Source organism: Dicentrarchus labrax, unplaced genomic scaffold, assembly GCF_905237075.1.
Source record: "Dicentrarchus labrax unplaced genomic scaffold, dlabrax2021, whole genome shotgun sequence".
NCBI classification, from domain to species: domain Eukaryota; kingdom Metazoa; phylum Chordata; class Actinopteri; family Moronidae; genus Dicentrarchus; species Dicentrarchus labrax.
In genome coordinates, this window is record NW_026136703.1 from 17244998 (window position 1) to 17386151 (window position 141154).

At 40.7% G+C, this 141154-nt stretch overlaps 9 protein-coding genes and 1 non-coding gene across 26 annotated transcripts in view; 7 read left to right on the forward strand and 3 right to left on the reverse strand.

Moving 5' to 3' along the window:
- Positions 1-2401: 2401 nt before the first annotated feature.
- On the forward strand, positions 2402-12080 carry atg9a (ATG9 autophagy related 9 homolog A (S. cerevisiae)). 2 transcript variants are annotated; one of them, XM_051388687.1, is made up of 21 exons: positions 2402-2564; positions 2880-2932; positions 3812-3850; positions 3999-4150; positions 4286-4329; positions 4464-4528; positions 4658-4807; positions 5017-5158; positions 5273-5413; positions 5510-5630; positions 5799-5974; positions 6062-6184; positions 6457-6644; positions 7343-7496; positions 7982-8161; positions 8334-8543; positions 8662-8891; positions 9151-9268; positions 9425-9695; positions 10179-10324; positions 10427-12080. In XM_051388687.1, exons 4-21 carry the CDS (start codon positions 4048-4050, stop codon positions 10433-10435), a joined length of 2571 nt encoding a protein of 856 aa, XP_051244647.1. In that variant the 5' UTR covers positions 2402-2564; positions 2880-2932; positions 3812-3850; positions 3999-4047; the 3' UTR covers positions 10436-12080. The 2 variants fall into 2 exon arrangements, with proteins under 2 accessions (XP_051244647.1, XP_051244642.1); XM_051388682.1 differs by lacking the exon at positions 3812-3850.
- On the reverse strand, positions 11199-15542 carry zgc:112416 (uncharacterized protein LOC550509 homolog). Of its 4 annotated transcripts, none has more exons than XM_051388843.1 (8): positions 15412-15542; positions 15223-15279; positions 15012-15069; positions 14659-14732; positions 14266-14457; positions 13888-14002; positions 13657-13802; positions 11199-13537 (listed from the first exon to the last, which is right to left on the reverse strand). In XM_051388843.1, the coding sequence occupies exons 1-8, from the start codon at positions 15424-15426 to the stop codon at positions 13304-13306; spliced, it is 891 nt and encodes a 296-aa protein (XP_051244803.1). In that variant the 5' UTR covers positions 15427-15542; the 3' UTR covers positions 11199-13303. The 4 variants fall into 4 exon arrangements, with proteins under 4 accessions (XP_051244803.1, XP_051244805.1, XP_051244804.1 ...); XM_051388845.1 differs by having other exon boundaries at positions 15219-15279; positions 15412-15448; XM_051388844.1 differs by lacking the exon at positions 15012-15069 and having other exon boundaries at positions 15219-15279.
- Positions 12416-12488, forward strand: trnak-uuu (transfer RNA lysine (anticodon UUU)). Its single transcript has one exon. It is a non-coding gene; the product is annotated as a tRNA-Lys (tRNA).
- A 607-nt stretch (positions 15543-16149) lies between the features above and the next one.
- On the forward strand, positions 16150-53023 carry pcnt (pericentrin). Of its 5 annotated transcripts, none has more exons than XM_051388602.1 (61): positions 16150-16347; positions 17486-17515; positions 19772-19948; positions 20472-20615; positions 21231-21380; positions 21502-22382; positions 22470-22829; positions 23230-23638; positions 23864-24280; positions 24385-24603; positions 24810-24905; positions 24998-25117; positions 25436-25685; positions 25880-25959; positions 26118-26415; positions 26723-26823; positions 27026-27137; positions 27362-27488; positions 27753-27872; positions 27961-28039; positions 28256-28360; positions 28943-29054; positions 29153-29193; positions 29273-29407; positions 29545-29791; positions 29939-30089; positions 30836-31289; positions 31432-31629; positions 31743-31814; positions 32373-32477; positions 32770-32922; positions 33635-33781; positions 35431-35591; positions 35769-35941; positions 36077-36258; positions 36371-36533; positions 36732-36974; positions 37411-37643; positions 37811-37918; positions 38220-38240; positions 38639-38875; positions 38987-39160; positions 39431-39583; positions 40125-40301; positions 40410-41435; positions 42520-42690; positions 42868-43057; positions 43944-44272; positions 44370-44472; positions 44997-45169; positions 45262-45537; positions 45738-45889; positions 46263-46392; positions 46622-47413; positions 47562-47762; positions 47888-48106; positions 48872-49098; positions 49189-49268; positions 49351-49492; positions 49596-49723; positions 52558-53023. In XM_051388602.1, the coding sequence occupies exons 1-61, from the start codon at positions 16300-16302 to the stop codon at positions 52599-52601; spliced, it is 12546 nt and encodes a 4181-aa protein (XP_051244562.1). In that variant the 5' UTR covers positions 16150-16299; the 3' UTR covers positions 52602-53023. The 5 variants fall into 5 exon arrangements, with proteins under 5 accessions (XP_051244562.1, XP_051244571.1, XP_051244580.1 ...); XM_051388611.1 differs by having other exon boundaries at positions 28256-28351; XM_051388620.1 differs by lacking the exon at positions 38220-38240.
- Positions 53024-53860: 837 nt separating this feature from the next.
- On the forward strand, positions 53861-61737 carry senp2 (SUMO specific peptidase 2). Of its 2 annotated transcripts, none has more exons than XM_051388752.1 (17): positions 53861-54191; positions 55978-56039; positions 56146-56258; positions 56925-56991; positions 57126-57207; positions 57344-57518; positions 58005-58111; positions 58202-58284; positions 58481-58529; positions 58629-58701; positions 58810-58962; positions 59058-59189; positions 59775-59999; positions 60185-60264; positions 60358-60442; positions 60538-60633; positions 60746-61737. In XM_051388752.1, exons 1-17 carry the CDS (start codon positions 54013-54015, stop codon positions 60806-60808), a joined length of 1824 nt encoding a protein of 607 aa, XP_051244712.1. In that variant the 5' UTR covers positions 53861-54012; the 3' UTR covers positions 60809-61737. The 2 variants fall into 2 exon arrangements, with proteins under 2 accessions (XP_051244712.1, XP_051244701.1); XM_051388741.1 differs by having other exon boundaries at positions 53862-54191; positions 58807-58962.
- Positions 61738-62465: 728 nt separating this feature from the next.
- LOC127356799 (transformer-2 protein homolog alpha) lies at positions 62466-66806 on the forward strand. Of its 3 annotated transcripts, XM_051388823.1 has the most exons (9): positions 62466-62673; positions 63203-63244; positions 63843-63976; positions 64099-64258; positions 64584-64772; positions 65180-65295; positions 65414-65614; positions 65803-65873; positions 66013-66806. In XM_051388823.1, exons 1-9 carry the CDS (start codon positions 62641-62643, stop codon positions 66021-66023), a joined length of 957 nt encoding a protein of 318 aa, XP_051244783.1. In that variant the 5' UTR covers positions 62466-62640; the 3' UTR covers positions 66024-66806. The 3 variants fall into 3 exon arrangements, with proteins under 3 accessions (XP_051244783.1, XP_051244790.1, XP_051244801.1); XM_051388830.1 differs by lacking the exon at positions 63203-63244; XM_051388841.1 differs by lacking the exon at positions 62466-62673 and having other exon boundaries at positions 63203-63478.
- Positions 66807-67596: 790 nt separating this feature from the next.
- On the forward strand, positions 67597-74152 carry LOC127356778 (obg-like ATPase 1). The gene is made up of 11 exons (XM_051388804.1): positions 67597-67697; positions 68076-68173; positions 68257-68400; positions 68509-68636; positions 69095-69270; positions 69398-69478; positions 69849-69946; positions 70056-70196; positions 71314-71410; positions 72377-72499; positions 72632-74152. The coding sequence occupies exons 2-11, from the start codon at positions 68076-68078 to the stop codon at positions 72734-72736; spliced, it is 1191 nt and encodes a 396-aa protein (XP_051244764.1). The 5' UTR covers positions 67597-67697; the 3' UTR covers positions 72737-74152.
- A 1120-nt stretch (positions 74153-75272) lies between these two features.
- On the forward strand, positions 75273-84853 carry LOC127356697 (transcription factor Sp3). Of its 5 annotated transcripts, none has more exons than XM_051388700.1 (9): positions 75273-75462; positions 75754-75851; positions 76491-76721; positions 76809-77414; positions 78569-78778; positions 78898-79129; positions 79217-79406; positions 80017-80213; positions 82865-84853. In XM_051388700.1, exons 2-9 carry the CDS (start codon positions 75783-75785, stop codon positions 83110-83112), a joined length of 1983 nt encoding a protein of 660 aa, XP_051244660.1. In that variant the 5' UTR covers positions 75273-75462; positions 75754-75782; the 3' UTR covers positions 83113-84853. The 5 variants fall into 5 exon arrangements, with proteins under 5 accessions (XP_051244660.1, XP_051244654.1, XP_051244655.1 ...); XM_051388694.1 differs by having other exon boundaries at positions 75273-75422; XM_051388695.1 differs by having other exon boundaries at positions 75273-75422; positions 78898-79102.
- A 764-nt stretch (positions 84854-85617) lies between these two features.
- Positions 85618-117597, reverse strand: uggt1 (UDP-glucose glycoprotein glucosyltransferase 1). 2 transcript variants are annotated; one of them, XM_051388663.1, is made up of 41 exons: positions 117510-117597; positions 115538-115676; positions 115057-115136; positions 114615-114745; positions 114408-114520; positions 114160-114334; positions 112657-112753; positions 112458-112536; positions 112133-112233; positions 108514-108613; positions 108343-108403; positions 106145-106236; positions 105232-105382; positions 104077-104196; positions 103809-103894; positions 103211-103346; positions 102908-103039; positions 102040-102204; positions 100921-101041; positions 99539-99637; positions 99316-99339; positions 98652-98746; positions 98004-98210; positions 97707-97838; positions 97464-97594; positions 97256-97351; positions 96880-96982; positions 96641-96720; positions 95337-95526; positions 94145-94303; positions 93855-93940; positions 93641-93725; positions 92394-92482; positions 91866-91970; positions 91611-91695; positions 89703-89885; positions 89255-89415; positions 88951-89065; positions 88069-88185; positions 87011-87155; positions 85618-86912 (listed from the first exon to the last, which is right to left on the reverse strand). In XM_051388663.1, exons 1-41 carry the CDS (start codon positions 117538-117540, stop codon positions 86893-86895), a joined length of 4617 nt encoding a protein of 1538 aa, XP_051244623.1. In that variant the 5' UTR covers positions 117541-117597; the 3' UTR covers positions 85618-86892. The 2 variants fall into 2 exon arrangements, with proteins under 2 accessions (XP_051244623.1, XP_051244631.1); XM_051388671.1 differs by lacking the exon at positions 99316-99339.
- A 4289-nt stretch (positions 117598-121886) lies between these two features.
- Positions 121887-141154, reverse strand: part of hs6st1a (heparan sulfate 6-O-sulfotransferase 1a) — a 57914-nt gene continuing 38646 nt past the window's right edge. Inside the window, exons 2-4 of the mRNA XM_051388795.1 lie at positions 131358-131580; positions 129244-129492; positions 121887-126543 (exon numbers count right to left, since the gene is read on the reverse strand). Of these exons, the coding sequence (XP_051244755.1) occupies positions 126217-126543; positions 129244-129492; positions 131358-131580 (799 nt within the window). The 3' untranslated portion in view covers positions 121887-126216. The remainder of the gene's footprint in view (positions 126544-129243; positions 129493-131357; positions 131581-141154) is intronic.

Below are 141154 nucleotides of genomic sequence, written 5' to 3' on the forward strand. Positions count from 1 at the left end.
AGCACGTCTTTGGACCAAATTAGCTGTCAGTGCAACCCCCTAATTCCCATCAGACAGTGGGGTAATTTAATCAGCCAGCTATAGCCTGCAGCAGAGCAGACATGCTTACACACAAACACACATGCACATACAATAGTCTGGAACGATTATATCGCACAATAACAGGAGTTGTAGAAAAGAGCAGATGAGCTTCAACCAAACTTTTGCTTAATTTAGTTTTAAAATGATCTGCAGTTTTCCCCATACATTTCCCCATACAAATGTCAACAAATGAAGTCTAGATTCGTCAGGGTTTCTCAGACACATTTGTTTACGGTGAGCAACTTTGAATTACATATAATTTTACTTTTATATCTCTGTTACCGTTTGGTGTTTATTAGCTTGCGAGCTTCGTTGTGACAGACTTTTTCTACTGGATTAAACTGAATGAAGCCTAATCCTAAACAGAACAGATTAAATTACCCAGATCACTATAATAACAGGATTACACAGACTCCCCCCTGACTCAAGACACCCCTGCCCCTTTTCTAAAATCTCTATCCACATACTAAAACAGACGCACTGTCAAAGATGGTTGCATCATGGGGGGAAAAATTAGACGAGAGGCGTAAGAGACAGACAGCTTTATTGTGGCGGTATAAGAAAGAGAGAGGTTGAAAAGTTACCTGACCTGTCAGTTTGCAAAAAGTAATAACTGTGTGTGTGTGTTTATTTATTCAGTGTCTGGGGAGACTTGTTAATGAAATTTTTCAAAAGTTCAAACGAAAAGGTACACACGTAGACACACGCACACACACACACACACACACACACACACACACACACACACACACACACACACACACACACACACACACACACACACACACACATTGTGATTGGTGTTAACAGTGTAACTAATGCAGTGACACAGGGAACAAAAGCCCAGCTGTCACTCCAGAGGCTTAACAATCATATATGAATATTCATCACAGCAGAAAGCGACAGAGGGCGAGCTTGGCTTTGCAAAGCATCATCTTGGTACTGTGGAGTCAGCTCCTCAACCTCTTCTTCATCAAAACATGACGCACATACAAAACAAACTTGATTTAGAGATTGATTTAGTATTATCTAGTATTACTAGCCTTAAAGTAAGAATCCCACCATTGTCTGTAAAAACAATACCTTCTTTTTAAAAGTGTAAAATTAAACATTTTAAAAAACCATCACACATTATGTGAGCAGGAGTGGTTACTTTCATTATTATTATTATTATTATTATTATTATTATTATTAGTGAACATTTTATTGTCCATATAGGTGGATTTGCATGTTAAGCTAACCTATGTGCCCCAGCTAAAACACTCTAAAAACTCTAAATACTAAAATTAATTTAGATGAATTACTTTTAAGTGTAGCAATTGCTTCTTTTCCCGCCACAATTAGTGCCAAAAATAAATTGTCCTTTTAACCTTTTAAGTAAATTATTTGTAGAAAACAAAATAAAGTGTTACCTACATTTTGATTTCTATGTGTTTCTTTTCTCTGTATTTGTGTGTCAGCATGTATTGATTGATATTGTTACTCTTTGCCCACACAAGCTTTAAACAAGCTTAAGGGCACAGAACATATTGGGGATGATGTATGTAATTCATATAAGATAAGATAGACAATATTGATCCCACACTGGGGAAATTCACTTGCTACAGCACCTCCAGATACAACACGACACAATAGATTAGAAAATACACATTAAATGAGAATAGAATAGAAAAGATAGCTATAATAGGAATAGAATAAGTATATAATATAATCTGTACACTATAGACAGCTTATTCTATACCAATGTGATGTGATTGATATGGAACATTGCACAGGTCATAGCAGGAGGTAGTGGCATCTGTAGAAATAAATATGATTGCACAAGACAAAAAAATATATACAGCACTGTAATTTAAAGGCAATACAGGCTATAAATAAATGGTTATGTATCAAATTTGTATCATGGTGTAGCACAGTTAATCAAAAGTAGTATTATAATGTTTCATTTTATACTAGAAAAGCAAAAAAAAAGTAATTTAAAGGTGTGTTATAAGAGGAATTACCGCATTATTATTATTAGTTTTAATGTATATGCTAATCTACACATAACAGCATCACCAAGAGTGCACTTGCAGTATGACAGCACCTCTGACAGTACTGTAGTGCTACTAAAAACGACCAGGCGGTGGTGGTAAACACCCATTTAATTAGACAAACCCGAGTAAACCAGGAGCCCATCATGGAGGCTCACCAGGCTCAAGCAGGGCGTGTCGCTCACTCCCCAGATGTACACAGCACATTCTTAAAGCCCGCCCTCTGGCCGCACCTGATTGGCTGCTGCTCCTACCGTTGGCCAACTCGTCTCCTGATTGGATCACGTCCCTGTCACTCAGCCGTGACAGACGCCACACTGCTAGCTGTTTCGAAAATGAAACTGGGGTCGAGTGGCTCTAAAGAAAACGAAAACAACACGGTTGTCAGATAAAAACCGCGGCGCATTCACTCTTTTAACCCGGTACAGCGGAGGCAGAACAACACAAGGGGTAAGGACTCCATGCGGATTTTGAGGGGTGACATATTTTTATTTATTTTTTGCGAGGGAGGCAGGCCTGTGCTGTCAAAGCACGACAACAACAACACCTGAATCAGTCGTTGATTACCACGTTCATACAGCTAGCTACTCATCAACAACCTGCTATTCCTGATGTTTTGTGTGCTGTTAGACACCTGTACTGCGCTGTATGTTGCCTCCGAACAGAGATATTAGGGTTAAAGCCCTCTCCTACAGTCTGTTGTAGTCCTATATATCAGATTGACGGTCAGATTTAAGGGAAATGTCTCTTCCTTTTTTTTTTCAGCTGGGAATGTTGAGTAAACAGAGCTGGATAGGACGTACTGTACTGCAATGGAGGTAAGCTTATTTCTGCAGCTAATATAAGCCACAGCATAGTTTTGCTTTTGATACAGTGTGTGTGGTTAATATGTGCTCCTAGTAGGTAGATCATTAGTTTAATTTCTAAGTATCTCAAGTGTTTTTTACCACCTACAGTATAAACTACAAGCCAAAGGAGGATCCATGGCTTGTGGTGTAATAAGTGGGGAGTAAGGACAGGCAATATTGTATTATTACAGTTTGATTAGGTAAAACTTGCGTGCACAGTAAATAAGATGCCTTCTTAATAAATACTTGGCCTCTTTTTAAGTAATTTTCATTGTACTAAGTTCTTGCTGGGTGCCAAACTCCTGGTGGGTTTAATGTTATCTACAAGGAGGCCTGTTAGACTAACTATAACTAAATAGACTAATCTTGAGGTGGAAATCTTTGACAGTTTCTTATTTGGTTAGTTTCAGTTTAACTGACAGCAACGGATCTAACCTAAAGGGGCTGTACCGCAAGTTTTATGTACAAACCAAACTTCTTTTGCACAGGAAATGTGACGTCAGTGAGCGTTGTCACTGGATTTTTCCAAGACCATCAGTTAGAAACAGAGATTTCTCATGCTTCTGGGGTACTTTTTCTGTCTCCTTTCTAAATTTTCTCACATGAAGAGAGTTCAGTAGCTCAGCAGAGTTTAATTTTTTTATAAAGAGGCTGCCCTTTAACCAGGGGAATCTAGTTTTGAAGCCCTTTGTCAGCAAGGATCCTGCTCCAGTTGCTGCTCTGTCACTGACCTCTGACCTCCTCTCAGAAGGATAAGGCAAAATAGAGTTTTCCAACAAGGGTGAATATTCAATAATAAATACATCACTAATGAGTTACACATTTATTATTACTTGTGTTGCCTTCCAGGACAATGTGGTAAGGCCTCAGTGGAAGCTGTAGCCTAAGGTGTGTAAATGTCATAAAGAGTTGATTATTAACCAGCATTTGATGTGTAAACCTCATTTTCTTCTAATACAACTCGTCTGTTCCTTTCTCCTCATCATGTTTATCACTCATTTGTATACGTTCAACTCTGCCCTTCTCTGTGCTCCAGTCTGTAGCAGCGGGCTCGGCTATTTGGTGAGAGAGAAGCTGATGTCACTATGGCGCACTTCGACACAGAGTACCAGCGCCTGGAGGCGTCCTACAGCGACTCTCCCCCTGGGGAGGAGAACCTGCTGATGCATGTGCCTGAAGGAGCCAAATGTACGACATGCATACACAAATCACAAACAAATCATGACCTTATCACACAAACGGAAACACACACCCTCCTCTTTCACGCTGATAGTGCTTGCCGTAACAACAACATTACTGATTTTGTCATCAATCTTTTTTCAGCCCAATGGCACCACATAGAAAACCTGGACCTGTTTTTCCAGAGAATATCCTTTTACATGGTTCAGGCATGTGTTCCTAAAGGGTTTTGTGTCCCTAACAATTGAATTCTTTTAAAGTTTTAATACAAACAGGATTGCTAAGCTCAGATATAAATACAGTATTCCTTAACATCCATTACGTCTATAATCTGCACCAGAAGAATGGATTCACCTGTATGCTGCTGGGAGAGATCTTTGAGCTTGTGTATGTATACTGTCAGAAATTCTGTTTTTTGAAGGAATCTTGTGTCTCTCTGTAAGAGATTTGTTTATGTTGTACCTTATAAGTATGTTTTCTTACTCCCTCCTCCTCATTCCTTCTGTCTCCATGCAGTCAGTTGCTGTTTGTGGTTGGCTTCACAGTGTTCCTAGCTAACTGTGTGGACTATGACATACTCTTTGCCAACAAGTTTGTAAATCACACCGATTCATCTAAAGTCACCTTGCCTGATGCCTTCCTCCCAGTGGATGTCTGTAGTGCCCGGTGAGTGTGACACTGTGTTTATTTACTTCAGTTAATGATGCTGCGTGTGATGATTGTTCATAATTGTCTTTGTGAGCTACAGAATGATCAACACTTAAGCATTCATTATGCTTTATTTACATGCCGTATTTTCTTCCATACTAACAGCAGTGAAATTAAGTCTTTGTTGTCATTGATTGAGCTAAAAGTGTAAACATTTTCTCCTGCAGTATCCGAGACAATTCATTTGTGATCTTCGTGCTGATAATCTCTGGTGTGTTTTGGCTACATCGCCTGGTCAAATTCATCTACAACGTCTGCTGCTACTGGGAGATCCGATCCTTCTACATCAACGCACTCAAGATGACCATGGTGAGACGGACAATATTATGTCAGGAAATCATTTGTTAGTGGGGTATTGAAGATTGGTTTGGCAGATTTGCTATTATATTTGCACTAACCTTTACTGTGCTTTTTCCCTTTCAGTCAGAACTCCCCTATGCAACATGGCAGGAGGTCCAGGCCAGGATAGTGGAGATCCAGAAGGAACACCAGATCTGCATCCATAAAAAAGAACTGACAGAGCTTGACATTTACCACCGCATCCTCCGCTTTAAAAACTACATGGTACAGTGTTTGGTTGCTGAACTATTTATGTCTGACACAGCTACTTGCAAACATAATGAAACGTTGTAACAAAGCTTTCTTCCTGTAATTCTCTAGGTTGCCATGGTGAACAAATCACTCCTTCCTGTGCGGTTTCGACCTCCTGTACTCGGGGAGTGTGTGTTCTACACGCGGGGTCTCAAATACAATTTTGAGCTCATCTTCTTTTGGGGGCCAGGTGTGTCCATGTTTTATGTGATTCATTATAGATGTACAGAATGTGTCTGTATTTCAGTGGGGAAATGAACTCGATGCACTGATAGGCGTATTTGCCTATTTGTCAAGGTTTAGAATTACAAAGTCCTCTTTTATCCTCCCTTATTTATTTTTCATGATCGGTCTGTAGGCTCTCTGTTTGAGAATGAGTGGAGCCTGAAACAAGAATACAAGAGAGGAGGTAACAGGCTTGAGCTGGCAGACAGGCTGGCCTCCCGCATTCTGTGGATTGGGATTGCCAATCTGCTGCTGTGTCCAGTCATTCTGGTGTGGCAGATTCTCTACGCCTTCTTTAGTTACACAGAAGTAAGTGGTTCACATGCAGATACAAACTTAAGTACATTTTCTTACTTGATTTGTGCTCTAGACAATAGTTTGGATTTGTGTGCTTAGGTGATCAAGCGAGAGCCTGGTTCTCTGGGAGCGAGATGCTGGTCTCTCTATGGTCGATGTTACCTGCGTCACTTCAATGAGTTGGACCATGAGCTCATGTCACGCCTCAGCAAAGGGTACAAGGTCAGTGTACAAGCTTATCTCGTACCAACAACTGATGCTCTTAAGATGCTTCTCCTCTGAAATTCTGACATTTTAAAACTGCAAAATTTCACAACACTGACATGTTATTTTACTTTAAATAAATACAAAGAACATGTCTGTACAAGTTCACTTAACACGGTTTTGTAGTAATATGCTTATACTGATGTTTCTCATCAATTGCCTGTGCAGTTAATAATTAATTCTGTATCCTTCTTTTTCTCATTCTCTTCCTTTGTTCCTGTTTCGCTCAGGCCGCATCCAAGTATATGAACTGTTTCCTCTCACCACTGCTGACGGTGGTTGCCAAAAATGTAGCGTTTTTTGCCGGGTCCCTTCTGGCTGTCCTCATCGCCCTGACTATCTATGATGAAGATGTTCTTGCTGTTGAACATGTTCTCTCATCCATCACACTGCTTGGAGTGTGTATCACAGTCTGCAGGTAGGCATTGGTGTCACAAAGTTAATCTGTCTGTTATCCTAATGTATCTTAATACACATGTGCATAGTTTATTTAATGGCTTTAACTAAAGATAAAATAGATGTAATTAGTTTGGATAACACGACAAATCCCAAAAGGCTTATTTACATTGTGAATAAATTGTATAAACAGCTAAAAGACATCACTAGATCACTATAAATTGCTTGAAAATTATTACCGTTGTCATTATGAAAAGTATTTGAAATGACGAACATCTGGTACAAATTTAAAACATGAATATTATACACAAATCTTCAACATTGGGTAATGTTAGGGTTGTTAACTGTGAGCCAATTTCTTCATTGCCTTTTTAAAGTTACCCAGAATTGTAATCCCTTTAATGCTCTTCCGCAGCTTATTCTGCTGTATAACTGATGAGTATAAGAAGGTTTCTTTCCTTGAGTAGCTTTCGACTATTTGAAGTCTACTAATAGCTCTAAATTGAAAGAATTACATATGGGAAAATCCAGTTCTATCTATATAATTTACTCTTGTACCTTCAACCATCCCAAGACACTCAAGAATCCATAAGAAAGGTAGATTCTTAACTTTAAAATAAATAAGATTATAAGATTAAGATGAACTAAATGAAATGAAAAGATTGAACTACTTTGTGGAAATGTAAGACTTAAGTTCTTTTCCACCACTTCTCTCTTCAGATCATTTATTCCTGATAAGCACATGGTGTTTTGTCCTGAGCAGCTGTTACGGGTTATCCTGGCTCATATCCATTACATGCCTGACCACTGGCAGGGCAATGCACATAGATATGAGACCCGAGACCAGTTCTCCCAGCTCTTCCAGTACAAAGCAGTGAGTATGAATACTGAACTGGGAATAAATATCGGGACTCAAAACTGCGTTATAGGGCTTTTCCATGGTAGATATTTTAATATGTCAGAGCACAAGAATAGTGTGTAATTACTTAACATGAATGATGGGTGTATTCCATTTATATATGCCAGTTTCAGGGGGCTGCTAGTGTGCAAGCTGACTCATGAACATCGCCTTCTGGGACAGTTCTAAATGCATCCAAGCCATCATTAATGTTATTAATTACACCTGTGCTGCTTCTACTAAGACAACTCAAAATGCCAGCTGTGAAAAAGACCTATAGTTATTTTGTCAAACCTACTGTGAATATCTATTTCTATCTCACTGTTTTTATTCTAGAGAATTTTATCTGAGTATACACAGCTTCTTTTGTCTAATGCTCATTCAGTCATTTGCATTCATATCTCGGAGAGACCAGTAATACGAGTGTACAGTATTAAACTTTCCCCATTGTTTTCTTCCAGGTGTTTATTCTAGAAGAGCTGATAAGTCCAGTGGTGACTCCCATCATCCTCATCTTCTGTCTGAGGAGAAAGTCTCTAGAGATCATTGATTTCTTCAGGAACTTCACTGTAGAGGTGGTCGGGGTTGGAGACACTTGCTCCTTTGCCCAGATGGACATCAGACAGCATGGACACCCTGCGGTGAGCAACGGCCACATTAAGTGCAGCCACATAGGGATACACAGATGAAGACAGCCTTAAAAAATATAATAACTACTGTGTGACAGGCATTAGATTAATTAATTCAAATGTGAAAGTAAAAGTGAAATCTGTGTGTACATCTGTGGGTTGAGCCTTTTTCCTCTCTCTGTAGTGGATGTCAGAAGGGAAGACAGAGGCGTCTATCTACCAACAGGCAGAGGATGGGAAGACAGAGTTATCTCTGATGCACTTTGCCATCACCAACCCTCAGTGGCACCCTCCTCAGGAGACCACACACTTCATCAGCCAGCTGAAAGAACGAGTTCACAGAGAGGCAACAGGGGCTTCAGACACACACCCACTCTCACTGTCTGAGTCTGAGGTACAATGATAATCTAGCATACTCAAATATTACAGTGGTCCTAAGTTAAATTTCATTACATCTTCAGAGGTAAAAACAAATTTACACTCTTGTCTCTTGTCCCTTCTCTCTCTCGTAGCCAAGGAGCCTCATTGCAAACCTCTTGGGAGGTCCATCTACCCTGAACTCCGTTCATTTCGGGAGGGACAGCTCTTTGACCAATCATGCAGCAGCTGGTCTAAGCGATGGGGCATCTGCCTTACGCTCCCTTTCCCCAATCAGCAGCAGTCTTCACCTGAAAGGCAGTTTGAGTGCAGCTCACAGGGCTGGCCACACTTCAGCCATGAGCAAAGCAATGGCAAGCTCTGGGTAGGAAAATTCTCCTTTGGCCTCAGCACAGTTCCTTTTTTAGGCTAGATAATGAATATTTACTGAGCTGTTGGATAAAAACTCACAGCTCAAAGTGCAAAATGTAGGATACCACATTTGCAAGAGCTTTGTCATGGATAACCTAGCTTGAACCCCAATTTTTATTCAGTATTCTCCTTTCTTTTTCTCATCTTCTTATCCGTATCACGTCCTCTTCATGTCCTAATTTTTTCCACATTTTTTGATTCTCTTTCTGTAGGACTGATGCCCGGACTGTGAGCTCAGGCAGCAGTGCATGGGAGGGTCAACTCACCAGTCTGGTCCTGTCAGAGTATGCCTCTACTGAGATGAGCATCCATGCTCTCTACATGCATGAGGTACTTGTGTGTGAGTATGTGTGGGGAGAGAGTAGAGGACATCTGGAGGAGTCACAAACTGAATGAAGTGCAGCGTGTTCCCACATTCGTCTTCTTAACCTGAATATCTCACAGCCCTTCATCTATTCTTCCTCCTATCTATTTTTGTCCTTGTAGCTACACAAGCAGCAGTCTCGTGGCGAGCATTCCCGCCACACATGGCACCGGCAGGAGAGTGATGAGAGCAGCGACAGCGTCCCCGATGAAGTGAGAAGCGAACCCAACCCTCACTCCAGAAATTTCCCTCGCTCACACACTTTCCCCACCACAGTTCCCAGTCCCAGTGCCATTCCTACTTCAGCTTCAGCCACCAGCAGTACCATGCTGGGCCAGGGGGGGGCATCATCACAAAGCAGCACCCAACAGCGCTATAGTGGACCTGCCACAGGTACATATATTTTTATATCTCTATGTTTCACACCACATGCATTTAAATAGAATCTTATTTAATGATCCAGTCAGACTTTGAACAGCATAATAATAAGAATTTCCACTGCTGTTCTTTTTAAGATTATTATATATTAAGATTACAAGTCCTTACTTTTCATTGTAGTTTCGCACTCCTTGCAGCTCTAACATTTTTAGAAATGAAAACTTGATAGAACAAATATAACATTAGAAATTAGTACGTTTAAGAGAGAGACATTGGATCAGCTTAGGTCAGGAAATACTATATTGTAAGGTCATGCAGTGTTTACAAAGCAGTAAAAAAGCACTGGCTTAGTAGAAGGACTGTAGGGCTTTTAGAGTATTTAATTATTTGGTTAAATCAACTTAGGACAATGTACAGCACAGTAGCTGTACAGGTGCTATACAGATCCGTGTTAATTGCTGACTTTAACCACACTGTCTGTGTCTTTCTGTCTTCCAGACTCTTTTGGTGCAGGGGGGAAGGTAGTGAGGTCAGCCCGTGTGCCCATGGGCGGGTGGGCAGAGGACGGCCAGGCAGCACCACGACGCCATGAGCCACTCCCAGAGGAGAGCTCAGAGGATGAAATGCCTCCTCACGTCCACAAGGTGAATGCTGTGTGCGTGTGTGTAATGGGATATGTCGATGTTGCCTGTTTGCACTGCAAGTAAATGGACTGTTTTGTTCTCTTTCTCTCTCATCCACTTTAGATCACATAACCAGGCCATGTGAATAAATGTCAGCGTCCCACCCTCCATAGACAAGCAAACACCCATCCTCGTTCCTCAACGAAACAACATATGAAGACGGACATGTGCAAGACTGCTGTACCATGATCCCTAAAAACACTTAAATAGGGAAATCATCTGGACATCTGACTGATGCCACCATCAACCTTTGAAGATGCTACATGACTTACTATACATGCCTAAACAGGCAGACAGGTTATATATCTGAATTTGTGTATCAGAAGAGGACCTAGAAGATCAAGTTATTTCTAATAGCAATTGATACTATCAGAATACACTACAGTCTTTGATAATTTCAAAAGATTACATAATGAAAGTGCATGTGTGATGTAAACCAAAATTCACCACTACTGGAGGCATCCTTGGCACATTGCCGCAGCAGAGACATACACATATATTTGCTCAAACTGTGATCACAATAATTGAAGTAATGCTATCTGTATTGTTTCCCCTTCTACAAATCAGATGAGCATGAGAAGTTCAATTTGAAGAATGTGTTTTGTCCCTCAAACAATAATAGCATTCACCTAAATGTGCTCAGAATGAGGCTGGTAACACACTGACTTTCATTGTGTGTATCTGTTCTTGTGATAGTAGGAGGCTGTGTGTCTTACCCTGCGCTCTGTATTTCAGCTGGCATTCTGCCTCTTTGCAACAAATATGAAGGCAAATATTTTCAAATTCACCGTTAACATTATAGCTTGACATTTTAAAAGCATTTTACTCCTGAGGATTTTGTTTTTTAATTATTTTTGCATTTATTGCATTAGAAAGTTATTTCACAGGGTCTGGGAATCTGTTTGCACAGATGGCACAGATAGTTGTTTAGAAAATATTTGTACAGCATAGCCCGGTATTCTGCACGCACACATGTACTGTGTAAATAAATTTTATCACATTATTTCACAGAAATCATTCAAAACATTAAGTTAATCAAATTTACACAATTATAAGGCCAACATGTTTGAAGTGGTAACCAGAGATTTAACCCAGGTTTTTATTATCATAATTTTTTTCAACAGACTTGCAAAAGGGTGCAACAAACAAACAAGGATGTTTTAAGCATGTAGTATTGACTCCTGTGCCATACAAAAAGCCCTCAAGCACAAGTGCATGACCATCATCCACACATTCTTCTAAAGAGTTGTAACTCATCCCACAATAAGAATATTGTACATTACCATCCTCCACTTCTGCTTAATCACAGCATGACCTTTTCCTGTTCCCTGTCATTAAGCCTCAGTTCTTTAAAAGAATAATGCACTTTAATAATTAGTTAACGCAGAGGGTATCACTTGTTTGTATGTGTATGTTTTCATATATATATATTTTGTAATTATTTTATTTATCAAAAGGGACGTGCCATGATGATTGACAGCTGTGAATCAAGGTTGTGTTTGTAAACGTGGGTCGGGATAAAGAATCACTGTCGCACTGCTAACCTATGCTGATTATTATTATCATGCTCAAGGATGCAGTGATTCAGTGCGGTAACGTTAGACTAAAAGTGATTGTGTTGGGATGGGGGACGGGACGGTCGTTGTTTGTTTTATAGATCCTGTAAAATACCATTTTGTACAGCTGTAAATTCATCCATTAAAGACAATTAAGGCAATGATTTTTGTGGCGTAGACTGAAAAGGCACCTTGCACGACAAAATGAGAGGTACAGGTACAGACCTATATACAGTCAATGGTACAGGTACTGACTGAATATGCCTGTTGTGTTAACATTAGTCGCTTTAAGCTTCCGGTTAAAAACGTGCGTTCAGTCCCAGCGGTTAGCTATCATTAGCAGAAGTTAGCTTATAGCTAGCTTCCTACTTTGGGTAGATAACTTAACATTATCTGCACACAGAGCGCAGCTACGTTACAGAAATAGATCAGCTTTTATTACAGTGTTTTCAACTATATTTTGTTTTTATTCTGCCTGTATGACGCACCTGCAAGGGCCCGGATAGCTCAGTCGGTAGAGCATCAGACTTTTAATCTGAGGGTCCAGGGTTCAAGTCCCTGTTCGGGCGTCGATTTTTTTTTTCCCCTTCGCCCAGTACGTCGATAGTTTATGGTCCAATCTCAAACTCCTCTAATGGAGGAATGGTCACATTTCATCCGAGCGTCCGGAGACTATTTTTGTTTTCATATCGTCCTTCAACTGCACTTGAACAACCACGTTTTCCGTCATAACGTTACATGTGACCTAATTAACAGTAATTGATATTAGCAGTTAACAATAGCTAAGACAGTTGGACTAACGTTAGCGTTCATGTTAACCTGAAGTTATCTTAATTAAATGCTTTTTGTCAGGTTATTTTGTTGCATGTCTTGGCTGTGGGCGTTTGGCAATTATTCAAGTTAAACATCCCTAAAATATCTCTTAACTAGCGCATAAATGTGACTATATATGTTCATATATTGCAAAAATTATTTACGGCATAGCTACTAGTAACTAACATTAACTCTAGTTAGCCTAACAGCTATTTCAAAGTCTGCTCAAATAAGTTAGTTTTATGTGCAGCACTGAACTTTGTTTTTGCTTCTCTGCCATTCACATATAATATACTTTAGAAACTTTCAAGGATGAGCAACTTCTCCATTAGATGCAATTCCATTAGTGCATTTGAAATAAATGCTTCTATGTAAAGTTTTTAGTTTTTAGCTGTTTTGACTTCACCTCCACTTCCAGTGTTGTGAGTGCCATGCAGCCACAACAGGGAACTTTAAGCCCCGAAACCCTCGTCCTAAATGCACACACAAATGTGTCTGATTGTAAAAATGTATAAAATAATTCTCTATGTGTGTATATTATCACATAAAGTACACATGCTGTTTCTAAACCTTAAACATTGAGTGGTGGGAGTGTAAAAGGGGCTGTTACATGGTGTACGGAGGGTAGATGTCCCCCTGCTTGTCCTGCTGGGACAGTTGACACTCCTGGTAGCCACATAGGGTGGCTGATGGGAGGCAGCTGTGGTGCTACAGGGTTGGGACTATAGTGATGATGATGATGGACAGCGCTTCCCCTTGGTTTGACATCTGGCCTTACGATCATGGGGTTGCCATGGTAACTGTCCTGAAAATACAGATTTGGGACTTTGTTGAGAGACAGAGATGGCAATTTTGTAAAAGGGTCAGAGTTGAGACTTCTTGCTCTGTGTGTATGTGTCAGAGTGTGTGTGTCTTTACATGTACCTGCCCAAGATATGTAGTTGGATGGGCACAGTGACTGGGCCCTCCAGGTGGCGATAAAGCCATAGGAGGCATGGCTTTAAGCATCATATTGTGCATTATAATCTGGTGCATCTGGGCATTTTGCATCAGCATCAGTTCCACCATGTCTACCACACAAAATACACATACATATACAAACATATGAATATAGGAAGACTCGCTTAAGATGGATCTCTTTTTGCTGTTACATACCTTCTTTAATGCTGCCTGAGCGTGGTGCAGGGTAGGGCTGAGGTGGGGGAATCTGAGTGATCAGAGGCTGCTGTGGTGGCAGCTGTTGTATGATGGTGGCAGGCTGCTGGGGTAGCTGCGGAGAGAAATAAATACAGGGGGGAATAATTTTTCACACTTAATTTGCGTTGTTATACTTAAACTCACTGCAAGTCAGTGTGAATAGTAGTGTTAGTTTACTAATACCTAATGTGAAAGGAAACTGACGCAAAAATAGAAGAGAATACAGGGGGCAGGGTGAGGATAAGAAGATTAAATACACTTAACAGACCACATAGAAACAGAGTAACAAATCTGGGGGATTTGGGTTGTTTTGAGATCAAATGCTGAGTGTCTCACAGTCTGTTGGATGATGCGTGGAGGCTGAGGCGGGGCGGGTGGTGGAGGGGGCAGGGAGAGCAGAGCAGGAGCCGGATGGTAGAGTGGGAGTGGGGGAGGCGGCTGAGGGGCTGGGAAGAAATGTGCCTTGTATTGTCTTTGTGACCCTCCCCAGGTGTGAGGTCTGTTGAGGTCCTCCAGCATGTGCTGCTCCTACACCGAAGCCAAATACAAACAATTATACACTTCTCATAATGGCAAAACAGTAAAATGCTTAAGACATTGACGAAGAGCTAAGTTAGATAACTTATTGGCAATATAGTTTTATATTCTTAAACATATATAAATATATCTTAATGTCTTAAGGTAATATTGAAAATGTGTATTCTTGGAATATGAAGATTTTGTGCAAACCCTGAGTCTTTGCAATAGGTCCTGCTTTCGCCTCAGTGCACGTTGAAGTCGATCAAACTGCCCATCATAACTCCCTGAGGAGACAAAATCATGTTCTCAGAAACCACTCCCTTACCTTTGATCTTTCCCCGTGTCTCCACGCTTTACTTGCTCTAACATCTTGTTTTAAAGTAAATAAAATTCCTTCCTGCCTTTTTCAGCAACTCCCATATATCCATTTACTACAAGGTTAATATTACCACTGAATGTATTTAAAGTATATTATTTTATCCATCATGTACCATCTTGGGAAGTCATTCTTAGTATCAGCCAAATGTCTGTAAAGGAGAATGTGAATGTTTCTGTCATCTTACTTGCAGACTGGGCAGATTCTGCTCTGTCATCCATATTGTGCTTTTTGTTTTCCAGTCTCTAGAAATGTAATTAAAGGATATTTCTTACATATGTTGATGGAAAGTTCTCAAAAACGCTGGATTTTTTTTACTTGAGAATGTTAAATGACCAAAATAAATAAAGTTCAAACAATATATTTCCATCTGAACAGTAGACTAGCCTCTTACCTACCTTCTCCAGAAGTTTGAGTTTGAGTCTTGTCATCTGATCAACCGTAGAACTGTCATGCTAAAAGATTGTAATTGATAAAGGAGTGTAAGTAAAACCTTTTCTGTGTACCAAAAAATTACCATAATTGGTTTAAATACTAGACACAAACATACAAGTAAATATATGCATTTAATATCTCATTTAGCCTACCTGAAATCTTGGCATTTGGAGTCACACAGACTTTGTGTACATCTGTGTGTTTGAGTCAAGACTGAAGCTAGACAGTGGTTGCCAAGGGACACGCCTGCTTACCACTGACTCCTTAACTACTTGGTTTCCATGCTGAGAAAGACAAGAGGGAGCGAGACTTTCAGCATCACATAACATTAACAAATTAGTTCAGACCACATTTTCTTCTGATTTGCATATTTTCTTTAAAACAAATAATTGAACTTGACTGGTTCATTCACTCACACCTAAAATAAATGCAAATGTCCTGCTTGGATATATTCTGGGCTAATTTAATCTAGAAAGATAGATAAGTGTATTTATTAAATACTTATTAAACATTTTGGACCAATTTTGTAAGACATGCCTCAGCCGTCTTGAGTTGGGTTGTTCAATCGCCATGGAAACTCCTCAGCCAGTGGAGGATTCTGTACATTCATTTTCAAAACAAGTGAGCGGGGGGGGGTATGTTAGCCTGCTCTGATTGGCTACATGAGCCGTCAATCAAATATTGCCTACTGAACACAGCCGTTTCATTGGTCAATTGGATTCTAGTTTTGAGTGACGTTCAAAGTAGGAGGCGGTTTATTGAGTGTGCGGGAATATAATATTTAAGCAACGCAAATTCTATTGGCTGACGATGTGGAACGTGATGATTTGATTGGTCCGTTCATTCAGGGTAACTCGATAAGGGCGGAGTTGAAATGTCTTGGCGGCCATATTGAATATTATCTGTTGACAGTTGTTCCTGAAGAAAGCTCAAAGATTTTGTTTTAAGCCAACTTATGCTTGAAGAGAAGGTCTGTTGTGCCTCGCAACTGAATTGGGACGTATGTCCTAACCCTCTAACAGTTTAATTTAAACCGAGAGATGGATGAAGATGAACGGCAGAGGAAACTAGAGGCTGGGAGAGCTAAGGTTTGTTGCTAACACACGCTAATACTGAATGCTAGCAGTTAACGCTAGCCAACTCTTTTGTCATAGCTTTGCGTGTGTCCACTGCTAACTACACCCACTTCCAAAATGATGTTACAGTTTTGTTTGTCGTTGCTAGACTCCAGCTGCGAGTTAAATGCAAGCCCTCGTAACTTTTTACTCGTTTGCCGCGCATGTGTCGCGGGTTAATCATTAGCTGAGGTTGCGCAAAGCTAAAGATAATAACATGTATGAAGTAAGTTCGTGTACACTTGAAGTCCAACAGAGGCAGAACAATGCACTTCACGTTATTTACAAAGGCGAGGGGATGATGTTTATAAAATGTATTTCAAGGTGATGCACTTGAGCTGAGCTGTGCAGGTGCATCCGATGATTTCGTTTAGTTTCTTTTAGCCGATGGTTAGTTATATTAACTTCCATGAAGTTATTGCCTGCTGTTGCATTTTGTAGAAAATAGGCTTTTTGCAACCAAATAAACAAGCACTTTTTTTTCAGCAGCCATTGCAACTTTCACCGAGATAGAGAAACTATTTCACAGCTAACGTTGTTATCGTGCCTGATAAAAGGGGTCTATAAATGTAATATAGGGATTGTGGCACAGCCTTGGAAACGATGATTAACTTTCTCAGAATCGTAATGTCAGGTCTTTATTTGTTGAACATTCTTATAATGCTCTTTTTAGCTCCCCACGGTTGTCTTAAGATGTAGAAGTTTGATCAAAAGTGAAACTTAGAAGAGCTTATGACTGCATAAGAGAGATGGAGTATTCCCTATGGCATTTGTTCACTGGTCCGTGAAAATTGAAACTGGGTGTTGCCAAAACAGAAAGTAAGCATCTGTGTTTACTTCAATGGGCCATTGTACTACTAAATTGCTAAAAGCCATATTAGTAATGGGCCATAAATCAAGAATTCCCTGCCCTGTATTGACAACCAGGCCACGTCTTCTAAAAACTAAATTTAAAACTTGGTCACCTGTTCAGACTAGTTGTTTTTCTTTTTTATTTCTTAGATGTTGTAGTTCATCTCTAGCTCATGGTAGAACCCATTCAGAAGAAATGCGTGGTACATTAGTATGATGCATAATAACTCATCTGAACCACTGATATTCCTTATGACAGAAATCCTCCAACATGCCACGAAGCCAGTCGGTAAGTAAAGAAACTGGTGACTGGCAGAGACATTTGACTTTGTTATGAGTCTGTGGGTTTGTGGACATTATTTCTTTATGATTTCGGTCTTCTTGCTTTTTTTTTGTTTCTCCTGGGTGGGCAGTCGGGGGTTTCTTCTGGTTGTCTGCACTGTGATATGATTGCTGCCTGTCAACTTTTGGTACTTAAGTCCACTGCTCTTAAAATAATGATGGTCTATGCAAATTATCAAAACTGTAAACGTGTTTCGCATGAATATTTTCAATGTCTAATGTTTAACTCACCTTGCTTACACTGTCATGCTGGTTGCAGGCCATCAGGTGGTGCAGTGAGCCCATGAGATTTGGGAAGGTTGACTATGGTGCACTTACATCTCACATGAATGGTGTTGCTATGGTGATGCAGTGCTGTCAGTTTCCTTTACTGTGTTTGACACATCAAAAACCTCTGATTATTTGCCACACTGAAAGCATGGCACACAAATTACACATGGATAAATGCAAACACACAAAAGAATGAAATCCCATGAGGCATCTTGTTGTTGTTATTGTTGAACACAATAGACGCATTGAGCAGTCCAGTAACATCTGATGTGGCCACTGAAAGCTCAAACCATTCGGTTTGTCAGACTCTAAGTAGTGCGAAAGTGGCCTTGGGCAAAACACAGCTCATCTGGCTAATGTGTCTTTCACATGTGGTGTGTGTATTGTAGCAGGCGGAGGCGGTGAACACTGTGATGGAAGGACACAAAGGGTGGGGCTTTAAGTGATAATGAGTAGGGAAGCAGATAAAAAAAATTGGGGTAGGAAGAAATGTAAGTGTGCTAGAGTTAAGGGAATGATTGTAGATGACTTTTAAGAGTCAAAAGAGGTTGATTGTATGATTGCGGATGCATTGTGTGGTGCTAAATGGGAGTACAAATAAATCTACAATGTGGATTTATGACCAGGCTTGTAACATATCTTCAGAATAAACATCGGTGCATATGCACACACAGTATTGTCATGAACAATTGAATGCACATGTATGTGACTCATCACACAAAGCAACAAGTAGCTCTCCCAGGGCCATGTAATCTCAAATTGAATTGAACATGCACACTCTGATGCTGTTCACCACACACAGAGCTCTGTCTCCTCCTCTCCATGTGAATGCATCTCCTAGTCTCCACCCTCCTTCCTTAGTCTAGACACATGCCATCCTCTATCCAGAGTTTGTGGAGCTCTCTGCACTGTACGTTGGCTATGGTAGGGAGTTTCAGGATGAAGGGTTTGGCACATTGTGCTGTTGCCTACATACTGCAAGATCTCCATCTACTGGGCAATAGAGCTGCTCTGATGAGGAAGAATTGACAGGTCTGACCACGAGCAAGAAAGGAAGTCGATGATTGACTGTCAGTTATTGATGGAGGGCTTCATGAGGGTCCCTGTCACAATGTGAACTGCTGTTATCTGATTTAAGCTGCTTAAAGAAGAGAGCGACAGAGAGAGAGAGCGACAGCGATGTGTTGCAAAGAGAAACAGCCTGAGGTGGATTTGTCCCTCTGGAATTAAAGCTAAATATCGTGGCTTAGTTGGGGATAATGCTTTTTCACTGTGAATGAACTTCTCAGGTTCAGATTCTTGATTTTGCTTCTTTTTAATTTTTTTTATATTTCATGATTTAATAGAGGACTTGATGTGATGTTTCAAAGATTTCCACTCAACCAGTTTGCCTGTCTTTGACTTTCCTACATGCCAAAAAATGCTAAATGATCTACATCCATCTCAGGATGTGTACTTTTTTTCCCTTTTAACCTTGTGCTGTTTCTGGTCTGCTGAGAGATTGTCCATTGTGTGCCACTAAAATATGCACTTCTCATGGGTTTGATACAGCCCTCTGGAGATTTGAGAATATTTAGCATCATCACCTCATTTCGAACTTGGATACCTCATCAGGCTATGGTGTAGTCTATTTTCGGTGTGAGTTTGGGATTTCTTCTTGCTTCATTGGGCACTGCCTTTTTTGTTGCACAACTCTGACTCATCAAAATAAGGGCTGCCAATCTATTTTCTTTTCTACAGCAAGGACTGTCAGCAACTTGCACACTTATGCATGATGTTTTGATTACTTTATCATTTTGCAACTGAGGAGATACATCTGGACTATAGTTCTCTCTCACCCTTGACCCCTGAGCTTCACCATGCTGATAGTGTGGTGGTGCTCAGTGGTCCTGACATATGTGTCCATCTACCTCTCACTGTCCTTTCTGCGCAGCTTGCTAGCTTCCGACAAAAGCGGGCGAAAGGCGACGGTGCGGGGGCGGCGAAAAAGACGCAGAAGAGGAAGGGCCAGACTGTCTCGCAGAATGACAGCACAACGCAAGACCGTCGCGTAGAACCAGCACTTCCTTCAGCCAATGACACAGAGCTGAGAAAGAAGACCAACCATGAGGTACACCACGGGTCACACAGACATTACCAGTCATGTATCAGTGATAGTTACAGATGAGACTAAAGAAATCTGATTTGTGTGTAAATGTATATAAATGATGTGAGACTTTTAGATTAATTAAAACAGCTGTTAATTTTCATCACACAAATTGCTTTATTGCATGATATCACTCAGGACTGTTCACGGTTCACACTGCCTGACCTCCACTTTTTGTCTAATTTTGTTTGCTCACACTATGCTTTAACAAGTGGTCTGTGCCCCCTGCTCGGTAAACATACATTAGAGAAATGGGTCACTAACCATCACGTTGCCTGTAGGGCATGTTGTCATAGCAACATGGCCAGGATTAACTGTGGCACTATTTACTGCCTTTTTTTTTTTTTTTTTTTTTAAAGGATAAATTCACCCACAATATCAGATGTACACATTTGTGACTGACTTTAAAAAAATATATTTTTATCAGGCAAAGTGGATTTTTAATTTTTTTTTTTTTTTACTATTCTAAAACCATTTATTCCTTTAGGAACCCCAGAAGGCAGAGAAACTGCAGGTTCAGCAGACCCAGCGACAGAAGGAACAGCCCCCCATTCCAGAGCAAAGCCCGTCCCCTGTGGAAGATTTTAGAGAAGAGGATCTAGTTGCACTCACTGGAAAAGAGCAGCTCAAGGTACACAGTCAATGTTTGAGCATTTACAGAGGATGGCAAATTCTTGCTCTTTTAAGCGTATGATATATTGCATACATACACATTGAGAGCATATTCACATAGTGGAAACTGGGCTATGAATCAGTGTTCCTGTTTACATGCCATGTTGCTGTGTATTTAGAATTGTTTGGTCAGATGGATTAATTTGTCTTCATGCGTTGTTTAGACAGGAGGAGTCTTGTTATGGTGTGTGAATTTGTGTGTGTCCTGTGTCGTCACCAACCCATGGGCAATGTAACACTAGCTGCTGTATTTTCAGATCAGTGCAGCCATGCAGAAAAGCGTAGTTCATCTGCTTTATGTATGTCTATGTGTAGTGTAAATGTTGTAACGTGTCTAAAATTATGTTCCATTAATTCCTCAAATTGGCTTGACTATAGCGTTGCACAGCATTTTACTGGTTACATTTTAGAAGTGGTTTACAAGTAGTCTGTGGTTTAACCTGCTACCTGGCAGGCAGCAGAAGAAAATTAGTTTTAATTAGTTTGTTTTGCATTATGTATTTAATCTGTGGAAAGTATGGATGTGTTTATGCCTATGCTAATAAAATTACCCATACTTTTATGACACTTGCAGCAGTTACAACAGGCTGTGGAGAAACGTAATGAGATAATTGCCAAGCTCAGCTCCAACCTGCAGGAGGCCCTGGCCAGTAGAGATAAGGTACAACTAGAGGCACAGTCACTTGCTGGGCAGATTCAGGCGTTACAGAGACAGCTCCAGCAGGTAAGTGCGACTTAAAGTTAAATCTTTGGCAGCACCTCAGGATTATTGTTGCCTATAATATGCACATAACTATTCACCTGCACAGCCACTGAACATATGTTCTGAATTCTCTTTCACACAGACCAGTGTAGAGTTCCTTCGCATCAAAAGTCAGTCAGGGCCTGAAGTCCTCAACACTCATAGACAACAGCATCAGCATGGCCATTGCTCTCAAGATGCACCATCAGGAGAATCAGGGAGTGCAGGACCTGGCTCCCAGTCAAGTGTTGAAGGCTTCAGCACTGACATTGCAAGTGATACAGACGCTGTTCTGCATAAACTGAGGGCTGAGCTGGAAGAAGAGAGGGAGAACAGCCAACGCATATGTGCTGAACTAGCGAAGGAGATGGATAAACACCAACATGTACTTTCTTTACTGGAGAAGGAGAAGAAGGGCAGAGAAGAGGAGCAAAAAGAGAGGGAGGCACAGTTGCAAGACCTCCAGGTCCAGCTTAGCTCAGTCCAAACTCAGTGCCTTGAGATGCAGCAGTACAAGATGGAGAAGGAGAAGCTGAACAGAGAAGTCCTGGAGCTGAGGAAAAGGCTTCAGGAGGAAGAAGATTCTGCCCTTCGTCTCCAGAGCCTTGAGGAGGAAAGACAGAGACAGGAGGAGGAGATACAGAGGCTCAAAGAGGAGCACAGAGAGGAGGTGGAGAGAGTCAGGCAGGTGTTGGAGGAGAGGGAGAAAGAACTGAAGTTTAGAGAGGAAGAGGTCATCGGACTCAAAGCTTCTAAGAATCGGCAGAACCAGGCGAAAGCTGGTTTTAGTTGTGATGAAAGGTTTAGTGTAGATGAGGCTTATCTGGAAAGTGGACCTGAACACGACGGCACGAATGTATCAATACCTGGGGATATTATGATGGAGCGCTACTTGTCTTCAGCTCCTCTTGCACACTCACAATCTTCCATGGTAAATGAAAGCTTTGAACACTGCAGTCAGCTGGACATCTCTGCGGACTACAGGTTAGAGAAATGCTATTTTTCATTTGTACATGTTTCTGTTTTGTAGGTTAGTTAAATTTCCTCATTTGTGTCTGCCACTTTTCACAGTTTTGAGCTGAACAGTGAAGTGTTGGGAGATGAGCCTCTGTTGTCAATTTCGAACCGTTTCCCTGAAGAAAACGATAACCCCCACAACAGTTTTAGCCCACTCTGCTCCCCTGGCCTCCCTGTGGCTGATAATTCCAACCCTCAGTCTCCACCTCTGTGGCTTCACAACTCCACTTCCGGCGAACTAGAGATGAGTAAACTGTCTGAGCAGCAGTTTGAGGACACCGACCTGGAAAAAGAGCTGCTGAATCAGCAGTGTGGAGAGCTCCGTGAGGAGCTGGCTCTTAAGGACAGGGACTTGATTGTGTTGAGAGAGGAAATCATCAAGACTGCTGAAGAGCTGGAGGAGGCCAGAGACAGGTACATTAATGAAGTTAACCAGGGCATGTGATTAATTGTTTTTTCCAGATACATTTATTTGCTCTATTTTTTTTAATTTATTTTTTAAATCTTTTTTTACTTTATTTTAATTAAATAATCTTTTGGTGCCAACTTTGAATTTAAAGGGAAATGTTTTTCTTTTTTCCTCCAAGAAAAAAAACAATTTTCTTAAAATGGCAGTAAACTGCTTTTCACAAACTCCCCTTAAATGTTTTTGTGAACAGATTTATGTTAAAGCTTTTGGAAAAAAGTGAATATTCTTTGGTTAAACTCATCTACTAGTGTTAAAAAAGTAAAGTAAATCCTATGGTTTGGATGCTCGAAGCTATTCTTTCATTTGAATCAAATTAATACCCTTTTAATATCTTTCTATGTTTAGGTGGGCCCAAGTAACAGAAGAGCTCAGGCAGGCTCTCTGGGAACTTGAAGAGGAGAAGGAGAAGAGAAGACATGTAGAGGAGGAGGTGACATTGAAAGACCATGAACAAGACAACCTGAAGAACAAACTCAATGCCTTAATGGAAGAAAAAGAAAAGGAGAATGCAGTAATGTCGATGGGAAAGAAGGCTGCTGAAACCTCTCTGCTGGTCCCGGCTACCTCTCCATCAGAAGAGGGAGATAAACTGGTAGGGGAGCTTAAAAATGAGCAGAAGAAGGAGGCTGCACTCCCGTCTCATCAAAAACAGCAGGAGCTGCTACTATTGTCTCTGCAGGAGATAAAGCAGGCTTCAGAATCTGCCAAACACAGCCCAGGGCTCAGAGATGACACCCAGCTGCAAACACTGCAGGTATACCAGCGTAATAAGTAGGTTTTTGTTGGCAGCTTAATAGGAATGTGAAAGAGCCAGTCTCTGCTATTTTATTTATTTTTTAAATGATGAAAATAATACTACACAACAGCAGAAACATATTTGTGTTAAACATTTCAATGGGAGGAGGCAATTGAGTCATAAGAAAAATATATTGTGTAACGTACCAAAAGCTAAAAGAATTTCCCTTTCTTCCTTTTCAAGGCTCACTGTGAACTTCTCCTGTCGGAGCTAGAAGAAACAAAAACAACAAATAAAACCACAGCATCGCTACTAGGTCAAAGGACTATGGAATTGAATGAAACATTAAAGGCGCTCGAAACTACTCGTGCACAGATTCTAAATGTTCAAACAGAGGTGGAAAGGTTGCGTGAAGAGCTGGAGAAGAGCCAGGGCAGCCTGGACAATGCTCAAAAAGAAAAGAATGAACTGGAATCGGAGATTGTCTGTTTGAGACAAAACCTGGCCAACCTGGAGGAGGCCCAAGCCCAGGCAGTGCAGGAGAGGGAGGAGCACAGGAGAAAAGAAGTGGAGATGGATGAACGGATAAAACAAATGGAACAAGTCTTAGAGGAGGAACTGGAGCAGTTTGAGAACCTGCTAAAAGCCAAAGATGTTGAGGTGAGATATATAATGTAATAATAAGTTGATTAACTTTTGCAGAGCTGTTTGAATTGCCACTGGCAATCAAGTGATTTACATTTTGTATGGATTCATTTTTACAGTTGACTGAAGGGAGGGAGAAATGGGAGGAAGAGAGGCAGGAGAAGGATAAAGAGCTCCTTGATGTGAAGCATCACCTGGAGGAGCAGAGGAGGAAGATGGAGGAGGAGGTGAAGGCTCTCCTGGAGAAGCAGGTTTTGGCTGTTGAGGCGGCTACAGAAGGGCTCAAGACATCTCACCAACAGGAGATAAAAGACTTGATGGAGAAACATCAGCAAGAGGTTTGATTTAAAAACTACACAAACTTCAAAGGCTGCTAATTATAGATTTATGATGCATTAATTTTTAAAATGTGGAATGTTGACAGTTTTAATTTTAAACTCACTAATTTAAAAAAGGATTGTGTAGCCTTTGTGGTGCCAAACTTTGTGTGAGTGCCTTCTAGTCTTGTAATTTTCTTGATATGTTTATCTGCACACATTCCTAGATTTCTGAGTCAAACACTGACCTAGAGTCAAAACTGCTGAAGCAGCAGGCCGTTATGGAGGAAGAACAGAAAAGACAGATCAGCCTAATCAAACAGGTATCAGAATTAATCTCCCATAAGTAATGTCACGTTTTTGTATTTTGCCATGTTTGTTTGTATTATTTCACATTCTCTGTCTTCCCCCTCAGGTGACTGAACGTGAACACGAGAGGATGGTTTCAGAGCTCTCTGCCAAACACAATGAAGAACTTATTCAATTGAGGGAAAGCATGGAGGCTGCCCACCAGGCTGAACTGCAGCAGTTACAGGTAGGCTCTTTGTATTTACAGACATCTCCAGCCACAGCAAGCTGCAAAATATCACTTCTGTCTCTTCTATTTTCCTTCATAGTTTAAAGTTTGTTAGTTATAATGACTTGTACTCCTTAGTAGTACTTAATACCAGTATTATGCTACTTTGGAACTTTCATCTTTTTCTACTTTGCACCAGTTATAAATTAGTATGGAGGGTAACAGCTAAATGTCTAAAAAGTAACTCACAGCCCTTTTTTCCCACAACCTACACTCACTACTAGCCTGAGGAAACGCTTTCAAACAAGCCATACCTTCTACTTTCATTTCATTTAGGTCCAAAAGACCAGTGAGCTTGAAACCTTGCATCTGAGCCTGACCAACGTCCACATGTCCAAGCTGGAGCACTCCCAGGTAAACTTTGAGCAGGAGTCTACTCTCACCAAAGTCCAGACCTCCCTGAGGGAAACATTTTCCCAGGAAAGTGCACTCCTGCAAGCCCGGCATCAGTTAGAACTGGACCAGCTTAGAAAGCAGAACCAGGAGCAGCAGGAGAAACTGCGTGAGCTACACCAACAAGACACAAGTGAGTGTTTTTACAAGTTGTTCAGTCAGTGTTCTTTTTCATGTTTGCCCTTGGGTGTACACAGCATGTGTGTGGGTGAGTCACCTTCATTCTTTAGAAGCTCATTCAGGACAAAGTAGAGCACAATGACGGATGTAACCTTCAAATTCTCTGACGTGGGTGAATCTTTTCATTTGCTTTTTATGAATGTTCAGATGAGCTGAAGCAGCAGTGGGAGACTTCTGTTGCTCAGGAGAGAGCGGCCATGGAAGAAAAGCAGGCCAAAGAGATACAGGTCACACTTTATAAGAAATGTTGAAAGCGTAATTGAATTATGAACTATTTAAACATCTGCACTGCTATTTCATTGCGTATTTTGGAAGTTATAGCATATTTGATTCATTTTGATTATATATTTCAATTCATCTTGGTCTTTTTGCATTTTTTCCTCAGGCTCTAAGGTTACAGTGGGATAAAGACACTGAGAGCAACCAGTCAAACCTACAAACATCTCTATCAGAGACCCAGAACAGCCTTTCCGCCTCCCAGACCGAACTTGCCAGCATCCAGGCCTCTCTCACAGAGACCAAAAAAGCTCTAACTGAAGCCCAGGCAGCTCTATCTCAGACCCAATCAGAGCTGCAGGAGTCACGGGCCAGGCTGGAAGAACTCCAGACCTCCAGTAAGGAGCAAAACCAGAAACAAGAGGAGGAGTTGAAACAAGCCTGGGCTGACAGAGACGCTGCTGCCCGTGAGTTGCATCCTTCTACAATGCTTCCAGCTTCCCCTCCCCTGCATGCTTCCAATAAGACTGCACAATCTTTTAAAATCATTATTTTAATAATGAAAACTGTGTCATTTTAATGTGTATCTTCTGCTTCAAAATATAAAAATATATGTAAGAGACAATCGTGCTGACTGGCATGATGATTTTGAAGACCACCTACTTTTTGCCGATATTAAGGTTTTACCAGCATTAATTATGTTAATTTCTTATAATCACTGAGTTACACTATTGTTCACTGTATTGGTTTGCTCACTCTGTAAATGCTGCTTAGGTGCTCTGGAGGAGTTGGTTTTGAGTCATAAGGCAGTGCTGCAGGAGAAAGAGCAACAAGCACTCCACCTAAAGGAGAAGGAACAGCAACTGCAGCAAGAGGTGAGTTCACTCAAACATGTCAACATTTAGTTAAGTTTTTTACCATTTATTTCTGATTTCAGTACACAGGCCCCCACATTGTTTAACATAACTTAATATACATATATTTTTCATTTTACAGATAGTTCATTCATTTAGCTAGCACCAGTCTAAAACAATAGGAAACTTACAAAACAAAATGTTCTCCTTTTCCATGAATCAGGTTCTACGCCTACAAGAGGAGAAGACCCTGTTGAAACAGAACTCAGAACAGGAAGTTGGTCAGCTGTGGACCCAGTTGGAGAGCATGAGGACAAGTCGTCAAGAGTTGGGAGGTGAGATTGATACACATTCAACTACTGCATTTATTTAGATACTCAGTTAAGAAATTAAAAAGACAACAAAGAAAACATGTTGCTTTATTAACATTGGCTGGTAATTTATTTATTATTTAAACAACTTTAAAACTGTACTCTCAGACATCCACTGCATGCGTGTATTTCCAGTTATGGTCTTCTTACCATTTTCTGTCTTTGTTGTCCAACCTATTTTCTCACAGAGCTAAAGGAGCAGCTGCTCGCTCGCTCATCTCGCGTTGACGACATTGAGCGCCTTAAGACAGAGTTTAATGATCAAAAACAGGAAATCAAAGAGCAGAATGAGGCTGAGCTGGAGAGCCTGAGGAGGTATGAGAGCACAACCAGTCACCCAGGCACAGACAACACACTGTCTGGATTCATTTATTTTCACAAAGGTCCTCTTCTCTATCCATGTTTGAAATGTGATGTTAAGAATATAAACTGATATTGTAACCATAGCTGTAACTATGGTCGTACAGCCTTGTATTGCCCACGGTCTACAATATTGTCAGTTATCTGTTGATTTATCTCTTTCTACCATTTCGCTGACCTCGTGCAAATTATACATCATTTACCTTCATCCTCCTTTAGGTACTTTGAGCAACGATTGCGGGTAACAGAGGAGAGCTACAGAGAGGAAATTGCTCTACTCCAACTGAGGCTGGTGGAAAGAGCCTTGGAGGAATCTGTGTTGAAAACCACAGATGACAGGTATGCCAGTAGGCCTGTATTTAAGAGCAGATACATGTAGTACAAACTTGGATGAATTTATTTTAATATCAATGCCTCTCTGTTTCAGTTTCATATCTCAAGGCCAAGCTGAAGAGGAAGAAGATCATGTGCTTTCTGATACTAGCTTCAAACTGGAGAAACACAAGGTGTGCACATACAGCAAATGTATAAGAAACTGTAGCTGTTGTTAGATAAATGTGTGGTATGTGCTTTGAAATTAGCCGCTGTAAAAGTTTCTTAATTGAATTTTGATGTCTCTGGTTTCACAAAACAGTAGAGTTAATTTTTCTGAGCATTTCACTGCATTAGTTTTGTGATTTTGGTCACAAGGTATCTTAAACATCATGTTGTGTCCCATCCAGGAAGCGCTTGAAAGTTTGCACCTTCAGCTGGAGGAGAAACACACAATGGAGCTTTCTGATCTAAGATCTTCTATGGCTCTTTCCTTTAAGGAAGAGGTGCGACAGGTCAGACACAAAACTCAACCCTTTAATATTTAATGTCTCTGTTTATACAAAATAGAATAAGCTAATACAAGGGAGGTTCTTGGCACACAGTACCAGGGTTCCCATTCGTCCTGGAAAATCTGGAAATTCAGAGACAAGTTTTCCAGTAAATTGATTAAAATGATCACTATCCTGGAAATAATCTATGTTGTCCTGAATTTTTTTAATTGTATTTTAGCCCCTCTTTCAGATTGCCTACATAATCCCCTTTTGGTCACGTTACCATTACGTTCGCTCATAACTACTTTTTTCAGAAAATGAAATAAGAGTGCTGGAGGGAATTCAGACAATGGCTCCTTTCTCGCTATCAAACAGCTGGCCAATCACAGCGTGAAGATAGTGTGAATGATAGATTGTCAGTTTTAGAAAGTTGCAGAAATGAACGGGGATAGCCCCCCCCCCAATTGATCATCTGAAATATGTGGATGGAGAGGGTTTCCAAAGCTATTTGTGACAGCTCGACAAACAGTTCTGATGGAGTATACTGGTCCCTGAATGTTCCATTTACATATTATTAATTTTACATAATTACTTGTACATTAGATGCGCTCAGACCTCACTGACCACTACTATGAAGAGCTGCAGGAAATGAAGACTCGTCACGCACTAGAGCTGGAGCAACTCAGAGCCAAACTTTCTGAGCGTCACTTACAAGGTACTTCACAATTACTTATTCTAAAATACAAACTTGTACCATGTTGTATTGTGGAGTAGCTTAAGTTAAATAAATGTTACCTCAAATGTCTACTGCAGAGCTTACCAGAGTTCGTTTGGAGGCAGCAAAACAGGTTGAGGTGAGAAAGGATCTATACAACAGATTAACACACAAATTAATGGAGTGTAAAATAATGAGATTATGGTCATTTTAATTAGGTGGAAGTGGAACAGAGGATGTGGTGTCACACTGAGGAGCTGCAGACAAGGATGACCATCATCCACAACCTGGAGGGCAGAATGGCTGCCTTGAATAAACAACATGATGCAGAAATGCAAAGGAACACACAAAAGGTACACACTCATAGAAGCATGCATGTTAGAAAGGTAAAAATATATACTGATAGTTATACAGAAACATAAGTAACATAGTGTGAAATTCCCATATAGTATCATTTAACCTATGTACATGCTCCTGCCAACTCCTAAAGTTGAAACAGGAATTTGCTGGGGAGCTCATTCTTCTGGAGGAATCTCTGAAACAAGAGCGAGAGCATGTGCAGGAGGAGATGAAGAGGCTGAGAGAAGAGCTCCAAGAGAAGCATGAAGCTGAGCTCTCTGCCCTCAGATCAGACCTTGACAGAGAGACTGAAAGGGAGAGGACATGCCTTGAAAAAGCCCTTCACGAGGAGAAAGAGAAGTTAAAGTCTCTGCAGGCTGCACTGGACAATGATGAGAGTAAGATCATTTTTGAAAGATTCACATGGGTTGTCAGTAAAATATTTGTTCATTATATTATAGCTTCCAGTCAGATTAGAAGTTTTTGGAAATGGAATACACTAAAGTAGTGGTTCTCCATCTGTTTGTAACATGTTTGTCTTTTAGGCCCGCAGGTCCTAATAGTGAGGCAGAGACTGGAGGCCCAGTATGACAGTGAGCTGCAAAGGGCAAAGAGCTGCATGGCAGCAGATATCAAGGAGCTCACTGCTCTCCTTCAGGAGCAGGGTGAGGAGCGGCTACACCAAACCCAAGAGAGGTGAGAGGCTCAATATCCTTCAGTCTTGATTAAAGCTGGAGGTCAATGATTGTCAGGAGTTAAATAGACCCTGAAACGTTAGTCATGTTTGTATTGTTACATTAAGCATGTTTTGTTTTGTTTTTTGTTTTTATAGATGGTTATCACAAAGTGTGTTTGTGGATTTTACTTAGAAACATACGCCCAAAGAGGTGCAGATAGGTGATTTGGGCTTAGTTTTATTTAGTTTCCAGAAAGAGTTCGCTCATTTCAGTTTAGGTTTTATTGTTTAAAAAAATATATATGTTTTTAGGAAGTTCAGAACACAAACACATTAACTCACAGTAATGCAAACATACCAGTCTCAATAAAAATGTGCACCAATGCCTCCTCATGCTTTTTGTGTTGACCGATTTGACCAGATTGACAAAGACCATGTAAATGGTCCATGTAAGACATTTCCTGTATATTTTTATTTGTTAGTTTTGAAAGTAGACAATATTGTTTCTGTTTTTCTTTTATATTATATATACTATATACTATACTATATATATCACTAAAATACACACCTAGTTTTAGTTGTTAAGTTAGTTTTAGTTTTAGTTAGACTTTAGTTAAAAGTTCTTGTGAAATTTAGTGTACATGCCAAAATTTCAGCAAGAAATTGTCAAAAAATTGTGCAACGCTTCCAGTTTCACAAGACTCTTGTAAATGCTTTGTTTCTGACTATTTCGTGTTTTTTTTTTTTTTTTTGTCTGTGTGTTCAGGTTCCAAGAGGAAAAAGCAGTGCTGGAGCAGAGTTTGGCCCAAAAATATGAACTCTCTCTGGCGGAGCTAAAGAAAAAACATCAAACTGAGCTGGAATATGAAAGAGCAACACTACTGAACAAACACTCCCAAGAGATGGACACACTCTGTGCCAAACACAAAGCACAACTAGATTCACTCAGTGCCAGTCACACAGATCAGCTTGCAGCTATGGCCGTTGAGCTTGAATCCAAACACAACGCTGAGCTTGTTGCCTTGGAAGTAGCCGTCACTTCCAAACGAAAGGCAGACGTTGAAAGTCTGGAGGCCATCTTTCAGGAGACCAACCAGGCTCAGCTGGAGGCTTTAGAAGCCGAGTTAGCTCGCAAACACCAGGAAGAGGGGGATGAGCTGGAAAAGAGGATGCTGGGTAATATGGACACTTTGGAAGCCACATACCTGAAAGAAGTACAAGTAAGGACACACAAACTCCTTAAAGTAGAACGTGATCCTGAGCCTTATGTTAGCAATGTTTGAAATTCTCTAGAAGTACACACTATTGCTGGGGTTCTCAGTTTGTAAGTACTTTTGATTGATATTGTCTTTTTAATCTCAGACTCTGCGTGATGAAATGGTGCAACTTGAAGAGAGGCATCGTCAAGACATGAATCGCCAGAAGTCAGAACATAAGCAGACAATGGAGCGCCATTCTGCAGAGCAGCTATCCATGAGGGAGCAACTGAGGAAAGAGTTGGCTCAGGTGCACATAGAGAAGTTTAGTGCCATGGCAGCAGAGCTCAGCCATGTTCACAAGGTGAGATATAAAGATGGCTTGTGGACATCTGGTATACTTCAATTCAATCAATAAGCAAAAATACAAGACTTATCAAATGAATGGTTTCTTTTTTTCACAATTTGTTCTTATAGACTGAGCTGGCTGCTCAAAAAGATGCCTTAGATACTGAACACTGCAGAGCCCTGGAGACACTTAAGAAGCAGGTACTTACTTATCCCTACATTACATTATGGTGGTTTTATTATCCACCTAAAAAGCAAAAATTATAAGTGTCTACTCATAAAGAGACTGATTATGTATGCAATGTTATAGTAGTAGTAATAGTTTGAAGTAGTTTCGGAATATTTATAACGGAGAGAGTAAGCAGCTAGATTACACTGCCTAGACCCTATCATAAATTGCTGGTGTATAGTTTGGTAATATAAGACAACATCCTGCAATGGTGCAAATCTCTTGAGCAGCTCTAGTTTATCGCAGTATTTAATCATTTTTGCATCTGTGTGATAAAGTTCCCTTAAATTCGTATTTAATTCACTGGATTTTAGTCATTGTATCTATATGTTCCATTGATTTTCTAAAAATATATCACTATGGATATTGTTAATGCAATATAAAATGACATTACATTACAGCTCTTCTGTGATAGGGGTTTAGCTCTGTCTCTCTCTCTTTAACCAGCACTCTGATTTATCTTGATTTAAAAAATTGTATTGTTGATTTGTAAAATTGAATTTATGTTTTCATCCTGTGTGCTTTCTCAGGTTTTAGAACTAGAGCAACAACACAGCACTGCTCTCCAGGAGCTCGCGCAAACCTACTCTGCAGAGAAAGAACAACTCATTGAACAGCATCAACTCCAACTACAGGTGTGTGTCGTGAGTGAATCTGTCTTTTTCAGGGTGAATTAATGTCTAGTGCTCAGCCTAGCAAGTTGTTTTTAATGGTTTTCACTACAGTTCTTGACTCTATGGCTCTTACAGCCCATTAGAGAAAGGATTACACTGAGTTATTGTTCATCCTTTATAATGGCGTATCTGTGTGTGGAGGCACAGAGTATTTATTCCATTCTTTTTGGAGAAGCTCTATAAATGCGAACATTTGACCAACTGTTTTAGTTTTGGCAGAACTAAACAAATACATGACATGTGTCTGCTGTAGGAGTTGAGGGGTGCCTCTGCGCGGGAATTGGAGGCATGTCGCAGAGAGCTTGACGAGGAGTCATCCAGGCAACGTCAGCACTTCCTAGAGGAGGTGGATCTCCTCAAAGTCCAATCAGAGGAGAAACTACAGGACAGGATTAATCAACTGATGGTAAAAAAAAGAAAAGAAACTACTGATGATGGTGGAAAAAGCTTTGAGGCATCCTTTTGCTAAAGATCTTTAATATTCATACAACTTTTGTGTCCGCTTTATTGCATATAATCATTGATTTTATGTGGAAAATATGATTGTGATCATTTTATTTTATTTTATTTGAAAAGGATGCCTTTTATGTTTTTGACTCAGTGCCAGTTTAAAACATCATTATGTAATAGCCCTGGATTATTGAGAGCTGTAGTGTGTGCGTGTGTGGCAGCATTGCCTTCTCTAAGCTCCAGCTGCACCAGTTCATTCTTAGGGATAGCTCTTTCTGTTGGACTCTGTCCCACTGGAGCTTTATTCAAACCCAGTTTCCACATAATCCCACCATCATATAAGGAGAAGTGTTCTCTCCGTCTGTCTCTGAATCTGCTTGAATGTGTTTGTGTTGCTGCCATCTAAACAGTGGCTAAATGGATGGATCTAAGCTTTTTATCCTCTGATGCAGAAGGTTTTAAGGCTGAAGGTACTTTTCCCCCCCCAGACATTTGGCATTTGACCATCTGAAATGTGCAAGCCCAGTAGTCAGCCATAAGCCAGTGAGACATGGTCAGAGTTGTCTGTTTAGCTCAGAAATGCATAAACGTACACTATAGTGCAGCTTTTTAAAGTGGCAATTTGCATCTTTTTAACTGATGTACCGACACTGCCGCTTTCTTTGAAGACGGAGTTTGAAGAGCAGAAGCAGGCGGAGCTTGAGGACCTGAGGCGGAGCTTCACATCTGAACAGGAGGAGAAAGAGCGGAGCTACACAGGCAAAATGAGCCAGCTCACTGCCCAGCTGCAGCAGCTAGACTCTGTAGTGGCCCAGGTACTAGAGACACACACACGCACGCACGCACGTGCACGCGCGCAATCCCTACCTAGTGTTTTTACATGTTTTACATTATGTTCTTGAACAAAATGAAAATGGAAAAAGGCATAACTTGCCTGGTTTCACTTTGGTACATGCAAGATGAGACATGCCTGAGACAAATGTGTTGTATTAGGGTGACTTGCAGTAGAAAATAGGAGGTCTGGAAATTAAGAGGGGAAAATATTCCCATGGCATAGCATCCATAAACTAGATTTTCCTCACATAGGATTACATCTTGTTAAAGAGATTATAATATCAATGAATCGTCTCACTAATCTGTTTTTTCCCTCATTCCAGTTTCTCAGTTGTGGAGATTTTCTGCTCTTTGTGTTATGTGATATATAAAACTGAACATCTTATGGGTTTGGACAAAATAAGACCTTTGGGCTTCAGGCATTTTTAAATATTAACTGACATTTTTGTAGACAGAAAGATTAATTGGAGACAATAATTGGCAGATTAATCATTATGTGAATATACAGATGGCAGAATAATCTGTAAACTTTAATACACAGCAGCATGCATTCATACACTTGTCTGTCTTTCTTTTCATTTTATCCAATGATTTCTAACAGCACAGGCAGAAGAGAATCAGTTACATGTTGTTGTTTGGTTGTTGTGGAGATGTGAAGTGTACTGAAACTTTTTATGTTAATTGTGTACTAGCCCCATGGTTACTTAAAGGTAGTCACTATACCTCCTAAAGCCTACATTTCTATTTCCAAAAAACTGTTAGCATTGGACTCGCTTCATAAATACATGTGATTTCAGCTTCTTCTGCTGCTACTAATTCTGTAATGTTGGCACAATCAGCATAAATGTGCCTAACATATGTATACATTTGTTTCCATGGCACCTGCCCAGCTTAGCAGTAGCTAGTGAGATATTAACACACACACACACACACACACACACACACACACACACACACACACACACACACACACACACACACACACACACACACACACACACACACACACCCATGAGGTTAGCAAAGAGAAGCTTTAGAGAGGGTGGGAGGGTGCTGTTGCCAGGACAACAGCATTGTTTTGTTGAGGCAGGTGGCTGCATCAGACGTGTTTGATGGGAGGGAGCGGGAGGGAGAGGGAAAAAGAGAGGGAACATGTTGAAGGCGAGGGAGAGAATGAAGGGGTCGAAGAACGGAAGGTAAGAAAAAAATCACTGCAGACCTGAAAGAACCTGATTAAGACTCTTCTGAGAGAAAGTGCAGCATTGAATCCTGACGTCCACACTTAACTGAAGTCCCTCTGCCAAGGATGCCTGATGATTAGTTAGTATCTGTGTGTATATGTATTGTTTAGGCTGTTTTTTGAAGAGGGTGAATGTGTTTTTGTCTTAGAGCTGAGGTATTGAGTGTATTGGTACTGGATTTCTCCGACAAGCAACTTGTGGTTTTGATTTTAGTTTGAATTCAGAACATGCCGTCTGCTTTTGTCATGCTCTTGGCACTGATAGGATGTTGGTAGTCATTTGATTTATTTTAGGTTTCTGTAAGAAGAGAAATATCTGATCTTTTTGAACAACCAGAATGAGCTGGCAGTGAGCCATTCTTTTCATGTTTCTCTTTTCAATTTTTCCAGCTACGAGCAGAGGTTGGTTGTCTGCAGGGAGAGTTGAAGGGAAAGAGTGCTGAGATGGAGACTTTGGACACTCTCCTCCAACGAAGGGAACGAGAGAGTCAGGAAGGAGGCAACCTTTTAAAGATGCTCACTGACGACTTACAGACTGCTAAAGAGGAAAGGTAAGTGATGTTCTGTTTGTGTTCTGTGTTGTGTGCATTGTTTCTGAACTTCTGTTTTGACTTGACTGGGGGGGGAGTGGAACATCAGTGTGCAAATAGCAAATAATTAGTCTCCCAACAATTTCATGTACTTTGCTAGTCGTGTGCATGTCTCACGTGTCACTTTTGTGTTCCCAGGTGTAAACTGCACCAGGCCAATGAAAAGTTGAGGAAGGTGCTGATTGAGATGATTCGCAGCACCATCGCAACTGAAGAGCTGATTGGACAAAAGATCAGTGCCAGAGCCAAAACATCTGAACAGTCGACCCACCAGAGGAGCACAACAGGGAACAAAGATGCACAGGAATCAGGTCTGTTACCGTCTTGATTCTGAAGTTGCATGGCAGATATACAAAGCAAATAATTGTTGGATTCAGTTATTCAGATTTCTTCAATGTACAATTTGCATTAATGCAACAATTCATTTTGATTTGTTCTTTTTGTAGGTATTTCGGTTGCAGACTTGTCTGCGGATGACATGGAGCTGACCCACCTGCTTTGTGAAAGCCTGCTGGTTTCAGATACTCAGATCAATCCTGGGGGAGAAGAAGCAGCTCTGAATGCCTGCAGCAGACTGCGTCTCACTGTTGACACGCTGCTAGAGCTGCTGAACCAGGCCAACACACAGGTAGGATCTACAGACCTACTGATATACCATATAAAACATTCTTTTAAATGGCTTTTTTCTGTTTTTATAGTATTGTTAGCTGTCTAAAAATTGTGGGTTTCTTTTTCTCCAGCTGGAGCAGACTCATGATTTCCACTTTTCTCTGGAGGAAAAGTTCTCCCAGGGCAGAGAAGACTCCGCCCATCTCCTTGAGCAGCACAAGCTCCTATTGGAGCAGCTCGATCAGGAGGCGAGGCTGAAGAGTCAACTCCAGCTGGAGCTCCACAAGGCAGAGGGTGAGCACTGTATCCTTGTTGGCTCTGCTTCACTTGACTCATGCTGCCAAGTTACAGTGGTTAATCCACTGACTGGTAGCACTCCTTGCTCCTCTGTCTATGGTCCAACTTCACCGCTTGCACTGAAGTTCATACATAACAACATAACAGTTATTTTTAATGCTGAGCATGAGAATCTCAAACATGTTTTGTGCTCAGGGCTTCTGGATGGCTATGTGGCTGAGAAAGCAGTCCTAGAGGAATCTTTGCAGCAGAAAGAGACACAAGAAGAGAGACTAGTGGAGGAACTGGAGGACCTGAAGGTGAAGCTGCACCAGATGCAGGGCCTCACAGCAGAGCTGGACAGCCTCAGACTAAAGCACCAGGAGCTCAGTGAGGAGCACACACTTCTCCTGCGCCAGAAGGAGCATCTCTCCGCTGGACTGGGGGAGAGGGAGAAAGGTAAGCAAGCACAAAATCATGAAATCGTACTTTTCTTTGCATAAAATGTTACATGACCTCTTTAGTGAGCTTGGACACACACTTACATAATGTCTGTGCTCAGATGTGTCTTTTCTCCGTAGGCCATTGGCTCAGTTTAGATCCTGATACAGGTTTGTGGGTCAGAGTGGAGTATGAGTGTGTGATGAGGGGCTGGGGATGAATATGCAGTATATTTGCAGTGCTGTGTGAGGTTGCTGTTCGTAACACTACTATTGCCAGTATATTGTAGCAAAGGCCCTTGCGTGCTGTGTTTCAGTGTCTTTTTCAGGAGGAAATGCAGTGTGTATAATAACTATATATCTAAATGTATATCTCTTCTCTTGTTTTTTTTTTTTTCTTCTGTATGTATTCGTATCGGAATAATTGCCCTGCCATTTCTCCTATATTTTTCAAGCTCTACTGGCGGAGACGGAGCGTTTGACCCAGGATAGGCTGGACTTGCAGCGGCAGGCTGAGAAAGACCGCAGCTCTCTATCCCTGCGCCTCAGGGCCCTGGAGAGAGAGCTGGACGAGCAGGAAACAAAGGGCCTGGAGACAGAGCAGCACCACAAGACCCACACCGAAGACCTCAACCAGCATGTCCAAGCACTTGAGAAACAGCTGAAACATGACCGGCAGTTTATAGAGGTTTGTTTTTACAAATTAAGATAATCTGCAGTTGTGTAAACACTGCATTAATGATTTTGTATTCTCACTTTACTTTAGTTCTGGCGTTATTTGAGAGTGTCAGACAATTTCTGTAGCTTAATGTAGAGGACACAATCTTTCACGTAATTTTTTCCCGACGCAAATAGGAGCAGGCTGTGGAGCGTGAACACGAGAGAGACGAGTTCCAGCAGGAGATCCGAAGGCTGGAGGCCCAACTCAGACAGACAGCCAGTGTGGATAACAAAGGACACAGGGTGAGACCTATTCATTTGATCGCAAGCAGTAACATCTAATGAGACAGTACTTCTCAACAGGCTCCTATTTCTAGATAAAGGTGGTAAAGTACATTGGATTTCCAGTTTGTGTGCTTTTGATGTGTTTTTTTTTTTTTGTGATGAGTGTTTAATGCATTGTTGATGGGATTATGAACCAGTTAACTGAAGTGTATGTATTAGTACTCACAGAGGTTGAAGTGATGAATGCATTGTTTGCTTGTTTGCCTATGAGCCTGACTTTTGCCATGTGTTTATCCCTGTGCCGAACGGATTGCTGTAGTTTGAGGACTTGGTTCTTCAGGTATGAATTCTAACTGTAGCATACTTCTCTTAGCCCCTCTGACTCTTCTGCATGGTGTGTATTTTGATTTACATCATTATTTCCATGCAACCATCCGTAGATTAATTCTTAGTGCTTAAATGTGTTTCTCATAAGTTCTATATTTTTTCCCATTTCATCGTCTTGTCGGCTAATATTCATTTGCTTCTGTTTCACACTTCATTTGTCTTTCATCTACATGTCGCTGCTCTCTGGAATGGCTTAACTTATTAAATGTTTGGTACCAGTGGCTGCAGACCCGGAATGGCTAATTTCACTACGAATCATGTAGCAAATTTGCAAATCCCTTTCTGCTTCTTAAAAATTAAACTAAACTTAAAACTTTATCACAAAATGTTGTCCCCTCTGTGTTTGTGCAGGTGGAGAGTCTACAAGCTATGATCAAAGACAAAACAGAGGATCATGCCTCCTTGTTCACAGCCAATCAGCAAGCCCAGCGCGACCTTGCAGAACGCAATGAGGAGATAGACAAGCTAGCCGGGCGAATCAGAGAGCTAGAGCAAGCGCTGCTTAACAGCACTGAGAGTAATAGATCTATGAGTCAACTGGAACAAGAGCTCCACAGAGCAAAGTTGAGAGAACAGGAGCTCACACAAGTAAGAAAATACACAATTAACACTGTCCTGTGTATATAAACTTGAAATCACTCTCATACCTTTGTGCACGCTGAACATTGTTAATCTCATAAATGTACTCACTTTTGTCAGGATAAGCAGGCACTGGAGCAGCAGCAGCTCGCTAACAGGCTTCAGATCTCTGCCTTGCAGTCCAAACTGGATGAGACAAGACACTGTTACCATGACAACGCGCGTGACCCCACTCAGGAGCTTAGGGATGCCCTGGACACCGCTCAGCAGGGCATACACAGCAAAGAGCAAGAGGTCTGTAGGATTTTATGCAAAGCTGATGTATGGTTGCTAAGATGATTTGGGCTGACAAGCTGTGGTTGTCGATTGATTCATTTGCCTGCATCGCCACCTTTTGGTAGAAATGTGTACGGGTATACAGACTTGATCAATCTTTTTAAAAGCTGCCATCAGGATTATAAATCTCTGAAAGCTCAATATTTTTAATCCACTAAAGAAAACTATGTATGCAATTATAGAAGATATTTTTTGCCTTTGTTTAATAAGTAAAACGATGTCTTTCAGGTTGAGGTCCTGCTTGGCCAACTAGACAATGTGCAGAGGGACTTGAACATCAAAGAGGTTGAACTAAAACACCTCACCCTACAGCTGGAGCTACTGACCAATCAGAATACAGCTAATGTTAACGAGCTCCAAGAACAGATTGCTGCCCTAAAGGTAAGTGCTACTTCATCTTCATACCAGGTTATCATCTGTTTTATTTAGCTGCTTTGTAAATGAAATATATATTTGTACATCAATGAAAAACAACAAGCTCTCCTTCTTGGAGAGAATTATGCTGTTTGTTCTATTTGCCCAAAAGATGTTTGTTTTTTTCAAATCAGACCATTTGGAGACCTCGTGAGTGCAAACATTTTTTTTTTTCCTTCAGTTTTGGCCATATCTATTTAAGTAACTGGGCAGAACTTGAATGGAAGGAGACATACTTACCGAGTATACTATTGGAAAGATATCTATAAGAAATGGCTGAAGAAGACCTAGTAATGACAAATTACAAACACACTTACAAACATTATTTATGTGAAGGAGAGAATTAGATATTTAATTTTCTACTGCCTTCATCTTTAAAGGTTCTTCCACTTCATATGATATGATTCCTCATTTGATTTTGATTGTTATTGTCATTCCCTCCTTAAAAATCAATAATGTGGGGAAAAAAGAAACCTAATAGAACTGGTATGTACAACTCTGCTTGCAGGAGAATGTCTCTGCTCTTACCATACTCAAGGAGGAGGAAGAGGAACAAAGCGAGTTGGAGGACACAGAGGAGACCCTCCCCGCAGCATTACTCCAGGAGAAAAATCAGGAGATCGACCACCTCAACAATGAGATCCAAACACTGGAACAAGAGCTGGAGAACAGCAGGGACAATAAGGTCAGAATAAGTACACACAGAATACATGCAGACCACGTGGAAGTTCCCAAAATTGATATGGCTGTGATGAAATATCTAATTAATTATTTTGATCTTTTTGACAAAAAGGTTTTGGAGGCTGAGCTTGAGGACCTGCGCTCACAGGTGGAACACCTTCAGTCTGAGATTATGAGAGTGCGTGAGGACAAACAGGAAGAGGAGGAGCGCCTTCATGAGGTCATCAGCACACTGCAGGCGGAACTCGCTACATTAGGCCCCAACCTGCATGAAGTTAGTGACTCTCAGGATGGGGACAGCATCAATCCCTCACCGGCCCCCAGCCCCGAACCTCGCCACTATACCATCGAGGAACAAGAGAGTAAGGGAGGCCCGAACAGCCTGAAGCAAGAGCTCAGTTTGACTCATTCTGCCTCATCTCGTTCCCTTCGATCTCGTCTGAAGGCGCTTCAGAGTCAGCTGGAGACTGCGGTGGCAGAGAAAGAAGGACTGGAGCGGTTACTGCTCACCCAGGAGGAAGAGTACAGAGGACATGGTGAGGAGTTTGGAAAGAGGCTGAAGGCTGAGAGGGAGAGGGCAGATGAACTCCAAGGTCTCCTCACCATCAAAGAAGCTGAGCTGGAGGAAATCAAAGCCCAGATAGAAGTGGAGAGGGAGAAGAGGAAGCTATCTGAAGAGGAGAGGGACAGCTGCAAAATTCAATCCGAAGAGATGAGCGCCCTACACGAGAAGAACGGCCAACTCAGCTCTCTGATCATGGAACTCCAAAAGAAAGAACAGGAGTGTGTGAGCGAGATCCAGACTCTAAAAACAAAGGAGCAGGAGATGAAAACAGAAATGGAAGTCCTCAGAGAAACCAGTCTCACTCTTGAGAGACAAATCCAGGAGGTGCGAGCCAAGGTGGTAGAAATGGAGGAACTGGTTGCTGAGGAAAGAACAAAGATAAAAAACCTTGAGACTGTAAAGGGAGAACTTTCTGCTGAACGTGAGGCGCTTAGGAGAAGGGAGGCGAAACTCCAGGAGGATATTAAAAGGCTCAGACAGGAAGTGACTTCAATGAGAGCTTGTATCCAGGACCTGACAGCTCAGCTTAATGAGAAGGAAACCAGCCAAGAAGAGGCTCAAAAGGAAGTGCTGGTGAGTTACCGCTACAAGATAAACTGTTGTCGTTGTTAAAGCATAAACCAAGATGCAAATTTAAACCAAAATTTTAATCACAGGATTGCAACCTCCCAATTGAAGGATGCATTTTAAAGAAGGGAATAAATAGCTAGAAAATAATCAAATCTAGGGTATGAATTATTCAACTAAGATTTTGATTGTGTTAAAATGTTTGATTATATCATTTAATTGTAAATACACTAGTAAATGGTATTTTCAGCGACTGTCTTTTAAACTGTTATTATGTCTCTGTGTGTGTATATATTTAGAGTTTATATGGTCAAAAAAGTACTGATCTTTAATCTGGTCAGAACTGGAACAAGCAGCCTATGCAGCAGGTTTGATGGTAGTCTGGGTTTTTAACTCAAAAAAATAATTCAGCTAACTTAGATAAACCTGCTTCAACAGGCCCCATGTCCAGACAGGAAATACCTTGCTGCCTCTTTTTTTCTAGCTTACAGCTGTGGTAGCAACTGCAGGCAAGACCACATCTGGTTGTAGTTAACTGCCATAACACGTGATCACAGCGTCGCTCATGAAACGGCAGAATCTTACTAACACAGAGGAAGTGACATTAAAACGAGGAAGCAGGAGGAAAAACTTTGTTAAATTTTGTTTTTTAAAGCTCTGATGCGCTTTATTTTTCATTTCTTTACGTCTTATCTTGGCAGGATGTGGTAAAGAGAAGTTGTGGTTGGTACAAAGAAAGCAAAGAGGCTGTAGTGCATTTGTTGGGCTGCTGCATGTCTCTGCAGTCTGATCGGTTTTTGACGAGTTCATAGTTTTGAAGAATTGTAGCCATTGTTGTTGTACTTTCCTAAAGAGGTATCTTGCAGTCGACATAAAAGAGTGATTTAGAAAACACAGCATGTACATGTGGTACTCGTTAAATCACTGCATTGCAAACCAAGTTATCTGTTGTTGATTTGTCTTGTGTAAACAGTTCTCCTCTTTTCCCCAGGAAAAATGGGAAAACTACAAACAAAATAAGGCTAAAGTCTAGACTTAAGAAAGGCAATATGTCGATTCTAGCTGCTAAGAATGTTTTTCTTTTTCTCAGACTCATGCTGAGGTGACCCTGGCTAAAGCAGACGCTGCCTTGAGACAGAAGGAGGCTGAGCTCGCCAGACTGAGTACCGAGCATCAGGCTCTGAGGGCAGAGCTGACTGCGGTGAAACAGGGTTTGAGTACCAGTACAGAAAGAGCTGAGAAACTTCATGAGGAAGGACAGGTGGGAAAACATGACCAATTACGGAGTACAGAATATCAGATATAAGTTAAGAATTAATCTGTTGATACATTTTTCTGTGTGGATCAACTGTCTGTTGTGAAATTTGAAAACTGTGGCAGTACTGGAGTAGAAGATTGACAGCTGTATTTTAAATGGCCCTTATTTCTGTCTTGTCAGACCAAAGACCTTGCCCTCGTAGACCTGGAGACTGATAACCAGAGGCTGAAAGAGCAGCTTCAAGGTTTACAAGAAGATTTGGCTGTACAGGAAGAGGAACTGGCCTATCGGCAAAGAGAACTGCAGCAGCTCAGACAACACTGTCACCAGCAGGACACCCTTCCTCACCAACAAGGATACACCAACAAGGGTGAGTACTTTAATAATGCTTCAAACATACACTCTGCTGTTATGTTTTAAATTCGGTTCAGTCCAATGGCACATTCACGCCAATGACAAAGATGTAATTACGTTTATTTGACCTGTCTCCATGCCTTTTTATTGCACCAAGAATGTAGTGATATTGGTCTTGTAGTGAATTTCAGGACTAAAATCAATGTAATGTGTAATAGAAGTACAACTGTGTTGCGTTCAAGTAATCGGTTTCAGAGAGAAAGTAGAAATTTAATCCCAAACTATTTTAAGTCTTTTAACCAATAGTCACTTATCAAGCAAAAATGCCAAATGTGCTCTTTCAAGCTTCTCAAATGTAAGAATATGCTGCTTTTGTTTCTTTATTGTTGTAAATTAAATATCTTTAGACTTTATTTGCATAAACCAAGGTGTTTGCATACGTCATATTGTAATTTTTAATGGTCTTTAAAATGTCCACATATTGAAAAATACCCAAGTAATTGGCCAGTCTTGTGCAGTAGATGGTCGAGGCAGACGACCACCCACGTAGAGCCGAAGGGTCTGTCCTAGGTTTCTGCCTCCTAACAGGCAGTTTTCCCTTGCCCCCATCGCCAAGTGCTTGCTCATGGTGGTACTGTTGGGTCTCTGTAAATGTTATAAGGAGTTCGGTCTAGACCTGCTCCATTTGAAAAGTGTCCTGAGATAACTTCTGTTATGAATTGGTGCTAATTGAATTGAATTGAATTGAATTGATAAACAAAGCAGGGACCCACTCATAGAACAGCTACTCCATAGCACTACTGGGGTCTAAAACTCCACAGGGAACCTTTTTAAAAATGTGTAACAATGGCATCACAACAGGAATATGTTCTCCTAATAACAATATTTATTTTATCTGTCAGATATTTCTCACAGAGCTTTTGAGGACATTGTGAGTGTCTCTCGGGACGAAGCCTCTCTCAGCTCCCCAGAGGTTTTAAGGAGACTCGAATGCTCCGAAGACAGAATCCCAGAACGTTTCCACGCCTCTGTTCTCGGCTCTCGGCTGTCTGAGATCAGTGCTTTGAACAGCACGGGCCTGGATCTCCTCCAGGTCAAGACCTCTCCCAGGGTGGTGATGGAGCCTCCACACTCCAGGACCATCACACCAGATCCAGCCACACACAGTACCCACTCCCCAGGCTCCATGTCTGACAACTTCTCTATGCTTGACTCACTGGACACTGACAAAGTATGTGGTCTAATATGTCCATACATGCTACCTTTTGGGGCATTTGTGTTTTGTTTCACATGTGGTTAAATATCTGTCAAAATTATTTTTTTCTTAGGTACGTGAGTTGGAAGAACTTGACCTAACAGCGCCTCCTTCTCCTCTTGGCTCCACCTCCTCCTTGTCTGCACCAGAATGGGCCAGTGATGGATATGGCAGCAGTGAGTATTTTACACACTGAACCTGAGGGTTGTATGACTGTTTCTTGTGAAGATTTTCACTCAACCAGGTGATGGTATAAAGACATGTAAAAACTGTTCATATATATATATATATATATATATATATATATATATATATATATATATATATATATATATATATATATATATATATATATATATTTAGATTTTAAAGAAGTAAAAAAAATATTAGCAAACTTAAATCGGAGTAAATTTATCATTTTGTTGGTGACTGATTGTGTTAATATTTACATCAGCAAGACTGTATGTAAGATCGCTTCAGAATACACTATAGTGTCCATATTCACCCAGAACATGTCATTGGTATGTTGTTTTTTTTAATAGTTTTTGGACAAAATTGAGCTTTATGGCACAAAACTCTAAGTCATAGCTGACTTTGGCTACACAGACAATACTTGGGTGGTGGTTTTTTTTATGGAGTTTGTTATGGAATATCACAAGACTTGTCTGCTTAACTCTTCTGTTCTCTTCTTGTGCTTCAGATGTGAGTTCAGAATTGGGTGCGAGGTTGAGAGTGGAGCTGGAACAGACTGAAAGGCTGGATGCTCAGTTTGTTGAGTATCTCCGCTGCAGAGGAATTAACCCTACAGTTAACACAGATAGTGCTGCAGGCAGTATGAGCTACAGTGATGACCTGTTGTCACCTGAGCTTCAGGTAGGCTTCACGTATACTTAATTATACTATAAATTTAGGCTTGCTGTCAAATTAATATATTTACTGCAGTTTCTTCCTCCATTTTCCCGCAGGCTCTGTTGAAGAAAGTGTATCAAGAAAGCTGCAGAATTCTCACTTTGTCTCAGCGTCGTGGCAGTTCCTCAACCCATCCTCATGTCTCAGACTTAAAAGCGTTCTCATTGAGTCACACACAGCACCATTCTGAAGATAGCTCCACCCTACTGAACCATCGGGACAAATCATCCTCCAACCCCCCCATGAGCTGGGAGCAGGAGAAGAGGGCACTGCAGGAGACTGTGATTGCTCTCCGAGAGCTGCTCTGTCGAATGGCACAGAGACATACTCAAGTGAGTTTCTGTGGTTTTAAAGAAACTTTTTGATCAAGTTAGTGGCTTCACACTATGATATGGCCAGTGTTTGTATACATACATTTTAGTTCCTTCACTTCAGTTTTTAATTTAGGTGTAAGGTGAGAGAGATTGAACTTATTTAATATATTTGTCTTTTGGTTCTGTTGATTATTTGTGCTGATAACTTTCTTCTTCAGACTGACTACAGAGGTGATGACGACTGGCACAGAGATCAACTCTGTGGACAGTTTGAGTTCCAACTGAGGGCAGAGCTGGATGAGAGCCAGAAACAACTGAAATGTGCTTTCGACACTCAGCAAGAGCAAAAGAACAAAATACAGTCACTCAGGTATATTACACACACCGAATACTGGCATTTGAGCACACCTTCTCCATAAGTTGACATATTATACTCTATATTATCAAATATATTGAGTAAAATCAGTAAGTTGTTATTTATTTTGTATACTAAAATTGTGCATTTAATTGATTTTCTTTTGATCTGCATTTCAAATATCTTTTTAAAAGTATTATTTTATATATTTATACTAGTTCGGTCAGCCAGTGAGTGAGTGCTTGGAAAGATGTAAAATAATCATCGGTTATTTGCATGGTTTTATGTATTGGTGGCCCTAGTATGAACTTGACAAATACAAACATGATTTCATGTGATACAACCAAAAAGTGCTGAAAAGTAAGGTTAGAACTGTGCTTTTCTTCAGGTTGGCTTTAGAAGAATGCGAGGAAGCTTTGAGGAGGGAGCAGACCAGAGTCCAGGAGCTTCAACAACAACTGGAGCAGGAGAGAGCTCTGAGTCTCCGTAAGGACCGAGAGGAGGAGGAAAGGAGAGGGGTAAGACGAATAATAAAAATATGCATACTTAATATAACACAATTTCTTGTGTAAAAGACAGTATTCAAATGGTCAAATAATAGCTGGGGGCCAAATGTACCTGATGCTTCTACAGTGTTGTTACTGAGTTTTAGAGAACAAACAATGTGAAGAATCCAGAGCATGTAACCAGAGTGTACTTGCTATCCCTTTTTTAAACTGAAAGATTATCTTCCTCTTCTGTCTCCAGGCTGTGCAAGTATCTTCTGAGCAGCAGAGGTCAGAGGTCATGACTCTGAAGGGTCAGGTGGAGCAGGAGAGGGTGGCCTGCAGCAACCTCAGACAGGAGGTTCAGATTGAACAGTCCCGCAGTGTGCTGCTGGAGAAACGTCTTGACGACACCCAGAAGGAGCTAGAAGATGAACGCCAACTTTCCGCTCACCAACGAGCGGTCAGCTTGGAAGAAAATACTCGTCTTGAGCGCCTCCTGACTGAAGCAGAATCTCGCACAGCAGAAATTCACTCTAAGCTTGCAGACGCTCATAGGAAGCTGGATGAAGAGAGGGACCGTTGCTCCAGGCAGGTGGATGAACTCAGCCGTAGACACGAGGCGGATGCAGACAGAGAAAGGAAGTTCATCTCCGACATGCGCGCCCAGCTGGAGCAGGAGAGAAGGCAGGGGGAAGAGCTGGCATCTGTGATGGACAAACTTAGGGCTGAGCTACTGCAAAGCAAAAGGAAATGGGAAGAGGAGGACAAAACAAGGAGGGAGGAGCTGCAGAGGACGCAGGAGGCCGCCACCCGACATCGTGTAGCTATGGAGACTTTGAAGGAGCAGAAACAGGAAGCAACCCGTGCTTTAGAGGTGGAGCGAGAGCGGTCCAGACGCCATGGGGTGGAGCTGGCTGAGCTGAAGGAGAAACTACGACAGCTGAAGGACAAAGAGAGGGAGAGGGAGGAGCAATGGGAGAGGGAGAGGAGGAAGGGGAGGCAAGAGCAGATGGAGAGGGAGAGACGACAGGAGAGGACCAATAGCAAACTGGTAAAATATCAACCTAGTTCTCACACTTAAATATATGTAAAATTAAGAGCATTTAATTTGTGAAAGTAGCAAATGTAGTTAAGATAATTTTGGATGCATACAAACACACCTTACAATCTTATAACCTTATAATCATTTCTGACTTTAGTGTGAGTTGGAGTTGTTGAGGCAACAGGACCAGCAGCGCATGCAAGAGCTGCAGCGTACTCTGGCAGAGCTGGAAAGAGAGGAGAGAGAGATGGCTGCTCAGAGGCTGTCTGGACGAACTACAGGGCAGCAACACAAGGCTGAATCCTCGCAGCATCTCCAAAGCAACTTCCAGACAGGCAGCACACAGCAAAGCCAGCAGGTACACAAGTGGTTTCTATACTGATTGCAATACTAATGGAACTTTTTAAAGAAAGTCTTTACTTTTGGACCCATGTAAAGATGGGAATATAGGAATGTAAAATGAATGTACTGTTCTCACTGTAGATGCTGTCCATGCCGTCATCACCCAATCTGCTGGAAAGGTTGTTGAAGGACAACTCAGAGCTGACGGAGCGTGTGACATCACTGAGTCAGGAGAGAGCCACACTTAAACATAGACTCACGGGCCTGGAGCGCCAGCTGCGGCGCACAGAGAATGAGCTTGCGAAGGTCACCACAGAAACTGAAAACAGACCCATCAATGACGTGATCAGCAACAGCAAGGTTAGTTATGATCTAAACAATGGGAACTGTTTTTACAAGATGAATTGCGATAGTGTTTTTGTACTTTTCTGTCTTGATTTTGGCACTCCATCATAGACTCCATCCTGCTGTCTTTTATTCATTTTTCAAAATGATGCATGTGTATGCAGTTAAAAGACTAGACTATTTCTAGACTAGACTTTTCTCCTCTTGACTTGTCGCAGCAGGAGAAGCACATTTGTAATTAATAACGTGAATGATGGCTCTATTCTGTTTAAGTGTCCCAGTAGGCCATGCCAAAACATGCATAATAGCAGTGTTCTAGAAGTGGAGAACCTAAATGGAATCCAACCATAATTAATGTTAATTACAGCTGTGCTTTTCTTACTAATACATGTTGAAATGTCGATTAAATGCCAGCTTGCATGGTGGATTAATTTGTAAATGGTTGTAAAAGTAACTCCCCTAAACAGGAATTACCTTGTGAGTCTGCTGCAAAAGCATTGCATTTACAAGTGTTGAATTCAGAGCTTAGACCACCTAAAACAAATGATCAAACTGTGGGAAACATGGCGCTATATGTTCAAACCTGACCTTACAGTGGGTATAATGATTTGTCCAAGTGGCTTTATTATTTCATTCTGGTTGTGTAACACTTTTCTTGCAGTCCCTTTTTTAATATCTTGTGCATACTTTGATGTAGGATGTCACTAGACAATCTCAAACATCTACGGTTATGCTGTAATACAGCAACAGAACAATTACAACCTGTTTGTTGGTTTGCAGGTACAGCGTTTGTATGAGCGCTACCTGCGAGCTGAGAGCTTCAGGAAAGCTCTAGTGTACCAGAAACGTTATCTGCTGCTACTGTTGGGAGGTTTCCAGGAGTGCGAGCAGGCCACACTATGTCTCATCGCCCATATGGGTGTACGTCCGTCTCCCCCACTCTCCTCCCAGCGCAGACCCCTCGGACGATTTAGAGCTGCTGTACGAGTTGTCATTGCTGTCTCAAGGTAGGAAGAATAACAGGATGTAAATACATAAGAGTTGCCTCAGCCTCGTGTGTGGATAAAACTGATAACAGTTTTTATTTTATTTTTCAGAATGAGGTTCCTGACCAGGAAATGGCAAAGAGCAATCAGACGACTATCTGTATCTGGGACTGTTAATGGACATGCTGCAGGTCAGCTCAGTGAACACATTTTATGATAATGTGCATCACTTGACCATGCGTATGAGGATTTTAATCTTAATGTCTCTTACAGGACCTAAAGCTGAAGTTTTAAGGCAACAACAGCCGAGATTAAATACTGACTCGCCACCAAACAGAGACAGCAGTGCTGTTCACAGAGACACAGTGTCCGCCCTCGTTCCACCCACCAAATCACCTTTCAGGTTGCACAACAGGTTTGTGGTCCTCTTCAGCAAAGACTAATCAACTTTAGATTGTGAAATGGACTTCACAAATGTTTTAAGTAATTTTTCATCTATGAGCATTCTTCCTCCTCAGGTCGTACTCCAGCACCAGTCCGGCCTCGGGGCATACAGGAGGAACATCTCAGGATCCAGAACGATCCCTGACAGAATATATCCACCATCTAGAGAAAGTCCAACAGCGGTTGGTGGGAGCCCGGCAAGGTGAGCAGCATTAAAGGACCAGTGTGTAGGATTTAGTGGCATCTAGCGGTGTAGTTGCAGAGCACAACCTCCTTGTCTCACCCTCCCATTTCATGGATGTAGGAGAAACCATGGTGGCTGTGAAAAACGCGAAAGGCTCAAGTGCCAGTGTTTGGTTTGTTCAAGGCTACTGTAGAAACATGGTGGTTCAACATGGTGGCCGCTCCTTTGTAGGTTAAAAACAGCTCATTCTAAGGCTTAGAATGAATAATATTTTCTATTTCTGCCAATAGATCTTCCTAAATGTTACACACTGGACCTTAAGTATAACTAAGGTGAAACGGGTGAATTTAAATACAAAAGATGGAATAGAAGGCACCATGGGAATTCTTTAAAAAGTCACAAATTTGTTGCATGCTGGAAGCGCAGGGTATAAGGTCAACACTGTGTCCATCAGTTGGGGCACTGTCGCTTCCAACCTTTCATTCATTGCACTCTTTTCTTTTACAAACTGTTAAACTTGTGTTTATAATATTTTATCAGTGATTGGTTGCACAAGGCAGTACCCTGAGGAGTGTGCAGTTAGGTTAGAACATAAAACTGGTGATGGTAGCATCCCACTCTGTCAACTTCTTGGGTTTTGAGCGCCTCATTGGAAAAGTAGCAAGTAATATCACATTGGGAGATGTTACATGGCACTGGGTTTATGTTTTATAGCTCTTATGCTGAGATCAGACCACACAATATTGGCGTGTTAGTTGCCCAAATGAAAGAGTGCCGTCTAGTTTTACCTCTTTTTAGCATCATAGGGGAAGATTACCAAGCCATAGCAGCATCTGGGGCGCCTCTCATTGTCCTAGACTAGCATTTTAGATTTTTCCTAGTCTGACAGCTTCTACATCATGCTCACTAAGATTGCCCCATAGGAGAACAGACCACCTTTCTGTGGACTGTAAACAAGGCAAGAAAATTATGTCTTTTACACAGTCAGTCTCACCGGAAAGGAAAAAGACAGAGCCCACCTTCACTGCCAAGTGTGTAGTCTGCCATGTTTCTATGATCGATTAATCAGACGATGATATAAAAAGACAAGAATATTGTGTAGTCTGATCCCAGCATTAGATGTATGTCTCCTTATTTGGTCCCTTGTTTTCCAGGAAGTGTTTTTCCCTGGAAATGTACACATTTCAGCTGCTGCTGATTACAGAGTTACAAAACAAGTAATTCTAGAAAATTCTGGTTTGTGATGGGGCAGTAACACTTCCTGCAAAACAGCATGTTACTAAATCCCACAAAACCTGTGTGCTCTATCATCTCCCAACCTAGTAAGCCAGACTCATTTAGCCCTGCCCCCTAAAGAGGAAAGGAGGATACAGTCAGCCTGTTCTCCTGATATGATTGGTTATCGGCAGCGCTGGCTGCAGGAGAATAGGACATGGCTGTACCTGAGCTGCTTGTCGCCCCTTTACCTGAATGGTCCAGGTGAGTGTGAGTGTAGCGTACTCACTCCACCAAACAATAAAGCACCACAATGCACCTCTCAGGATGGGTCCTGACTTGACACCGAGTGCACTAAATGTAAATGTGGAAAAATATAAGTGTGGAACGTACCCTGCAGGTTTTCTGATCCTCTTTTTTTATTCATTGAATGCCGTCCATCCAGACATGTGTTTCAGTGCATGCCAGTGATACAAACATTAAGCAACATGGATTTAAATTTAGCTTGATATTTAAAAAAAAAAAAGAAGTACTCTACAGTGAAGAATAAGTTTGTTTATCATGAAATTATTTTAAGCTGGGAAACCACCTGAAAACATATTGGTGCTTTTACGAGGTGGTTGGGGAAAGTCAGACTACTGAGATTTGAGTAGTCTTTGAGCTCCATTGTATTCAGAAACTGGGTTATCAGAAATGTAAGCCTGAGACTAACAAAGCAGTCATGGACATCACACAAAGGATAATCGTAACTCTGGTTTCATCTTTTCAACGCGGCAAACACAAAAACCCAAATTTGTCCAAAATCTCTCTGCATTCATAATGCAGTGCAGTGAGTGTCCACATTGTGAGTGTGAAATGTGTCCGCTGTATAATGCCCTAAAAAATTCCCAGAATGGAGCAAAATCTGGCATCTACACTGCTTTCTGCCAACAATCCCACAATGCAATGTCTCACGTTTTATAGGAAATTACTGTTGTGTGACTGTCAGTGATAATGCAAAATCATGACGATTCATAAGTGTCTGAAATCTTGATTTACAGCTCATTTTAGAGTAAATTACTGACTGTATTATACAGGCATTAGCAAGGTATCTGCAGGTCAGGAAAAGTCTCTTGCTTATAAAACTTGCTCCATAAATGCAGACATTAACTGTAACAGTGGTTGTTTTCATGGTTAAAAAAAAGGGCATTCAGAAAAAAAGAACTGTAGTATGCTCTGAAAAAATGGTTTGCAGTACTGTAGTAAATGGACTGACATACAAACACACCAGTATAATCCTGTAATCCTATAATGTGACTTATCTGTCACACTAACAAACACCTGCAAGACATTTAACCTCAAAGACCTGAGTGTGACTTGTGTTTTTCTTCATCGTAGGACCATTTATTCATGTATTATTTTACAGAACTGAATATTTCATCTGATGATGATATGAGGTTCTGCTGACATGTGTTAGTGTTGAAAATGCAGCGTTGTCTTATCGACTATTCTGAACTGTACTGTTTACTTAAAGACATACAGGTCGGACTATCAGCAGTGGGTTTTAACTTCATGATAGTTTGGATTTTATGTTCTTGAGCTCTGCAAAAAAGGGATGCTATCCAACTAATATTTTGTGCGTTTGTGTGTCCTATCAGGTTCGTCTGTTCTCCACCCTGACCCGAAGTTGTTCGACCACTGAAAGCATCTCCCCTGTCTGCATATCGTCACTAAACTGTCCATGCCTTACACCCATGTAGAATTTTTTTTTTTTTTTTTAATGAGTACATAAATTATTTTTAAATGTTTTCTATTCTCTGTACTTCAGTATTTTGAAGGTCACTCTTGAATTGCAAGAACAAATGTTTTTCATTATTTTAAATGGGTCTGCTTGTTATTTTTCTACTAATGTTTTATACCCTTTTGTGCTACTGTATGTAAATAGGACTGATGTTCATTGCACATGTGTCCAAATTTGCACTGGTTTTTATACTTGAAATCCATGATCAACTTAGCTAGTGAGTGTTTTATTGCATAAAGGTGAACCTTTTTGTGTTTTTTTGTATTATCTATGTTTGTACCATAAAGTTGAAAAATATTTTAAATCTGTGCTTACAAACCAAACTGGGTTGGCTATTTATTTATTTATTCAACCTTAATATGGGATAGACTTGTTGAACATTTTCTTTTAATATCAATATACTATATCCTGTTTACAGTCATAAAAAAGAGGAACAGAGTTACTGTAGAGCAGAATAGGTCCAGATTTAAACATTTTATATTTCTCTGCATTTTTGCCTTTCTTTGTCAAGTTGTCTAAGTGACTCCTTATTAGTCAGACCTTGCCTTATTTCCCTTTTAGTGAGACTTGTGATTATGTATCCTAGTTTACACCAAGAAAAGACAAGAAATGCATGATAAATGTAAATATACATACTCGTGGTAAATCAAAATTACAAGGAATTAAGTCTAAAATGTGATAATTATAATCTAGAAAATGTGAATGATAATTTTCACTTGCAACGCACATTTTTATTCCAATAATGCATAACTTCATATTCTTACCCTTTTCCTGCAATGAGCTGCGCGGGAATTTTTATTAAGAGCTTTAATTGATTACACTTTGCTTCTTGCTAAGCAGCCAATCAACTCCTAAACAATACAGCTCTTTCCCTACTATTTGTTTCTCTTTCAGATATAGTAACTGTGACAGTAATCATTATGTAACCAAGAATTGACACCTGAGCAGCTCGGCAGCAGCCAATGATCATCTGATCTCCCACTGACGCTTTTATACCTTCTTATCAGGGGGGTTCGTTCGTTTATAATGTCGGCAGACGCCGCCTGTGGCCATTCTCTCCATGTCCTGTTTCCACTCCAGCTCCACTTTAGAACTCCGCCCGCTCGTGTTTCCCAGACAACGAGAACGTTCGCACTCGGTGAAACATCAACACTGAATGACGCACATCCTTCGCGTTCCAACCACAGTGCTGCTAACGGTCAGCTAGCGGCAGGCTGCGTGTCGTAGGTCGTTGTATGACACCTTATCCGCGGTGAAAATAGTCCTGGCCCGCGTAGAAGCCCCCGGTACAATTTTCTCGTATCTGTCTGGGATGTATGGATGGATAGTTGACGGAATATCGTCGCTGTTTGAGCCCGTTACGGGGCAAAACCCCACCGAGTGGCCCGGGAGAGGTAACGCTAGCGAGGAGGTACCCACGCGACCTGGCGTGAAAGCGGGAGCGCAGCGGCACGAGACCCACTGTAGACCGGCTAAACGGAACTACCAGAGGTCGGTTGTTATGGAAGTTAAAACGCCTTTTTTAATACTCTATGTAGGTGTTTACTGGTCGTAGTTGAATTGTCGGTACACTGTTATGGTCCCCTTGTTGTGTAATGGTTTGGTTGTCTATCTTAGCTGAAGAAATCAGTCGATAATTTAACCCAGGAGGTTGAGGGAGTTATCGGGTAAGTGGCGCTAGTTAGCTGACCTGTGCTGATGATGGTGTGACATTAGTGTAGGTGTCTTCTGGTGGTGCTGGTGTTTTCTCTCAGTTCAATTCAAAAGAGGGCTTTATTGGCAGGGGAATCAGACGCAGACATTGGTTGGCAAGTGTCAGAATATATGTATGTGTAGATTAGTAAGGAAATGATAACAATAATTTAAAATAAAGTAGAAACAATGAAGAGTATGTAAATGTGAGTGTGTCTGTCAGTCACTGTACCTCAGGTTGTGGCATGTTAATACATATTGGGCAGCCCTGTCTCCTTCTCTTATGATTATTTTCTTCTATTATTATATTCTTTTTAAATAAATTTTTAAGATCTTTGAAATCTGCAATAAGAGTTTGTTAAAATAAATGTTCCTTATAATATTGATAGTTTTGCATTGCAGGAGGAAGTGCATCTCTGTCTCAACCTCACCTGTCAAACTGATCACATATTGTTTTGGTTGCCATGATTTTTTTTGTGTCTTCCCTTTTTAATGTCCTGTTTGTGGTGACGGAGTCTGTACTTGGTTAAGATCTGTCTGCTTTCTATCTCTGACAGTAGAGAGAGATTCTGCTAGCTTTAAACATTTCCTTTCTTTTCACACAGGCTGCATCTCAGTTCATTGATAAACTCTCCTTCTTAGCAATATCCTAAAACGTAAATTCAAAGACATATGTTAACGCTATATGAGTTTGTGTGTAGGATTTTTGAAGCCACAGTTACCAAGAAGAAATGTATGGACAAACTCAAATGACATGTGTTATCATGCACAGTCCTGCAATGAATCCTACTTAAGATTATAAAGTCCAGTTTTCAAGTCTCAGTTCAACTTTATGGTCCTTTTGGAGGCTGTAGTTCATGGTACAGTTAAATTGTATTGTATTGATAGAGGTGGTTCAAATCTTATGTCCCCCCCATTTATTTTTGTAAGGGTTTAACTGTATTTGAGATATTTTGTGGAGCTGAAATGCTTAGTCAGTTCATCGACTAGTTGATTGAAGTCATTTAGCAACTATTATGATATTCGAGGAATTATTAAAATCACCAGTATTCTCAGTTGTCAGCCTCTTCAGTGTGAGGATTTGCTTCTTGTCTCAGTTTTATATGTTAACTGAATATCTGTGGGTTTTGGACTAGTCAGACTAAACAAGCCATCCCCTTGGACTGAACTATGATTGGTATTTTTCAGTTTGCTTACATTTTACAGACATCCTAAGTAGACAGACTTGTAAGATAAATCAATAATAAGAATTGTTAGTTGCCTAAATGTTTTGTCTACCCTACTAAATAGTCAAAACACCTCTCTGTATAAGTGATACAGTTCAACAGAAGCACAAACTGCAGCCTCCACAACGACCATAAAGTTGATTCAACACCTCTCTAAAACAGTTACAACTGAAAAGTGAACATTATAACCTTTTATGAATGTACTGCTGAACTGTTGTATTAGAATTAAACAAACTCAAAGCTCAAACTGAAGCTTATCCAAATGTGTCATCACATTGCTGATAGTGTTGTTATTGAAGACTATTGTGTTACTTAATATTGTTGCTATCATCCCTCTTAAACCGTTTTTCCTGTTACAGTGTTGATGTTGCAGACGGCGTTTGCCAGAATGACCAGGTAGAGGTGAAAAGACGCAGACGAGGTTTGTTTTTTAAAAAAAAAAAAAACAACAACAACAACAAAAAGTCTTGATATTAATTCCAACAGAAATGAAGATGGTTGTTGACATGTTGTGTCCTGTGTGTCAGATGTAGTTATTAGCTTTGTGAAGAAGACTGTGGCCGGGGTAGCAGGTCTGCTCAGGCTGCGGAACCCGCTGACGACCAGGTGTGACAAGCCAAGACATTATGAAGACACACAGGTTTGTGCTCCATCTCCCACCATCAGACATGCATTTGAAATTTGGTACAGGAGAAGAGGTGTAGTGAACATTTTAGCTGTGTGGATCGACGGTCCTGCTCAGACTCGGTGCTTTAATGTTTCGTGGGTAATCTGACCACAAGTGAACTAAGTGAGTTCTAAATAGAGATGTGTTACATTCAAAATCCACCAAGGACACATTTGGGAATGTTACTATAATTTGTATGTAGTGTAGCATGAACTTAACTGTCTGACTTTTTAAAAGATCCACCTCCTCACCTTGTAGTTTGCATATACTAAAATAAACATACAAACACATGTAAATACAGTTGATTTTGATTTACAGAGGTTCTGAAGGCTGTACTTAGATTCCTCAATCTAATATCAAATGTAAATGAAAAATGATCACAAGTGGGTATTTAAATTGCATCGTGAGACAAATTCTGAACTGCAAATCACGTCTAGTGGGTCAACACAAAATATGTGTGTATCTGGACACGATATTATATGTGAGTCAATGTGACAGTTAGACTACATTGGACACTTAAAACTGTTATTATTAAGTAGCTGAGGAAGTAAGGACAACTTTGATCGTTTGATGCTCTGGTGTTAAATTTGATTTGTATTCTTCATTTTTAATTAAATTGCATTTTCTTTGTTGATCCAGCCTGTTACTCTGATGGGGATAGATGAGCTCCACACCTCATGGTTGAACAGTACTGACTGGAGAATGAGTAAGTGAAGACAGCTATAGCTGTCAATGATCTGTTGACTGTGTTTAGGTCACTTCTCATCCACAGTCTTTACCATAGAGTCCTCTCATCCTTAGCCCCATCGTGATTTGGTTCATTTTATTCTTTCTCCACAGGTAAACCAGTGGGTGGAGTGAATGAGAGGGGTGGGAAGAATCCCTTTCAGAGCTCCTCACCTCCTTTAATGAGGAAATACAGGCAAGTGGTCCACTGTCACAGTCCAGTTCCCTTCACTCGCCCAATTTGCTGTAAATATACCTATAGGGCTGCATACCATCAGTATCTCCTTTTGACAATGTTTCCTTGCTAATGTACACAACCTTTCTGAATCCAGTGGGGCAGGGCTGTCTGCAGGGCTCGCCGACAGGGGGAAGGAGCGGGAGAGGAGAGGCTCCCTCCAGCTGCTGCCCTCCAGACCTTCTCTGAGGGTGGGAACTGCAAACCCTGATCCAACCTGCAATGGCTTTGGATACAATCGCTGCTACAAACCCAGTCTTACTGTGGAAGAGGTAAAATAATCAAGTGTTTGGCTTGGATTTACATAAGGATAATTTATGATCTTACCTTGTGCATACAATTTTTATGAATTTTAATTTCTTATTGCCACAATAGGCTGCATTTAATTTATTTATTGTAAAATATAGGCTTGATTTAGAATGACTCTGGAATCAGTATGTAGGAGTTTTAAAAAAAATCTTACAATGATTGTACTGGTGACACTTCAGACCTAGTTTGGCCTTTCTTATATCAGCAACAAGCCAAAATTGGCCAATGTATTGGACTAACTCTAGTTAAATTAGTCCTAGCTCTCATAGATTCACCCATTTTGAGTACAAGTAAAAGGAGTAAAGTTTACCCACATGATTTCTGTCTAATTAAATTTCAACCTTCAACCAGTTAGCCCCATTTACCACTTTCTGCATTCAGAGGAGTCATGCTTCAAGACTCCTACTACCACTTGGCTCAGTTATCATGTATTTGGGTTCTCCCTTTAGGCCATAAAACAGAATAATAAGGAGCACTACCGGCGCTTGCTGGAGATGGTGACAGAAAAATACAGCAAAAGCCAACCACTTCCTTTCAACCAAACAAAACCGCAAGAGTGAGTATAACCATATTAATCACGTGCTTTTTGTTTTTAGAAATTACATCAAGATCCATTTAACAACTTCTTAACTCCTTTTGCTCTCAGTGAATCGCTGTCTCAGACTGATCCCAAAACTGCTGCTTCAGGAAAAGCCTTTGAATCATTGCCCAGGAAGACGGGATACACAGGTAAGATGCCCATGTATATACCATATTTTAGTTGCAGGTCCCAGTTGTAATTACTTCCTACTTGTTTGGGGCATTGCTTTTAATAGATTTAAACAATGTATTAATTAAGCAGGTACCTTTTCACATAACACCGTCAGTTGATTCAAACTAGATTGAAATATGTTCTGCTCAACTGACACTTATCTTCTTTGCACAGCTGCCCCAAATGTGTTTACATGGAGAAATGCATCTGCAACCAAGGACAGGTTGGTGTAGTAAATCTGTCTGTGTGTCTGTGTGTGTAACGTATTTATATAGTGATGAACTCTGATTATTTTACTAACCTCTATTTGATTTATCTCCAGGCGGAGTAGCTTAACCTTTAGTAAGACATTCAGTGGAGCCTTTACGGACACACAGCCTGCTAGATGTGCAAAGGTAGTCATTTCTCTTGCTCTCTCGTGACATGTCAAAGCACTCATTACTGTATAATTATGGGTGGAAATGCAAATGTATTATTTCTGCTGTCAACCTCCGTTGCAGCAGAAACAGGCAGCAGAGTTGGACCTTTCTACAGAAGTAGCTACTCGCCTCAATCTTGTGGACAGAGATACTCCTGCTGTCAGTTTCCCCGACACACATTCTGCACACACTGCACACGCAAGACACAGCGATGAGGACATACCTTGGCTGACCAAGGTGAGATGGTCAGGACAGACGTGTAGTCACCGTTTTGAAGAAAACATGGATGTAGTTTATTTTATTTCATATATATTTATTGTCTTTGTGTTTAGGAAATGGCAGCGGAGGTGAGTCACTCTCTGGCTCAGAGTGATCCCAACCTTGTTCTGAGTGCAGCTTTCAAACTGCGCATCACGCAGAGAGACCTGGCCACACTGCAGGAAGGCGGCTGGCTGAACGATGAGGTATGTACTCAGAGTGTGACAGTTTAAGTTAAGTTTATTGTGAGTATGTTTAGTCTTTTTATTTTAGTCATTCATTTCTATGTAATACAATCGGCTAGATGGATTTAAAAGATTAACACGGTTTTAGGGTGAATGGATAATGGTGACTGTACACATTTACACAGGTGTCACTGGCAACTTACTGTTAGTTTTGTTAATTGTTGCCTGTAAATTATTATTTAAAACCTTCCATGGTGGAAGTTCACACAAACGTTCTTCTTCATGCAAGTGTTTAATCACATTTGTGATGCTGAACCCTCCATTGCTTCCAATGATAGTGGTACAATTAAATAATACTACCTACCTCTTCATTAACAGTGTAATTAATTTTGTTTTTGTCAGTGCTTCACATACCAGACAAATTCAGTTTGGTGGTAGTAGCAACTACTGTACCTAGTCACCATGGAAACAAAGTTTGTTGAGAGAAGAAAGAGAAGAACTTGTATATTATTTTGTCAAAACACAACAGAACATTTAGGGTGTGTTTATGTGAGATGTTTATTTTTTTAATTAATTAAATTTTCTCCTCTATTTCCTCCAACGAAGGTGATAAACTTCTACCTTTCCCTGGTCATGGAGCGGTGTTCTGGTGAAGCAGCAGGATTAAAAGTCTACTCCTTCAGCACCTTCTTCTTTCCGAAGCTGCGGGGTGGTGGAGGCGGGCAGGTGGGAGGACACACTGCGGTGAAGCGCTGGACCAAGGCTTTTGACCTTTTCCTCTATGACCTCATCCTGGTCCCTCTGCACCTGGGCGTCCACTGGGCAATGGCTGTGAGTCAGACCCACAATGACTGTAGATGTATTATTTGTTGCCATGTTATATTCCTCCTTTTTAGTCTAGTGTATTCATTTATTACTTTGTCAGTGTTAGTTTAAAGAAACACATTATACTCATTACTAAATACTCACATTTGAACAGTTTTCCCTCCCTTTCACACTCATCACTCTCATTCCAGGTGATTGATTTTAAGTCAAAGACAGTGAAGTCATATGACTCGATGGGCCAGAGACACGATGACATCTGCAGTCTTTTACTGTGAGTCCTCGTTGTGCTCTTAAACTCAAGCTATTGATTCTAGAAATCTAGTATTCTTGCATAGTTAATGGCTTCATTGTGCTCGTTTTCCAGACTCTACCTTAAAGAGGAGCACAAAGCAAAGAAAGGCAGAGATCTTGACAGCGCCAAATGGACTGTTGGAAGTTTGAGGGCCACTGTAAGTCAAATAAAGATGAATGACGTACAACTAACTTGACTGTTTTTATTGTTACGGTGTAATGAATGTTTTGCACTCTGTTCATGCCTCTATAGGAGATTCCCCAGCAGAAAAATGGCAGTGATTGTGGTGTTTTTGCCTGTAAATACGCTGACTATATCGCAAAAGGAAGGCCTCTCACCTTTAAACAGGTATATACATATTCACCTGATCTAGTAATACTTCTTTGTTTAATTAATTTTTTTTTTTACATTATTTTCTTTCCATAAAAACTAAAAGTAACATTTGCCTCTTTCTCTACAGTGCCATATGCCGCTCTTCAGGAAGTTAATGATTTGGGAAATCCTCAATCAGAAGCTGCTGTAGAGGATTGCAACAATCTCAATGAATGGCCTAACAACATAGACTTTCTCAATGGGAGAAGCACTTGTGTCCAGTAACTACGTGGTGAATAAAAATAAATGAATGGGCCAAAGAAGTGAACTTTACTGACTGAAATCTAACCCAGTCTAGCTGTTCTGGTCAGGAGAAATCAAACACTAGTCTTAAGAGTTGATTATGTCTCTTTCCCTGTTGGGGACATGTTAACAATTTATAATCTCTGAGTTGTAATTGGAGACATTATTAGGATGTAAGAAGTGTATGTCTTAAACAAGCTTTGGCACTACTGACTGAATGGCTTTTTGTAATTGACCTGCTGTTTGAAGTTCTGCCTAAAGTGCCTTCAGCCCTCTGACACTGAGCTCAACTTGGAGCATGCTTTTGTATATTTTGGGAAATTACTTGGTCACATACAATTCAAAGTAATTTCTTCATTGAATTAGATTGTCACTGGTCAGTGATATTTAGGTCTAATTTGGCTGTTCCTGCCCAATTAAAATGAAATGAGTGTACAGCAACTAACTCCAATGCTATTTGTTATGACACTCAGTTGCTCTAGAAAATATAGAAAGTGATAATCAAAACCACATCAGAACAAAAATGCATGGTTGAGTGCTTGTAGTATGTTTGTGTTGCTATTATTTATGACTTGACTGGATGTTTTTGGAGTGTGTATAGTTTGTTTTTTCTCCACAAGTGGAGCAGTGATTTCTTTGTGTAACATAAGGCGCTGTAGGTCTGTGAATCTTTTCTATGAGCATACTGCAAGAGGCTACTAGGGCTATTACATTGACTTACAGTGTACTATACTTCATAGCAAACTACTGTACACACATGCATGTTTGAGTTCATGCTTTAAAGATGTGATTTTTTTTTTTTTTCGCCCTCCTGTAATAAAGTATTTCATTTTTTAAGTTGGAGTTTGATATATTTCTGTAAATGACAGTGTTCATTTGGTATGACCTGAAATCTAAATTACTAAATGTTGTCACATTTACCTCAATATTACATCACAATATATTACATCATTTTTTCTTAGTGGTCTGCTACATCAGGGATTGTAATGCAACCAGAAAGTACAACTTCTGGCCTGGATTTGGTCATTTAAACAGATTAATAGAGGTCATTATCACTGAAAAGTCTATAATGTTATTTTGCAATTAGTGGATGCATTTACTGTATACAAGCAGCAGCCACTTAAAATACACACACTTCACTTTTTTACTACTACAACATTGATATTGTATATTTAGACAGTGATTTAATGAAGAAGAAATAATTACTGAGAATCATTCAAACATGGGGCCTACAAAAAAGGTGCTTCTTTATATTGCATACAATACCCCAGTGTGTATTGGTATTATTGACGGAAATACTGTAGGTATCTACACACAAAGCAACAATTTAATGTCCAAGTTATTACTAATATGCCACTACTTTGAGGAATAACTATATATCTGCCTTACAGGGTCGTTTATAATTTTTGTTAAACAGGATTTTAGAAAGTGCAGTAGCAATGAAAGACCAAATGTAGTTCATGTTATTATTAAAACTTGTTATTTCTTACTTGAAATGCAGTGGGACGCAAATTACAAGTCTCTTGGAGATTACGCTTTTATTGTGAAAATCAAACCGGATCAGGTTAACGACCGCTTGTAGCGGAACGTGATGAACGTTAGCCTGCGTTAACGTTAGTTCAGTTCAAACCGGTTTGCTTTGCGGTAAATTCAGCATGCAACTAGGTTAAATCAATAGATGCAGTGAACCGCGAACCTTTCTTTTTAAATTTTACACATCGACTGTCTAGTTACAATAATATGAGTGACAACGAGAAAGAGTTCAGGGAGCAGGTGAGTTCAGAAAAACAACGTTGGAAAGGCGCTAAGCTAACTTCGCTGTTTAATGCAGGTCGGGTAATGGCAACGTGGCCTGGCAAGCTTTAGAAAGGTCGGTTGTTTATAAAGGTTTATAAACGTTTCTGTGAGTTATCGGAAGGAGTGTACGGTTATCGTAAGTTAGGTAAATGTAGCTACATAACAATACCTGTAACTCTAGCTAACGTTAGCTACATGCGGCCTACACAGAGCGAGGCCGCCGCCTGACCATGCTACCTTAATTTTGCCGCTAATTTACAACTTAGCGTTAATATTTACTTTACCCACTTGATTTTTCAGGTTTGTATCGGTGTATTGCATAGTAGCATAGTAGGACCAATCAAACAATATCAAGCTAACTTATAAGCTAAACGTGTATTCAGCTATTTTGTGTTGTTTTTCTGGTTTTGCTGCTTTTCTTTGTACCTTTTTTTTTTTTTTTTTTTTTTTTTTGGTTCTTGCCGAAACCAACTTGCCTTATCACCCTTGTTTGTTCTTTGTTAAGGTTGAGGTTGGAAGAAAGAAAAAGGCGGAAGACGTTTCAGATGTGAAGTTATTAGTATTTGAAGCTGATGGTGTTGATGCATGCTAATATATGGGATGCTGAAAAGAAGCGATCAAGATCTGTCCCCACTACTAGTGTTGTAATGGCAGATGGTAAATGGGGGAAGAGGAGGAAAAAAGAAGTCATAATGTCAAACAGAAGAAAGAAGAAATGAAGGGTTGTTTTGAAGTAATGAAGTTAAAGAAGTTATGAAGTTAAGATCAGAAGTATACCGGGGTAACGTTATGAGTAATTTCCTAACAGTCTGCTATGTTATTACTCTATTTCATCCTGTTTCTTTCTATTAAGCATGCACGATTTTTCCCCTCTCTTTATCAGAAACATAACTGGTCAATCTCTCCATACTATATCTATATTTCAGCTAAATTACTACTTTTTCTACTTGAAATATTATTTTTTTTGCAGTGTGATCTTGTATAATCAAATTCTTAAATATTTAGTGTCAAACCTGTTAAACTCCAAATTGTGGTGAAGCCTTTCTGAAAGTGGCACGTAAAGGGCAAGCACAGTCGCCTGCTGGCCCTTAATACTTGTTGTTTGGCTTTAGAGTGTTTCTTACCCCGGTGTCTGGTCTGTTCAGGACTCACGGCCCGGCTCGAGGAGTGCATCCCCTCGGGGCTCTGGGAAATCCACCAGCCGCTCACCAGCACGCTCCAAAGATGGTTCCCGCCGTTCCAGGTCTAGATCTCACTCTCGATCCAGATCAAAATCCAGGTAAGAATGTGCATATGAAGTTAGGTAGTGACGTGGATTTGAAAACTAGATTTTTGAGCCTGGTGTGTGTGCATGACACAAGTAAATCATGTTATCCGAGTTAAGTGTATGTCTATCCCCAGGTCCCGTTCCCACCGGAGTTCACGCAGACACTACTCCCGCTCTCGTTCCCGCTCCCACAAACGCCGCTCCAGGAGCCGATCTCGTAGCTGGGAGTACCGCAGACGAAGAAGCCACAGCCGTTCCCCCATGTCAAATCGTCGCAGACACATTGGCAACAGGGTACATATTTAGTGCTTCTTGGAGGTTGGGGTTTCCACAGACTTTGAAGTTTTGTGAATGTAAAAAATACTTAATCTAAAGAAACTTTACAGACACATTTAACAATTTCGTATTGTCTTCATGATTGCATAAGATCATGATTAAAAGCCCTAAATGGTTTGTAGTCTTCCGAAATGTCATTTCTTAAACAAAAACTTGGTAAAATGAGTCATAAATAATAAAATCACTGTAAAGTCATCACATTCCTTCACTTAGCAGGATTTATTGCAGTGACGTGGCAGGTCATTTGCTCACAATGTTTTTTCACTTCTCTCTACTCTCCCAGGCCAACCCAGACCCCAACAGCTGCCTGGGTGTGTTTGGACTTAGTCTGTACACCACTGAGAGGGATCTCAGGGAGGTTTTCTCTAAATACGGCCCTTTGAGTGACGTCAACATCGTTTATGACCAGCAGTCGCGTCGCTCAAGAGGCTTTGCCTTTGTCTACTTTGAAAACTCTGAGGACTCCAAGGAGGTAAGGAAGATGAGACCGATGTATGCATTTTAAAATTGTATAATGTTGACTCTTAAATACCAATTAAATAGCAAATTTTTTTTTTTTCTTATGAGAACTACTTGGATAGTTTGGGGTTTTAACTGTTGAGTAAGCAAATTTAATACCCCACTTTGGGCTCTGGTAACTTGTGATGGATGTTAATTATTCTTTTTTGATGAGAGATATGAAAGTGAAACATAACTTTTTTTAAATTTTTTATTGGTAACTCAGCTACAGTGACAGCCATCATATAAATGGGTTCAGTTTGTGAATATGCATTTGGTAAGCCGTGTGAATGTTACACATCTCTGTATAAAAGGGGTATTTGTTTAAAGTGTCTGTAATGAATTGAAAACATAAACCTTTTGTGTTGTTGTGGGATTTAGGCTAAGGAGCGTGCTAACGGAATGGAGCTCGATGGGCGTAGGATCCGAGTAGATTTCTCCATTACAAAACGAGCCCACACTCCCACTCCTGGAATCTACATGGGACGTCCCACATAGTGAGTGTTTCTTTAACCAGGCTGTGTTTGTTTTAACAACAGCGATATTTTCCCTAAGCTACTGTTTGTGGTGTCTCCCGATGGTGTCTAAACGTTTCTATTCTGTGTGTTTTTACAGTGGCGGCGGCGGTGGTAGTGGTAGTGGAAGTGGAGGTGGTGGTGGCGGCGGCGGCGGCGGTGGTGGCGGTGGTGGTAGCAGTAGCGGTGGTTCATCGCGGCGCACCTCAAGGGACTACGACAGGGGCTACGACAGGGGCTATGACAGAGGGTATGAACGTGACTATGATCGCTATGACGACAGAGAATACAGATCATACAGGTGAGTTCTTTTGTCTGTTTCTTTCTCCCAAGACTACTGGTAGTGAGAGACTATTGATTAATTTCAGAATGGAGTAGTCTACTGATAACTGTCCAGACTTTAGGACTCAAATGAATCTCGTTAATTGAGTGATCTTAACTTACGTGTAACATGCTAAAGTGTTGTGGTTTTGTTCTCCTCCCCTACAGACGCAGATCTCCGTCTCCTTATTATAGCAGAGGGTACCGCTCACGATCCCGATCACGGTCCTACTCACCACGTATGTTTACACCATGTTTCTATCATAAGATAGACATTAGATTATTGGCTTTTTGAAACTTTATATGAACTAAACATATTATATAACCTTCACACATACTTTGTCACTAAAATCTCTTACCCTGTAACTTCTTTCACAGGTCACTACTGAGCAGTCAGAGAAGAAACATGACAAATTCAGTGTTATTGCTTGGATGCTTTTCTTTGGATATTATGTATGTAATTGGAGTTCTGGACTTGTTTATGTATTAAAGAATTGAAAAAAATGGTCATAACATACAGTTTGTCGGAGAACCACAGTTTTAGTAGAAGATCAGTCATTATTGAATGTCTAGGAAGAATCGTGTGGATGTTCTGCCAAAAGTTTTAAATGGCAGAAAAGTTGTTCAAATGGAAGGGGGCTATTCTCGGGGTCTGCACCAAAAACCTATCACTTGTTCATTGACTTATTTCTGCCCTATTTTTTTTTTTTAATTAAAATCTGTGAAGTAATTTTTGGGTATCCTCGTGACAGCTAACAAACCTGTTGGGGACTGGCTTGGCTCGACAGACTTGTTTTTATATGAGCAGGATTCTTTGTGCCAGTTATATTACAACTTCTTGTTTTGCTGTTCTTATGTAGTTAGTTTCCTAAACTGTCCAGATCCTAGTTTACTCTTTTGAAATGTTTTAAATGTTTCTTTTTCATTTCTGTCTTTTTTTTTTTTTTCCTTTTCTGATGGATAAATACTCTTGGTTGTAAATAAGCAATAAAAAATTACTTGGGTCATTTTGCTCTGTTGTTCAGTAACAATGTGTAGTATACTGTAATGGTCACATTGTTCCATGGTTTTAGAGGCAGGAATGCTGCAGGTATTGTACCACGAAGTCCCATCAAATGTTTTGGAATTTTTGTTTTTTCTTGACAAATAAAAACATTACTGCTTTTACTCTACGAATGCACTCTCATTTGAAAAATACAAGTTTTTCCACAGCAGCCATTTGACATGAAAAAATGGTAAACTGGTATTACCGATTATACTAATTAAGGTGCCTTTTAGATTTAGTGTAGCAGAGCCTAATGCTGAGATTAAAGTTTTGTTTTTGGTAGCTAATAACCAGACAGTTAAATACTGTGCTGTTGAATGTATATAGTATGAAGTATATATAAAAGTATAGTAATGTAATGAAGAAATCAAGTGAAAGATAGTTCACATATCAATAAAAAATTAACATACAACAATATTAAAGGACTGTGGTGAGATCATTTTGTCAAAATACTCTTAAACATAGCCAAGAAGTCCTTGAAGTGCTTCGAAAAATTACATTTCAACACGTTTGTTCTCTGAGGAAGAACGTGACACGATGAAAAGCTCCAGAACAGCTACTTTGAGCTTATTGTGACATTGTTTGGTTGCCTGCTGTTTCCAAGGTCAGGAGTAAACTTTAATAATAAATAATACATTTTGTTGAACACTATTTTGCCACACAGTAAATAGATTTATTTAATGGTTGTATGCATGTTCCTGAACGCACCCTTTACAATGGCGACCTCTAGTGAGGATTCACTACGGAAAGACAGGAAGTTAAGCGAACTGTAAAACAATAAAGCAATTTATTCATACATTTTACAACCTAAGAAGACTACAAATAAATGTATTACAACGAAAAATAAAATTGATAACATAAACACAATTTGATACAGGCTGTGATTGGTCTCTCTCCGACCAATCACAGCCCTCCCTCGTCAGAACACTTCCGGTTTGCTCTCCAACTTGTCTTTCTACCGGAGCAGACATCAGGGTGAACACCACGTCGGCTTTAGGCTCAAACAGGACATAAAAAGGTACTCAATAACGAGGTTTATCAGCTAAACGGCGTTCGGGCTATTTGTTATGACTAGAAAATCCAGTCAGTAGCATCCGTTCAGTGAGCTAGTGTGGCTAACAGGTAGCTAGGAGTGGTTTCAGATAGCCACCAGCTAACGTTAGCATTCTGTGTTTGAATGAGCATATGACTGTAACGTTATCTGCCCGGACACGTTTCCAGTGGAGCTAGCTCAATAGGATGGAGCTATTTAGATCCTGCACCTGACTTTTAGCTTGACTGGGGTGCTGGTACAGAAAAAGAACAACAAAACAAACAAAAAAAAAAAAAGCCTGGCTTTGATGAAGTGCTTTGACATGGGGTCATGGTGTAACCAGCTTTCTCGTGACTCTCGCAGATGCCCCCCAAAAAGGGAGAAGCCCCGAAACAGCCTCCATTGATCGGACGATTTGGAACCTCTCTGAAAATTGGAATTGTGGGATTACCTAATGTCGGGTGTGTACATGTTTTGTTTTGTGAATAAATAAACAAATGTTGGATTCATCCTGTTGACACTCAGCTGACTCTGTCCACTGCAGGAAATCCACCTTTTTCAATGTGCTGACCAAAAGCCAAGCTGCTGCAGAGAACTTCCCATTCTGCACAATTGACCCAAATGAGAGCAGGGTACCTGTCCCTGATGAGCGCTTTGATTTCCTCTGCCAATACCACAAACCAGCCAGGTGTGTGTTTTGACAGTGTGTGTGTGTGTGTGTGTGTGTTGTAATTTATCCAACATCCAATGGATTTCTGTCTCACTGACTCCTTGACTGGCTGTTTGGTCTCTTTAGTAAGGTTCCAGCTTTTCTAAACGTTGTGGACATCGCTGGTCTGGTGAAGGGAGCTCACGCAGGACAGGGACTTGGAAATGCCTTTCTCTCCCACATTAGTGCCTGTGATGGGATCTTCCACATGACACGTGAGTTGTCGTTTCTACTGCATGCAGCTGCCTCGTAGTAACAACTGAGTAGAGTGGACAGGTGCTAGGAGGGCGAGTCAAGAGTTTTTACTACACTTCTTAAAGGGGACCAAGAACTTACTTATTTCAGATCTGATTGAAACACAGTTTTGCCTAATGTAGATTATTTTATTTAAGCAAAATGGCTGCATTAATATAACATTTTGAGGACTTTAATGGAAAACGTTTTGGTAGAAAATCATCTTAACATTTCTCAAAGTATGGTATAAAATAATAATAATCACTTTGGCTTCTGTACTCTGTACTTTTGGCACTCTGAACCAGTATAAATATTTTAAATAAACACCTACAACTAAAAATATAAGCAGGTTTAATTCACCTGTAATATTAATGAAAGGCCCTCAGATTTCAAAATGTGTAAATATTTGTAACAGGCTGACAATGCCATGTCGTTTTAGGTGCTTTTGATGATGAGGATATTATCCACGTGGAGGGTAACGTTGACCCAGTGAGGGACATTGAGATCATCCACGAGGAGCTGAGACTAAAGGACGAGGAAATGATCGCTCCAATCCTTGACAAGCTGGAGAAAACTGCTGTCAGAGGAAGTGACAAAAAACTCAAACCTGAATACGTAAGTAAAGTGTGTTTGTGTTTGTGCTATGCAGTTTACTATGCGTCACTATTGGGGGAGGTAAAGGGGATCATAATCTGTTATCAGTATGTATAGATGATATATAACCTGCTGCTTTTTGCTTCAGGACATCATGTTGAAGATTAAGAACTGGATAGTGGATGAAAAGAAACACGTCAGATTTTACCCTGACTGGAACGACAAAGAGGTAACGATGTGTGTATGTGCCCGATAGATTAGTGTGTCTATAGGTGGTGGTGCAATAAGTCCTCTATATTCTCAGTGGAGTGGGTTATTAGTTTCTATCAGCCTTTATTGCATCCTCACTTGTTTTTGTTGTTTGTCTATTTACAAATTTTTGCCATTTTCTCTAATTTTTTTCCAATAATAATAAAACCCCAGTGACTGATGTAATTTAGCTTCCACTGTGGTTGTGATTTGTTTTCCTGATGGACACAGTCGTCTGGTCATTGCAACATCACCCGTACATATATACTGTCAGTGGTGTCACCTGAGAATTTCACTGAACTGAGAACTACACAGTTCTTTTCTTCATGAGTTTTGAATTATCTCCACAGATCGATGTGCTGAACAAATACCTGTTTCTCACGTCCAAGCCCATGATCTATCTGGTTAACCTCTCAGAGAAGGATTACATCAGAAAAAAGAACAAGTGGTAGGTTTGCATTCAGTCCATATGCCTGTCCCTTTTTATATTTTTGTTTTAAGTATGTAGCTACAGTTGAACATTCGGATTAACTCACCCTCCTGCCTGTTTTTGTCAGGTTGGCCAAAATCAAGGAGTGGGTAGATGCTCATGACCCTGGTGCTATGGTGATTCCTGTGAGTGGAGCTATCGAGTCCAAACTGCAGGACATGGAGGAGGAGGAGAGGAATAAGTACTGCGAGGAACACAAGACACAGAGGTGAGACATAAACACACAGTTTGGTAGGAAAATAGGAAATCCGGTAGAGAAATGGTTTGCTTCCCATGTAGGGCTGCAACTAACGATTATTACGGTATATTTATTGATTAATTATTAAAAATATCCTTTACACCAGTGTTTCTCAAACTTTTTACCCCAGGTGCCACATGGTTGATGTTAAAATACGGTAGGGTAAGCAGAACCTGTTCACCTATGAACAGTTCACACAGGAGGCAGGTTTATTCCTAATAAAAGATATTACTTACTGTTGACTTACTGCCACACAGTACAAAGGGGTGGCACCAAGACCTGTCAGTACACACAACTCTCATATATCGCAAGGTGTAACTAATCATCGATGTATGCGTACGCTTCATGAACGTGACTACATGGCAGGCTGATATTAAAACAAACATATTACAGGAAAGGCAAAACTTGTTTTAACTTAAATTTTAGCAATGTCATAGTTTAAGTATTTTAATTTTTATGTTTTTTAATTAGGCTAACTTATTTCAAATGTTTTCGGAGATTCTTCCGCGTACCGCTAGAGGGAGCTCACGTACAAGAGGTGGTACATGCACAACAGTTTGAGAACCAGTGTTCAATACCTTGGTACTAAGTACAATAAATGTGGATAACATTCTCTTTGTCAAAGTGCAACATCTTCTTTAATGGCAGTACCTCAGTGTCTAATGGGAATGCTTTTAGTATGTTTACAGGTAAACATCAATATATGTGTCAATGAGCCTTTTTTACAGCAGATATTTGGCCTATCATAACTGGAAATGCACAGCGGTATCTAAATAACATTTAGGATGGCTTTGTTCCAGTAAGCCGTGCCAGTGTCCCAGTGTGCCAGTACCAGGGCCCTGCTACACCAAAATGACATACATGTTATTAATTAGTCCTGTGTTTTTCCTGCTAGGACAGATGTCTGCAATGCAAAAGGCCTTTGAGTCAACTGATGGTGAATAATGAAATAAGTCTTGCACCATTGTTCTGTTTAAAAAAAAAACAGAGAATTGGATACTGCTTTGTTTGGCTTTAATCACTGAATGCAAATTTAAGAAGCATTTTGCTGGAACTCCTTCATCATGGCTTCTCTGTGTGTTTCTAGTGTTCTGACCAAAATAATAAAGACTGGCTATGCAGCACTACAGCTGGAATACTTCTTCACAGCGGGACCAGATGAGGTGCGAGCGTGGACCATCAGGGTAAGTGCTGTGATATTAATAACTTTTCTTTAAAGTTCATTTTTACCCCATGTCCTCGATAATTAAATCTTGATGGATCCTAAAGAGTTTATTTAAAAACCCTCTGTGCTGTTGTTTAAAGGGAGAAGAAACATTCCTCAAAATGTTAATTTAGTACAAACAAAGTTAAATTGTTACAATTTTTGTTAAATATCAATACTTATCTTAAATAGCAAATAGACGTTGTCAAATTGGAATAAGTTTTCTCTCTTTCTTGCAGCTTCTGTAATAATATTCTTAAATTGCAATGATTTGTACATTAATAAACATAAATGGCCTGAAGTTGATCACAGAGTAAAACCTGAGAAATGTGTTCCGAATTTTTATTTTTCTATTGGAACTACATTGTTTGTGCATTTTTCTAGCGGAGTGAGAAAGTATGGAATAATATCATGTCACCATATTTTGTTTTGGGATTTAAACCCCCATCTGCTACATAGCAGTGATGTAGATGGAGAGCTATGATGTTGGATGTTACAGGAACGAATGTTACAGGTCCTACTTTTCTGGCTGCATAAAAAATTAAACAATTTTTGCTTGGATTTTATGCATATGATGGTCTTATTGTACTATAACAATTTTCCTAAAATGATATTTAAAATATTGCCTATTTAACATATTGCCTTGCTTACAGTATCGCAATATACTGAATCATAACTCTTGTATTGTGATACGTATCGTATCGCCTGAACAGACAGGGCTCCATTCTTCATTGTTGCTTCCAGATTCAGTGAAACTGAGATGAAGAGCATGTATTAAACAAGTTTTTCTCTTTTCGATCATGTTCTCGGGCTTTCATATTGTGTTAGTATGGGGAGTTACACTATAATGCTTATCCTTATCTGTAATGAAATCATTCAAGGTGGAAGTGTCTTACTTTATTTTCATAGTTAAGTTGAAATGTTCTGTCCTGTTTTGCCCCAACAGAAAGCTACCAAGGCTCCTCAAGCTGCAGGAAAGATCCACACTGACTTTGAGAAAGGTTTTATCATGGCTGAGGTGATGAAGTACGTCGACTTCAAAGAGGAGGGCAGTGAAAGTGCAGCCAAGGTGCGTGTTTTAGAGAGCCTGATTATAAGCTTGAATTGCCGCACTCTTGAATTTCTGCCAATAGCTACAATGACACCTTGTGAAATGTCTTTGAACACAATTTAAATCTGTCCTGTTCGATTTCATTCACAGGCTGCTGGGAAATACAGGCAACAGGGCAGGAACTACGTCGTGGAGGACGGGGACATTATCTTTTTCAAATTCAACACACCCAATGCACCTAAAAAGAAACCATGAGTACCCCACAATCACTCGATGAAGAACTCAGAATACAGTTTAGTTGGGCTCCAAAGACCTACACTGCCTGCTGGTTTTCATACTTCTCTCCTGAATTCAGAGGATCAACTCGTTGACCTGGTTGGCTAGAGACATTTACTCAACCAGCCTCCCAGGTCTGGACCAGAGTCTATTTAAATGATTCTATATAAGAATAGCTTACATTCCTACCTGAAATACTTTGAGCAAATTTTTATTTGCACTACTGTACCAGTCAAACGTTTTTTGAAAACAATGTATTCTAGCTTTCAAGGTCTCAAGTAAGAATGGGTATAATTGAACTGAGAAATGTATAATTTCTGACTCTACTGGAAATAACCTAACAAGAAACGCATCATATCACAAATTGCATATTGTTTTCTATTTGATGCTGACACTGTTAAACATGCATCAGGCAGTTTTTTTGATCAGTGTCCTCTTTTCTAGATGCTTTTTGATCATTTAAGCCACAGTGTTCAAAGACACTTTGTTCATTTGATGCACTTTGTCTATAAGAAAGTCTTTGATTACTCTGAGTAAATACGCTTGCCTTTCTGTCATTAGTTGACAATTACCATTATCATTACTGCTGATTAATTGGCAAGCTCTTGCATCTTAATGACACTCTTATTAATTGGTGCTTCATTACAGGCAGGTGTGCTCCATCTGTGAAGCAGCCCCTATATAATAAAACACTTGTAAACAGTGCTAGCAGGAGTGGGCGTAATATACAGCATGTGTTATCTGCTGGGTGGCTAATCAGCATTAATTAAGCAAGAGGCCATCTTCAATTAGTTCTCAGTTCCTTTATGACTTTTCTCTAATTTAACTTTCCGATTTTTGTGCTTTTCACAATAAAGTCCTAATACCTGAGACTTTCCAATAATGCTAGGTGTCTATAAACTTTTGACTGTGTTCACTAGTGAGAGAAAATGAAAGCCATCACTCAGTGTTACACTTCAGGCCAGTACCACACTGTATTCTGAGGGGGATGATATTATTTTAGACAGAGCAAAGCAGGCGCCCCTGATAGTGCCTGATCAGACACCTGAATTGAGAATGTTGTTATACACGCTGCTTTTATTGACTTAGTTTGGGCTGGTAAACAAATAAAACCACACAAAAAAAAACATGAATCTTCACATTAAGAACTCCACCCTGCATAACAAGACAATGGTCCGTGGATCATCTGGACTGTACCGCTTGTTTCACCTTTTCCTCACTCCCCTCCTTGGTGTGAATGTCTTTATTTTTCAAGAGTACATAACAAATCCTCTCACTAAACATCTTGCCAAATTGTGGACTAAGACATAAGTCCTGTGAACCTAAGGGAGCCAGGATGTAATAAATGTCATCCTCATCAATATGCATGTGTCAATAAAAGGAGATAAACCCGTCGGTGCTTTGTGTATTTCTGCTTTTTCCTCGTGTTAGGCTGAAGTCACAAAATAAAGGAATGAGGTAATGTGCAGGTACATGAACTGGGACTGAAATAACCTAAAGCCTGCCCCAAGAGGCTGTTTACAGTGATTTTAGCACAGGTAAGGGTGTTTTTCCTGAACGTTTTTCATCCAAGGTGACTTTTGATGCAAAATCCTTGAAGCGCTCACAAAAAAAAAAAAATGTAACATCTACATTTTCCGTGACAACAAAGCAACTCCATCTGCTGAAGACGGTTTTGTGACGTGATCAAAAGCTCCAGAACAGCTTAAAATTGTTTTTGTTAACTGATTCTTCAACCTTAATATTTGTTTCCTGCCATAACATTCACAGTTAGTTAGTGCAGGTACATAGCAAACACTTGAATTCATTATTTCAGAATCAGAAATACTTTTATTGATCCCCTGGGGGGAAATGTGTTTGTTACAGTTGCTCACACAATATTAAAGAATACAAATAATAATTATATTACAATATCTAACACATTTAACTCATTTTATAGAAGTTTTTAAATGGATCCAGTGAATAATTGACTAGAATTAAACACTGTAAGGCCATTTTACCAGTGACACAGTACTGCTCTATGTGCTGGTAAAGTAAAATTATGCGTTTGGGAACTTACAAAGAGTTTTTTGGGGGAAATTTTGGGATAATTGGGAACAGGAAACACACAGTTACAAGTTAGTGTAGTATTTTTTATTTTTTTTTGTAATGGCAACCAAAACTTAAAAAAAAACTCGTTGCACGATTATTGCAGCAAATATGGCGGAAAAAAAAGCTTTAGATAAAAAAAAAAAGCCAAGATTTATAACATACAACCTCATTTGACATTAAAAGTGTAAGATAAAGCTTTTTTTCCCGACTAAACTGAGCTGCAAACACTCAACAACTGCATTCCGTCTCTGGCCTCTCTCTCAACAACAAACAGGAAACACACGTACTGTTAAAAAAAATGATTGACGTCCGCGTTGGCCAATGACGTGAGCCGAGCCCCGCGCTCAGCCAATCGCGTTAGAGAAGAAGGGCGGGACGTCCTGTAATGTGATGCAAATTCGACGGTCAAGCCTGTTAGTCCCACCTTTTTGTGTTTCCCGCACCGTCAATCAAAATAGAAAAAAATCGACCCGAATTCACCGATCAACACTAGCCCGCCTTTGATAAAATAATCATGTTTGGAGTTTAGTTGATCAGATAATCCTCCCGGTTACTACCACTCACGCTATGACTGGTACGTAAACATTTATCGCATCGAAGCGTGCAACTAATCGGTGAGTTTGTGCAACCTACAGCGAAGCAAGCTGCGTCTTTTTTTTTTATCTTTTGCTCCGCTTGCTAACTAGCTAGATATGGTTAGCTGACTGAGCTAGCAGGCTAGCCGCGGAGTTGACAAAGTAAACAGTCAATCTGGGCCGAAATCGCCTCAGAATCTCCGCTGCAAAGTTGAATTTCGCAGTCAGCTCCTTTTGGACTGGAGAGTGGGGATGCTTTGCGGGCTTTTCTGGCAGGCAGGAGTTGAAGATTACAGAGTTTTGCTGAGTTTCCCCCTCTCTCCCTGCTAGCGCCAGAGCAGCCTCTGAAACAAGGAGAAATGGCGTCCGCGGACGTGGACAGCAGTCAAAGCGAGTTTCTGCAACCCGGCGGCGCAGCGGAAACACAGGTATCCGACATTTTCTAGCTCGTCTTTCTCGCTCGCTTTCGATTGCTGGTTGTGTTTTTGAGAGCATGAAGTTCACACGTTTTAAAATTTTGATGGCATGGGGTGAAAGCCGTACACTTCCTGTGTTCCCCTCAATAACGGCCACCCACTTTACCCCTGTAAAACCCGCCCATAGTGGGTAGGACACTGAAGTCAGTCACTTGGGTCGGCTCGCTCGAAGATAGCCGGTGTACCTTGGGTTGGGAGGATGTCGGGGTGTGATAATATTGTAGGGATAGCGTCCATAACCAAACAGTAGCGTTCAATTGTGTTGTAATAGCCACCCATCCCCCACACCCTGCTCTCGGCCGGTTCTGAGCCTGTTATCTTCACTCTGTGTGTTGATGGTTGCTTGTAGCTCCTGGCTGGCTCGTCGTCCACCCCTTTGTATCAGCACAAATCCTACATGATCTTCCAGTGTGTATGATTTACTCTCTCTTCAGTGTATCAGCAGCACAGTCTCTGAATCCAGAACTGATTTCCAGACAATAGCCAGGCTAGATTCCCTTTTTTTTTTCCTGGGGTCTGATCTAAAGAGATGAATCTTGTTGTTGAAGTGTGATCTGTCCTCCTTAATCTGACTGTTGATTTTACTCCCAGACGACAGATATGTCAGCCATTCAGCTGACGGGTTCAGACCGGTGGGAGGTGTTAACTCCAGTTTCGACCGGGAAGGAAGACCAAGGAGTTGTTCACATTCCAAACTCGGGGATTGTAACGTCCAACGGGCAGTACGTGCTTCCTATCGGGAGTCTTCCCAGTCAGCCCATTTATGTTACAGCAACTGGGAATGAGGCCTCAGCCAACGGAGTGTCAGGCATCCAGTATCAGGTAAAGAGACGGACACATGTTTAAGATACAAATAGGTGTTCTGTTTAGGTGGCGATCTCGCTCAAACACATTTGCTCCTTCTTCCAGGTCATCCCCCAAATCCAGAACGCAGATGGGACACTTGCAGGGTTCTCCACACAGGGATTGGATGACGGCACGGGGCAGATCCAGCTCCTCCAAGATGGCAGCCAGGGCAGCATCGGAATCAGCTGTGCCACGACAACGGCCACAGACCTCCTGACGCAGGCGGGGCATGTACAGTCGATCCAAGGCGTCTCGCTGACTGGGGGGTCGGCATACACGAGCACGGTACCCGTAGGGCTGCCCGGCAACATAACGTTCGTCCCTATAAACAGTTTGGATCTGGAGTCTCTAGGGCTGACCGGAGCACAGACGCTCCCCATTGCAACAGGGGTAACGGCCGAAGGTCAGCTGATCATGAGTGGTCAGACACTGGAGAGTCAGGGTCAGGACGCTGGCGCCAAACATTCGCTGGTGACGGTGAGCGACGCCAGCGGCAACCAAGAACTCTACGTGCCAACCACCACCACTTCCTCCTCAAACTCCTCCCATCTTCCGGAGACCATCGACGGCACCGGGGTCCTGACCCAAGCGACCGCCGTGTCTGCAGGCGTGTCCGACCCCTCCTCTTCGGCGAACTACAACTCCCACAACCACCTGCAGCAAATCCAGGTCAGAGAGCGTGTCTGTGTTGTGTGCATGTGTGTCAAGCATGTATGCTTTAAGGCTGTGGTTCCCAGCCTCCGGGGGTCTGGACGGTCCCATGATAAATCTGATGACTTACAAGAATTTGACTTATAAGAAGAAAAATAAATGTTTCTGTGACACAAAATGTCTCGTGAGAGAAATGAGACGCGTCACAAATTCAGGCCTCTAAAAATCCTTCAAATTAAACACTATGAGAAGGAAACATTTGGTGTACACGTAAGGGTTTTAACTGGTGATGAGTATGATGGGTATTGGACCACGATACTTTCCTGTTACTGGCAACAATGTGTGAATTAGAAACTGTCAGCTGGCATCAAAAGTAGGGACGCACAATATGGTAAAAACATCACATTGAGATTATTTCGACACAAAAACAAAACAATTATCAAACAATTAACATCATGATGATGTGAAATTGGAGAACAAGATTTGTAGACCAGAGCTCTTCTGCAGCTCTACAGTACTTCATTATAATGCTGTTTTGTCACACATTGTATTTTTATCAAAACATTACAGCTCTTGCGATTTGCATACTGCACTGGGTCATATTGCGATTTCGATTTATTATGTAGCCCTGATCAAAAGTCTGCTCAGATTTGTAGTCTTTGATTCGATGGGTTTTGTTCTTGTACAACTTTGTAACATATAAGAACTTTGGCTTATTTAGTTAAAGGGCACTGCTGCTGTATGGCCACAACAGAGCCCAGGTTTCATGCTATGTGTTATTACTGTGTATTTAACACATTGGAATTACACTTTATGCTTGTTTTAAGCTTTCAATGTGTAAATGTATGTATCCCAAATTTCCCAGAATTTATTTTGCCAACCCACCTAGGTCTGCTTCCTACAAAGGAGTTTTTTACTTGCACATATACAGTGTAACTACAATTGAAAGAATTTAGAGTCAGATGTCAGCAAGTGTTCGGAGTTCCCCACCCTGATGGTCAACAACCACAACTCAATTCTTAGCCTGTGGGAAATGTTCTAGCTTGATTTTATTAACACGATTAAGGCTACTATTCACTGTACTGTTAAACCAGGACCTCCTTCATCGGAACATGATGTGAATGCTGCTTTCTCATGCTGCAATTCATTTAGCTGTTTTCCTTACTCTGCAGGTCTCATCCGCTAATGCCACCACTATCTCGCAGCCTATCCTGCAGCTGTCTGGGGACAGTCAGGCCCAGGTAGCCCAGGTGGCTCAGGGTCAAGACATGAATGCAGGAGGTCAAACTCTACAGAGTGTGCAGTTGGTCAACCCGGGGACCTTCCTCATCCAGGCCCAAACTGTCACCGCTACGGGACAGATCCAGTGGCAGACCTTCCAGGTAACCTAGAAGGACATTTCCTCAGGAGTTTCATATGAGCATTATTTAAGTAGCATGCTGTGTTTTTGTGCTGTGAAAAGATGTCTGAATACTAACATGTATCCCATCTGTCTCTCTAGGTTCAGGGAGTCCAGTCACTGCAGGGGCTCCAGCTGCCCCAGGGGCAGGGGCAGGCCCAGCAGCTGACCTTAGCCCCGGTCCAGACCCTCCCTCTGGGCCAGACAGGCCAGGTCAGCCTGCCCAACCTCCAGACAGTCACTGTGAACTCTGTAACACAATCTGGGATTCATTACACACAAGGGGACGATGCGAACAGCCCAGCTGGTATGGGACACCTGCTGCACACAAACGGTTCTTCATTTTTATAAGCAAATCTTACATTTCTCAAGTCAAATCACATCAGGAGATCCTAAATCATATTCTCCCTCCCGGGTTTAGGTATCCAGATAAAAGAAGAGCCAGACTCTGAGGAGTGGCAGCTGAGCGGAGATTCCACGCTGAACCCCAGCGACCTAAACAACCTTCGTGTTCAGATGGGAGATGAGGACATGGAGACGCCGAGCGGGGAGGGCAAGAGGCTCCGCAGAGTGGCCTGCACCTGCCCTAACTGCAAAGAGTCTGGGGGAAGGTGGGCTACTGTCGAAACACACACATTACAGATACACAGATTACATTTGTTAATCAGAACGGAAATAAATCAGAAAAAACTAAATGATGTCCTAAAACTTTATTAGACATCATAATTACAGTAATAAGAAATTATATTACAGGTTTTTGAAGCTGCAGCCAGTTTTAATACGACCATAAAATCCTTGTTAGTGACACCTTTCAGGGATACGACTACAACACCCAGATGTTTCATCGGTTGTACTAAACAGCCTCAAATTTGCTTCTATCTACGCCTCTGTCGTAGTTTTAGAACTTGCGTTTAACTGGAAAAGATTTGTTGTTAAACTGGTTTTAAATCCGGTTCACATCATGTCTAAGCAAATATATATTTGCATGCAAGAACATTCATGCAAATACAAAATGCAAATGTTTTGTATAATCCTTTATCTGCACATTGATGTTTGGATTATTATTGTTATTTAGCATTTTATGTTTAGCACAATGCTGTGTGTGGTTTTTTTTTAAGCATTTGCATTCATGTAACTTGATTCTTTTATTTAAAAAAAAACAAAAAACATTTACAATATTTGTGTCTTGTATTCATTTTGCATTTCCCCGCTATTTCACAGAGGTTCAGGCATGGGGAAGAAGAAGCAGCACATCTGCCACATCGTCGGTTGCGGTAAGGTTTATGGGAAGACGTCTCATCTCCGAGCTCACCTGCGCTGGCACAGCGGCGAGAGGCCCTTCGTCTGCAACTGGATGTTCTGTGGGAAGAGGTTCACCAGGAGCGACGAGCTGCAAAGACACAGGAGGACACACACAGGTGAGACTTTTATTCCCGATTGTTTTATAAACTGATTTAAAATATAAAAAATCATGTTCACAAACAGTTTTTACGTCTGTTATGAGGTTTAACGTTTGTACAGATTGTATCGCCACTTTCTGTCTCCAAGGTTCAGACAGGTCTTAGGGGATGTTCCTGTTGTTAGACTAAAACATAGCCGATACCAGACTATTTTCACATCCTTAGTAGATGTTTGTGTGAATGTTATAGCTGTCCACGCTGTTCTTTTTGATTACAGTGTTCAGTGATAAGAAGGGTTTAAGCATCAATTCAACAGTAAAGGAGACAGACAGAAAATTAAAACTTACAGCAGCTCCAAATGCTGAGACATTTTGAATGTTGTACAGTCTGGTTGCTTTATGAAGGCAGTGTTGGCTGATGCGTGACTGTGTACAGCTAACACTCACTAAACAGGAGATTTATACACGGTTACAAGCCTGTAGCAGTTACTCAAACTGAAACTACCTGCACGTGACTCTTCTCTACTCACTTTTGGTGCCTCTACTTTGTTTTCCACTGTAAATTGTGTTTTTGATAGTACCTCCTGAACGTAGGCGGAGCTGAGCGTCACAGCGATGCTACTCCAGCAGTACATTTACGTCACTGCTCGCCCTTTTTTTTTCTCTGCATCGCTCACATTCACCTCCGTATCGCTCTCTTTTGCTCATTTACACACCAACTACATACACACAAAGGATATGAAGGGATGGTGTTCTTGATATGTCAGCATTTTATCAGGTAACCATGGCGCAAGATTAGCAAGAAAGTTGTGATTGCTGTTGACAGTAGCGTGACTATTTAAAACGCGGGGTTTGTGAAGGATGTTCGGTATCGTGTGACCAGTCAGTGGTCTGCTGTGTTTTCACGTCACCTTTAAGCATCACCTCGGCTCATTCAGCTTCGAACCTCGACCATGTTATTACCAAAAACTAGCAGCAGGCACTGTACGCAATTGGGGGGGGGGAGGAAGAGTGAGATGAGTCGAGCCATACAATGCAGTGGAAAAACGGCCACTTGATTTGGAGTTTGGGATTGATTAAATTACTGGTCAATTAGCAGAAAGTTACCAGAATTATATTGGTCATTTTCAAATTTAATACCATGTGTTTTGTGTATTTTTTTATATTTTTATGTATCTGTTGTGTGTCCAAAAAGTCTTTTTAGAAATGTTGTTTTTTCATCTGGCTGCAAGACAAATGTCCCTTCAGGGATAATTAAGCAAACAGAGGAATTATTTAATACTTAATTTAATAATTTCCAACTTTTGGGTTCAGATTTCAGATTTCATGAGTAATTCTGAGACATTGTTTTTGGCTCAGCTCATCTCTGATGGGGATTATTATTCTTAAACTAAATCATTTCTCAATCAAGCTTTATTTTCTACTGTAATCTTTTTAATTAAAGGCCCATATGAAGAATCACTAACAAACAGTCCTGACTAAAATGTTTTGTAGGTCAAGTTTCCTCAGAAATGGACGTAGTGTTTGCTTCTGGATCACTGTAGAAAGGAGCGACGTGACGCGTGAAAACGTGAATCGTTGTGTGAATGATTAACGGGGCCACATCGATCAGTGTCCCCAAACTGCGCTGCTGTTGTGTTGCCACGGTAGAGTGCAGTCTAGAAAATAAGAAGTGGGTTAAAGTGCTAATGGTGTTATTGCTGAGTCTTTCATCATTTTCTGTAAATATTCTCTCACTTAGTCATAGTACTTCCTCACTGTTGTCGACGCCGACTCTTTCTTTGGTAAAGCAGTTTCAGTGAGAACAGCTCACGGCGTGTTCTGTGGCTTGTCTGGATTATCCAGTGTAACACTGCTCATTCGTTTAAATGTATATTTTTGAATAGTTTGAGCCACACAACTGAAATTCCACCCACCTCCGCAGTACTGGGGCGGATACAAAAATGTCACTCGTCTTGAGACTCAGGCAAATTAAACCGAAACTATCTGCGTTGTTAGATGTAAGAGAGAGAATGTTTTTTGTGATTTGGGACAACCAGCAGTGAAGTGGTGCCTGGATAAGTGGGTATACTCTTAATTTATGTCCCCCTTTTTTTTATTTTCTTCCAGCAAAGAACAAACGCCCTGTGTTAGAAACACTGACATGCAGGACTACTCTTGCACATTAAGCTTAGTAGAATTTGCATATTGTCACTTAACCGCTGCTGCTTGACTTCAATGAGTAAGGATCATTATAAATCTGACGTTCGCCACAGAAGAAGTGCAGAATTTGTAATTAATACTGGCTCAAAAACGAGTGAGACGTCTACACAGTTATGCATTTTGAGTGAAGTATTCCTCACTCTCCACAAATTGGACAACTATGTTATGCCTTTGCCATCCTAACAAAATAATTACGTGCATCAGGGTGGATTTAGAAGGTGTATAACCAATGCTGAGTGAAAAGTAAGTGTGTATACCAGCAGATACTGCACTACACAACTGGGGATAACATATTATTTTTATGTTTCATAAGGGTCCCTTCAATGTGTTAGTTATACAATCAAAAAAGCCACATCCATTTTCTGTACCGCAGTTTATTGTTGCATATTGGTAGATGAACGTACGATGTATAAAGGGGTTTCTCTGCTCCGGCGCGCTGTCTGATGTCTCTGTGTGTGTGTCTCACAGGAGAGAAGAAGTTTGTGTGCACAGAGTGCTCCAAGAGGTTTATGCGGAGCGACCACCTGGCCAAGCACATAAAGACTCACCAGAATAAAAAAGGCGTTCCCTCCACGTCTCCGCCCACCACCGACACGGTCATCACCGCCGACGGAACCACGCTCATCCTGCAGACCGCCACCACCCACGACCTCGTAGGCAATCAGGAGATCCCTTTACAGCTGGTCACGGTGGCGCCCGGTGAGGTCATGGAATGAGGGGGGGTGAGGTGGTTTTTTTGAGAACTGACCTATCACAGGGACCTCTTGGGCTTTTCTCTTTCCCTCTTACCTTTTTTTTTGTTTGTTTTTTACATATGAATATATACGTAAATATATATGACAAATATATATATTTTAAGTAAGAGTTATCATGACTTTATGTTTGTTTTTTGCAGTCTTTTTATAGGCGGGCAAAAAAATAACATTAAAATGTGGTCACTATGTACACGCATAAACACACTTGCAGCACACACACACACACACACACACACACACACAAGAAAACATGTATTAACACTCAACACAATGAAATGCCTTATTTTGTATCATACTCTTGTATAAAATGCTGGAGGTGCATGTGTTTTTTAAGCTTCGCAGATGATGTAACTGTAATGGAGATAAATGTGTTTGTGAAACGGAGATGAGGTGGGAGTTTCTGAAAGAGAGGAAAGGAAAGTTGTGAACCTCTCTGGGATGATTTTGAATTTTTGTCTCCGGAGAGTCCCGACAAAACCGAGCGGTCTGGTTCTTTTTTTGGAAGAAGCACTGCATCCACACTGAACTGTTGCTGCCACCATGAAACAAATGCTTTTGTTTTTTAAAGGAATAGTTCAACAATTTGGGACGTAATGCTCATTCGCTCTCTCAGGGAAACTTGGATGAGATTGATACCATTTCCACATGTGAGTAGTATCAGTCTCCTCTAACTCTCGTTAAGAAAGAAAATGAGCGTTTTGCCCGAATATGTAACTCTTCCTTTAATAAACCCGCAGTAACTGTCGCCCCAATCACTGACAGCCAACAGGACGGTTACGCTGGTGTCGTGCTGTGCCGATTCGAGCTGCGCGGGAGGTTCAGCTGGTGGTCAGAGTAGGACGACAGTGCCACTGTTAACTGATCTGAAGTTGGTGTTTTCTGCCCCGAGGCTAAGGGGGGTGGGGGGGGGACAGATGCAAGCCGCTCTGAAAAAAAAAAAAGAGCAACTTCTTCCAGCATCTGGTCAGTCTGAACAGAATGTCTCATCTGTCCTCGCGAGCACACCGTCCGCTGTGCTTTCCCACATCAAAAAAACGTCTTTTTATTTTTCTTCCTGCATATTTTTGTTTTTTTTGTTGTAAATTCACATTGTATTTCAGTTTCCTGTCTCTTCGCCGATCTGTCAACTAAATCGAAGCCACATGATGGTGAGCGTAGATTTTTTTTTTTTTAAAGTGTAGAGTGGTTACCTCTGAATTCCTGCAGGGCTCTTTGTCGTCATGGTCACTTTTGCACATGGCTACAGGAGGAGAACACGCACCATTTTCGCCATGTGAAGAAAAAAACAAAACCGTATGCAACAAATCAGTAAGCCCTCGAGGCAGCCTTGTCATCGAACATTCCAGTTGGACACCAGATGACGAGGGATTAGTTTCGCAATAACTGCTCCGTTGGTAATTCTGGCCAGATGTCATTCAAGTTAAAAAGGAAAACAATCATGCCATTGTTTTGTTGTTTTTTTTTTTTATTATTTTAATTAATGTAATCCCTTTCCTCAGTTTGTCCTTGTTTGTAGCATTCATTTACATGTATATTATCTTATTTTCACATTGTTTATAGAAGCCATTACTTAGTTAACTAAATTTGTTGTATCAAAACCTTATTTTAAGTGATTTTTTTAAAGAATTGGTGTAAAAATTGAATGTTACCTTTTGTAAAACCTTTTTTCAAATGGATCACAATAAAAGTCTGAAACCTTCCAGTAACAGGTTTTGTGTGTTGAGGGCAGCATCGAGAAGTATTTTTCTCTAATAATAAATAATTATAGTAGTTGGGGGGTTGTGAGATGACAGGAAGCAGGGAGAGCGAAGAGGCAACTGACACGCAACATCCCCAGCTGGAATCGAACTGCGCTGGTACTTTACCACTAACCCAATAAATGTGTTAATTTGAATTGATTTTATGACAAACTGTCAATGTCGAGGTCAGTTTGGTAAAGTTAGAGCCATTAAACCTTTACTTTAAGCTGTTTATTTAAACCGTGTGTCCATTTACTTTATGTATACAGTATACTTTAATACATTTTTAATTAATTAACCTTTACTTTTAGCTATTTCCTGTCACCCATAACTCTTCACTAACTATTTCAACCAGTTATACATTACTTTTTTCTATTTCAACTTATTATCCAGTTCTGTTAGCTAATTATTTCCATGTTTTTAATTACTTTGAGCAACCGTTTATTCATTCCTTTAAGCTGTTTCAACTTATTTGCATGCTTTCTAACTAGTTTTTGCACATTTTCAACAGTAACGTGTTATTAGATAGGACAGCTGCAGTAGACAGTAGAGGGCGGTTGTAGAGGGGATAACACACAGCGAGGCATGGTACATGGGGCACCAGCTCTACCAGGTGAGCTATCAGAAGTACTTCAGCGTGGTTTGTAAGCAGCAGAGCACATGCACACATTAAGCTAAGCTAATACCTGGAAACATAGATGGAACAGTGACAATACACTGGGACCACTTCTTTATTGGGGATTTTTATTTAACAAAAATATCTGACAGCCAAAACAGGACGATAATGACAAATCTATGGATGTAACCGAGAAACAGAAATATTTTTCAGCTCAACTTGGCTGCTCTTCCCTTACAGTACCACAAACCCTCCCCTCTCTTCTGATACGTATTTTATGCTGCAACCAACACACGCCTCAGGCATCTTTCCCTGAGAGTCACAGTGACATTAATATTCCACAAGAAACTGGGGATTCACTAAAGCCTGCTGACTTTGTTCTTAATTTTCATGTCGAGTGCCAGATGAGTGTAAACATCATTAACAGTGTACATTCCTCTTAAAGAGATCTTAAGGTTGGGCACTAAACATCCCCTATGGCTATATCTCATTCTTGACCAAGTGAATCCACCACCGTACAAAATAATGTAGACTGTAAATGTGACATTAATTTACCAGATTTATTTGGCATTTTCTGAATATCTCAAGTAGGGCTGAGCAAGAACCAGATGTTTTACTAAATATTGCTGCCAAACTCATAATTTATCAGGAGTTATTTTAAAGCGTTTTGAATGAAATCTAATGAATAACTGCACTTTATGTCAGATTATTATGATTTTGCATTAATTCACTGTATCAATTAAAAAAAATTTCCTGATATTGACTTCAAACATATTTCCCAGCCCGTATCTTACAGTCTGAAAATGTTAAAATTATCCATGATATTCGGGACCTTCATATTAAATACTGTACCAATTCAGAGAAAGGCCTGAAAGCCTTAAAATCATAATCATTCTATCACTTTTTTATTCCAGTGTGTGAGAAGAAATCCACACTAAATGTTTGGTTTGTTAAAGATCAAAACCAGGCAGTGAGGATTTCTAGGGTCTTCCTCCCTTTGTGCTTCAACCACAGCCCGAACCAGAATCCCAATCAGTGCAAAGTTACAGACCGACATCTAATACAGGGGGGAAAGAAAAGTATACCAAAAAAAAAAAAAATAGAATTTATATTTATGATTCGTTTCACAAAATACATTCTCACCACTTGCACACACGTGTACAGTAAAACCTCTTAAACCTGACCACTTTAACTCCCCCTTCACACGTTATAAAAAGAACAAAGACAAAACAGTTTCAACCATTTAGCACTGGTTTTTGTGGTCAGTCTCTCAGCAGTCCCTCCCCCCCCCACCCCCAGGGCAGGAGAGGAGCCTCTTCGTGAAGCAGACTCTTTAAACAGAGTCTAGTCCAACGCCACTCATCATCACGGCCCACTGCAGGATCCTCACAACTCTGTGTGAACATCTGACACAGAGACAAAGAAGAAGTTGAGACGTGAGTTCAGGTTGTTTCTATTTTCTACTTTGCTTGCTAAGTGTCGTTCTGTTACGAGTGTCCGGTACCTGTGCCTTGCTGCTTCGCTGTGTGGTTTGCTTTCTCCTGGACTCTGGTCTGCAGACGTTTAATCTCTTGGTCATAATCGGTCCACTCGGCCACGATCCGCACTGCAGCCTGCAGCTTGGGCTCCTTGGTCATGGGGTTGTTACACTGAGATCAGGGGGGAAAAAATCATGAGGACAAAATGATCAGCTGTGATGTTTACAAGCAGCTACACTCGAAGCCATTTTATTACTTGATTTGGTCATTTCTCAACAGGGACAAAGAACGGGCTGCATCTTGTTAAAAAATGTGTTTTATCTGTCTCACATTTCAAAGGTTCGAGTCATTTTTGAGTTTCCTTAACTGCTTAAAGGTTCAGTGATGGTGGAAGTTTGTTTTTATATATTTTTTTAAATAATTAAGTTAAAGTTGAGGTTTTGTAACTGTGACAGTGGTTTTGAAATGTTTAACTCCCAAATTCTGTGATAAACAAAAAAAAACAAAAACAGCAGCTTTCTCTGGACAGAGAGCTAATTTGTTGCTTTTAATTCATTGTGAAATGTTGATTTGTTACTTCCTGTGTGGAGAAACAAGTCTTCAATGTGTCAACGTGGCAGATTTAAAGGGTTTCAGTTAAGGGAGTGTAAATAAACTTCCTCTGTTACAGTCACACTGTTTTTCTTTTTTAAGATTGTCTTAAATAACTCTACTCCACTCTTCCAATTATGAGATTTTTGACCAACAATGTAAAACTTTTTAGCATCAGACATATTTTATTCAAATCTCAACCCTTTAACAAGCTTATGGAATACTTAATGTTATGGTCTGTTGTTTTTAGATGTAAATCTCACTCATGTGCTCTCTAGTTAATTATGTCCTCACAGTCAGTCTCTCTGCCCTCTAGTGGCTGTTAGAAGATATGGCAGTCTTTAGAAAACCCCATCCCTCCTCTCTGTAACCCTGCTGAACTGCACAGGGTGCTACAAGCCTACCAAACCATCTACGAGCATTCTGTTATTTTATTGAGCGCTTTGTCCTGATCCTTATCCCGGCCGTCTGCACACAGATAAACTTCAGTTACCAGGTCTATCGTCTTAGCGCTCTTCTTGGTGCTGTCGTCACACCAGGTCTCACACCACAGCCACTCCTGAGGCAGCGACTTTATGGGCACCTGGTGGATCATGTTGTTGGGCAGATCCTGGAAAACAACGACGGACAATGAGACGAATGATGGAGACTTTGAGACTCTTACAGGAGATATGACAAAAAGAAATGAATGGAAACAGCTGTTACGGTTACCCTTGGTTTAAATCGAACACACATCAAAACTTTGGATTCAGTGAAGTCAGATTTAGCTTAAATGTTCTATATTTTATTATATAATTTAATATAAAAGGTTGTCAATAATGTGCAGGCAGGCATCTGACAAACCTCACTCTGCAGCATCACAATCTGCTGCCTTTATGTTGTTTTTTCAGGGCTGTGTGGTAATGCAGTTACAATATGCAACTGAAAAGCTCTGTTTGTTGCTGCAGTCGAGGACCTCAGAGAGTCTGAGATGAAAAAGTTGGCTGCTAAACAGAATTCACAATATGTGCTCATGAAATCATAAGCAGACTAGAAAACAATAAGCAAACACAAAAATGTGTTTCTCACATTAAAAAGGAACAGAGGCTGCTGTTCAACAACCAACTCTCAAACCTCAGATTACAGAGCTTCCTTGAACACAACAGGAAAAGTTTTCACCACAGCTTCTTTTCTCAACCACACAAAACATTTTAAAGACGACAAAATGTTCACTAGGATAGTTTTAAATTTTAACAAAGCACTAAAATGAATGGAGACTACTAAACTGCTACTAAAAAGACATAAATAATGAAGCACACAATGCAAAAGCTCTTTAGAATCAGACCCCAAATGCACATTAAAATGACAAATGCAGACAGCCAATGGAGAAACAGACCTGGTCGAGGTTTGAAAGGCTGTTGGGGTCTTGGCTGAGCCCCTGGTACTGTCCTCGCAGTCGATCTCCTGCAGCTATTTTCCTAAACTTCTTCAGGTCGACCACGTACAGGGCGCTGCAGGAGATAAATGACGGTAACATGAAATATGCATTAAAGTATGAAGAATGTATTAAAAAAGGAGAGTAAGAGCGTGGCTGCGTTCTGTGAGTGTTTGAGGGGGAATAGACTTTTTAAAGAGCTGTTGACATGAGACCAACTCAACTGCTACAGTTCGGAGGGATCAGAGTGTGTGTGTGTGTGTACCTGATGTGGTATTTGCGCCCGGCGAGGTGGCTCGCCCAGTAGCCGGATTTCCAGAAGCGGTAGCCATCCATCTCCCTCCGGCTCTCGCAGAATGGAGTGTAACCGTACGGAGCGCCCTCCAGGTCGAAGTCACGCAGCTCCTTCAGGTCTGTCCGGACAATCTGAAAGACGGGAGGATGGAGAGTGAGCAGCACTTTAGAATGGTGTTTATATTGATCTTTTGTCCATGAGAGCGCAGACAATCATCACATTTTTGCATCTTTTGTCCATCCAACAGAAAAAAAACTCCAGAAATTACAACCTGTGCTGTATTTTTCACATTTTTCCTTTAAGCTACCCGAGTCAGCTATCAGTTTTTTCATCTAGTTCATTTTATATCATCATCTTTATGTTATGAACAATATATTCAATATTTGGACAGCAGCAGGATGAATAAGTGTGAGCTAACCTGATCAGCGTCCACAAACAGGATCTTGTCGACAGCGAGAGGAAACAGCACGTCTAGGAACAGGATCTTATAGCCCCAGATGATCCTCTGCTTCTCGGTCTGTTGGTGTAACCAGCGAGGCCACTTATACTGGACCAGCTCATACTGGAAACCATATTGCTTCGCCATGTGGGGGATGAACTCCTGCAAGATGGTGATGCACAAAACAAGTCTGTCAGTGTGTGCTGAGGGGATGCATCGAAGTGGTTTTATGAATTCTGATGAAACCCCTGAAAGGTTTGAGGATTAAATCCAACCTTAAGGTGCTTGTGAAGTTAAACAGACTGATCACAGAAAAAATAAAAAGCAGTCCTCAGGCTTCAGAGCAAGGACAAAAGTCCTGTTAAAAGCCTTAATTTAGTCTGCCATTTTAGTTTAAAATGCCAATCTGACAATACCTGGTCGGTGCCTGAAAAACATCTTTTCTGTTCTCAGAATATTCGCCTGAGGTTTTGTTTTTTTGGACAGATAAAATCCAGTTGTACTCTCCTTTGAGTCCAGTAGAGGGCAAAACATAAACACCTTTTCACAATATGGAGTTTAATGTCCTGCTTTAGGACAGTTTGATACATGGACAGGAGGACAGAAACAAGCAACCAAACCGGCAACTTTGTAATTCATGGCCAACACTGAGCTAAAGCCACCTTGAAACAAAAAATTCCACAATACCTAAATCTGATATTTACCAACAAATACTGTCCCATAGTAATACTAATTAGTGTGTTCACACCACACTAGTATCCTGTGCATGTAAACTTTATATACTGGTTTCAGAAGACCTGGATAAGCCTTTATCCTGGTTTTGAGACATCCTAACTGAGTAATAGAAAAGAGGGATAATGTGAGGGATACTGTTGCACGCAAACACCTTATCCAGCTTCCTGATCATTCTCTGCCACGTGCGTTGCCAACCCAAGTTACAAAGTAGTTTGCCAGTAAAACTTTAAAAAAAATAGTGGCAAAGGATGTCGTGATGATCAAAAGGCAGAAATAGAGGGAAAGTTAGACTCTGGGGAAAGAGCACAAATGGTATCCCTGCTCGTTTGTCTTGCGTGGTAAATTCAGGAGAGTTCAGACAGCAAGAAACTAAACTGTGTTCATCCTCAACTGCTGAGGTACTGAACTGAAAGGCTGAGAAAAATAAACCTGAGCAGACGTTCAGATTGGCGGATACTGTTATGACTGTATGTAATATCCAGTTACTCTTGTTCCATGTAAACGCCTTACCCCGAATATCAGATCAAAACGAAGATTAGGATCAGAATGTGCACACTAATGTGCATGCAGACGTACTTAAAGTCTGTCTCCAGTGTTTTACTGCATTGATTTGCATCTGCCTGGGTGAGTTCAAGCTGGGATAGTATTTTCTGGACAGAAACAGAAACTCTATATAGGCTGTATCCTGATATACTGTAAATATTGAGATTAAGAGCAAGACTGGAGCTACTATGGAGTTAACTATGGAATAGGCTGAGTGGAAACCTGGGTTACCAAATCAAAATTACTCATTCATTTCTTATTTGTGACTTTTACAAAAGAAATAAAGTCGGAAAACACAATGTCATCTGCAGGATAATGAGGCTTGACAACTAAAACCAGAGTAAGAATAGTGAGACAACAGGGAACAATAATGATATGGAGCTATGAACCATTAAAAGCACTGAAGTTTTCTCATTCATTTGAAGATTTTCTTCCACGGCGAAAACAAAAATCTCATCCCTGCTGCATGTTATACCTTGATTTTTAGAACTCCCATTTGAAGCCCACATCGCTGGCAGACAGAGAGAAAACTGCAGCCGTCAGAGAAAATCTCCACATCAATGATGAGAACCCAGCTGATTTTTTAAAAAGGGAAAAAAAAAATCCTACCTTGAAAGTCGGGGAGAGGTAGTTCTTGAGGAACCAGAACTTGACGGGAGTTTTGGTGTTCTTCAGAACTGACAGCATCATAATCCTGTGAGGGGAAAGAGAATAAAAAGACTGGTGGCAACAGAGCTGAGAGAACAAATGCACTAAAATCAATAAAGACTTTCTGCACATAAGAGGATGGGATGTTAGTTTTCAAGGATTTCAGTTGATATGGTAATCCTCTTTTCTTTTCCTGGTCACATCTCTGACACTCACCTGAGGAACCTTTCATACAGATGCCCCGAAGCCACAGAGAAGATGTTGATCACGTCGTCCTTCTCCTGCTTTAGCTCCTCTGCCTTTCCTCCACCTGTGAACCCTCTGAAAGACGAAAGAATAACAGTTGAAAATGAAAAATACACACAAAACTGACACATTTTTACATCAAAAGAAGAGAGAGTCAGCATAAATGATTCATTCATCCAGGTGTTTGCAGGGATACGGTTAGTTGGTTAGTAATAATGTGAATCTTTTTACATACCGGTATGTACATATGACTCAGAGCTATTATTATGGCTCTACATAACAATTACTTTTACGATTAACTGGTGAATACTCATACTGTCCGACCAACCGTTAAAAACCCAAAGATACATTACATTACAAATTATTAACTAACCTTCACATTCGAGAAGCTAGAACGAGAGAATGTTTCTGCTTCATAAACAACTTAAATAATTACTAAATTTGTGGCTCCAGTCGTTATAAAAGCAGTGACTTTGTAATTTTGAATCAGAGCTGTACCTGGTCAGAGATTTCCAGAAGCCAGCGTCATTTTCTTCGGTCACGTCGCTCAGCAGCTCCTCGTTGAACTTGTCTGGTTTCTTCTGGACCTGATAGATATGCAGTTTCAACCCGGTTAGTTGAACAACCCATGTCTATTATCTAAAATACTATTCATGCATCTGACACATGAAGGACAACTAAAAAATACACAAAAGTATCTAGAAATCAATAAAGACCTTCTTGGTTGTCCACGACCATCCTGAAATAGTAACATGTTGCTAAAATGCTAGGCAACCATTTTATAAATTACTACTTTTTAAATTAAAGTATTCATATGGGTGGTCCTAATTGTTATTACACTGCACACAGAGAACATGAAGTCCTTTAACAATCAATTTAAAAGGTCACTGTGGCTGTTTTTGTAGTTTTTGGACCACCTTTAGTGCTGTAGAGCAGTATTTCTTATGTGTGGGCCTCTGTTTTGTTGTTTGAGTACACACATGCCTCGATACACATCCCAGCCAAAGGTTTCACTGATCTACAGTTGGCTGTAATGTGTCACTAATGTGCCAACAAAATCAGGAAAGAAGCTAGTTAACGTGGATGTAAACAATGCAGGCTTCAAACTCTAAGGAAAAGTCAACTTTGCAAATGTTTTATGAGGAAGGAAATGCATTCACTATGTTTTTTTAGACCTCAAGGACACACACACAATGTGTTTTGGTGGGCAACACTGAATGTAAACAGAAACTTTGCTTACAAGAAAAACCCCGCACCTTTAATGCTGAGGTGAGGCTGAGGATAAAGTATATGGATTTAAGTTTCACATTTATATATTTATTGTGCATTTCTTTGTGCCGTAATCTATTTATTTAAGTATTGCGAAATTTATTTTTTTGTAGATTTATTGTATTTATTTTCAATACTTCTGATTTAGCCCTTCACAATTCTATAGCCGTCTTGGGAATGTAGTTTGTTTATAGTTTTAAATGTGTCTGTATGCGGCCACATCCATGATATAAATAAATGCACCAATCAAATGTATAATTTTACCCATGTAATTTATGTACATACTGTATATGTTTTGCATGACTCAGCACCAACTGCAGTTTCTTCTTCTCATTAAAATTTATGAGAATGCAGTCAGACTGAGAAAACTGGAAAAGTTGCCACTAACCATTCAGGATTTGTTTTCATTTATTTGGGGACAAAAATCAGATCCGCTGAATGTGTGAAAGTGTGGTATTGTGCGTGTGTATTCTGACCTTGACTTTAATAATCCTGCTCTTGAAGTTGTTCAGCACGACTACAATGTCATCAGAGTCTGCTGGAGAGTCTGTGCCCTCATGGCTGCAACAAAAGAAAGAAAGGACGACAGCTTTGTAGTTTGCGAACCCAAAACTGAGAGAAGAAGCTGAATCTAAAAACTAATTAGACATTTCAACTCTGACACATTACAGCAAATTCTCCTTTTCTCACCTGTAAATCTTATAGATTTCATCAGAGCGTCCTTTCCTCATCTTCAGTATCCAGGCGCCTGGGTTTGCCTTCAGCTGAAAGTAACCCTGCAGACAGAGACAAGTTATTTACAGTGTGTGTGTGACTATAATAATAATAAAGGAGAAACTAAAGAAACAAATACTTAACAATACCATCCAGGAAAGCCTTAAAAAGCATTAACAAACTAAAACCAGTCGGCAAAGGTGCAACTTTTTCCTCTAGAGTTGCACAACAGGATGAGAGGCTCATAATTCAAGGCGGTAACTCACCAGGTTTGCCATGACGATCGTATCCATAATTACTGGCTCAGAGGCGGTTCCCAGGGTGAACTGGAGGCCACGTGGCGGCTGGCCTGAACTGACGTCAAAACAATGTCCTTCCAACAAAAGGTGCTCCAACTCGTACTCTGCTGCTACAATATTCTCCACCTGCAAACACAGGAGTCCGGACAAGTTAAGTTTGTTCTGTACGGCCCAATATCAACGTATAGAGGCTTCACAGAGACACATCGGTGATGGTTTCCAAACGAACCCAAGATCTTCAAGAGGAAGGAGAAAAACTCTCCAAAAATGAAAGCAAAAACGGAAGAAATCTCATGAGAGAGAATTAAAAGAGAGATCATCCCTCCCTGGACAAGTGGGGGTGTTACAGAAGCCTGAGATATAAAATAGGCAATTAGAAAAAAGAAAGTTTAACAAATAATAGTCTAACAACAGGGTTTATAATTAAAGACGATATGAAAAATATTGCAGTTCTTAACCTTATGTTTCGCCTTATAAAAAGGCCTCCCCAGGGTTATTAATTTTTTCTTTAGAGCCTCTTCTTGATTTAGAATAAAACTGCAACACCCTCTCCCCCACATGTCAAAATAGTGATAACAGCAATAATAATAATAACAGTTTTAAATTGGTACAACTTAATCTTAACTTAATCATGTGGACCCAATTTAAACCTTAAAACACGCTGCCCTCTTCATATGGCAAACTGTAGCTTTATGAACAATGCAAGTGAAAGTCGTCTTTTGATACAATTATTTACTATATTACAAAGGAAAGCAGAAATAAAATATACATTTATGACAAGAGGCACATGAAAGACTCAGACTACCCTACCTTCAGCCAAAAGGACAATTTAAATACCCTCCCGCCCTCTTAATTTTTCTTCATACAGACCCTTGAAAAACTGAAATGAGGATGAAATCTAACTCGTACACTATCAATTTGAGTCTAAGGAGAACAAGGTAAGTAGAAGCAGTGTTTAAACACTGACTGATGGCGCACTTTAAAACACAAACCACTGAACCAGTAGTAAAACATTCATTGAGAGAGCAGGACAGAGTGGGTTGATAACTTCAGACTTCAGAGACTTTACTGCTGGAAATTTGTAAAGAAAACCCCAAATACTTTTAAATATTTCATGACTACAGATTCTGATGAGACCCAGACAGACAGACTGCTGTACCTCCTCAAGGTAGATGTTGTCCAGGTCGTACCGGGTGTGCACAGACTCAACCATCCAGCTCTCGGGAGTGTTCAGGTTCAGGGTGAAGAGGGGAGACTGAGGCATGTCGAGGAACTTGGCCATGGGGCCCGGAGAGAAACTACCGTCCGCCTGAAACACCACCTCTGGCTCCAACACATGGCGGTAAAAACTGAAAGAAAACACAGTGGGAATCACAATTATTATTATTATTATCATTATTACTATTATTAGTTGCATGGGCAGAATCCAGTTTGAATTTTATTACAGGCGGAGCAGTCTGGATGCCTTTAGCAAAAGCAGCAAACACAAAAGATCACCATTGCTAGTTTTTATTGATTTACTAAAATAATATCAGATTCTGTAAAAAGGAACAGAGTTGTTTAAAATGTGAAGCATCAAAGTTAAAAGGTGCCCTGTGGAGTTTTCTTGGAAACAAAAGTTATGTTTACATTCAGTGCTGAATCACAAAACACATCAAAGTCTAACAAATGTGCCGAATCCATTTCCTTACCCATAAAACATTTACAGAGCCAATATTTTATAAGTATTTTATATTCAGCATTGTTTACATCCAAGTTTACTGGCTTGTAGTCTTCTTCCTTGGCTTTGCTGGCGCACTGCAGCATGTCTTGGCATCTTACCACAACCTTTTAGATTAGTGAAACAGTGTGAATCCGTTGGCAGGAGAGCACGAGACAAACAAAATAGGAACCCACTCATAGAAAAACTGCTCCGTAGCACTACTAGAAGGATAAAACTCCACAGGGAACCTGTAGTATTTGACCTTTGAAATAACAGTTAAGACAAAACAATCCCAAACTCAAGGTCTACGCACTGTCAGAAAGCTGGGCCACATAAAAACGTCTCATTCTAAGGTAACAAAAACACGATTCCTATATTTAGGTGATTATACAATAATGAAAACATAGTTATGTATATTATATTTCATTTGTGCCAGTAAATCCTCTTAAATGTTAAATACTGGACCTTTAACAGCTACTGAGTTCACATGTTTATAGATCCATCCACAAGTAAAAAGAAACATGTGTAAACTAGAGTGTGTGCACTAAATTTTACCTGGACAGTGACACTTAAAGATATGTAGTATGGTTGACGTCTGGCAAAGATCAAAGCCCTCTGACTGCTTCAGTGTCTCATTCAAAACATTGAATAAGAACACTGGAAGGGGGAATGGTGAACTTCAGGCCAGAGGAAGCACAAACACATACTGATAACAAGGATGTAAGGTTTGTTTCTGTACTGAGTGAACACTCTGTTCTCACCTCTTGAGAGGCATTTCTGACAGTTTGGACTGGCAGTTCATGAAGACCCGTAAGTTCACATTTACCAGCTGCTTCAGAACCTGCAGGTGGCGAACCGGGGGGAGAGAGGAGAAAGACAGGTTAGAAAATCAGTTGTGGACAGGGTCAAAGTGATGTCAAATAAAAATACTGGACGGATCAGTGAGAAGGACAGAAAACGGAGGATCACCCAGTCAGACGAGGGATCACATTCAACCTACCAATAGGAGAGGAGCTAGTTTCTGTGCATCCCTGGTTACAGGATCCACCACGGCAACAACATCAAAGTACACGTCTCCCTCCTTGGGGCGGATCTTCACAGCACTGCCAAAAAAATCAACAAAATCAATAGTCAGGCGAAGAAAGTACAAACTTTTCAAGGCTGTTGCCGGCCGAAGAGAAAACACCAAATTCAACCATTATACAATATTTTAAAGTAAATGTGAAGGCACAAATGGTAGAATTCAAAAACTTTCCATACAGCATTTGCCAAAAATAATAAAAACAATATGTAATCCTGGAGGTAATCTACACACGGTCTCCCCTCCCCAGGGAATAAAAGTTTTTTTTAAATTATGCACATGAATCACAATTTACCTGTAGCGGTCATCCGCAAAGTCATATTCTACCCGGGCCTCTCCTTTGGGTTGAGAGGAGAGCAGAGCGTCCACCTTCATCACAAGGTCGCTGGCCCTGAGAGAAATCCTGCGTTAACATTTCTTAAAAAGCTCAACACAATTTAAAAACGTTACACTAAATTTAAGCTTGGGAGAATCTACGGATGCAATGATGGGGAATAAAATACCTGTCCTCCTCAGTTCCGAACTGTTGGACTTTGCTTTTGATTCGCTCTCCAGACGTTTTCAGGATAATGCTCTCCAAAAGCAGGAAGTCATCCTGGTTAAACACCTCCTCCTCCTCGAGTGGACCTATGATCTGTAAAGGAAGAGACAAAAGTATTGATTTAAATGCTACGGTAAAATGGTAGATACAGACTACATCTGTTCATGTTGTTATTTAAACAATAAGAAACAAGACCGTGACTCACTCTTCCGTTGCTGATAACAGCTTTTTGTCCTTTCTTCAGTTTGAGCACGTCTCGGCAGTAGGCAGTGTGGGAGAGCAGGAAGTCAAATTTGGGACCCTCGTACGCTTCCTTGAACAATGACACATCCATACCCTGAAAGAAAAATAGATAACTTGTAGGCAGTTGATGAGGGGGGAAATGTTGTTAATTAAGTCACAAGACCTGAGGAGGACACGATGTTTCAACCACAGAAGGAAATGTGATCATTTTCAATCACAGTTCTGCACAGAAAAGTGAAGCCGTCCGTCCCCCCCTCACCCCAACAGCGAATTCCCCGATGTCGACTCCCTTCTCCAGTGCTGTGGCGGTCTCTTCTTTAGCCATCTTGGTGATAAAGTTCTTGGCGTTGTTGGCAGATTGCGTCTGCATGGCGGCCCAGATTGCTCTGGCCACGTGGCTCGTCTCAGTGGACGGATCGGCTGATGGGTTGTTGATCATCCCCAGTCGGACATTGTTGCTGGTTTTCTGTCGTGGAGCGAGTGAGTGTTAGTGCAGGATAATGCTTCGAGAGCAGAATAACAAAACAGCTGGTCTTACCAAAGTCTACTAGTGAAATGAACTCTAGATCCTAGTTTGAGATATTCTGCTCAAAGTGTTCCTTTTTTAATCATCAATCAACTACACACCAACACCTCTAAAGCTCACTACTTACATTATATTTTATTTGTTTAATCCTTAGAAAATCAGAAGAGTCTGAACAACACAATGTACAGGACCCATGCTAGCTGTTTCCCCGCTAACTATCTCCAGGCTTTCATATTTACAAACATGAAAGTGGTATCAAATCTTTTCTAAAAATTCTTATTCTCAAGAATGCAAAAATATGAGTATCTCCAAAATGTTGAACTATTCCTTTAAACGATAGCACGGTTCAGCACAAAGAGACGGTATTAAAAGATTTTGTACCATGTGTCTGATGGCGTCATAAAGAAGCTGACGTCCGGAGGGCTTGTCAAAGTCTCCGACCACCCAGAAGGTCACAGGACGGATGTAGCCGTCATCTGACAACCACAAAGAAAGAACCAAGCTGTCAGAACTAGTTACTGAGTTGATGCTATGCAGGCGAACTCATGAGGCTAAAGAGGCGAGCAATGCTGTTTTGGGTGAAGATAAAGTTGGGTAAATTGTGCAAAAAATCTATGTGGGTGGCACAGTGGGCTGTAAAACAAAAATACCATGGAAAAGTAACAATATTCTTGGTTATTTTATCCAAAAACCTATAAACTTTTGTCATTTTCAAACATGAAATCAAACTTTTAACATTCTCCATGCAGCTACAACAAATAACACAAAATCAACATGCTGTCCTAAAGATGGAAGAAACAATGTTAGAAATTATGAGCAGTTATGTAAACACATTTTTTTTAGTACTTATATATCAGACCCTATTAGACAATCATCACATGCGTAATTAGTCATTTGTGTCCTCTGAGAAATGTAACACAGATGGAAGAGTGGTGGTGGATTCACAAACACATCTAAACGCTGCCAACAATGTAGTTCACAGAAAAAACTGAAAAAAGAGCAAATGAGGAGGAGAGGGAATAATGTGGAGGAAAAGGGTGATTACCATGCCTGTTGGTGGTGGTCATCCCTGATGCAGGGAAATATTTAAAAACATACATTCGAGGAAGAGGAGTAGGAGGAGGAGGAGGAGAGGACAGAAGGAGAATACATGAAGAGAGAGTTTAGGCTTGAAAGTGACCACATTATCTTCTCAAGAAAAAAACACTCCACACTTCCATTCAGTGTTTTTTTTTTAAATAGCCTGCTATAATATGCGACTGTCTGACCTTTCTTAGTCATGTAGTTCATGCTGTTGGCCACAGCGGTGCTCTTCTCTTTGGTGTCTAGAGCCGAGAAGCGAGCATAATCATCTACAAAGTGGTTGTCTGTGGAAAAAAAACAACAAAAGCAGTGAACTGCGGATCACGTAACAAATTCCAAAGATGATATTTCGAAGACTGCCAAGATGCATATGTGTGAAAGTGTACTAGGGGAGTAACACAAAGCTTCTATTTATTTGTTTATGTCATAAAAATATCTATATTCAGATTTATACTGTATACAGGATTCAAAATATCCCCAGAAAGCCTCATTTGAGAAATATACCATACTTTTTGATTCCACTGTTTTGTTTTTCTGGATACATTTATATATAGCTAGATATTTAGGTTCCTGAAATAAATAATAGGCTCATAGTAAAGCATTTCAGATCATTTGCGCCTAATAAACACAATGCTATCTGTTCCTCCTGTGGCCATCCATACTTAGGGGCGCACTCAACGTATGTTTCGCTCCTTATGTCGTCTTTCTAATTGTTTCTAGGTGAACTGCGATTAAAGAAACCATTGCGATGGTGAATACTCAGTTTCTTTGTTGTCCCAGGCTAAATATTCTCTGTACTGATTGTATATTTTTGGTGGGTGCCTTCATGTAGTGACATGCATGTGTACAGTACCCTCCTACCCTCCACAAATACAGCTCCCTGAACGCCACAGTGTTATTTGAACACCGACTGGCAGAGCCTACAGCGGGATTTGGTAGAAATCGTTCAAATGTTTTCATTTTATGTGTTACATTTATTTTTCCTACTGCTGTTTATACTTCTCATACATATATGCAGAAGTTTAGCTGCAAGCAAAATATATATAAAAAACAAATAATACATGGTTTACACCTTCAAAATAAGAGAAAAGTCAAAATAAAAGCAGGATAACAGATAATGGTCTGATTGGTAATTAGAAAATGGAAATAGAACAGGTTGTTTCAAAAGTGGAATAATATGAGTCAGATTTGCAATGAGGTTGCATTTATAATGAGAGGCGGACCAGATGAATGTAAAGTTGGTCTAAAATGTGCCATGAATAAAAAATAGCAACACTACTGACAACAATCTGAAAAGCTGTCCTGCCATTTTGCTGAAGATAAAGATGTTGAGATGAACTTCAGCTTGGCAGGTTTCTGTTCTACTGTCAAGTTTTCAAGGTGACCAGGCTTCAGTATCGGATCATTAGGTAAAAATAACAGCTGCACAACATTAGACGAGCTTTATCCTCCACTACACAACTAATCAAGTAAAATAAATATGAGAAGTTATTTAGGATGAACTCTGCTTTAATGTCATATCCGGATAATATATTCATATTTGTTTACACCCCTAATGTGTACTCACTGGTGTCAGACAGATCCAGGTATGTTCTGCTGGTGGACAGCACTCTGGGGTTGATGCGAGGAACGACATTGGGCTGATTCATGATGAAATCCACAACGTCGTGATCTGTAGCGAGCTCACCCTGCGAGCCACATGAGCACAGTTTGAGGATGTTAAAGGAATAATTCAGAGAGGGCATTCTTCACTCTTACTGCAGAACGTGATGCAGGAGGTACTTGTCTGCACGCTTTTCATCCGTATAGTCACAGCTAAGACAGACACCACAAGATTTAATAGCTTTTCCACTGCAGTTACTGATTCTCGCGTATCGACTGAAAAGTTTTCCTCCAACAAGTTCGGATTAGACATTAAAAAGGAGAAAACAAGAGTAATGACTAAGAACATGTTCACCACTCCGACTGGTACAGCAACTAAATTAAACACTGCTAACTGTGCTTTAAGACCTTACAAAACAGAAGCCTTTGAAAGAACCAATTCAAACATTTGGCATCTCGGAGTGCTGGAATGACATTAAAACAGGAAAGCACAGCAGATGGCATGCTCACAAAGATCTAGCTTAAAAGAAAATGTATTACTCACTACAATCCCAGACAGTGTACTTGTTAAAATGAACAACTCTCTTTAAAAAAAATAAAAATAAATCATGTTGAGCTCTTCTACTCATTTTTCTTTTAATTAAAACTCCTAGTAGCAGCTCCAGAAAATGTAAAAAACACACACACACACACACACACACACACACACACACACACACACACACACACACACACACACACACACACACACACACACACACACACACACACACACACACACACACACACACACACACACACAGCATAAATAAATACACCCACTGGTATGTTACTGTGTCAGCTTATTATTAGTGAATATGTAACTTTTTCCATTAAGTCTTATTTGATAAGATTAACCTTATTTGTTTAAAAATATGAACAATCAGTAAATTTCTTTAGTTTGTACTGTACGTAGGAAATTAAACACAAAACAGTGATTCAAAATGTGATAATAAACCCCCACTTAAGCTCACTGTGACTGTATATCACAGTGTGTGTGTGTGTGTGTGTGTGTGTGTGTGTGTGTGTGTATGGTCTAACTGACCAGGTAGACGGCTCTCTGGTAGAAGGTGGTGGTCTCCAGAATCTTTTGCATGGTGACCGTCTCTAGTTCATCCGGATCCAGCTGCTCACGTTGGTAAGGTATGCCGTTGTACATGACCACAGGCAGCGGGCCCACCCCCGTCTGCTCATAGTACGCCCGCCCATCCTGAAAGAGGAGAGATGAAGAGATGTTACTTTAACTTGCATCAGGCTTTTACCATCTCAAAAACATAGCTAAAGTAGAGTAGGAGGTCCAAGCAGAATCCTATCCGTGCTTTTATCTTCAGCAGGTTTGACTATTGTAACCAGGTCTACCCCCCAAAAAAATCTGATTTGTTATTAATGCACAGAGTTCAAACAGACTCACAGAAATACTGGTTTCAGAATACAAATCACTTACTGTGCTAGAACCAAATAAAATCTCTGATATGTTTTCACCACATGAACATTCAAGCGCTCTTAATAAGAATAATGTCTGCAGTTCATTGGGCCAGTTCAAAACACAGGGAAGCTGCCTTTTACTACAGTACACATACATGGAATAAGCTTGCAGATGATCTTTGTAGAATTAGGTGAGCAGATTGAAATCTGAATGTTGAAACCTCTAAAGCTCATTAATTAACATATTATAACTCCTGTCATTAACAAAAATGTAATTTTGAGATTTACACTTTACCCCTTGTACTGTTGTCTTTATGCTAAGCTAAGCTAGTCACCTACTGGCTTCAGCTACAGCTTCAGCATAAAGACATGAAAGTGGTGTCAATCTTCTCATGCGAGGGAGCAAATAATTGTATTTCCCCATTGACTGATAATATCCACAAAATGATGGCGTCCAGCACAGTGACATCGCATTCAGCCCCTCTCACCTTCCTGTTGCTGTCATAGCTGGAGTCGGCTCCCAGGACGCTGCTGACCTCCACGTAGGGGAACTTCTTCTCCAGCACTTTCACCACATCCCCAACGCTCAACTGTCCACCAATAGGGACCCTGTTGAAAATCTAGAGGGAAATAAGGAAGGAAAAGATGAAGGTACAGAGAATTTAAGGAGAACAGTTATACAAAAGTAACTCAACTTTAACATTCTCTGCTCAAGTTTGTTTTTAGTTACTGGTGTCAAACTTAATGTTCTCAGTAGGACAAAAGGTGTTTTAAGGAATTTGTCTACTCACCGAGATGACGGCTTCAAATGCGCTCTGGCTGTCCACCTCGTCGCTGATGTAGTTGTAGGCCCGGACCAGAGCCACACCTGCATCCTGCATGCCGTCTATGTCATCTTCATCTGACACCACAAACACCAGTCCTATTCTAAAACACACACACACACACACACACACACACACACACACACACACACACACACACACACACACACACACACACACACCAAATAACAGTTAAAATGCAGAGTGTGTGCTGTGTGCTTCATCAGTATTCAAACAAACTGACCATCCCAAGATGCCACATACAGGGAGGTATCAAAGGTCTCCCAAACCTGCCTGACAAAATTCCTAAATTAAAATGGATTTTAACTGCATGCCCCTAATGACTGCAACTGCCCTGCAGCGTCTATTTACATTTTTTCTGAAGCTATAAAAAAACAGTTTTTGTTTCTTGAAATATCCTTTTTTTTATGTAACTCACATTCATCAGAAAACACATTTAATGTCCGATATGTAAAGAATGTCTTTTCAAACTAATTAAAATATCCTTGTCAAGTCTCCTAATGAGTTCTGGCGAGTTTTTGTCCCTGCTGACACAAACACCAACCTCAGTGGGATGTTGTTAGCATAAAACATCTCTGCAACGCTCAGCAGCTCAGCAGCGTTCTCCTGAGTTGGGTCCAGAATAATCACCTGCAAAACACACACACACACACACACACACACACACACACACACACACACACACACACACACACACACACACACACACACACACACACACACACACACACACACACACACGTTAGTATTTTAAATGAGGATTCAGATCCATTTGGATTCACACAGGGTTGATTAATCAGGTACAGACGAACCAGATTGTGGAAGTTCTTGCGGATCTGCCTGATGACTCCAGGGAAGGTCGGCCTGAGCAGCTCCTGCACGTTGTAAGGCCACGAGCTGTACCTGTGGTCCGTCTCCAAGTTGTTAATCCACTAAAAATGAAAAGGGAATTGCAGAGGAAAGGTTTGAGAGGAGCAGCCAACAGCAGATCAGTGCCAGTAAGAAAATTGCATTTTATAGCAGGTAGCTGAAAACTACCTGCTGTAAAATGTTCCAACAGTTATTTTAATTGTCTAATAAACCTACACAGAGTTTTTAACTGGTTATGAAAGAGTCTCAATTTAATACTGATGCCTCTATATGACTTCCCTAAAGAAACAAATCCAAAAGCGATAAAACAAACAAAATGAGGTGGTGGAAACACTACTGCTTTTGTCCACAGGGGCCGCCAGAATCAACAGAATCAGTTGTTGCTTTCATTTCTCTTCAATCTTTTTCAGTTAATTGTAATGTCAGAAATAGTTAAAATTTCAAAGTTTCAAAATACTTGTTTTCTACAAAGAATAGCCTAAAACCCAACGGCCTTCTAATTACAGACTGAAATCAGACACAAACTGGTACTTTTGCCAACAATTAACCGATTACTCAAAGTTGAAAAAGTAACAAAGTACAAAACTTGATGATTTTATGAGTTTTGTGTTTAATTTTATTTTTTGTGAAGCACTTTGCAATGTGGGTTTTGAAAGTGCTCTATAAATTATAGATTATTATCATTATTTATTCAAGTGCAGAACTTAACTTCAGCACAATTTTGAGGCTATCAGAGTATTTACATTTTATAAATAGAATCAGGAAATAAATTTGATTTTTAGAAATAACACAACTTTTATACTTATGACTGTATATTTTGATGCTAATATTTTTGCTGTCATTTAAGCTGCTAGCTGTTGCAAACATTAAGTAAATAAGTGCCTCCAAATTTGTTTCACGTATCACCCTGATTTTATAATAATAAATAAATAAAAATCTTTCCAAGAACAACCTATTAGAAAAGGACACTTTGAGCAATTGTTACATTTTCATCACTAAAATGTTGGATTACTGAATTCCAGCACCTCCAGGTTTTCCGGGACATGTTGGAACAAGAAGTGACAAGCATCAGTGTTTAATTAAGGGTGATTTCTTACGCTGATGGCAGGGTTGCGGATGTCAACAGCGTAGTCGGAGTCGGAGGGCTGGACGTTGAGCTTCAGGATGTCATGGATGTAGGGCGTCTCGATGTGCAGGGAGCGCAGACCCTCCATCACCCTCGCCTCACTGCGCAGCACCTCAAACACACTGCAGGGAACAAGGAACAGAAGGACACGTGTGAATTTTTGTTTATATAATATAAGCAAGTAGCAACATAACCGCTAACATCTGATTATGAGAGACGTACACGTATACCTAGGGCTCATTATCTCATTAAAATACCATTTAAATAAACATCTACAACTAGAGATGTTCCAATACTGATACTCCAAACTCTGCGTATCATCCGATACAAGTAGCGATTCAATGTTCAAAAAATATATACAGCATATTATTATTATTATTATTATTATTATTTAACAATACTCATACCCCTTGAAACATTCCTGAGAAGTTACGTTCACAACAATGGGACGGACGGACAAACGCACAGACAGCTGCGTCCACGGCTATTGTCAGCACAGAGGCATAAAATTATTACTATAAAGATTTGCTGTTTTGCATATATGACAGGTAAATTAATATTTTCAGGTTCTAAATTGTTGGTTAAACAGAACAAGGAAGTTTGATAAAGAAAAACAAATATTTGTTGTAGCCCAACATTTCAGTCATATAATCAACCAAAAATGGCAAATATTCAACAGTTACGCCCCCTCAGATGTCAGAACTTGCTGCTTCATCATTGTACCTCATTTTACGACATCACCTTAAAAAATAGTTTGATGTTTAATTCCACAAGCTGCAAAAGTTTGATGAAATGCAAGTGAGTATAAGTTGGAAATAAAACACAAGAGAGATTACCCGAATGATAATATACCGTATATTAATATGCAACGATGATGTGTGTACCTGAAGATGTCTTGTGTGTCCAGATCTATATGCAGCCCGTTGATGAACAGGGCTGAATCTCCCGGCTGCAGGCCCAGAGTTCCTTTGAAGAACTACGAAGAAGAGAAACGTCAACATGAATAAACATCCTGTCCACATCAAACACCTAAAACTCCCCATTCAACTCCAGCTGAGCCCGTCGCCACGCTGTGTAGCATGTAACGTCAAAGCCAGCCATTGCGTAGTCAATTATATTGTAAAACTAGAGGCAACAGTCGACACAAAGCCGTAACAAGGCACGTCGTCAGCTCCAAACAAGCACTGACAGCTCTGTTTAAAATCAGTCTGTTTAGAGCAATCAAACCCCACACTAAACAAATCTAATTATTACAGAAAGGGTGTGTGCACCGCTGTGAGAAGCCGTGTGAGTGTTTGTGTATCTGCACAGGCAAAAAAGGAAAGCTCAAAGTCGTTCTGGCGCAGTCAAATCTCATTACAGAAAGACAAAGACGTCAGATTAATCATACTCCAGACACTGCAATTACAACAAGACATGATTAACACAAATATTGTTCATCCCACTTAAACAGTGTGTGTGTGAGTGAGAAAGAGAAAGAGACAGAGAGAGAGTCTACGTGCAAGTGCATGTGTCCAAACTACTTCAATCAATAATCATTTCTCGCTGCAGGACTCAGTGCGCCTGCCGAATGAATCACCGATTCAGTAATTAGGACGTTTGCTGCTCAACCCCACCACCCACCCAAACTCCTGTCTGCACACCAAGATAATGTGAGCACAGCTTGAGGAAGGGGGGGTGAGGAGGCGAGAGGGAGGGCAGAGGAATGAAAATGTATTTGACAAGAAAAAGGGATGATTACCTATTCCATTAGCAGAGCAAAGCCAAACACATTGTCAGAAACTGAATGCTTTTCAAGTCTGATGTTGTTAACAATTTATCACATAATAAAAGGTAAGAGGAGCAAAACAAAAGCAGGAAGGGCAGCTCTCATTCTGAGATATTTCCCAAAAGGCCGCTAAGAGGCTGAGGGGTTGTGGTTGTGTGCAATAATGCTTTTCTTTATTTCTCTCCTTTATTGGATTAGATTGGTAAACAGCTAAACCTATATTATCCCTGACCACTGGACAACGCAGTCAGCAGGAAGAGAAAGTACCAGCATGCTGCACTAAGACAAGACGGGGGAATGAAAGAGGATGTCAAGTCAGTAGGCAGGTTTTAGCAGGTTTTACCCAAATTTACAGAAAGTTGGCAAAAGAAAATTTTATTTCTAGTCATCCCTCCACAATCTAATAAAAAAGTAAAGAATTCCTCAAAATATTTTAATATATAATAAAAAACACTACTACATTTGCAAATCTGAACACTAAACCTCCCGGGAAATTCAATTCTAAATAGGAACAATAAAGAAAAAGATATACGACAATAATCTATTAAAGATGAATAAAGCAAAAATAAGTGTCAAATGTACATCTTTCTGCATATACCAACAACCACAAGTGATTAGGCTGTAGGTGATAAGACTGACAATACTTTGTGTAATTATCAACAAATTCCATGAAAAAGGCAAAAACTGCCAATTTATTGATCTGAACAACAAGTATTATCTGTGTAGCCAAAGCCTGATGTATCTTAATCCTCTGTATCATAGAGCTCCACTGTTAAAAACACATTAATGAGCCACACTGGTGCAGCGGATAAAATGTTCCTTCATTACCATGAACACGCAGAGTTTAGTTCATTTTGAGTCCATCTCAAACACACAGTCCTTCTGCTGTAAATACTCACTACTAGAACACCAAATGTGTAAATCCACAGCTGAAAATAGCCCCCAACAAATGCACTATTTATTCTTGTTTTAGCAATGAAGCCGTTTTAGGAAAGTACTTATTATAAAACTAAACAATATATTTGTGAACCATCAGTGCAGATTTAAGTCTTCAGTAGGAAAGGATGGGCTTGGGCTGAGAGCCACAGACAGAGTAGGAAAGTACAGAGAGACAGACAACAGACCAATAAAATTGTGAGTTTTTATATTTTCATGGGATTTACTGGCAATAAGAAAAAATATGGAATAAATCCAGGCTCATCCAATAATGACAATCTGTTGGGTTTTTTTATTGTTCGTTCATTAAAAATAATAGGAGAGCTAAAGATTGATAGATACCAAACTTGAAAGATGAATAGACGAACAAACACGTACCTTTTGGTTCTCGCCAATCTCCTTGCGGATCTCAGAGTTGACCACTGTTTTAGTGATGGACCTGTGAGAGGAAAAGGGCAGGCTTGAATTGTAAAACTGCTTGACTTGTCGTTCTCTGTGTAAACCAAAACTTCTTACTGTAGCCACAGTTATTGTGTTTTTATTCTTTACCTGGCTTTGGTGGGGAAGTTCTGACTGAGGTCTTTCATGACATTGAGGGCATCAACAGCGGGAGCAGCAAGAATGCGAGCTGCTGTCTGGAAACTCAGATCTATAAAAGAAAAAGGTGGGTGGATGGGTAGGCAGGAAAGGAGGGTAAAAAAAGGGAAGAGGGAAAAGAGATGATTGGACAAAAGCAGAGAGGAGATGAGGAAACTCACAAGAGGGTACACAGACAGAGAAACACAAAGTTTCAACAAAATAAAAGTATCTGTACTCTTTGTGAATAAACTCATGAAGAGGGAACGCTTGAAGGCTCAAGTTTCTGCAGCAGAAAGTTGAAAAAAAAAAAAACAACAAGAGGTTTTTGAACAGCTGAAATGATTACTATATTTAACTTACCATCATTTGTTTAAGAAAACAAAGTCTAGAAAGTCAAGCAGCTCTGTGAGGCTGTATGTGTGGGGTAAACATCAGCATGCTAACATAATGACAATGCTAACATGATAACACTAAGCAGGTGTACTGTTGGGTCCATTTCAATTCTTTTCATCAGCTTTCACGAGTACTCAAGTGCGTACTGACCGCAGCCCCCCCGAGTGCCTGTTAAGACCTCAAACTTGTTGAGGTTTTTCAAGGCTCACTGGGACACACTTGATTAATGATGAAGAGGCCCTCAACTGGGCTAAGTTGAGCAAGTGGAGCACGCTACTTAGCACTGAGCACAAAGTACAACTGAGGAAGGAGAATCTCTGAGCCAAATTTCTAGGGTTGTCACGATACGCTCAACTTTCGATTCAATACAATTCACGATACTGGGTTCACGACATGATTTTTCTCAGATTAAAAGACAAATTATGACTGAAGAAGAGTCCTGTATTTCTCAGACTAAAATAACTAAAATACATTTTCTCAGTTTTATGAACTGTGCAAAACAATTCATAATTCATTTTCTTTGTAAAACTGAAACTGATGTCTTTGAGCCTTGATACCACTACTGACGCGAGTGAAATAGGACATCCATCAATCAATCTTCATACATTTGAATCGCGATTTAACTATCTTTACATTCCTAAAAATGTCACAGCAATCTATCCAATAAGATGTTTGAGACATATAACTCAAATCACAAATGTCAACCAGCTCAAATGCTGGCTTTAGATATTAAAGTACATTCTCTGGGCACTATTAATGTCTGTACAAAACTTGATTGTCGTTGAGGAATCTTAATTCTGGACCAAAGTGGTGGATTGTACAGACCCACTGGCTGCCATACCTGGAGCCATGTTGCTAGCAATCAGTTAAGCGAATTAATTTATTAATTACCAATTTAATTCCATGTTAACATGCTTGTCTTCACATCTGAGGCATTAATTAAAACTACCTCAAAGCATCCAAAGGATTTAAGGCAGGATTAAGCAAGAATAAACAGACGTGTATACATGAAGACATTTGTTAGAATATACTGCATGCAGAGCTTTTGCTTGCGAGTAGAGGATGAGTGTAGTGAGGATTGCTTCAGTGCAGTGAGCATCTCTGTAATGGTGTTGTAGCCTGTGTGATTATTAGCCCCTGGAGGTCTCCTTCTCTTTGTAAACAGGCTGTGCTAATGAGCCCCAGCGGGGCAGAAGATAAAGACAGACGCCCACATGACATTCTGACAGTCGAGCTCAACCGACTCTCTCATCCCCTCGCGCGCTTTATACATCACAATCAAAGCAGCCTCATGCTTTCATCCAGACCACACCTAATGACAGAAGAAGACCCTTAATGTATGCACACACAAAAACCCAACAACAAACACATATAAACCAAAAACAAAATGAGAAAGAAATGTTTGAGGCAGATCGACTTAAAAGAGGACATCATTCAAAAGCACAACACATTACGTCTGTGAAAGTGTCCAAATGCGTAATCCAACAGATGATGTAACCCTAAATCAATAATGCTTTTATGTTGCAGCAGACAATGCTCTCATAGCTTCACCATATTATGGCTCAAATGTATCAAGGGGATACTGATCGACCGTGGCCATTGATTACAGAACATGACAAATAAATTTGCCGCTGTGAGTTTGATTCACCGATGGAATGATCTCACTGTTAAAGCAACAGAGGCCAATACTTATTTTGTTTATTTATTTACAATCTATGCAAGTAAAGTAAATCAAAGTAATGAAACAATGGCATCGACAGCTCATCTACAGCTCATCTACAACAGGGATGCAAATTCTCTCGCTGGAATTAGTTACCTTTCAATACTCTCCGTGCATCAGAGAATGATTACTAGAAAATGTTTTAATACCATTTTCACACAAAGGAAAATCAAAGCTAAACACAGACAGTGAAGTCTCATTCATACATTTAAATTGGCTAAATGTATGTCTTTAAATCCCGCTCAGTTAATGACTTATACAGTTTTAATATTCAGTGTCTTGTGCATTATTTTAAGAATACAACAGAATTTTGTAACATGTACAGTCATACACAGTACAACGTATAGTGACATTTATTTGTCCTCTGCATTTAACCCATCCTAATTACAAAGAGGAGTGGGAAGCCACTGTACAGCGCCTGGGTATCAACTCCAGATCTGAGCCAGTACCTTGGCCAAGGGCACTGACTGGAGAATTAAACAATTCGGCGTGTATCTGCTCCACCAAACAGTACTTATTTTAGTGAGAATTTGTATTGTAATCGATAGTGACAGCTGAAGATAGACAGGAAAGGGGAGGGGAAGAGAGGGGATTACACACAGCAAAGGGTCACAGTGAGACTGGTTGTGAAAGATCTTGTAGTGTGAAAACCACAACAACTTCAAGACTCTCGTTTACTGAAAAGTTCCGTAGTGTGAACCGTACAGAGACACACTACAGGACTAATATACATGTTTTGATGTTGGGGGAAATCAGAGCACCCGGAGAAAAAAAATATTCCATTACAAGTGAAATCTTACTCATAATAATACAGAATTATAATCAGCAAAATGTCCTTAAAATGTTGCTGAAAAACTATTATATTATTGGATTATTAATACCGATGCACTGATGCACCACTTTTATTATTGTAGCTTGTTAAGGTGGAGCTGTTTTTACAATGAAGTTCTGTGGGTTTAAACAAACTTCTTATTATGAGTGAGGTTTAGAGAGTTTATGCAAGAAGAATTTGTAAAAAAAACGTTCCGCCAGATTTCTATGAGAGGACAGATGGACCTTTTTGGGTCAGGAAACAATTGATTAAACTTTTATGGGGATGAAGATCTGGGACTTCTGCCATTAGATAATTATCTTTTGTCAACTGTAGCTATGAAACTAATGGACACAGATCTCAGTCCTGAGGGTGTATTTACAGGATCATAAAATCGATTCCCCCACAATTTAAGTGACAGGAAAAATGCCTGCAGGTGTTAACAGTAAGCTGAGGAAGTGTTTGGTTCATGCTCAGAAGGCCTCACGTATATTTTCATTAGTCTGTCACTCAACAGACTATTAAGTACAATAATTATATAGTTTATAATTTATAATTGATGTAATACCAATAGGCATAAACACATATTTCTTACACAGACCGTTTGTATCTACATATTCAGTGATGTAGGAAGTGGAAGAATATGATTTGGAGAAGAGACCCACCTTGCATTTGCCAGACTTTCAGAGGTGCCATTTCATTGGTGCTTTCTACTAAATGTTTCCTCAACTCCTTTAACTGTTCTTTCAGCTCGGGGTAGAGGGTCCTGGTGAGAGAACGACAAACAGACGGAGAAAGAGAGTAAGCGCCTGCTATAATGAGTTGTCGGAGTTGTTTATTTTCGGGTTAGTTTGTCCGAGTTAAAGGGTTATGATCAATGCTTTGAGGAAAGAAACTGTGGAGGGAAAGAAAAAGGCTCGGCTGTGGTGCAGTTCCTGGAGCCAGTCCGAGCCTTGAACTTTTATCATGGGCTGACACAAAGTCACTCACTTCAGTTTGCCAAAAAGGAATCCCTGGACCTCGTCCACTGGATCATTCTCTCCGATCACTGTAGCATTCACCTCCGCCCCTGAAACCACAATTAATTAACTCGTTATTCACATCAGGACTCTGGGATTAAACCATTGTGGGCATGTGCGTGAGTATCGATAGTGTGTGTTCTTGTGTGTGTGTGTGTGTGTGTGTGCACCTTGCACTTGTGTGTCGTCCTTCGCCTTGTACTCCTGACTTTTGATGGCCAGCTCCACACCATACCCAGACAGATAGACTTTCTTTCCACTTGGTCTCTGAAGGGAAAGAAGGAAGCATTGTAAAAGAGATGTCAGATTCCTTGACAACAAACAAGCTGTCTAACTCCAACAATGCTTCCAACATATATACAACTAAGTACGCAGAAAAAACAGGGTTTGCCCAAGTGGCTTCTGTTTTAAAGGCTCCAATAACTTCTTTGTATTCTTCTTCATCTCTGTTGTCAAAAATGAACCTCACTTGCATTTTATTTCGCATATGTACTTTCTGACTGCTTTGACAGCTTTCAAGTACAGACAACCAGCTGTTGCTTGCTAAGTGCTGAAGGCACTAACTGTGCCCTGATTGGCCCGAAAGCTTTTGAAGTAAAAAGGAAAAGCGTTAAGTGTTACAACCTCTCTGGTGCCCAGGACCTCGTGCCTAACCGACAGATGGTGAGAATAATTTAGCATAATTACAGTGAAAAAAAGTGTACCAGCTGTATTTTCATGTGAGGGAAGAAGCAAGCAAAATCTCAACTTGACACGATGAATTGAAGAAGCACTTTTAATCCCAGGTGAAAATGAGGAGCACAATTAAACTACAGTTTTTTAAGATAAGAATAACTGAAAACACAAGTGCTTTTGAATCCTGCGTCATGTTGATACAGATATGAACAGTATATTCACTTGTTAGGGCTGTGCAGTACTACAACACACCATGAGAGCAGTTGTGGAAGGAGAGGAGAGCATCCATTCACTTTCCCTGACTTACCCTTAAAGAACTTCACAAGGACAGCACTTAAAAACAGCTCAAAGTCACTTAGAAACTTACTTTCTAGTTCTTCTGAGTTTCTAAGTAATGTAACAAATACATGAAACATAAACTGGACCAGCCAGACCACATTGCTCACATTGCAATGGGATCGCAATCTGGTGAAAATACAGTCCGTACAGCGTGACCACATTCTCAAGAAATAAATCGACTCAGCAAGGGACCCCCTCGAATCCCCTTAAGGACCCCAAAAATATTTAAATTTGACTATTATTTCATTGACTAATTAGCCTAATGAGAGAATGTATAGGAATGACTATTCTGTTCATAGGTTTCAGACTTTTCCCTGTTAATCTACCAATCTGCAGTATAGACTTATGGAATAACTAAATCCCTCAGACCACATCCTATCAAATACAGGTCCATAGTCTGATGTGTATCAATGTGAGGGTCCTTGACACCAAAAAGGTTGGGAACCACTGATTTAGAAATGAATGACGTCTGTTTGTGGCAATGCTTCCCTTGACCGGGAACATGTCTACGGTATTCACAATTCCGCCATTCCCCGTCCATCATCAAGATAACGAGAATGCTTATTAAAGGTGTAATTACAAACACCCACAATTCAGATAGATGTTAATATCAGGTGTAAATGGGGCCTTAGTTAATGTTGTGTGTGAGAAACACCTACAGCCAGGTAATGGCGGAGCACATAAGTCACCAGGCCTTCATGGACTTTAGATGTTATGACTTGGTGAAGCCTCTGGAAATCTGGTTTCCCAAACTCGGCATACAGAATGACAACAGGAGCATCTGGATTGGATCCTGAGTATTTGTGGTCACCTTTGAAAAGGTATGGCTTCGGCCTGAAAGAGAGACAGTGAAGTCACTTATAAGATCAATCACCCTCATGTGTGAATTGTACGCGTCTTTAGTTACCTCTCAGGTGCTGTTTTCAGCAGTGCTGCCAAACCGTCCGCATCACACGTCTTTTCTCCATGGACGCTGAAAAATGCTGAGCAGCCAGTGGGAGGAGGCTCATTGGACGCTATCTAAAAAAAAGAGAAGCAGGATATCTCACACACATTCAAAGGAATATGACACTCCTCATATGCATGTACAAATATTTAATCACCCTCCTGGTACCTGTTGGAAGGAGTGTACTGTTGAAGAGTAGGCTCTCAGGGAGAGGGCGAACTTCAGCATGTTCACCTGGACGGAGCTGAGCAAGGCACTGGCTCTCTTCACAATCAGGTCATAGTAGGCTTGATCTGTGTCTGCATGAGGACAATAAGCACAAATTGTGTTCTTTGACGTGTTTTCAGCTTTTCTTTAACTCTGTTGCAGAAAGTTATGGTTGGACTGTTTTAACTCAGGCAGAGACACAAATGAACAGAGAAAAATACAGTTTGCAGCTCTGTTCTATCACATTATTGCTTGCATAAGTGTTTGGCCAAAACACTGACACTGCAATTGCTGCCAAGATGCTTGCATACACATCATAAATTCAGCTGCTAGCAGCACAGAGACTGTGACACACAGAGAAAGTGTAAGCAGGCCTGGGGGGGCTGAAGCAGCTTTACATTACCATCATGCTCTCCTTCTATGTTCTCATTGGCCTCCACAAAGTCCCAGAACTTCTCCTGGCTCTCCTCGGCCAGAAACTCACTGAGGAAGAAGAGGATGAAGATGGATGAAGGATGAAGGCAGTTTCATAAGCTGTGCCTGTACCGTATATATATATATATATGACACATTTTGTGCATACTGTAAAAAGATACATTTAGACTAATAATTACTTTCTTGATAAAGGTTTTTATTTTGCTTGCCAGAGTCAGAGCTCAGGGTCAGCTACAGCACATAGTGCAGCATCTGAAGCCTTTAAGTATTCAGCATCGAGCTCAAGGACACATCAGTGAGACAGAAGTTTAAACTCACTTAGAGGACAGTCTCAGTAATGACCCTACAAGTCCTCAGGACATTGATTTATCTATTATCTGCTTCCGAAATTTAATGTCAGAGGTAATGCAGCCAAATGGCTGCTACTGTTGAGCAGTGCAATGTCGTACCTGGCCTCCAGCAGCAGAGGAGTATCTGCCCATTTGGTTGTGAGAGTGGTGGTGACAGCCTTGGAGTCTGCACCCGCAGACACTGAAGAGAGCAGCGACAGCAGCAGGATCCACAGAAGCCACATCCTCAAGTCTACACCTGAGAGAGGAGTGGAGGGAGACATTAGGTGGGAAGTGGTGGAAAAAGAGTTGAAGACTCGTACAATGACTGGATAATCAGATCAAGAGAGGAGATAGTTGGGAGCTCAGCTATGTTTATACTGTGTGTGGCACCAAAAAGCATCTTAGGAACTACAGAGATAAATTAGCATCCTTGCTAACTCCGGCATGTTTACATCTTTCATCTTTCCCAATCAGATTTAAAATCTAAAATACAGGTGTGACTGCACCTGAAGAAGCAGTGAGGAAACACAGGAGTCCAGTCAATCGGTCCACAAAGTGAAAGTGACACAGTGACACTTACTGCTATGTGAATTCTAATTTCACCTTCAGAGATCAACTATTCAACTTTGAGGAGTGTGAATCCCCGGGCTGAGCAATAATTGGATATTATTTAACAGCTTTGAACACAATCATATCATGTTATCATTCTACAAATTCACGTTATCCAAATGAACAATTTCAGGCAAATTGTAATTAAAAATTTACAAAATTAATAACTGAAGACTTTGTTTGGATTTTGGACATTTCACTGCTTCAAATATCCGTAGGATTATTTAATATCAACATTTACATACCGTTGCCATATTGTGATACATATTTGTTGATATTTAATAATATTCTTATTAACATTGTGATACTGATTTCAACAATATTACCAAACACACTATGATACTATCACTTTGACTCTGCCAAACAACTTGAACATGGTTTCGAAGCCCATCAGTAAGCATCACAGGTGATCAGGTGACACGCTTCTGACAGGCTTTATGATGCAAGGTACAAAGTACAATTCATCTCAGCTTGATCTAGACAAGTCTGAACCACCAGCTGGGTAAAGTCAGCAACTGCACCGAGGCACCATGAAAGGTTAACCTGTGTCATTTAGTTTCTGAACTGCAAATATGTGAGGAAATGTACACCTCCAGAGTAAAATACCAGCGAATAAAGACATTATTGTGAAAGCACTGTGTCTGAATCAAGCTTTCCAGACCCTCCATTTCAGGTAAGTTTTAGTTTTGTGTTGCTGACAGTGTCCACATTCCTAAATGAAGTTTTACTGGTTCAGCAATCCAAAACCCAGAAGGAAGACCCTATTATATAATCTCTACTCTCTATAGTCTACTGTGTACATTGCACTTAATTAAACCTTGAAGGAGACAGGGTGCATACACAAAAAGGCCTTACAGATTAATCCAGCCATGGAGCCAAACAAGATATAAAAAAGGGGGGATAATGAAGAGGAAGGGGGCCTTAAATCACGACATAATCTTACTGATGGTTTCCTAGTGTATCCTAAAAACAAAACACTAATATTTTAGGCGCTTTTGCACCGGTTTCCAGCTCGTAAACAAACAAAGCTCCGTGATCTCCGTCCAATAGGAGAGTTCAGCGTGGCTCGTCCGTCCAATGAGCGCACAGTTTGACATCCGGACTGTTTTCAATGACAATCCCCGAGAGCCGTAAGGTAAGGGCTACGATAATGTTCATACAGGCAGCAAGCTGGCTAACTGCAAGAACATTATTAACATGTTTTGGTCTTAAGTGTCCGCCACAGTGAGATCCAGAGGCCGCGAAGAGTTGGTGAACTCTCAGTGAGCTACAAATTTAATAAAAAAAAAAAAAAAAAAAAAAGACGCAGGAGCTAGCTTAACTCTTCGTAACACCAAAAGGAAAAAAACAACCCCGATTTTTATTGTTTCGGTTCACTCACAGTTAGGTATTGTCGCAGCCTCTTAAAAGCAACAATAACCAGGCTCGGATAGAGTCGTTTATGGCTTCATTACATAAAAAATGAATGATATAGTCTCACCGAAGCCGGCTCTGTAGCTTCCTGCATTCATGTTCCGCTGGGAGTGGGAGGGTCCTGTCAGGCGGATAAGGCAACCACAATTTCTGCCTGTTCAAAATTACTGAGATCGTCCGAGGATGGAACTATTTCACAACACTGAACAAACGTGAGGTGAACATGAAATAGCCAATTTCACTGGGAGATAATTAAAAACTGAAGTGTGGGGAAACTGCACCTAATCCTAATCTGGTAATTAACTCCCTTAACCCCTGCCTCTCAAACAAAAAAACAAAAACATAATTAAACATAATAATTTATTTTACTCGATTAAAAAAAAATCGCTTTTATTAGTATTATTATTATTTTTTTTTTAGGACAATAATGATGTTAGCACCGAGCTTTTGGAGAAAAGGAGCAAGTTTGCTGCCAAAATGTTGGCTTGTAATTTACTGATCTTAAAATGACAATAAATTATATTTATTTTTAAAAGTGGTTAAACAAAATGCAAATCATAAGACTACAGTTCTGCTCAAAAGTGAGAGCTTTACTGCTTTTAAAAATATGAATGTGAGTGGCTGGAGAGGCCATTATTCATGCCACTAACAAGTGTTAAAACCAGAGCTCATTACTGGATAGTTATACATGTAATATAAAAGGTTTCCAGTGGTCAGTGGTTATCTGTATCAGTTGAATGAACCCCCCCTTTAACATTAAACATAATACACATTGTGCTGTCCCAGTGATTTTGGACAGTAAAACCAATATTTACTAACATGCACAACTGTCTCCAGCTACAAATCAGAGCAGGTGTCAATTTTATGGCGTTATTGACACTTCATTAGTGGCAGGCTCCATGGGTTCCCGGAAATTTGTGTGAGTTATTACATCCAAACAAGTTTCTGTGGAAGGAGCGCTTACAGCTGTGAAACATAAAATGTTTGTCTGTGGTGCAGGATTACAGGATTACTAAATTCCTGCCTATGATATTGACACAACAACAAGATATTTGTTAAAAACGTATATATTATGTTATAATTTCATATAGAAGGAAGAATAGTTTGTGTATGCAGGCATGTATATGTATAAATACATTTATATGCTTGTATCTGTGTAGGTAGGTGTGTGTTTCTATGCAGGTATGAATATATAACACATACAAATATAAATACATTACATTTTTTGTACTTAATTATTAAACACAACCAATACAATAGGAATCATAAACACTCTCACGTTAAAGCTGAGCTGTATAACATTATAGATATAATTATATGAATATAATTTTAGGGGGATTTGCCTTTTAAAGAGAGGGCGAGATGGTGGGTATCTGTATATAGCTGTGCTATGTACAGATTAATTTGAAAAACAGTTCATGGAAATGAGGTTTGCTGTATGCATGGTGTGATAGCCATGGGAAATAAATCCTGTATTTAGAATAAGCCAAAGCTGTCCCTTTGGTTAACAGTATTTATTATGTGGTAATGAAAAAGTAGAGAAATGGAAATCGCTCTCATTTTGAAAAAGGCACCTGGGATTCCTGGGGACCGTTTTGTAAACCTTTACTTTGAGTTTGTGTGATGTGGGCTGTATCGTTTGGATGGACCGTCCCTTTGGGGCGGTTTGGTAAAAGGTGCCAGGCTCCCCTGTCCACCTGTTGTGTGGTCTTGATAAAAAAAAAAAGAAGATGAAAGGCACAGAGACACTGTCCCAGGGTGTTGAGACATGGGTCTTTGCTTTTTCATTTACTCGCTCTGCAGCCTAAATTAAATTGGACAGCTGATCCTCCAGAGGGAGCAGTTCCAGGGTTTGATTTAACATTATATAAAAAGCAGCGACATTAATTATCCTGCTGGATTTGACCTTCACTTTGAAACGCACGCACATAACACCTCGCATGTGTAGATGCACGAACACACACACACACACACATTATATAGACACGCAATGTAACACAAAAATCAGCTGTATCCCTATGTGGACAGGCCAAAATGTCCTTTCTAGACAGTCCCCACATGTATAGCTAAACTTAACCTCACACACACTCACACACGCTGCCCACAGGGCCTGTTCATCTGTCAAGAAGGTGACATCTTCAGATGAATTATGGGAGATGGTTGTCATCTTCTCCGGGGTCACATACGAAATGGCGAACCCGGGCTGTGGGCTCCCTCTCCTCACACTATCACACGTCAGCCATTTTAGAGGTTGAAAGCCTCAACGGGGGACCAAAACGACCTCAATTAAACCTCCATTAATATTAATACATTTTGTCGTTTCACGTGAGTTGCTGCTAATTAAATGTGTCCCTGACTGTATAATGGGGGTCAGCCAGGGTCTCCTACATGAAGCTAATTTACCACATTACAGCCACCAAACACTGGGGCTGGTCTGGGTTCTAATCTTAAATACAGATAGAAAACAGGGCAGGTCCGGTTACCTTCATATTTATAAACCATTAAACACACAAATAAACACATTTATTCAGCAAAAGAAAAACTTTTTAATTAGGATCAGTCATTTTTTTTTGTGCAGAGTAACACTCGGGATTTCCATTTTTATACTCTCGTGTGCATGTGTCACTTTATGTGTATAAAGGGAATATATTGCCCCGCTATTACTACCTTATATTTCATGTTTGGCCCTGACCCAGGGTTTGTATCCTGCTCCATTTCTCCAACATCAACATTTATGACTTTTATGTAGAGGTTAATAAGTTTGCAACGGATCAGCTCTTTATGAGCTCCATGCACGCACACACACAAACATAATAAACACACAGTTTAAACCGTAATGGGATTGTGGGATTCCTCAGATTGGACTCCCACTGGTGTCAGTCTGTAAGAGCTCCAGAGCCGACTGCTGCCTGGGAGGTTGGATTCTTCTGTTCAGTCCTTTAATAATATGAGAGGTGATTTGCTGTTGACCTGGGAGATTATCCAAACCCGGAGCGGAAGGTCAGATAACGGGCCCAGATGTCCGATTGAATCATATTTATGTTTTTGCTTTAGGAAAAAATGTGCACTCCCACACTAGATTACACTCTCTCATTGGCCTGCGCATTTACTTTTTTGACAAAACAGGGTATTGAAACTGAAAATTGTTTGTGTATAGAGATTTATCCACATTGTATATTTGATGATAAAGGTCTGAGCCGTGCAGCTGCTGGAAATGAGTCAACCAGAGACAGAAGACCAAACTCCATAGTGACCGGTGCTGGCGCCAACGGGGCAATCCTCCAGCACTACAATAGCCTGGCTCTGATACATGTAACGGAGGCACTCAATGTGAACTTATCTGCAGAATTCCACACTGAAAATAAGCAATAATAATGCCAGAGCTTCTTTGTTTGCATGAAAGAAGCATGGGACCGACAACGAGGAGCTGCAGCCAGCCTGACCTCCTAATGATGGACTGCAGCCAGAGCCCATACAATCACTCAGAGCCGGATTCCCACTGCAGGAGCGAGTGAGCTCTTTCTCTCAAACACTCACATGCACATGTTCAACCAAACAAAAGCTGTCCAGCCCTCTGCAGTAGCTGAGCCATTATTGTTTGTTTAGTCCAGCTGCACTTGAAATGACAGCGACCCAGAGCTATGGGAAGGATTAAAGACTGCGTTCAGTCCAATGCACCGTGTACCAGCTGCCAGAGAGACTGCACAGCCTTCCCTTTCTCTCCTGCTCCCCCTCATTTCCCTCTCTTTCTCTGTTCATATGTCAGGCACAAAAACATCCTCTCTTCCCTCCTGTCTTACATAAAGACTCTCTCTGATTCCTCATCCCTTACACTCTTGTTCTCGTTGGTGCTGTCTGCCCGCTCTGATCTCCCTCCAGCCAATTGCCTCTGCCTGTCGCTGTCCAGGCAAATTATTTTTCTGCCCTGCCTCGAGGGGTCAAAGTTGAAGCTCCCCAGACTGTTGATGAGACAGGGCAAAAGCCTCGGCTCTGCTCCCTCAGCCAAGGACAGGGAATGATATTTATACCGGACCCGCTGTCTCCGTACTTTGCTCGCCAAACGCCTACCTGCCACAGCAGAGGGGGAAGTGTATTTGTGTGCATGTACGTGTGTTAGGCCCTGAGTGTCTGCAGATTGAATTAGGCTGTAGATCACTGTTGACAGGACTGAGGCTGTCATGGGGGGGGCTTTATGGGGTCACGGTCCTGTGGTTAGTGTAGGCGAGTGGTAGAAATGTCCTCTAGTTATAGATTGGCCGGTGGATGGAAGTGAGAAAACTGAGTGTTTCTCAGATGAATATGTGGCTGCAGTACCTTGGATGGAGTAACCATCTTAAAAAAAAAGTCCAGGGGAGATATTTTTCATGCCTGTGTGCTTGATGATAGAGTGACAGAGCGGGAAACATCAGAAATGATACGCAGTGACAACCACGACACAGTCAGGTCTGTAAAAATGAAATATTTTAATTGGTGGCTTGATGATTCATTTTTGCAATCATAAGAAACAAACCCAGAATGATGCATACAGAAGGAGCCAGAGACAGACTGCACACTGATCCAAAAAAACAAAAAAGTCTCTATCACTCTTTTTAACACATCTTTTTAAAAAAAAAAAAAAAAACATAACCAAAAAAACCAGGATGATGTTAGCGACACCTGGGTTGCTTCATTGTCACAAAGGAAAAGCTGTTAAGACATCAGATATACATAGTGATGAGACATAATATTTGAGTATAGCTTTACAGCATCAATTCCTGGAATCATTTCAGTGAAAGGTTTGACTTTTTCTTTCACACAATCTTAAAGTAATGGGTATTATTGAGGACCTCTTTAAGTCCAGTGGTCACTTGAAACTTGAGAGCTGAAAATAAAACGCCTCTCAAGGTAGAGGATGCGTCTTTGTATACGGTTTTTAACCACTAATGCAGAGCCAGATATTGGTTTGGAGCCCAAAACACGGTCCAACGTAAGAGCGAGTCTGACTTTGAAAAAGAGGTTGTGGGCAAAATGCCTGGAGCTGCAGTGTTTTCAATTCTCTAGTTTCAAGAGTACAATGAAGGGGAAGTTAATACGAAACACACACAAAAAAGGGGAGATCTCTCTTCCCATATCCATTTGCGTTACTTTGAAGGCTACACAAAAAGCAGCATATTGACTCTGGATGTATCCCAATACCTTTTATCATCCCCCCCCTTGTTCTTCTCTCCTTCCCTTCATGAATCATCCCTGATTTAAAAAGGAGCTGATCAAAAGGAGGAGGAGAGACACGGGAGGATCCAGGGTGATTAGTTGAGATTTAACAAGGAGGGTAGTGGGCAGCTAAATGGTTGGTTTCCCCTTCCTTCTGACTTTAAAACAACTCTATTGTTAACAGGATGTAACATATTATTTATCTTAATAATACAAAGGAAGCATGCTCACATCCTCCCATTGCTCCCTGGATGACACTAAACTTGGACTACATTCAGTTTGATTAAATCGTGCTGTGACACGTCTTTTTCCATTTCCACTTTTACATTCTCTTCTCCACTGGTTTCCCCACTTATTGCTCAGATTCGCTGCATGTAGATAGAGTTGGGCTTCATAACATATTAATCCAGTGTTTAATTCTAATTAAATCCCTTATCGAACCTCCTCAGGTTTGGAGTTATAATTAACTAAAAGTCAAAGATCTTAATCGCCTTTTTGTTAGCTGAAGTGGCAGAATCAGTTTTTAATGTTTGCAACCTGAAAAAGAGATGAACATATGACCCTCTGGCGCACTGAAACAGGATATTTTCATAAAGGATGGCAGCCTTTTTCTATAGAGCTCTAATGTATATTATATTTCCTAATTATTGGAGACATTTAAAAAACGTTGCTATGCACGTTGCCTATATGGATGGAAGATTTGTTAAAGACTTAAATATTGATGTCGTAATTATGTTAATCTTACTGAAATGGCACACTGATTAACATGAAAATTTTAAAATGGCAGTTAATTTCAAAAAGGTTGCCGACCCTTGAGAAGAGTAACCGCTCTGTTGGTTTTGTTGAACTACAAAACCACACAGTACACTCATTTCCTCTCCCTAACAACCCATCTTTGGGCCGAGTCCAGACACCGTCAAAGTTTTTATTTTAACCATTATAGAATTAATATTAATTAGATACAACTAATATAATGATTCCTCACATATTGTTCCCTACATTAACATTAATGGAAATGTCATAACGTTATCCAGTAGCAGGTCTCCAAAGTTATTTTCTGGACTAATAAAATGTTTACCTGGAGCGAAACCAGCGTTTAAATCAGATATTTCCACAGACTTCCTTTATGCTGGAATGTACGCCAAGTCAGCTGCTCACGTAATGCCAGTAGCCATCACACATCATCTATGGAAATATTAGATTTTAATGTTAAATTTGCCGTGGGCGAACATTTTATCTTTCCATCCAGACAGCTGACACCTGTAGGGTCACAAACATTCCCTTTGAAGATATGACCGCCGCTGGATAACAAGTAAAAAAAAACTTCCTAAGGTTTGCGTAGGGAACACTATGTGACCGAATCACAGAATAAAACATAAAGTGTGTGGAGGTCATAAATGGGTCTATCGCCTTTTCTATCATTGGTCTAGCTGATAAAAAAGGAGTACAGATAAAACGTTCAATAGGAGATTTTCATTAACAATAGAGCTTAACGAATCTGGATCGTCACACCAAATTCTCACCATTCTGTCAAAACTCCTGATTAGGTCACAGAATTCGTTGCGATTGGTGGAGCCAGTTATCGTAACCCAACCCTACTTGTAGCTTTTCACTATCAAGAGTAAAGACGTGTCACAAGGCAGATTTAAAAAAAATATATAAATTAGGATTTTACATAATTATAGTGATACAGTCCTCATGTAACCACGTCATGGGGGAGCAGACAAGAACGGGGGGGGGGGAATGGTAAAGGAAAGGGCAGAGAGGAGTATTATTGGCTTGCATCACTGCGACAGTCACACTGCTGTGACATGCTGTTGGAGGGACTTTGTTGCCCCACCCTCCACCACCAAAAATGGCAAGAAAATTGGTCATGGAACCAGTCATTCACAAAACTCATCAGGCATCCTCTCTCAGTCAGGCACACTATTTACAAAGGCATACACATATGCCAATCAAAGGCATACTGTACATACACTATTTACACACACAAGAAACACTCATCCACGCAGACACACGAGTAGTCAGAGAAATTACTGTAGTATAATGCAGACATAAGATCTGGCAATAATTATGTTGACTATGATCCCAGTACATAGAGGCACTGCTACCTCGCCCTGTGCGTTCTTCAGGGTAAAACCAAGTTAAAAACCAGTCACATTAACGAACTACAGGTCACCAGTGCTGCGTGTGCCCTTTCAGCAGGTTGGGAAGGAGGCTTGTTTGAGACCGTCGTTTTTTTTTTTTTTTAACAACGCAGAACCACCGGAAAAAAAAAACCCCAACGAAACTGTAAATGCCACCCACTACATTAAGGGCTCACATTGCCATGGTGACCAGTAGTTCCACAACTCCCATCTCGAGCATTTGTCTGAGTTAAGGCTTCCAAAGCGCTTGCCGCTTACACAGCACGGTTCCTGGCAACAACCTGCAGTAGGACTCACTCCTCTCCAAGCCTTTGATTTCTTCGCACCTATGTGAGATTCGGCGCTGTAATTGGCTGTTATTCTCTGCAGGACTGAGACACCAGAAAAAAATTATTAAAAAAATGGAGAGAAAAGGAGAAATAATGAACTTGTTAAGCGACAGGAGCTTTGGGAACCTTTAACAGAGAAACAGGTCACTTTCTCTCCCTCCCCTACAAGATGCAAGGCTTCAGTAATGGCTATGGTCCATTGTACGTCAATCTGATCCATTAGCTTTGACTTATAAAACCAATAAAAATAAAGAAATAAAGGAATCACTTTTCTTTAGGCAGCAATATTGGTCTCAGTGTTATTACAATTTTGCTTTAAAAAAAGCATAAAACACAAAAGGTAAATACAAACAAAATCATCCTAAAATGAGAATGAGACTGTCACTATTTCATGACAAAAGCGTGTTCATGGGTTGAAATGGCTGATTTTTTTTTTAAGCAGAAAGCTTTATCACACAACTCAGTCCAACTTCTCTTTGCTTCTTTCTTTCTTTCTTTCTTTCTTTCAGGTTTAGTCTCTCATGTACTCCCACCCTTTTCTTTGTCCAGTTCAGCCATTAGCATACTTTCATTGCTTTCCCAGTTCCTTTGAAAGTAGAACATCCAGGAAGTAGACTGGTCCTTTTTAGCAAAGATTAGTGGGAATTCACAGACTTAATTTTATTTTCTCATGCTCCATATTAGGCCACAGAGAACGAAAGGGATATAGGAGTAGGAGGAGGAGGAGGAGGAGGAGGAGGAGGGGAGGCGGGAGAGATGGATGAGATACTGGGTTGTCAGCAACTCTTAAAAATATCTCTCCTCCGCTCAGTCAGTAATGATGATAGGAGAGACAGAGAAACTCAGAGGGGGGAAAGGGCAAGCGGGTGCTAATAACAACTGGGCAAACCTCAATAACATGAGCTGATGCAATCGACCAAGCCCAGGTCTCCATAGCAACCACTTGGACTCTCATTCCTGCAGCCCAACTCTCTGGTTAAAGTCTGTTTGTCAGTCATTTGGGTCTTTGATGCAGGCGCCACTCTCTGTGTATGTGTTTGTATGTGTGTATATGTGTGTGTTTTTCACATTACATATGCATGTCTGTGTGTTTGTTCTCATTCTGCTGCTACCAGCGGTTGATAATCTGGTTCATGTAGTCCTCAGTGGGGAGCCTGCTGCCCGCCTCCTCCGTTCTGCCTCCCTCCTCGCCCTCCTCCCGCTCTTCCCGCTCCCCTTCCCCGTCCTCCAGTGTCGACACCGAGCTCTGCCGGCTGTGGGAGGGCCACAGGTTGACGCCCAGGCCCAGGCCCTGGTGGCTCTGCTGCATGTGGTTCTTGATGCGCTGCTGCCGCCTCTCCTGCTGCCTGGTGTACTGGTAGCGCTGCTGGAACAGGTCCCTGGCGTAGTCGTAAAGCTCCATGTCCAGCTCGTTCAGCTCCTCTATACGCTGGACCTAACAGGGGAAGGAGCAGATGAACGTTGTTGAAGTTAGTTCAGAGGCAGAGAAGGACACAGAAGAAGAGTTGAAGACTATTCTTTGTATTAATTGTGGCATAATTCTTAAGTGGATGAAATGAATGAAAATGACACATGTGGAGGTAGAGAAGGAGACTGAAAACTCTCCAAAGTAGACAATCTGGGCTCATATTTATCAATCGTCTCAGAGTAAAAAACTTCTCTATCCTGGCCCAACATTCTCAGGGTGACACATATTCGGTCCTACTTTTAGGTCCGGGAGTAAAAGTATTTCATCAACCTTCTAAAATGTCTTCACTGACCTTGCAAAAGAGCACATGATCTCTGCACAAAAAAACAAGATGTTCAAAACTTCACAGGGGGAATGCAGCTTTGTAGCAGTGACGATGTGTCTGTTATGAATGGCTTAATTTGTAACAGGTCTATGTTAACTTTTATCCTGATTCTCAGGAGGGATTTTGAGGTCACTGTAAACTGAGCCCCAGTATTTTCTGAACCATTACTGGGCGGTTAGACTATAAACAGCATTGTGTCAAAACAACACCAGGGGCTTGGTAGGGACTTGTTGCTTCAGGTACTAGTGACACAGTAATAAATAAATAAATAATAAAGAATACATTTGATCCAAGAGGTTCAGTTTGAGTAACATATTCATGAGTTTAAAGGCTGACACATCTCTGGAAAGTTATCATAGCAGCAACTATTTTATATTTGGTTCACATGACAAAACAAAATCAATCAGGTTTGCGTGCTTACATGTGATTGTCTGAACTTTTGCAACAAATACTGGAGTGCTGGAGTACCACCACCCCAATAGTGACGTATTGACTCCTGAAGCTAATATACAGGAACTAAATTTAGTTCCTGCTTCCTTTTGTCAAAATGCAGGTAAAGATCTTGAATTCCTCAAAAGGTTATTGGTCCCCTGGGAAAGCTCCCGTGGTGGAAACGCCTATTACATGACATTTGTACAAAAGCTTTAAAGGAGTCCTACATGGAGAGGGAACAGAGAAAAATGTGTGTTGGCAATATGTGGAGCAAGATAACAGAAATGTGTTTGATGTTTGGTTGTGCGGTGCAGCTGGCTGTATTGGCGCGCATCATCTGGTGTGTGTGTGTGTGTGTGTGAATTCAACACGGAGGGGGAAATGTGTTTAATTAAGAGAATCCCTTTGAAATCTGTGATGGAGTGCTGGATTTCATTTGTGGGCAACATGTGCGACAAGAGAGGGAAGCGACGCGCTGCATCAGTGTTGAAAATTAGAGATGTTTGATCGGCAGCACGGGGGGACACCGGCACAAAGCCAGGAAGACTGAGCTTAAGTCGTCAACACAGAAACGTAATGTACCAGAGAACAGTTGTCATATAATTTAGAAAACAGTTTCAATCAAAAATGACTCACTGGGATCTCTAAGCCACGAGGTACAAGTGTGATTTCAGCAGCTTTGCAGGAGAGTGTAAAATAAACGTTCTCCTCACAACCTGCTGACTTTTTATAAATAACTGAATAATGTCACAATTTCACACAGAGTCTTTAGAAGTATTTAGTTCAAAAGTTAATTTTAAAAATGTATTGTACTCAAAATGCCACACACAGCCTCATCTGCCTGCCTCACCATGTGACATTTTCTCTTTTTTGTGATAATAACCATTAGTCCACCTTTCCGCAGCCGCTGTCAGCAGGGCATATGTTATTTTATATCCTCCCAACTGGTTTTGATGTATAAATCAGTAGTCTGCTGTGTACTGGAGGATATTTTTTGCTGGGGAAATTGAGCTTAAGAACTCCCACACTGGATCAATCAAAGTGTGAAGAACATGTTTGAAGCTGCTGTTTTTTTTTTTTTAAACAGTGACAGTCATCCCAACTCATTTCACAGTAATATAAGACCACTGTGTTTACTCTCTGTTTCCCTCTTTTTTCTCATTTTCTACTTATTTTTCTTCTTTTTTAAAATATTGGTTTAATTTCCTGTATGTAAATGAATGTGCTACAGATGCCATGTTTATTTTCTAAGAGAGGTATCAGTCAAAAAACAAAACCATTGTTACGGCCACTGTTGAGAAAATACCACTTTGAAAGAAAAACACATACATACTTGGATTATACAATAGACTGCATTATTTACATTAAGTATTACTGTAAGTGCACTTTTCCAGTGGTGAAAGAGGTACTTGGGACTTTTACTGAAGCAAAAGCACCAATACCGCGATGTAAAAACCAAATCCTTCATTCAAAAGCCTACTTATGTAAAACTAAAGCAGGCAGTATTATCAGCTAAATGTACTTAAAGTATCAAAATAAAAGTACTTGTTCTGCAGAAAGCTGCCCCCTGTGACTGATACATTTTCATGACATTATTAGATTGTTAAAACGGATGTAGCATTTTACAGTTGTAGCTGCTCAAAGTGGAACTAGTTTTAAAAACTATATATATATATATATATTATTATGTACAGTAACTATGCTTGTCAAATTAAACTGCAATATCTCCCTCTGAAATGTAGTGTAGAAGCATAAAGTAGCATTAAATAGAAAGTAGAGTACCTCAGAATTGTACAGAAGTACCATATTTGAGTAAATGTACTTAGTTACTTTCTCCCACTGACTTTCTCTCATGACCTGAGAGAAACTAGAACTAACTCTACAAAAGATGACGGAGCAGCTGCACTAACCGTAGCGTTGTCCAAGTCCACCCCTGCAGCGCGGGTGCTGTTGTACTGCATGAACGGCCTGATGAAGCGCAACCTGAAGGTTCGTTCAAACAGGAACTGGGTTTTCCTCTGGTACTCCGTCAGACCGAAGAAGGCCATGTCTCGTAGGTTCTTCTTGGCCGACTCCAGGAGAAGCTGGGCCCTCTTCTTCTCCGGAACCGTGGACATGTTGTAGCAGCCGACGAGGCTCAGGTCTGCCAACATGCGAACCTACAGACAGAGCGACAGGAAGTGGAGGAGGTTATAGAAATCAGATGACATTTGTGTGAACGACAATGTTAAAGAATGCACCTTTAAATTAAGGACTTTAAACCTAGAGCAGAGGGCTAAATCCTGACCTCAAAGGGAAAATCAATCAGGTGAGTTTTTATCTTTTCTGGAAGAGAAGGAAGGCAATAAGAAGTTTTCACTTGTGAATAATGTCTAATATTTGTAAGAACATTTATCTTTGTGGTGTTGATGCTGAATAAAGCTGAAAGAATTTATTGATTAAAAAATTGATGACTGGATAACTGATGAATCATCTTCCTTCGGCTGAAACCAATGCTTTTTTCCCCATTATCTATTCATCTGCAGATTCTTTTTCTTGATAAATCGTTTAGTCTATGAAATGTTAAAAAGATTCAAATTCCCAATTTCTCAGAAGAAACGTTGTCTTCAGTTTGCTTGTTTTGTCCGACTAACAGTTCAGAACAGTCAGATATTCAATCCACTCTCATGAATGACAAAGAACATCAGAAAAAAAAAGTCAAATTTGAGAAGATGAAAGGAAAGGGTTCAGGCAATTCTGCTTTAAAGAGGACTGAAATAATGAACTAATTTTTAAAATATAGTAGCTGCAGATTAATTTTCAGTCTCTGGAATAATTTATTAATTGACTAATCGTTGCAGCTCTACATCTAACTAAGTTATAAATATAAAAATCTTATGTAAAAATCCTCTCAACTTCCTCGATCGGGCATTTTACTTAATAAACTAAAGTAGTTTCGATTCTGGTGGATTTGTTCCAAAATGAGATCACTTCATCATTGAGTGCACTCGGGAGCTGTTGTGCTACAGTACAGGAACAGGGACTGCATACTGATTTGGATTCACAAGAGTACACCGTGTGCACCTCAGTCTGCCGGTCCACCAGGATGCCTCAAGAGTGTGTGTGTGTGTGTGTGTGTGTGTGTGTGTGTGTGTGTGTGTGTGTGTGTGTGTGTGTGTGTGTGTGTGTGTGTGTGTGTGTGTGTGTGTGTGTGTGTGTGTGTCACATTCATAAGTTATTGGACCCTGAGTAATAACAGCCTCAGGCTCAGATGCGATAAGCTGGCCAACACGTTTAGGTGGGAGACTGAGATAGCATGAGAAAAGAAGGTGTGAATTTGAGGTGTTTATGGCCAGCAGGCAAACCCCTGACTGTAAATCTGTGTGTGTGTGTGTGTGTGTGTGTGTGTGTGTGTGTGTGTGTGTGTGTGTGTGTGTGTGTGTGTGTGTGTGTAAGCGCTCATATGTGTTCATATGTTTTTGAATTGCAGTGAATGTAAAAATAATCAAATAAAAAAAACTGTTTTTGTTAAGAATTCAATATTTGATTTTGTTTTGAGTGTTTGGCTTTCCCATTCTATTTAAAAAAAAAAAAAATCAGTATTGATCACTTGTTTATTTCTCGTGTGAAAATCTACCAAACAATTTTATCTATTTTTTCCTGCAGAGATGTATGCCCTGCTCTGTATCTTCCAGTGGGCTTGGATTTATGATACCAGCGGACAATGTCGACAGGAGAGAAGTCTGGTCAGGTGCAGAGATGCAGGTTAGCTAGGTAACGGTGATAAATGGCGGAATAAAGACTGAAATCAGCTCTTTTGAGTGTTTGCAGTAAAACAGCCCAAAACCAAAGCTGAATGGCAGAGAATTTGTGGACACCTTCGCTCTCTGACTTTTAAACGACTGCACTTGTTTCTGTTCAGAGGAATGTAACCGGTCAACGTGACAACCCTATCCCATCTCACAAAGCTCACACTGTGCAGTTTTTATTGATCTGTATCATAGCTACTGGTGTGGTTACATTAGAGCTTTTTTTCTCTCCGTACCTGTCTGTTGTTGGCCAGGTTGTAGGGGCAGTCCATGAACTGCTGCAGGGTGCATCCCGACCAGTCAGAGCCCTCGTAGCAGGAGGGCAGCTCCTCGGGCGTCGGAGTTCGTCCATCGCACATGTGCAGGGAGGTTTTCCACGTGGCTCCCCGCTGCACATGCCGCCACTCGCTGAGGTATCGAGACACTGGGTCCCTCAGCAGAGTGATGTAGTAGAATTTCCTATTGGGGGTAAAAGGAGGGAAAGGGGCAGAAGAAAGAAGTAGAGGAGGGAAATAAGAGGTAAGAAAGAAGAGGAAATTGAGAAAAAGAGAGATTTACATTAATAAATTACTCTTGATATGGGCTTGATTAATCAATTAAAAAGTAAAAAACATACAACCAGTAAAAGAAAGCGTGTGAAACATATCTTAACATCCGTTGTACATTTAGTTTATATTTGGAAAGGAGAAGCAGAAGTGAAACAGCACGGACGAGAAGTTACAAGCAAAAAGTGTGATGAACATTCTCTCAAAACTGCATCATGTGTAATTGCCCAGTTGCCCATGTGGTGGCACTGTGTACAACGCTTTACTGCAGCACTTCTCCATCCACAAAACTCAGTAGGAGGGAAGCTACAGACGGAGGTTGTCATACTTAATACCATATTATTTGCATTTACTAGAGGCGGCCCTGCGACGCACAAAAGAAATCTGTGCAGCAGACAGGAAGTCAAACTACAAATGAGCGGGAGGAGGAGGTGAGGGAGAGAGTTGATTTGTCAGGCTGAGGATCAGGTCAGTGTTCAGGCCACACTGTGCAGGAAAAGAAACTGCTGGCACAAGCACATCTCACTCTGCATTACACTTCCACCCTGTAAACATCCTTATGTCTCAGACTCTGACACACACACACACACACACACACACAAACACACAGCAAACATCCTTCCTCTCGCCTCGCACTCGCACCAAAGTCTGCCTCCGAGAGATGACTCACCCCGCATCTGAGATATGGATGGGACCGTTTTTGTGGTGCGTAACGTAATGGTGCATAGCACAGTTCAATGTCTCTCCAGAGGGGACACTCCCACCAGAGCGGAGACCTTTCCAGGCATTCACACTCCAGCTAATTACTGCAGTCTAATCAATCAACACATCCTCATTAGCTGCACACACATGCAACGTGTGTGTGTGTGTGTGTGTGTGTGTGTGTGTGTGTGTGTGTGTGTGTGTGTGTGTGTGTGTTTATGTGTGGCTATGTGCCTGCAGTGTGTCTGGAAGCAATGGTATGGATTTGTCTGGGCAACAGACACACGCCGCCGGTCGAAAATACGCACAGGCACACACGCTGCCCTCCTCTCCTGGGCTTGCATCACGTCAGAGGAATGTTTGCAGAGAGAATTTTGTGTGCTGACAGGACTCCACGAAAAAAAAAAAAAAAATCACCCCGGTCCACACAAGCTGCCTCACATATACACACAGACTCTCTGCTTCCATCGCTAAATCTTTGGCTTCACACTACAAAGCTCACCCGGTGAAGGGCGGAGGGGGTTTGCCGGGTGGACACAAAGCCCCAAGTGTCACACAAACAGTAGCAGTGTCTGGATATGAAAAAGAAGTGGCTAAAACCCCCCCGAAATCCAGTGGGCAGCAGGGAGATCGTGGGCAACAAAACAACTAAACCCTAAATCTAGCAACAGCTGAGATGTGGTGCACAATAAAACAACCGAACTCTAAATCCAGCGGCGGCAAAGGAGATCCTGGACAATAAAAACAAAAATCAACCCCAAAAACAAATTTCATCTGGGAGATCCAGCGCAACACACAACAACCACACCCTGAATTCAGCTGCAGCACGGAGAGATCCCCTGCAAATGAAACGAATCTAGTAGCAGCAGGGGGATCATGCACAATAAAACGACTAAACCCTAAATCCAGTGGCAGCTGGGAGACCCCAGGCAACAAACCAAACAGACCCTCAATCCGGGGACAGTAGGGGGATCACGGGCCATAGAAACAAAGTATCGAAACTCTAAATCCCATCAACCTAAACCTAAAATCTCATCCCTGATCTAATCAAAAGCAGAGGAGAAGAGAGGCACAGTCAAACTGGAGCCTGCAGGAGACCGGGGTACATTATGGAGATTCCTATGATGACATTATCAGGATTCCTAACACTCCCCTGAGTGCAGTGTGTGTTTGTGTGCAAGTGTGTGTGTCTGTGTGTGTGTTTGAGTAAGACTACGCCTATTAAATCAGTGATGACATTTCCCCCCTTTTGGCTTTTTAGTGAAAAAAAACCAAAACAAAACACGGTACTGTTTGGCCCTAGCAACAAAGATGGGAGGAGAGAACGAGGGAAAGGGTGAATAACAGAGAGAGAGAGAGAGAGAGAGAGAGGAGGGGGCGGAAGAGAATTTCAATTAGTTTTCTAATACTGTGAAAGCAGTGAGGGCCCCGAGCCCAAGTGATTTATCAAAGTTATGGCTCCCGCTATAATGAAGGCTCAGGCATATTACCAGCCAAAATAAATAAATAACATGCACGTAAACACACACACACACAAGCAGGCATACATGCAAACCCAAATAAATGATCTTAAACGGCATGCCTGCCTGTCGTGTCTGCTGGGTCAGGCAGACTGCAAAACTGGTGCCGTGGAGACTTTCTCGCCTTAAAGCCTAATGATGTCTGGCCGTGTACTCAGATCCCTAGGTAATGATGTTTCAACCCTCACACACACACACACCAGCAAAGTCCACTCCCTTTAACACACACACACACACACACACACACACACACACACACACACACACACACACACACACACACACACACACACACACACACACACACACACACACACACACACACCCTGCCTCCGAGGCGACAGCACATTAGAGCAGATATTTTCTTCACAGGTGATACTGCTTATAGTTGAGGCATACGTGCACTTGTCAAATTAACTTCAAAGCTAATACGCGGCTCTCAATCTCTCGGCGTCAAGGTTTTAGCACATCATCCTCCGGGCTGAGTGCAGAAATTTGCAGTCTGAACAGCAGCTCTTTCAGACTACGTTTACGTGTGATACATTTTTCACAAAAAATTCCCCTGGAAGACTTATTTTTGTTATCTGCAACAAATGGAGGAATACCCCCAAACACCCTCGCAAAAAAAAAAAAAAAAAACACTCAAAACTGCATTTATCATGTGTCAAACGTGTCCACTAATCGGCAAGATTTATCCCGTGTGTAAGCTGATAAAAAGGCGAGTGTTTGGCAGAGGGGGGGTGTGATGACGCTATTGTCTGTACCCCTATGGGATTCGGACTGAACAAGGACATTTTAGTCTTTTATCTCTAACTTTCTAGCTGTTTTTGATCCTCATCACTATAACTGAATTCAAAACCGGGGCTGTAAATCCAGAAGCATGGAGCAAAGAAAGCAAGAAGACAAAAAGGAGAACACATCATACAAACACATTCTCTATCTCTCTTACGTCTTTAGAGAACTTTCTAAGTTTTTAACCCTCCTTTTCTCACCATCTCTTCCATTTCCAGTGCACGTCTGTGTGTTTACACGTGCTGAATATAACTGAGAATGAGACACTTGTAAGGCTTTTCCACTTTGCCAAGAGTACAATTATCAGGGGAGACACTAAACACTTGTAATTCTTCACCATGTTTGGTAGGACAATAGTCAAACTTTAGTCAAACTTAAAAAGATAATGGAAGAAACAGTTGCAGCTTTGCCCAAAAAATTACCAGTTGTGGCCCCCAAAAAGCCTCATTAGTCGGATTCTAGTGCAATGTGAGTCAATGTGAGTATATATGATCGTGCTAAGCGTTATCAAGAGGAAACACACAGCGCCTCGGCCTGTTATGGTCTCTCAGAGCCCGGGGAAAATGAGTCCTTTGCCTGTTTCCTGTTGGTCACAAATCACCACTTCTACAACCTCCACCTTCTCTCTTTAACGTCTCTTTCCTCTCTGTTTAAATCTTTCCCCTTCTGCCGCTTGTCTTCTTTCAGCCCATATCTTATTCTTGTCTCTCCCCCCCCGTAGGTGTGTCTCTGCATGACTGCAATGTGTTCTTCCTTCTAGGAGTTGGTTTTTGTTAAAATCTCAAACCGCAACCTCTTGAGTAATACCCCAGAGGCTCCACTGCAAATTGAGGAATGGTGAGGTTTAAGTGGTTTTGATGCACCGTGTTTAGTTTTGGTTAGTGTTGTTAAAATGTTAGAAAACAGCAGAATGATTAATTAGGGTTGGGTCTACAATTTCACAGGCTTGGGTTTCCATTTTTAGTCAAGGTTTCATGCTAATTAAGGGTGTTTTTGGAAGCTTTCCTTATATGACAGGGAAGCAACAACAGGAGCACAAGAAGTACTGGAGGTGGTTTTTGTGGCTGCAAAACACAAGAGATAGACAAAGTTTTTTCAAGTGTGAAAAAGTTTAGAGGCCTTGTTTAAATATAAGGTTATGGCTCATAGTAAGATTTACGCATGTACGCACACGAGCACCCAGACACACAAACATGGTGTGACGCCAACAGCATCGCACTGCGTAGAGCAGCCATGATTTATTAATAGTTCATGGATGTTTGTTGAAACCAGATCCACTCAACAACACAGCTCTTTCCCACCTCTAAAAATGGACCTGAACTCAAAAAAATCACTCCCATTGCCTGTCATATTTCACTGATGTGATGGGGTCTGGTATCAACAACTAGTTTTGAATGCATAAGATAAGAGGATTTGTTAAGAAACTTGCCTTTAATTTGCACTTATTGATTCTAGTACACCGGGTTATTCATGTGTGGTGATGTTTGTTCATTTATTGCATATATTGTTAATGTGATGGTGAGCCCCCTCGTTGTTGGATCATGTTCTGATGAGGCAATATACAGAAAACCAATCTGCAACTATTTTGATTTATCAGTTAGAGTAATTTCTAAAGAAAAAAATAACAAAACTTTCCTTTGGCTCCAGCTTCTTAAATGTGATGATTTGCTACCTTTCTCTGTTTCACACCATAATAAACTGAATCTATTTGGGGTTTGGACTGATGATTAGACAAAAGCAGTTTAATAACATCTAGTGGGCTTTTTTTACGGACAATTAATAGGCCGAGTGATTAAGTGCATAATCGAGAATATACCTGGCAGATTAATCAATTAGGAAAAGAATCATTAGTTGCAACCTGTGTATGCACCGTATTGATGGATATTTTATAGTTCTGTTTTTGCACTTTGCTGCTTGGGAGCTTCTGTTCAGTATTCAGGCAGGTTTTTCTTGATATTACTTATTGATTCCTGAAGGGAAAAAAAGCTTGGACCTATTGGACTTTCGTCTACATTGTTGTCAACACACGTGTATGGTGTCTGACACAATAGCGTGGACTGGAGCTAGCACTCAGAAGTGGTGATGGGCTTCACAAAAGACAGACAAAAGACCTCTCAATCGCCACCCACATCTCTGATTTGCTCAGCGACTCAAATAGAGCTGCTGTTGGGCCCATTGATGGCTGTTTTGGGGAAACAGTCGACCAGTCAGAGAATGAAGATGAATGAATGTGTCATCTATCTAGCTACATTCATGACAAATAGCGGAAAATAGAAGAAAATGGAGATGGAAGGATGAGATTGACGCAGCTGTAAAAGTAAATAATAAACCTACAATTTCTTTACGCAATGTGAGAAATGCAAAAAAGTTTAGCAACTGTCAACAGAAAATTACCTTGGTGGAACAGATATGCCACTCGCTGACTGGTTAGGGGCAAAACAAAAAAACATAACCTCTTCTCCTGTAAATAAATCAGCTACACAATGTCAGACTGAATAAATTAAACAAAATGGCAATTCAGTCCCGATTCTCAGGCTACCAAAGCCTGTTGCTGTGAAGCTTTGATTTTGATTTTCTAAAAGCAGTTTTATTCATGGTTTTCTTTCCTTGAATCAGAACCAAGATTTTCAACTAGCAGAATTGGAAACAGATTTGGTCAAATCTATCCCTGACCCAACCCTTTACAGGGAGTAGCCTACAGCATCTGTGTGTGTTTCTCTGTTTGCTCTGTTTGTTTGGTTTGCTTTGTTTGCGTGTGTGTCTTAACTTCTAAAGGAACTTCCAAGAAAAGTCCTGGAAGCGCCGGCCTGTGTGCCACCACTCCCTGTACCTTCAGAGGAATGGTCCCAAGAAATGTGTTGGCAGTAAATACAGATGATATCAACCATGTCAGAGTGTGTGTGCGTGTGTATTTAGGGAAGGGAGAGTGATGAGCAACATGTCAGGACTTCTCAGGAATCTCAATAGACTTCCTGTTTCCTTTATTTTTTGCTGGATACACGTCATCATTCGTACTTACTTGATTGCACAAAAGCACACACGCTCAGCCCTTGAACAGTTAGTTTGGACATGTATCAGCCTCGTGCATCAGCCAATAAATCAGACTGGGTTGTGACTTCAGGCTACTGACAACTGAAAATGCCCAGTCTACATTTCAATTCCTCCGTCTGCAGATCCAAATCAGTGGTGACCTCTCAAGACTGAAGCTCACCCTTTGCCCTCCCTCCTACTCCTGTTCTCTCCTCCGCTAACCATTCGTCATCTCATCCCGTGTGTCCTGGGTGTCTTCTGCCCAATAATGACGCATCGAGACGGACAGAAATAGACCCTCCGGTTCAGACAAGCTCTCGAGGCGTCTTTCTACCGCCTGCCCTGGCTCCCTCTTCCTCCCTGTACCGCTCACTCACTCGTCTCTTTCTTTCTCCCTCTCTCTCTTTGTTAGTCGATCAATAACAGCCTCAGGACTCAGACAGCCTGCCTTGGTAGTTTGGACTTTAAACACAGAAGATGCACAAGAGATGGAGCAAAAAAAAACAGAGTGTAAGAGGAATGGAGAGTAAGAGGAGACAGTGGCAACAGTGTTGGAAAGAGGGGACACAGAGGGGACACAGAGGGGGAACGCTGGAGTGAAACAGACATCCTGGAGATTGTGGTTCAATATGAGGACACTTGTGGAAATTCTTTGTTCTCTCTCAGCGAAGAGAAATCAGATTGTGCCAAGAAGTTATGGTTTCTGAATATTTTTCCATCGCAACTGTCCACATTTTTCTATATATCATAACATCCTGACTCAGATTTGCAGACTTTTTGAGGCTATTTGATATGCTGTGTGCTGATGTGGCCAAGCAATAACACTGAGACAAGTAGGCCTGCACTTCATAATGACATAAAATCATACACAGCATGTTCAACCAGGGCTTCAACTAACGATTATTCTCATTTTTGATTAATCAAGCAATGTTCTTTTAATGGTTCCACGTCAAATGTGAATATTTTCTGCTGATCTCTCTTTTTTTATACCAGTGTAGATTAAATATCTTTAGGGTTTTTGACACAGAATTGCAACAGACAACAGAATATTTTGACATTTTATAAACCAAATGATTCATGGATTATCAAAAAAAAGACACAAGTGATAAAGAGAATAGTAATTAGTTGCTGCCCTCATTCCAACAGTCAGTCAGCAGACAGAGATTATAAAAAGCAACTGCCAACATAGAAGATGTGAAGTGTTACATCTGTAAATTATGTATGAACTGATGAAGACTTTTCTTTCGTTCTATACAATTCTAATGTAGGAATCGTGTTTAATGGACTCCAACAGTGTTGTGGCTTGATTATGATTTGAATAATCACAGCAATATGATTTAAATTGTCTTGATTAACAGTCAAAAACCTTTTAGGTATTCAGCTCATCATACAAGACCATGAAAAGCTCAAACTGTCTCATATTTGAGAAGCTGGAACCAGAGAATGTTTGGACATCAATTGCGCCATGTCTAGATTTGAACAGCATCAGGCCAAATATTTCTTTGGTTGAGACCCAAATAAGAAGCCTTCGTTTCGTGGCTGTGTACGCTACGATGCCTTCAGCCCCATGACCCAGGGAGACAATTAGACACTGAGAATGTTTCAGAGCCCCTGCAGTTACTATCAAAATATTCAGGCGAGCTTCTGTCTGCATGCAAGGTGCTCTTTACAAAAAAAAATCAAGTTGGCAATGCGAGTGAAGAGTTGCCGTGCGACCGTAACTAAAGGAGTGTGTGAAAACTTGGCTTATGCCATGAAGGTTCAAAATAACACATGGCTCAATGAATTTCAGCACAAAAACACGCATCCTCTCCGTGATTACCAGACAAAGAAAAGAGGCAAACAAGGAGAACAATGCCACGGAAAGAGGAGTAGCCTACGGCTCGAGTTGGACGTTACAGTGCAGGAATGGACAAAAACAAAGAGCGGGCAGGGGGAGCGAGAGACAGGGGAGGGAATCCCCTGAGTGCAAAGCTATGTTCAGCAGGAATGTACTGCCGCCTGTTCTCTCATGTAACTTGACTGGCAACAGCCCAGAGAGCTGTCTGACACAGACAGAAAGGGAGGGAGAGATGTGGAGAAAATAAGATGGATTTGGTGAGAAGGAGGAGTGAGGAGGAGTGGAGGGCAAGAAGAGTTGCACAATGAATCACGGATCATTTTTCATGTTTTTACAATTTTAAGTTATGTATCCCTGATAGCACTGGGCGATATGACGACATAAGATACTCTGCCGGGAGAGGTACATTTTTCAACAGTCAAAGATTTTGCAAAAGCATTCGTGGTAAGATCCCTATCCCATTAACATCTCCGAATGGGTTAGGCCTTCCTATTTGTGTTTTTGCATCAGTGTGATAAAGTACCTTCATTTGTAAGTTATTTAGTATGCTGGACTAGGGGTTTAATTGATTATGAAGAAGGTTGCTGATTCATTTTTATTCTGTTCTTCTGGTATATATCTGATACAGCTGAAAATGGTAGGGCTGGGTAGGGTTCTGGTTAATATGTCGGTCTATGCACCAACCTGATCCCACATAATTTATTAGCTCCAAAACAGGGCCGGGCTACTACTAGCATTGTCCTGTTGTCCTCCCCCCAGGAGGGCAAAGTCAGGACCGACCATACTCTGACTCTGATTGGCTTACCCTGATATTCTTACCCTAATCAACCTCACTCCACATGCCTAAACTTAACTAACCCGGACCAACATCATGTGATGAAACCAAAGCTTAAAGTTTAAAAAGTAAAGTGCATTGCCTCAAGTATAGAAAATTCAAACCCCACACAAATCTCAGTTTATCTTTTAAGCCAAATCACGACAAATAAGTACTGATTCTTTGCCAAGTTTGCCTTTGGGTTGTAGCTACGTCCCAAAGTAATAAAGAAGTGATTATTAGCTGTTTTTTGTACATATGGACCACAGTGTTGAGGTTGTGAGGGAGGAAAAAGGGACTCTCAGCAGGTTACAGAAATACTACACAAACAAATAATGTAAAAAAGTATGCTTAAAAACAAATCCAATAAAACAATCTGCTGTAGTTTCCTGAAGCCGAAACAAATAATCATGATTATGAGTGTTAACACAGTAGTACGAAAAACACAGTAATCAGGGTCCTTTTTTATAATCATGCAGCCATAAAGGAGAGGGAATGTGAGCCAGAGAAAGAGGAATGGAGGTGGAGCTTTAGGTTGTTGAAGGTAACACAAATCAGCCTAATAGCCCTCTGTGTTTGTGTGTGTGTGTGTTCTAAGTATGTGTGCATGTACAATTCCCCTCCACCCTGCATCATATTCATATGCCTCCTGATACTAAGGTCAAAGCAATCACTTTGCTAATACGCTGACATATGGACATGCTGCACTCGCATTACCCCACCCAATCCCCCACACACACACACACACACACACACACACACAATGACATAATCCTTGCCTCATGATGTC

Excerpts from the sequence above, each read along its gene's own strand:
- atg9a (XM_051388687.1), top strand. The coding sequence starts at position 4,048 with ATGGCGCACTTCGACACAGAGTACCAGCGCCTGGAGGCGTCCTACAGC. Across the intron at positions 6,645-7,342 it reads GTGTGTATCACAGTCTGCAG|ATCATTTATTCCTGATAAGC; the intron begins GTAGGCATTGGT and ends TTCTCTCTTCAG. Across the intron at positions 8,544-8,661 it reads TCTCACTGTCTGAGTCTGAG|CCAAGGAGCCTCATTGCAAA; the intron begins GTACAATGATAA and ends TCTCTCTCGTAG.
- LOC127356697 (XM_051388694.1), top strand. Across the intron at positions 77,415-78,568 it reads ACCACCTGCAGCAAATCCAG|GTCTCATCCGCTAATGCCAC; the intron begins GTCAGAGAGCGT and ends CTTACTCTGCAG. Across the intron at positions 79,407-80,016 it reads TGCAAAGAGTCTGGGGGAAG|AGGTTCAGGCATGGGGAAGA; the intron begins GTGGGCTACTGT and ends GCTATTTCACAG.
- zgc:112416 (XM_051388843.1), bottom strand. Across the intron at positions 14,003-14,265 it reads CACGCATCATCCAACAGACT|CTACCCCAGCAGCCTGCCAC; the intron begins GTGAGACACTCA and ends TTCTCTCCGCAG. Across the intron at positions 13,803-13,887 it reads CTCAGGCAGCATTAAAGAAG|ACATGGTGGAACTGATGCTG; the intron begins GTATGTAACAGC and ends TTTGTGTGGTAG.
- uggt1 (XM_051388663.1), bottom strand. The coding sequence starts at position 117,540 with ATGAATGCAGGAAGCTACAGAGCCGGCTTCG. Across the intron at positions 104,197-105,231 it reads TCCGCAACCCTGCCATCAGC|TGGATTAACAACTTGGAGAC; the intron begins GTAAGAAATCAC and ends TTTCATTTTTAG. Across the intron at positions 93,941-94,144 it reads CGATCGTCATGGCAAACCTG|GGTTACTTTCAGCTGAAGGC; the intron begins GTGAGTTACCGC and ends CTCTGTCTGCAG.
- LOC127356778 (XM_051388804.1), top strand. The coding sequence starts at position 68,076 with ATGCCCCCCAAAAAGGGAGAAGCCCCGAAACAGCCTCCATTGATCGGA. Across the intron at positions 68,401-68,508 it reads CAATACCACAAACCAGCCAG|TAAGGTTCCAGCTTTTCTAA; the intron begins GTGTGTGTTTTG and ends TGGTCTCTTTAG. Across the intron at positions 68,637-69,094 it reads TGGGATCTTCCACATGACAC|GTGCTTTTGATGATGAGGAT; the intron begins GTGAGTTGTCGT and ends ATGTCGTTTTAG.
- pcnt (XM_051388602.1), top strand. The coding sequence starts at position 16,300 with ATGGATGAAGATGAACGGCAGAGGAAACTAGAGGCTGGGAGAGCTAAG. Across the intron at positions 28,040-28,255 it reads TCAAACTGGAGAAACACAAG|GAAGCGCTTGAAAGTTTGCA; the intron begins GTGTGCACATAC and ends TGTCCCATCCAG. Across the intron at positions 35,942-36,076 it reads CAAAGATGCACAGGAATCAG|GTATTTCGGTTGCAGACTTG; the intron begins GTCTGTTACCGT and ends TTCTTTTTGTAG.
- LOC127356799 (XM_051388823.1), top strand. The coding sequence starts at position 62,641 with ATGAGTGACAACGAGAAAGAGTTCAGGGAGCAG. Across the intron at positions 63,977-64,098 it reads CGATCCAGATCAAAATCCAG|GTCCCGTTCCCACCGGAGTT; the intron begins GTAAGAATGTGC and ends GTCTATCCCCAG. Across the intron at positions 65,296-65,413 it reads TACATGGGACGTCCCACATA|TGGCGGCGGCGGTGGTAGTG; the intron begins GTGAGTGTTTCT and ends GTGTTTTTACAG.
- senp2 (XM_051388741.1), top strand. The coding sequence starts at position 54,013 with ATGTATGGATGGATAGTTGACGGAATATCGTCGCTGTTTGAGCCCGTT. Across the intron at positions 56,040-56,145 it reads GGTGAAAAGACGCAGACGAG|ATGTAGTTATTAGCTTTGTG; the intron begins GTTTGTTTTTTA and ends CCTGTGTGTCAG. Across the intron at positions 56,259-56,924 it reads GACATTATGAAGACACACAG|CCTGTTACTCTGATGGGGAT; the intron begins GTTTGTGCTCCA and ends TTGTTGATCCAG.